Source organism: Rhinatrema bivittatum, chromosome 3, assembly GCF_901001135.1.
Source record: "Rhinatrema bivittatum chromosome 3, aRhiBiv1.1, whole genome shotgun sequence".
In the NCBI taxonomy this organism is placed as follows: domain Eukaryota; kingdom Metazoa; phylum Chordata; class Amphibia; order Gymnophiona; family Rhinatrematidae; genus Rhinatrema; species Rhinatrema bivittatum.
Genome location: NC_042617.1, coordinates 551,605,990 through 551,750,168, shown reverse-complemented (window position 1 = coordinate 551,750,168; position 144,179 = coordinate 551,605,990). Strand labels below are relative to the sequence as shown.

Here is a 144,179-nt window from a genome sequence, read left to right as displayed (position 1 = left end):
CTCCCACTCCCACTCCATCCCAGTCACTCAAACCCTGTTCCCTCACTGTCACCCCATTCCCCCCACCTTCCTCCCCCTCTCCCCTTTCCTCTCAAGTCACTAAAACACCCTCCCTTCCCTCTCAATCACTCCCTCCCTCCCCTTCCTTCTCAGTCACACCCTCCTCTTCCCTTTCATTTACTCAGCACCATTCCCCCTCTATTACCTCCCTTCCCTCCCAACGACCGTCACTCATACCCCTTTAGCTCACTCACACCTCTTCCCTCTGTCACTCCACCCCCTCACTCCCACTCCCTCCCCTTCCCTCAGTCACAACATCATGTGACTCACCTCTTCCCCAAGCAGGTCCACCTTCCTGCTGGCGAGGTGTAAGAAGCCCGCTGGCAGGACACCACTATGTATCGCGTGCTGCCATGCTGGGGCTTCTCATCGCTGGCTGAGGGATGGAAACCCCGCCAGTGAATCAAAATCTGTTGCCGCGCAGGGCCTCTAATTGCTGGCTGGGGGGTGGGAGCCCCCACCAGTGGATCACAACACAGCGCCACCGCACGGAGACTCTGATCGCTGGCGGGGGGTGGGGGGGGGTGGAAACCCCGACAACGCAGGCACAAGAGAACTTAATACTCGCGGCTGGGGGAAATAAAAGGCGAGGCCCTGCCTGCATGACATTTATTTAGTTCAGCCCCTCATTGGTCCCCCTCTTAATCCATCCCTGCTCGACTCCCAGTTGGATGGGCCATGGCAGCAGCCGCTCTCACTCTTGAATGCTCCTGTGGCTCTGCTCACTTGCCCAGCAACTCTAATGAGACTCCTCCTTCAGGAAACTTTCCTGCCGGAGCTCAAATTCTTTCCAGGGCAAGGAAAAGTGGAGGAGGCACTGGGGCACGGTGCCCTGTTATTTTTAGCTGCCATGCACCCATCCTAGCGCCTCACATTTTCTACTCATTGTTCACGGAATAAAGGCAGCTCTTGGGTCATCGGCATACGTGTAAAGACCTCAGTGACTGCAGCTCTCGCTCGGGAAGTTTGAATATACTCCTTATAATTTGCTTTCTGATCTGTTTGGATAACATGTTGCAAATCTGTGTTTTATATAACTATCACTGTCAGTTTCATATACCTACTAGTTATAGGCCTTTCGTTAGCTCTAATCTCACTCTTTTTTTTGCACGCTGCAAAGAATTTCTTGCCACCCACTGAGCCTTTGAAATGGCTCAGGGGTTCTAAACTTTTTTTTTCATCGTGACACACCTGACAGACAATGCTCATATGTGTGACTCACCGCACGCTATACGCGTTGCTGAACTAAAAAAAAAACCTTAAATGTTTTATTGTCAAAAGAAAGATAAAATATTCTTAATACCTTTTTTTTTTTAATATGCTATTGAAAATAAAGTTACTACATTTTATTTATTTTTTCACAAGTTTTTAATCTTTGCTTACTTCATCACCGAGAAATCTGGGAAAGATGTGCTGCGCCTAATTTTTCGATACATGGGTTGAACAGTACACAAACTTTCATGCTTCTCACTGTCCACGTCAAAATATTTTGGCCTGCCTGGAGTTTATACAGAGCAGAATTAGGGATTTTCCCCTTTCCCATACAAAAAGAAAAAAAGCAAATCCAAATTCTGTTATCCCTTCCATAACAGCAACTCAAAATCTCTCTACTGCCAGATACTTTGTAAAGTAACACAAAAGCCTGCAAAAAAAGACATGCAGTAACTATGTAGCAGACCTGCAGTTCCATTGGAGCACTAGAGCCCTACCTATGAAAGACAACACTGCAAATATAGAACACCTGTACACTTCCTATTGGAAAAACAATAAAGCCACATTGTGATAGAATACTACAGAGAGCCTATATGCTACTCCCTCACACATGCAGATCATAGCCCAACCTTTAGCTAATCCAGAATAAGGGACCATTAATTAAAACCAGAAACATGCTGAAAAAAACCTGAAATGCAAACCCCCAAGAAATCAAGCTCTCTGGAGGCAACGTTCAGACTGTGCACAGAAATTGAGAATCTACGGGTCCTCTTTACCCACAGACTTTATGCCAATTTCCAAAGGGAAAAAAATGGGAGTAGGAAAACGTACGTGCACAGACCTGCACTTACTATTTGTGTAGATGGTTTTTCAGTCTAAAAAGATGCACCTCCAAAGTACATGTGTAAGTGCTGACTCCTCTCCAGCTGCACCCCCAGGACCACCCGCCCTATCTGCGGCTAAGTGGACATGTATAGCGGCACCACGCACATAAGGATGGGCAACTTTCAAAGTCCCCATTTCTGCACATTATCGGCCTGATTCTAAAAGCCCTAGGCACACAAATTCCGGCCTTTTACGTGCGTGGCCGGACCTTGCGCGCGCCAGGTGTATTTGCGAAGAGGCCCGGCCACGAACGTAAAGGCCGGTACGCGAATAAGTGACAGGCTTCTTCGAAGGGGGCGGGCTGGGGGGCGTGTTCTGGGTAGGGGCGGGCCGGGACAGTGCCGCTGATCGCTGTCCCGAAGACCCGGCTGCTGGCCCGCGCAGCTTACTTTCAGCTCGGGACCTGAAGTAAGTTGTGAAACAAAGGAAAAAAACCTCAAAAAAGTAGGGTTTAAGGGGGTCGGGAGGAGAGGGGAAGGAAGGTTAGGTAGGGGGGTAGGGAAGTTCCCTCCCAGTCTGCTCCTTAATTGAAGCGGACTGGGAGGGAACTGGGGAAGGCTGGAATGCGTCGCCATGCGGAAATTGCTAAAGTCTCCCCCCTCCCCCCTTGCGCCTGCCGCCCACACATACACGCGCACGGCTGACGTATTTTATAACATGTGCACGCGCCGGGAAGCGGTGCACATTATAAAAATCTACCCCAAAATGTCTTGTTTTACCCACAGAAATGGCTTTCAAAGTTGTCCTCAAACAGGCCAATGCAATATCAGCACGTGTTAAAGGGGCGCTCATAATTGAGCTCCCTCCCCCTTAACGCGCGCCGATCCACCTCTCTAGGATGCCCAGTGCAAAATATAAATGGGCTGCCGCAGTAAAAAGGAGGCGCTAGGGGAAATTGTGCACCGGCAGCAGGCGCCCGGGAGAGGTGGCTGTCAGCCACTTAGGAAAACAGATGCTCAATTTTATGAGCGTCCCTTTTCCCAACCTGACCACTAGCACCCTTTTTTTTTTTTTTTTTCAGGACATTATAATTTTGTAGCTTCTCCGACTTAGTTTCACCATGGTATTAAGTCAGAGCAAGAACAGAAAAGCAGTATTTTCTGCTTCTCTGTACACTTTTGGACTCCTCCAAAATTAACGCCTGCTCCGGACAGGTGTTAATTTTGGAGAATAAAAACGTGCGTCTCGGGCCCACATTTTTTTCTTGCGAGGGGGGAATAGATAATGCATGTTAATGAGGCTGTCTGCATGTGCTGAGCGCTGTTATCCAGGCGCGCTATTAGACATGCTAACCCCCATTTTCCACTGGGGGTTACGGACACATGTCGAGCAGCCACACACTTCGGCCAGCACACCGGATTGCATTGGCCCGAAAGTGAGTAGCGCAACACTGAAGAAAGAGAAACAGAAAGGCTTTGCTGCCTAAATGGCGCAAAATACAAAGATATAAGAATCAAAGTTGAGTATTCCAGCCACTAGGAAGTGAAAATAAAATCCCTTACTCTGCCTTTGTTGTACGGGCATTTTATTTTCCTAATCTGGAAGGTCCAGGGCTCTCGTTTCCACTTTCCTTCCGTTGATCTTTTCCCAACTCCTTTTTCAAGGAGTGGAAGAGTAGCAGAGTCAGCAATAAACTGGGGAAGCCAGGGTTCAACTCCCACTTCTCTCACTCCTGCTCCTATGGCTTTAGACCAGGGGTTCTCAAACCAGTCATATGAGCCCCCCCCCCGAGCCAGTCGGGTTTTCAGGACATTCCTAATGAATATGCATGAGCTTTATTTGCATGCACTACTTCCTGTGTATGCAAATATTTCTCATGCGTATTCATTAGGGATATCCTGAAAACCCGACTGGCTGGGAGGGCCCACAGGACCGGTTTGGGCACATCTGCTTTAGGCAAGTGACTTAACCCTCCATTACCTGAAATACAAGCTTAGGGCCCTTTTTCTTAAGCATTTTTCCCTGCCTTCTGAGGCAGGGAAATACCTCCTCTACCTGGTTGTAACTTACCCTGAGCTTGGATTTGGCAAGTAATTAAATCTCAGTCCATTACTTCTCTGCATGTCTCTGACATTTATCTTTCAGTTTTTTTCTCAGTTTCTCTCTTCTATGTTTCTCTATCCACTCATAGCTAGATTTCACTTCTCATCCCCACAATCTTCAAACTCCCTCTTTTTTTCCCCTCTCATTTACCTCCCAGCTTTTCTTCTCCCATTCTCACACCCTCCAGTCAATCCATTTCCCGCTCTCTTGCTGCTTCCCCAGCCTTCTAATTCCCCTCTGTCTTTCACCCCCTTATCTACCTTCTTCTGACTTTCATTTCATCAACAGCTCCATCTTGTTCACTGTCACTCCTTCCCGGCCTCCAGTCCCATTCTTCTGTCTCTTAGCTCCTCAGCTTCCCATTCCTCCTCTTTCACCACCTCCCCAGTTCATTTCCACACTCTTGCCCCCCTCCCGAGCTCTCATCTACCAGCCCCCAGCTCCTCGTCTGTCTCCATCCCCTCCCTGGCCTCCAGCCCTTTCTTCTGACTCTTACCCTTTTCCCCTCCTCTCCTGCTTCCTCATTTTCCCCTTCTCTCACCCCCTTCCCCTCCTTTACAGGTCTTTCAGTATTACACCATCTCTTCATCGGATTCCACCTTTCTGTATCCTGTCTTACACTCTCCAGCCCATCTAATAAGACCCTTACATATACTGCCCACCCAATCGCTTAGTACCCCCTGTCCCCCTAATCCCCGAGGCCCCACACAGTCTCTCAGTCCCCATTCCCCCATCCCTATCAATCACTGAGTTCTCTCTATCACCAGCTCTTCAGCTAATCTCCATCCCACACACCATTTTTGGGGGTCGAGGCACTTGCCGCTCCTGGTCCCCATCCACCCCACTCAGGAATTCCACTGCATCGAGCTCCTCCCTTTGCTCTCATGTCTCCCAGGCTCAGCCCCTCTTTTCAATACCTCTACCCCCTCCCCACCAGTCCTCCTTTTGAAACTCATCCTCTCAGCATTGACAATCAAAGCCACCAGGAGGAGGAAAACAGAGAAGAGCCTTGAGCCATCTCCTCCTCCTCTGCAGCCAGAAGTGGGTGGTGAGCGCGAGGATGGGGCAGGGAGCAGGATCCCATGTTTTCAGGCCAGGCTGATGGCAGCAATGTCCACGGGAGAGAGAGAGCAGAATACAGCATTTCCAGCCTGGGCTGGTGGTGGCAGTGACCATGGTGGCAGCACAGGTGGGTGCAGAATATGCTGATGGGTGATCACCATGCGGGACTCTGGGGGGGGGGGGGGGAGGGGGTGAGAAGACAGACTTACCTGCAACATCTCCAGCTGGCTGGGATTGTCATGGGTGGGAGCCTCCATGGGGGCTTTCAAGTAACGGGTTCCCAGCTGTGCGCTCTCCTTAGCTGGAGGGCACACCTTAGGATGCATATTTTTTTGGTGATACACTCATTGAAAACCACTGCTCTAAAGGATGGTGGAAGCATGAAGAATTTGTGAGGAGGAAAAAAAACAAAAAACGAGGACAACGATGCCACCAGCTCTTCTCAGAAGCCTCCTTCAATGAAATCAAATATTTTCACTAAAATAGGTCCAGTATCACAGGTATAAATGACTGTTTCACATGATTCCAGGGATCTCGCATCATGGGCCAGGAGCACAGGGAGGGTAAGCAATATGCTGGAAGTTAAACGGTGAGCAGTGGGAGAGGAATTGAACCCAGGGTTTAGTTTCACAGCCCTCTGTCCTAACCACCCTACCTGCCTGTATCCTTTTCTCTATCCCACTTGTCCTCCTTGTACATTGTAGTTCTTAATAACATATGAGATCATGGGAGGGTGTGAAAAGAATCCAAGGCACTGCCAAGATTTTATTCAATAGAAAAGAAACAGATCGTTAAAACAAATTAGTGAAATATTATATGTCAGAGTACAAGGAGGAGAATGCCTTTATTCTTTTGATTTCCTTACCTCTTGCTAGTATTTCACCGAGTGTTTTTTTTTCTGAACTATCCGGATATCTCGGTATCATGTAACTGACAGCCGACCTGTTACTGTAGCCTGCGTGTAACATTAACTCCTTTTATGAGCTTTTCTGAATTGGCCCACAAAGTGAATGTGGCGGCAGATAATGATTAACCAGGTCTGAGTGTACTCTCTTGCCTGCCTTTATTTTGTTAGTGTGCCCTGCCTATAGGGGCTGCAGCAATCAGAGCAAGATAAGCAGGGAGACTCTGCTTACATCCTGTCCTTCAGTTTCAGTTTCCCTTAACAGCTTAATCAGGGGCTAGAATGGAAACTCGCAGTTAAATCAGTCATCTATTGATAGCTGTTTAAATAGCTTGCACCATATACTACTCCTTAAATAATGCCCTTCAAAAAAAACGTTTTACAGTATCTAAAAGTTTATAAGACTAGTAGTTGTAGGAATCCATCTTGCCTCCTAGAAATGCCAAGTTATTCTTTAAAAGCCTATTTACTATAGCTTTTTTATTTATTCTGTACAATACACTTTCCTCCTGATTTTGCACATAAGACATACAAGTCACAATGAATGATCCAATATTTACAGAGCAGTATTTGTACTCTTATTATGACCAGCACCAGTATTTGCTAACAGACCATATAGGGGGAGGCCTAGTAATTAGACTAATGGAATGGGAGAAAGAGTCCTGGTTAAATTCCTGCATCTGCCGCAGACACGGCTTGTGACCTTGAGCAAGTCACTGTATCTCCTGTTGCCTCAGGTACCCAGACAGCCCAAGCACCTCAGCTCTTCATGGATTTGCATCCTAGCCTGTCTTTTGATTCCAGACTCAGGTCAACCAGGACTTGATTATTGGTGCTGCAGGTGACTAGAAACGGGTATCAGCAGCAGGCTGCAAGCAAGCTGAGATGTGCAGGTTCACGGTCCCCACATTGCCCTGTCTCCGTCTCCATGTTCGTCCTCTGTGCTGAAGGGAGGAGTCTAGCAGTGTGTGGGGACCATCAAGGTGCATCATGTCTCTGCTTGTCCCCAGCTGCTGCTGCCACATCAAAGCCACCTATCGTCCCAGCAGACTGGGACGATAGGTCCAGAAAGAAGAGATGGAGGTCAGAGGTGGGGGAGGGTCAGGAAGGGGAGAGCAAGACTTGGGGAGAAAGGAAAGGAGATGGTTGAATTGGGGAGGAGATGGAAATTGTGTGTGTGTGTGTGGGGGGGGGGGGGTAAGAGAGCCAGAAAGAAGATGATTGAGAAGTAAAGGACAAGAAAGGGGGAAACTGGAGCAGGGAGATTAATAAGGGAAGAACCCCAGGAGGAAAGAGATAAAGGAGGACTGACAGAGAGGATCATTGAGGGTAAGGGAGCCAAACAACGGAACTTTGATGAGAGGAGAGATTAAGAGTGAGGGGGGTGGTCTGATTGACGAGGGAGAGGGAGAATGTGGAAGGGAAGCCAGAGAGAGAATGATTGAGAAAGACCAACAGAAGGAAAGACTTGGTGAGAAGAAAAACTAAAGAGAGATGCAGTGAGGGGAGATGAAGGAGAAATATAGATGCAGGGAAGAGAAAAATTAGATGAAAGGAAAAGACTGGTGTCCGAGACTGATGTAAAGGAGAGAGAAGAAAAGTCAAAGGGAAAGAGCTAGGAGAAGATCGACAAGAGGAAAGCAGAGCAGAGATCAAGATCAATGTGAAGAGAAAAATATATACCTGAACAACAAAGAAAAATCATTTTATTTTTAGTTTAATAATGACTATAGGACAGAGTTGTAATAGCTGTCTTGCTCCTTGAGTAAACTGCATTCTCTGCAGGCTTGGTAGGTTTTATTGGATCAGTACAAATATCCAAAGATGTTGCACAGGCAATTTTGAGAAACACAGATCAATGGTTCCCAACCCTTTCCTGGAGGTCCACCTAACCAGGATAGCCATAATGAAAATACATGAGAGAAGGGTGCATACACTGTATCTCCAATATATACAAATCTACTGCATCTCGTGCATATTCCTTGTGACTATCCTGGTATAGACTGGTTAGGTGCACCTACCAGGACTGGAAAACGCTGACAGAGATCCCTTGTTCAGATGCCACATCACAGACATCTAGCCATGACTCAAGAATGGATCCACGTGATCTCAAAAACTCATAGGCTTCGATTTTGGCAAATTCTACTGTTACATCAATAAAAGTAACAGAACCTGCCAAAAATCCTTTGATTGTACTATGACTTTCAGGATTAAGGTATTGTTTTGTCTATGTACAATTTACCCCTCATTATAATACAGGCAGTGATGAGATGCAGAGTTAAATAACTTTATGCAAACAAAGTGTGTCACCGAGTATAGTGGAGCTGGTAAGAGCCACTCATTAAAACGTGGGCAGCACATCGCTTCACTGATTTTTTTTGTCTGTGAGTGGCAGTACTCTGTTCTTGCCTGATCTGTTTTGTTTGGACAACTTGAATGCTATATTCGTGATTTTTCTTTCTATTTTTGGAGGTAGAGGATGGATCTGCTAACTGTCCCAGTCCCTTCTACCTCAGTCTCCCTGCAGTCACTTTTATGAACATTGGCTGTCTGGCTACCCAGTTGGGAACCTCTCTGGAACAGCGATTTAGGGTACCTATAAGTAATTTTTTTATAAAGCACCCTGATTTGGTGTGCTGTTTAAATGCTGAAATAATATCAACAGAAAACACATTTGGACAAAAGATTCTCAAACAGATCTGATTGAGAGAGATGTTTAAAAATATAACGCTGACTCGGAATATTATCCAATGGCTAGTAAACTTAAATGTAGCTCCTAGGACAGGAATGCCCTTGAGTGCAACAAATAGATCTGGTTTTCAGGCTTTTTCTGATGAGTATTCATTAAGGGCCGGATTTTCAAAAGGCCCGGCAACGCGCGTAAAGCCCAGGGACGCGTTTAAGTCCCGGGGCTTGCAAAAAGGGGAGGGGGCAGGGGGCGGGGTCAGAGGCTCCCAGCACAGTGGCCATTTGCCGCTATGCCGGGGATTGTGCGCCGGCAGTATGCTGTCGCGCACAACTTACTTCAGCCCCAGGGCTGAAGTAAGTTTTAAAATTAAAAAAAGAAGAGATAAGTAGGGGGGAAGGGCGGGGGAGGTAAGGGAAGGTGGGTTGGGGGGGTAGGGAACGGGGGAATGCATCGCGGCTCAGATAGGGCTCGGTGTGCACAAGTGTGCATCCCCTTGCGTGCGCCGACCCCCAATTTTATAACATGCGCACGCATGTTATAAAATCAGGCGTACATGTGTGTGCGCCAGGTAGTGTGCGCACATGTATGCCCATGCGCATGTCTTAAAATCTACCCCTAAGGGTGCACTTAATTTTTTTTTTTTTTTTATTTTGGTCTGTTTATTTTTATTTATTTAATTTGTGGTTTTTCATTTCATTTTGTTTAGCTGAAATCCTGGATCCTATAACGACTGCCCTGCCTCGTTCCTGCCACAGTTCGATTTTACATATTAGGCCATCGTCCAAGCTAGTATCATACGTTGATTGTTACTTACTTTACACTTTTTAGAGTTATGTTAAACTAATTTCTTTCGCTCTTAATTCTCCTGTACTGTAAATCCCTGTTCATTGTAACTTTCTTCTATTTAATTGGTTACCCCTGGTTATGCTGTAAACCGGTACGATAAGACCTTCATCTTGAGCATCAGTATATTAAAAGAATTTAAATAAATAAATAAATAAATAAATAAATAGATACATTTGAGTAGCCTAGTGATTTCAGCAGCAGGCTGGGAACAAGAGAAACTAGGATTTGAATCCTGCTTCTCTCACAGATGGTCCTTGTCACCTTGGGCAAATCACTTCAGCCTCTTGGGGAGGGAAATAACTACAGTCCCTAAATTGTAACTGGCTTTGAGCTTGGATTCGGGAAAGGTGAATAATTCCAACTAAAATCCCAACCCAAAAGCACACAAAATGAAACAGGATCCTCCCTCCCCCTCCCGTAAAAGCCTAGTACCCCAGATATCACAAAATTCAAGGGCCCTGTGCCCTTCCCCCACCTGGATGCCTCTTTACCCCATTGTTGGTCTTTAAATTCCAACTGGGGCAGGAGCAATCCCCAGTCACTCCTGCTTTGCTGAATCAATATTTCAAAATGGCACCGGCCAGCCCTAAGGATGATGTCATTTCCTTGTACAGATGCTTTGTCCATACAATTAGTGCCAGCCTCGGGGTTGGCCAGGTCCATTTTAAATTACTGGGGATCACTTCTGCCCCATTTGGACTTTATAGACCAATGATGGGTTAAGAGGCAGTCAGAGAGGTGGTTGCAGTCCTTGGGGGGGGGGGGGGGGGGGGGGGGGGGAGTTCTTGAATTTTTAAACTCTTGCAGTGGCGGCAACAAGAGGTGAGGGGCCCAGGCTGGGGTTGATGGAAAATGAAATGAAACAAAGACATAAAATAAAATGAAACGTTTCAATCAAAAGCACATCTCTCTTGATCATGAGATATATATATAATACGTACTGTGATCCAAGAACCAGACTGAGCTGCATAATTTGGCAGCACTTGAAGACTGGAATTCACCATCCCTGCGCTAGGAAATGCAGGGTCACAAAGGCAGAAGGAAAACGTCTGCCTTTGTGACCCTGAACCTGAACGTCACCTTGAACAAAATTTGCTATGGATTGTCTAACTTGTCCTGGAATCAAAGAAAGAGGGTTGCTGGGCTAATGCTAGATCTCCACAAGCCGAACCCAGGAGCGCTGACACTCGGAGCACAGACTCTGGCATTAAGCATATGGCTGTGGTCGATCAGTGCAATGAAAATGCCCAGGCTTAATTGTTTTTCAACACAGGGAAAGTTCTTTTTTGCTCTGTCGTTAGAATGTACTTGTGGAGTTGTATTCACGTAACTGCGTCCAGTGCACAGGAACGGCAGGCAGATTTAATTTGGGCTACAAAGCAATGAGATACTATTATTATTGCACTCCCTTTGCTAATCTAACTGCACGTGATGTGCAAGGCCTCTGGGTTTCCATTGCAGCTCAGCTTAAAAGAGATTCTGAAGCACGAGCAAGACATTCTGCAGCAGAATTTTCTAGCTTCAGTGGACTACGTTTTTATTTAGTATGTATTTATTTTATACTTTGTATTTAACTTAAAAATTAGTTTATTGTGTCATTTCCATTCTCTCTTTACTCCATTTTAGTTCTTTCTCCTATTTTTCTTTTCATTCCTGTAGTTTTCTCCTTTCTATTGTCTGCCTCATTCTTCTCCACTACACCATCTACTCTCGCTACAGCCTCTGTCCCCCCGAAAAAGTGCTTTAATCGTCCTTTCCCCTGTCTCCTCTACCCTAGCCTGTCCCTTCTTCCCTTCACATTTTTTCTTCTCTCCCTCCTCCAATTTTTCACAGCTCCTACTGCATCACAGTTTTCCTATGAGATCTGTGCTCCTTGCCCTAAGAGCCAGTGCTTGGGTCTGGGCTGAGAGCACAGGTCAAAGTGGAGGCAAAGGTAGGGGGAAGGCAATTCTAGGGTTGTCATTAATCATGTGCACATTGCAAATAGGGAATAAGTGAGGCTTTAATGGTTATATAACTAAAAGTACTTTGATTTTTAGAACTATTCGGAGGACCTCTATAAAATCGTCACATATAAGAATCTAGAGATTTCCCCGCAGCAGCACCCTGTGAAGTATCCGGAGTTGCGCCGTGTAGAGTGAGTCAGCCCGAGACGTCCCTGAAGCAGCGGCTCGCGAAACGCGCACGTCAGACCCTTGACTCCGATACAGCCTCAAAGAACAAAGGGAAGTACAATTCTTTGAGTTTTAAGAAAAATGTAAAAAAAGTTAAAAATCACTTTGCAAATGTTGGACTAATGGACCTGTGATTAAAAAGGACCCACACAGGTGTGAAATACAAGTGTATACTTGCAGCACCGTGGGTGTTATGAAGGTCCCAAATTCATAAATGATTGTGTGGAAATACCAAGCTAAAAAACAAAAAATTGTGATACATTACCCTAATATTGACTGGGTAAGTGAAACATCAGGACATGCTAGAGAGATAAAGTTTCTAGATGAAATAAATGACAGCTTTATGAAGCAATTGGTTCAGGAATCAACAAGAGAGGGAGCAATTTTAGACCTAATTCTCAGTGGAGCACAGGACTTGGTGAGAGAGGTAACGGTGGTGGGGCCGCTTGGCAATATGATCAAATTTGAATTAATGCTGGAAGGGGGACAATAAGTAAATCCATGGCTCTAGCACTAAACTTTCAAAAGGGAAACTTTGATAAAATGAGAAAAATAGTTTAAAAAAACATGAAATGTGCAGCTACAAAGGTAAAAAGGGTGCAACAAGCGTGGTCATTGTTAAAAAATACCATTTTAGAAGCATAGTCAAGATGTATTCCACACATTATGAAAGGTGGAAGGAAGGTCAAACGATTGCCAGCATAGCTAAAAAATGAGGTGAAAGAGGCTATTTTAGCCAAAACATCTTCATTCAAAAATTGGAAGAAGGATCCATCAGAAGAAAATAGGATAAAGCATAACCATTGGCAAGTTAAATGTAAGACATTAATAAGACAGGCTAAGAGAGAATTTGAAAAGAAGTTGGCCATAGAGGCAAAAACTTACAATAAAAACTTTTAAAAATATATCCGAAGCAGAAAGCCTGTGAGGGAGTTGGTTGGACTGTTGAATAATCAAGGAGTTAAAGAGGCACTTAGGGAAGATAAGGCCATCAAATGATCAAATTTGCAGATGACATACAGTTATGCAGAGTAGTTAAATCTCAAGTGGATTGTGATAAATTGCAGGAGGACCTTGCGAGGCTGGAAGATTGGGCTTCCAAATAGCAGATTAAATTTAACATGGACAAGTGCAAAGTGATGCATATAGGGAAAAATAACCTTTGCTGTACTAGTTACACAATCTCAGGTTCTATCTTAAGAGTTACCGTCCAGGAAAGAGATCTAAGCGTCATAGTGGATAATTCATTAAAATCGTCAGCTCAGTGTGCTGTGCCAATCAAAAGAGCAAACAGAATATTAGGAAGGGGATGGCAGATAAAACTATGGCTGTCATAATGCTTTTGTATCGCTCCATGGGGAGACCACATCTTGAATACTATGTGCAATAGAGATGTGAATCGTGTCCTCGATCGTCTTAACGATCGATTTCGGCTGGGAGGGGGAGGGAATCGTATTGTTGCCGTTTGGGGGGGTAAAATATCGTGATATATCGTTAAAATCGTTAAAACCCGTTAAAACCCACCCCCGACCCTTTAAGTTAAATCCCCCACCCTCCCGAACCCCCCCCAAATGACTTAAATTACCTGGTGGTCCAGCGGCGGTCCGGAACGGCAGCGGTCCGGAACGGGCTCCTGCTACTGAATCTTGTTGTCTTCGGCCAGCGCCATTTTCCAAAATGGCGCCGAAAAATGGCGGCGGCCATAGACCAACAGGATTCGACGGCAGGAGGTCCTTCCGGACCCCCGCTGGACTTTTGGCAAGTCTTGTGGGGGTCAGGAGGCCCCCCCCAAGCTGGCCAAAAGTTCCTGGAGGTCCAGCGGGGGTCAGGGAGCGATTTCCCGCCGCGAATCGTTTTCCGTACGGAAAATGGCGCCGGCCATACGCGTATGGCCGGCGCCATTTTCCATACGGAAAATGGCGCCGGCAGGAGATCGACTGCAGGAGGTCGTTCAGCGAGGCGCCGGAACCCTCGCTGAACGACCTCCTGCAGTCGATCTCCTGCCGGCGCCATTTTCCGTACGGAAAACGATTCGCGGCGGGAAATCGCTCCCTGACCCCCGCTGGACCTCCAGGAACTTTTGGCCAGCTTGGGGGGGGCCTCCTGACCCCCACAAGACTTGCCAAAAGTCCAGCGGGGGTCCAGAAGGACCTCCTGCCGTCGAATCCTGTTGGTCTATGGCCGCCGCCATTTTTTGGCGCCATTTTGGAAAATGGCGCCGGCCGAAGACAACAAGATTCAGTAGCAGGAGCCCGTTCCGGACCGCTGCCGTTCCGGACCCCCAGGTAATTTAAGTCATTTGGGGGGGGGGGGGTTCGGGAGGGTGGGGGATTGAAGGAGGTAGGATTTGGCAAGGAAATGTTTAAGTTATTTGGGGGGGGTTCGGGAGGGTGGGGGATTTAATTTAAAGGGTCGGGGATGGGTTTTAGCGGGTTTTAGTGTGCCGGCTCACGATTCTAATGATTTATAACGATAAATCGTTAGAATCTCTATTGTATTGTGTTCCATAACGGTTTAAGACGATATTAAAATTATCGGACGATAATTTTAATCGTCCTAAAACGATTCACATCCCTAATGTGCAATTCTGGTCACCTTATCTCAAAAAAGATATAGTTGAACTGGAGAAAGTGCAAAGAAGGGTGACCAAAATGATAAGGGGCATGGAACGGCTGCTCTATGAGGAAAGGCTATGGAAGTTAGGGCTATTCAGTTTGGAGAAAAGACGACTGAGGGGGATATGATAGAGGTCTACAAAATCATAAAAGGACTTGAACAAGTTTATGTAAATCAGTTATTTACTCTCTTAGATAATAGAAGGACTAGGGGGCACTCCATGAAGTTAGTAAGTAACATTTAAAGCAAATCGAAGAAAATTATTTTTCACAAAGAAAATTATTTTTCACTCAGCTCATAGTTAAGCTCTGGAATTCATTGCCAGAGGATGTGGTTACAGCAGTTAGTGTAACTGGGTTTAAAAAAGGTTTAGATAAGTTCCTAGAGGAAAAAAAATACATAAACTGCTATTAATTAATAAGCAATAGTAGCTTGAGATTTATTTAATGTTTGAGTACTTGCCAGGTACTTATGATTTGGATTGGCCACTGTTGGAAACAGGATACTGGGCTTAATGGACCTTTGCTCTGACCCAGTATGGCATATCTTATGTTCTTATGTACCAGGGGATCCCATCTTGCCCAGCAGCCAAGGGAAAAGGAGTTTCCAATGGCTAAGACCACTCCAGCCACTTCTTTGGGAATGTACAAAATCTCAGATCTCTTCACCTCTTGCTTTACTCCTTCAACAAAGGCAAAAATATTTAATCCAGTCTATCCAGATACTGGGGGGGGGGGGGGGGGGGGGAATCCCTTTTGTGGGAGCTGGTTCTACTCCAGCTCTGAAAAGTATCAAAATCCACACAGCTCAGAAATCCACTCTCTAGGCCAGCTCCTCTTCAAGGCAGAGAAACCTCTCTCCTCTGGTCTGTCCACCTGGGGGATGGCAAAGACCGAAATCTCATGCTAGGGGGAATTTTTATAGTCCCCTAAAGCCTTCCCACAAAAAAGTGGGGATAAGTGCAAAGGAGGATCCCCAAATATTGTCCACTCCCTATTATGCTCGAACAAAATAGAGCAATAGCTTAATGACAGGCAAAGCCATGTCACACTCATCCCTGTCTTAAAAAGGCAATAGAATGGAGGCAGGATAGAAGTTCAGTTCTTTTTTTACTAGTATCTTAACATCCTGTTGTACCCGTCGGTTGCAGACGGTTGTGACCTTTGCTGCTCACCTCTCTTTTCCCTGCTACAGCGATTCTCAAGCCCATGGCGGCCTCAGTGTCCCTGGCGTCCCCGGGACGGCGTGGGCAATCCCATCCGCCATCTTGAGAGTGAGATTACCTAGGGCATGCACGAGCACCAGCCCCTCTATTATTCACGTCAAGGCGGGAACTTCGGGGGCATCCCCTCCGCATGGCGTCACCCGCCAGAAGTATTTAACCCAGCCAGCCTATGCTTCCTACGAGTTAGCAAGGACTTCCTTCCTGCTTATTCCACTCCATTCAGAGATGCTTTACTTCTTGGACTGCTTCCAGACCTTAGAACACCTTAGGTACCCGCTCCTCGGGGGCCTTGTTACGTTCTGGATATCCGCTTCTCGGAGGGCCTTCCTGCCTGGAGATTCCTGTCATCCTCATTCAGGACACCGCCAGTTCAGCCTAGTGAGTACTTCTATCGCTTCAACCATCTAGCTGAAGGAACCGCTGGTGTACCCTGTGTCTCGGGCCACTACTATGTTCATCCCAGCTACCCTTCTACACTCCGGAGTAAATGCCATCATCTACTTCACTCTGCTGACCCTCTGCACCGCTCTGATCTACTACTCGCTGATCCTCGACATACCCCGTGCTGCAGGCCACTACCGGATCCATCCTGAGGGGTACCATTCTGAGGGGAGTTCCCTGGCATAGCCCACTCTGCGGGCTGCTACCAGGGAAATTTACATCGAGCTGCCTTACTACTCTGGACTGTGTCTTCTCTCCATACTGTAGGTATTTCCCACGATTCCAGTATAATAAAGTCTATTTCATCTGTGTCAGTCTCTGCTGAGGCCCCGTTCATCATAGTGAATCCCACAGGGCTCCTCCCTGTGGGTGGAGACAACTCTCACTATGATCCAGGGTCCACAACCACACCAGATTATAACACATCCATTACATATACATGTATAACTTTGACATGAAGTGTGAGTCCTTGGGCTGTGGCATGATGAGTGCCACCCAGCAGGCAAACCATCTAGACCCATGCTGACAGCAGGCAGACACGCTCAAGCTGGGACTGGAACCAGGCTTCACCTTTACCAGCCTCTTCCACTGCAGGTTGACCCTTTGGTTTTGGAAGGCCAGCAGGGCTTAAGCAAGGAACCAGCAGGAAAGCAGTCAAGCAGCTTGGGGAAACAGCCAAGGTCAGGGCAGGCAGCGAACAAAAGTGAGTCTGTATCCGAGCAGGGTTCAAGGCAGGTGGCAAACAGGCAGTGATGGTATCCAGGCAGGGGTCAGGTCAGGCGGCCATCAGATGAAGTCAGAATCCAGCCAAGGGGCAAGTAACCAGAAGACAGTCTGAGAGGCAAGGACGGAGAGGACAGAGGAAGGGGCCAAGGACTGAGACTAGGCAAGGCAAGGACAGACAAGGAAAGGACTGGAACAAACAAGGCAAAGATAGATAGGGCAATGATTGTAACAGACAAGGAAAAAGCGGGAAATGAAGCAACCAGTGCTGCAGGCAGAAAACATGGCAGGGGGCCTGTTGCTGAGGTGCTGGGTGGTAGAACTGAGCTTCCTTATATAGCAGGACTGGAATGACATCATCAGTCAGCACCTACAGGAAATGCTGGCTGCATAGTCTATAAAATTGTTACTGGAAGTGCAGGTGGTTTCAACCAGGCCCTAGGATGCAGCATGCCGGGAATATCTGGAGGTAAGGGGCGAGGACTGGGATGACATCATCAGTCAGCACCTACAGGAAATGCTGGCTGCATAGTCTATAAAATTGTTACTGGAAGTGCAGGTGGTTTCAACCAGGCCCTAGGATGCAGCACGCCGGGAATATCTGGAGGTAAGGGGCGAGGACTGGGATGACATCATCAGTCAGCACCTACAGGAAATGCTGGCTGCATAGTCTATAAAATTGTTACTGGAAGTGCAGGTGGTTTCAACCAGGCCCTAGGATGCAGCACGCTGGGAATATCTGGAGGTAAGGGGCATTACAAACAAACAATTCACTATCAGGCCGATACAGTACAGTGCGCTCCGATGGAGCGCACTGTTAACTTGCCCTTGGACGCGCATTTTCCCTTACCCCTTATTCAGTAAGGGGTGGAAAACGCGCGTCCAACCCGCGGCACCTAATAGCACCCTCAACATGCAAATGCATGTTGATGGCCCTATTAGGTATGCGCGCAGGATACAGTAAGTAAAATGTGCAGCCAAGTCGCACATTTTACTTTAAGAAATTAGCGCCTACCCAAAAGTAGGCGCTAGTTTCTGCCGGCACCAGGAAAGTGCACAGAAAAGCAGTTTTTACTGCCTGCCCTGACCTTGTTCGCTGCCTGCCCTGACCTTGGCTGTGTCAAGTAAAAACTGCTTTTCTGTGCACCCTCCGACTTAATATCATAGCGATATTAAGTTGGAGGTCCTGAAGGGTGTAAAAAGTAAAAAAAAAAAAAAAAAGGAAAAAACATTTAAATTGGGCGGTGGCTGTCGGGCAGAAAACCGGACGCTCAATTTTGCCGGTGTCCGGTTTCCGAGCCCGTGGCTGTCAGCGGGCTTAAGATCTGACGCCGGCAAAATTGAGCATCAGCTGTCAAACCCGATCTAGAAAGGAATACAACGAGTGAGGTTATAAAATTTGCGGATGATACAAAATTATTCAGAGTAGTTAAATCACAAGTAGGGATGTGAATTGTTTTTTGATGATTTAAAACAATCATCAGATATATTTTAAATCGTCAAAAATCATTAAGAGTCGCGATACAATAGAAATTCCCCCGATTTATCGTGAAAAATCGTAAATCGGGGGAGGGGGAGGGCGGGGAAAACCGGCACACCAAAAAAAACCCCTAAACCCACCACGACCCTATAAATCAAATCTCTTACCTTCCCCCACCCTCCCGAACCCCCCCAAAGCTTTTTACGAGTACCTGGTGGTCCAGTGGGGGCGCGGGGACCAATCTCCCACTCTCGGTCCATCGGCGCCATTTTGGCTGCCACTCAAAAATGGCACCGATGGCCCGCTAAAAAAAACCCCACCCAACCCTTTAAAAACGACCCCTTAGCTTCCCCCACCCTCCTGAGCCCCCCAAAACATTTTAAATTTACCTGGTGGTCTAGTGGTGGTCCCGGGAGCGATCTCCCGTTCTCAGGCCGTCGGCTGCCACTCATAAAGATGGCGCCGATGGCCCTTTGCCCTTACCATATGACAGGGTATCCGTGCCATTGGCCGGCCCCTGTCACATGGCCGGCGCCATCTTTAAAGATGGCCGCCGCCGTCGTAAATATTAAAGACTAAAGAGGTTAGGATTTTTCAGCTTGGAGAAGAGACGACTGAGGGGGGATATGATAGAGGTGTTTAAAATCATGAGAGGTCTAGAACGGGTAGATGTGAATTGGTTATTTACTCTTTCGGATAGTAGAAAGACTAGGGGGCACTCCATGAAGTTTGCATGGGGCACATTTAAAACTAATCGGAGAAAGTTCTTTTTTACTCAACGCACAATTAAACTCTGGAATTTGTTGCCAGAGGATGTGGTTAGTGCAGTTAGTATAGCTGTGTTTAAAAAAGGATTGGATAAGTTCTTGGAGGAGAAGTCCATTACCTGCTATTAATTAAGTTGACTTAGAAAATAGCCACTGCTATTACTAGCACCAGTAACATGGAATAGACTTAGTTTTTGGGTACTTGCCAGGTTCTTATGGCCTGGATTGGCCACTGTTGGAAACAGGATGCTGGGCTTGATGGACCCTTAGTCTGACCCAGTATGGCATTTTCTTATGTTCTTATGTTCTTATCTGCAGACGACGAGGACCAACAGGGGTCCACTCTTGGTGTTAGTGTCAACCTTGTCTCGGCTCAAGGGTCCACATTTCCAACAGAAAGCTGCTAGTGCCATGCAAGCAACACATGGTTAAAGTAACAACAGAGACAGAAAGTGAAAAACAGTGAAATACAATAATGAGTCACAAGGTGGCATCAACCTGTAAGTTAACATCTGTAACAGAAAGTGCCTCCTACTTGTGTAAAAAATTCAATTATCTGCCATTGCTTCAGAGACTGGCATGGGGAAAAAAAAAAACAGAGATGGGACAAGAGGCTACAACACCCAAGAGGGAGTGCGGTAGGGATTAAAGTGAAGGCAAGCAGCTCCAGTACCGCTATATCTAATGTGGATAGCTCACAATTGTAAGGACTCAAAAAAAGAGGCTGCCTGTTTCCAAAGACAGTAACTCTGCTTGGGACTGGCCTTATGGCTCATTGGCAGTGCTGTGTGCTGCTGTACTGGAAACCTGGCTTTAATTCCTAAGTCCAGTTTTTGCTTCTGGAGCTCAGCATGCTGCAGACGTAGCTCTCCTGGCTAGAGGCTGTGAGTTTCAGTCATTGCACAGAAATGATACCCAGTAGTCAGACTCATGGTGCATGCCTACCGGGTTCCAAAGGGAGCCACATGGCCTGTGTCCATGACTGAGGACTGCCATGGTCACAACTGGACAAGGTGAAAGTATGAAAAGGGTTCAAAATGGGAAGGGGGGACCAGGGAATTGTGATTAAAAGCTCTGATTGAGCTGGAAACCCAAAGGAGCAAGGGGAATTGCAAGGATGAAAAAAACACAAACCCCTGTGCTGTCTGCCCTACACTGTCCACCAGATGTCAGTAATATATTAGAAGCACTCACAGACTGTTTCAGGCTTCTAATAGAGATAAAGTGTGCAGAACTCACTTTTACAGATTCCCAGCATACACAAGTACATTTAATGCTGACAGTTTTTTTTTTTTTAATTTGAATCTGCTGTAGTTGAAACTCATCTTAATAGTTAGTGTGTAGTAGATTTTTATACTAAATACAGTTGCTTTTGTTGTAAATGTTTTTAAGCAGATGATTGTCACAAGATGGCAGTGCTGTGAGATTTGATTGACAGGTATTGCTGTTGATGTACCCACTTGTAATTATACACCTCTGCTTTCTATTTGCTTGACTGTGAGTGCCCATCAGTAATTTATTCAGGTCTGCACCTGCATTTATTTGTTTACCCAATCACCCTTGTGCCAATAAACCCCAAACTGCTTTGACTAGTGATCCTGAAAGACCTCCAGCTACATTCCTTAAATCCTAATCAACTCTGTGCCTCATCTGACTAAGCAAGAATTTGGGAGAGGTTGTTTTGTTTTTTTTTAGACATTTGAAATAAAATAAAAAAAAAAAATGAGGGGGCACCCGGATTTGAACCGGGGACCTCTTGATCTGCAGTCAAATGCTCTACCACTGAGCTATACCCCCGTTCCTGCTTAAAGACTACACATAAGCTCTCTTAGCTCATGAGCACCACCTACGTCAACTATTTGTAAATGTTCTTATTTACTTTCATTTCTATGTTGTTTCTCATATTACTGCATTCCATATGCCTCCCTGTATGCGTTTCTTTCCTTTAGTAACAGACTTCCTTAAATCTCTAGAAAATACTGCCTTATCAGTAGCCTATAGTAATTAACCGCAAGCATGTGAAAGTCTAGAGTTATTAAATGCAAACGATCATTTTCTTAGTTTTGTAACTAAACAATACAAATGACTGATTGTTTGTGTGTGTGTGTGTACAGGGTTCCCCTTAATAAAATAATTTAAAAAATAGTTATAACAAAAGAATGCTTTCCCGCTGGCGTCATTCTTACAGATCAGCTGCAATCCTACTGGCACTTTTTATTCCGGCTTCGTCTGACTGGGGCATGGTATTTTTTTTCTCTCGCTCTCTCTCTTGCAAGTTTGGTTTCCTCAGCTCAGGTTTGGCGCCTAAAGATTCTGCAGTGGGGAAGGAGCAAGGATTTTTTTTTTTTGATTGCTTATTTCATTGCCCCCATTATTCACCGAGATCCAGGCGTGTTAGAAATGTAGTCTTTATCCGCCGAGTGGAAAAGGCTTCTGAGGAGTCGAGGTGCAGGCCAGGGTCGCGACTTTACTATGACGACCCCTACAGGGATAATTCGCAACGATTGAATTTTTTTGCAGCTTCAGCACGGAAACATTTTTCATTAAAAAAAAATAAAAAATAATAATAATAGTAGTGCAAGCACAACATCCTGTAACCGACTCGGTGGGACTTTTAGCTGAAAATGTTACACGGAAAAATTGGCCTTGCGGTGCTTTTTAAATGACTTTTGCTTGTACTGTTTTTAGTTGTGTGTGTTGGAAAGTTGGGATGCGGTGCTGCAGAATTTCTTCCCTTGCAGGAACTGGGAAGAAATTAAATCAATAGGCCAAAGATACACTCTTTTAAAATTGGGCAGGCAAACAGACTTACAGGTTTCTTTGCAACTTTTTTTTTTTTTTCACTAGGCTCATGCTCGAAATGTAAATCTCGCCCCTTCCTAACCAGGTTGCCCCATGGTAAATCAGACCGAAGATCCATGAAGCCCAGTATCCTGTTTCCAACAGTGGCCAGTTCAGGTCACAAGTATCATGCAGGATCCCAGGCTGCTAAAATAATCTTGTTCTTCGAGGTAACCAAGAGCAGAAAGCAGCATTTTTGGCTTTTTATGTCTTTCAGAAATCAGGACTCAGTTTCTAAAGTAATAAAAGAAAAATGTGTGCTATTAGCTAATCTACCCAAGCCTGTAGGAAGCCTGTAGGAAGTGGTATCCTTTATGTGGTATCCTCTATGCAACATATTATTTACATTGTACACTTGTATATAATTATCCTCATCTATCTCTTTTATTTCTTATAGTCCCAGTTCATGAACCCTTGTTAATTGTAACTGCTTCTCTTCTCCATGTTTATTTATGTTTTTGGTTATATTTTTGCACCCCTGTTTTCTGTAAACCGACATGATGAGAACGAGTTCTTGAATGCCGGTATAAAAAAACCTTAAATAAATAAATAAATAAATAAATAAATAAATAAAGTCCCTCAGCAAAAGCCAAAAAGAGAAGAAAAAAAAATCTAAGATACCATGTGATATTCAACAAGTTTGAAAAGCAACGGACATCAGTGAAATATATTAAAAAGTGCAAGCAATGGGATTTTAGAAGCAATACAAATAAATTCCATGATTGAGGCAATGTGGCTAAAAACCAGTGCACGAGATTTAACCCCCCCCACAAACCATTGTTTTAATACAGGGTCACATACCAGCCAAATGCTTTACAGCCCTCTGTAAAATAATTCTTTTATCTGTAGTTTTTTCCACTAGACCTCAGGTGCCACATTTAAAGAAAACAAGGAAACTGTAGATAATGTGGATGTTTGCTGATTAGGTGTCAGGCAATAAATGACTGCCAGCTTCCTACCTCCACAGATACTAGGAGAATTTATCTTTGTTTGAGCCTTTTTTCCCCCCCCCCCCCTTTGTAATGGCTACTAACATTTAACCCGGGCTAATGAAGGTATTGTTTGGCTCACCTTCTCACACTGACCAAAGCATACACACTCTCACCTTACCCCTTTTACCAGACTTCCCCATTATAAAAGGGGGCTTGACAGCGTCTTCATGGAAAGGCACTGCTTGCTTTCATATTGTTCTTCCCACAGAGCCCAGCAAGTGTTTCGGGCCTGCCCTGTCTTTTTTTTTTTACTTGTTATCATCCTGGTTGTTAAATGAAGATGCCTGGGTTTTATTTCTTGTATATTCTCATTCATCTTCACGGCTGCTTGGGGGTTTGCCCTCGACGGTGCAGCTGCGACAGCACCAGATCAGTGCAGTGCTACAGAATTACAGAGGTCCCGCCCGGCATCCCCTCTGCCACCCGCAGGCTTTACATCAGCCACAGCAAAATCAAACAGCTCCAGGTAAGAGGCCTTCTCGCTCTTCACTGGGGGGGGGCATGTATTTAACGCTGTTATGGCTTCAGAAGGAGGAAATAATAACTTTGGAATTCAAAGATGTCGGGAAGGCTTTTACTCTGCCGGTGTGGCTGGCTCTGATCGTTAAGAGTTTAGTAAAGGCCTCGAAGCCATCAGGCGCAGGCTCCGTCGGGTCTGCCTTTACCCTCATTGTATTCATGGCCTTGCAATTCCGATTTCTCTGAAAAAAAAAATAATAATAATAATGCAGTTCCACAAGTTGCTGGGGAGGGAGGAAATTTTATCGCACCATGCCGCAAATAATAGAAACATTTCTTTTTGAACTGAAAGGCTATTTTCTCTTTTTCAGGGTGCACGATGCACCTCATGAGTTATACTACTACTGAAATACTCAACGCGGCACCCGCAAAGCTTCCACGTGCCTGTTTGGAGGCTACAATGCCTTCTCTTCAAGTTACAGCTTTAGGTCATCTTTCTTTTTTTGCTCCTAATACAGTTTATTTTTTATAATTCTTATAGAAACATAGAAATGACGGCAGAAGAAGACCAAACGGCCCATCCAGTCTGCCCAGCAAGCTTCACACATTTTTTCTCTCATACTTATCTGTTTCTCTTAGCTCTTTGGTTCTATTTCCCTTTCACCCCCACCATTAATGCAGAGAGCAGTGATGGAGCTGCATCCAAGTGAAATATCAAGCTTGATTAGTTAGGGGTAGTAACCACCGCAATAAGCAAGCTGCACCCATGCTTATTTGTTTTACCCAGACTATGTTATTCAGCCCTTATTGGTTGTTTTTCTTCTCCCCTGCCGTTGAAGCGGGGAGCTATGCTGGATATGCGTGAAGTATCAGTTTTTCTTCTTTTCTTATACTGTTTTGTTTTGGGGGGTTTTTTTGCCGCGGGGGAGGGAAGAGCTGTACCCCATTTATTATGCACATATTGATTATTTTATAGAGAGGGAATACAAAGCTTATTTATTTTTCAGTCTTTTTAAACCGCCAATTAGATGCTAGATCTGGTCCGAGTGGTTTACATCTGTTTTTCTGAATCAGCTCCATAGCTGTTTGCGCTGCATTCAGAAGTGATGTGGCTGTATCGGTGTGATAACCTGTATGGGCCTCTGCTGGCGATCAGCTCAGCAGTAGGGCTTGATTCACGTAGATTCCTACTGCTGGAAAGTGGGGCATCTACTGAGATGATGGTTTGTAAGCTTTTTTTTTTTAACTGTAACTATCAGCTGCTTTATCCAAACCTTCATTTCTGCTGGTATGGCTGCTTCTCTGGTTACTGGAATGAAACTGCATTCCTTGTCCGCCTCCCTTTTTTTCACGTTACTTTAGTTTGTAGGAAGCTCTGGCCACGCTGGGTGTGAAGGAATGTGCCTAGCCTCTGGATGGTGATTAGCTGAGCATGGGAAGTCTGAGAAGCTCGAGGACCATTTTCAAAAAAGTGATTTGCGCGGGCAAAGCGTTGCACCCGTGTCTGAAGATTGCCCTCCCTCCAGCCACGTGGCTAAAACAATCATACTTTTATCTGCATTCAGAGGAAGCGTTCCGCTCGCTCTGAGTCTTTCGCCAGCAAAAAATCAGAGTGACAAGAGCTTTGAGAACTGGTGGGAAGCCTGCGAGTAATTGCACGGCATGTTTTGTTCCAATGCGCACTTCCAAAAAATGACTTGACTTGCTGGCATGCACTGATATGATCTTTCCACGGGCATTGTATGACTGCTCCGTTTGGGGGTCTGTGCGCTAACAGGAATTAAAATCCGCAGTTAACGCGTGCTACCTTGCTAATGTTACCACACTATAGATCGCTTAATGAGATGCAAAATGTAGGGGTCAGTGCACGGCAACAGCAGCATTCAGTGATAGTCCCTGCAGCCTGTGCTATTCGGGCCGGAAATGCGGTGGGGATTCAGTCACGGGGAGATACTGAAAACTTCATGATGGGGGTGGGGAAGGTCTTCCAATGAGGAGTTTGCACTTTGGATGGGTGGTGGGGTTGGAGTGGGGGCTTGGGCCCAGAGGTCTCTTACTTGTTTGGGCAAAGGGAAGGGGAGCAAGGGCCTCCTTGGGCTCTGTTGAATGTTAATATGACCCATCCCACAGTGAAAAGTAGCCTGTACTTCGGGAGCTATAGTTAATGATGCTGGATATTTGTTCTTTTTTATTGCTTATTTTATTTTTTCTTAGTGTCAATTTTGTATTACTCTACTGACCTTAATATTGCATTTTATTATTGTTATGACTTAATCCAATATATTTTCTTGTACTTTTTATGTTATGTTTTTTATCTATTGTTTGGTTATGCACTATTGTATATATATTGTAAACTGTTGTGATAGTTCTATCAGAACTATCATGCCAAGATACTTCATTAGAACCCCCCCTCCCCCCATCTTTTTTTTCCCCCATCCTTCAACCCTCTTCCTACCATTGCCCTCTATATTTCTTCCAGGCATGCTTAATGTCTGCCACAGTATTGGCCTTTACCAGCTCCACTGGTAGGATATTCTTGGCAGGGGAAGATACCAGCAGGAAAGGACAAACAGACAGCTGTGCTGTGCAAAAACATGAATCTGTGACTCAGTGCCACAGACTCTTATGTATTCACAGATTGTTTAATTTTGGAAACCATTACCTACCTCTACCAGTTGTGTATCTGCTCTCACCAACATGCCTTGCATTTTTCTAGATTATGTTTACTTTCTCTTATAGTTTTTTTTTCAATTGAGTGTATTTTAAAAAAAATATGTATGTGTTGGCTATTCTTTCCAAGACATGTGTGTGTATATCTTTCATTCTTTTATCTGTTTAAATTCATCTATAATTTATTTTATATTATTTACTTTTATATATTTATGTATTTGTTTTGCATAAAATACCTGTCTATTTTGAATTGTCATTTACTGCTGGTAATTTCCCCTTTATTTCATTGAGGTTTTGTGCTTCTGTGTGTGTGCAGTCCAGGATATACATTAAAGAAGTGTTTCCTTGTGCTATATTACTATGTTCTAACAAAAAAATGTGTTATCTAGATTGCTCAGCGAAGGGCAATTAAAGGAAAAAACAGGACTGGCTCAATGTCGCTCCCAACTTGGAGTTAGCTGGCAGATCTCATTTCCTTATAATAATAGGCAGTTACTTTTGGATGTGCCCAGTTTCTTGTTCCCCCAGTCCTCCTCCCCTTCCTGCTGTGAGCTTGAAATGGCACAACCTCAGAGTTTTCTTTTGCTAAAATAGACCCATCAGGTCCGAAGTCAGATGTGAAAAGCATGCTTGGCTCACATGAAATAAAGCTTTTTTAGTTGACAGAATCTGCATGGCAAGGTGCTTGGTACATTACTTCATTCAAGAGTCTTCAGGAGCTCTCTCTATTTCTGACCCTTTCCTCTCTTTCTCTCTCTCCTGCAGTTTATAAAGCAGAGAAGTTCTCACTTACCAGGGAGGTTGTCACTAGTTTAAAGCTGAGTGAGACTGGAAGAAACACTTTTAGATAAGGGCTCTTTATGGAGAACATGCAAACCTCCCAAGCCCATCCCCACTCTACCCAGAAGCGTCCAGAATAAAAAGATTTAGAAATCTATTTAATTTCCATTTGTACTGGACGATGACATAAATACATCAGACTAGTGTAATGTAAATACAAAACAGCTCTAGGATTGTATTTTGAAATACCATTTGCTTTCAATAAGGAAAACTGATGACCTTTTACATATTTGTTCTAGTACAGAAATAAAATAATGTACAAGTGATTTGGTGCCAAAAGAGGCACAGACTAATGCGTGTGTGATTACCCAGGGGTGTTCGCTGTAAGCAGAAGCAGAGGGATTGCATGCAATCACCAAGAGGGATTTGCAGTAGCTGAATGAGGTGATTATAGCAGCAAGAGCACAGCTCCTGTTGTCTTGAGGAGCTGCAGGCACATGGGGGTGGAATCATGATGCAGCTTTATTACCGGATTTCTTCATCCACAATAGCAGACAATACAGTCCTCTACCCAATCCTCTGGCTTTCTCTGTCTCTCCCTAGTCTCAGAGCCTCTTTTTCTTCTTCAGGCTTTCCAGGTGCCTCTGCTCTCCCTGGTACGTGCATCTCCAGCTCTGTCTCCTTAGATTTTGCCCTCCACTTCTCTTGCTCTTTTTCTCTCTTACTTTCACCTTCTCCTACCAAGTTCTCTCGCTCTTTCTCCTTCTCTCCACCTGCCCTGAGATACAGGCATTACAGCATCCTCCTTCTCAATCTCCTCCTGGCCACCAGCATGAATAAGGCTGCTGAGTGAGCAGTGCATGACTGAGAACTTTACAACACAAAATAAACAGACAAAAATAGACGCCATTTATCCTAAAAGGGGGCAAGTTACTGCACAAACAAAGCAACAATAGCTGAATGTCATTTATGTTATTGGGGGGCAGTGAATTGATTGATGACTCCTGTTAATCAGTGTTCCCATAATCAGTAAGAATCAACAGAATTAAGGAACAGTAAATTAAATTAGTGTTTTCTGGTACAAAGAAAATATAGTTTAATTTTTCTCAGTGGACCTTGGACTAATTCAATTAATCTGGAGAATCTGCATAGGATCATCTTCAGGGAATCCATTTGAAGTCTGAAGCTGATTGAGATCTTCTCCCAGACCCGACCTCTGCTTTGTCTGATCACGTCATTGATCTTCTCCTGGACTCAACCTCTGCTTTGCCAGAACATGCTAGTGATCATCTCCTGGACCTGACCTCTGCTTTGCCTAATCACGCTACTGATTATCTCCTGGATCTGACCTTGCCTTGCCACCACTTCTTGCTTGCCGCCTGCCCTGACTTCAACCTGTTCTACGACTCCCCTACAGTCTCTACTCTGGACGGCCTTTCAGACTTTGGCCTGCTTTTACCTGGGTGCCCCCTGTCTGACTCTCGTTTCTTTTGGCTCCTGGTCTCTGCCTCGTCCAGTACAGAATCTCTATTACTACCGTTGCTAGCCCCTGGCTGACTTCTTCATCTACCTCGGACGGAGGCCCACCTAAGTCCAGCCAGCCCCGGCACCCAAGGGCTCAACCTGCGGGGAACGAGGACTGGTATTGGTGAAGCTCATAAGAACTTAAGAAAATGCCATACTGGGTCAGATCAAGGGTCCATCAAGCCCAGCATCCTGTTTCCAACAGTGGCCAATCCAGGCCATAAGAACCTGGCAAGTACCCAAAAACTAAGTCTATTCCATGTTACCATTGCTAATGGCAGTGGCTATTCTCTAAGTGAACTTAATAGCAGGTAATGGACTTCTCCAAGAACTTATCCAATCCTTTTTTAAACATCGCTATACTAACTGCACTAACCACATCCTCTGGCAACAAATTCCAGAGTTTAATTGTGCGTTGAATGAAAAAGAACCTTCTCCGATTAGTTTTAAATGTGCCCCATGCTAACTTCATGGAGAGCCCCCTAGTCTTTCTACTATCCGAAAGAGTAAATAACCAATTCACATCCAGCTCCACTTACCGATGGTGGGGACCCATAGGGCCTAACCTACGGGTAGTGTCAAACCCACCTTGGCCCAAGGGTCCACCTCCTGTGCAACACTTTCTCCTTCCCTGCCACCAACTTCTCTCTCTCCTGACCCCACCAGAAACCAGAGGACAAGAGGAACAGGAATGGGGAGAGGAGGAAAGGAGAACAGAAATAGGGATGGGGAAAGGAGAGGGGGAGAGAACTAGGGATGGGGAGAGAACAGGGAGAGGAAAGGCAAGAGGACTGAGGATGGGGAGAAAAGAGAGAAGGTAGATGTTGATGGAGAGGGCAGAGGGAGAGGGAGGAATGCAAAGGGGGTTCTAGGAGAGAGTCTCGTATCAAGGGTAAATCTGGATTGGGGGCAGAGAGGGAGGTGCCCATACCTCTATTCTTGTCCTAATCCTTCCCACATCTCCACCTCCTCTCTAGCCTCTTTCTCTCTCATCTCTATCTCTTGCACGCAGTCAGCCTCCTTCCATCCCTGCCAGCTTGCATGCTTACCATCCCAGTCAGCAATTCCCTCAAACAACCAGCCTGCCTGCCCTCACAATCAGCAATTGCCTCGTCCAGATAATCAGCCATTTCCACTACACCAGCCAGCCTGCCACCACTTCCCAGGCATGCCAACCTGTCTATCTCAAGCTACACCAGCAAGCCAGCCTGCCTCCTGCCTCCGATCCCACTCTCCCACACCAGTCTGCCACTAAACCCCACTCTCCTCCAACAAGCCTGCCTCCCTTCTTCCTTCCTTCCCACCCAGCAAGCCAGTCCCCTAAATCGTTTTGGCTTTCTCTGGCTCTGCATTCTTTCTCCGCCCTTCCTGGAACAGCTAATGCCAACACCACGGAGCTCTCCGGTTTGAGCCACACAGTAGCTCTACTCTAGTGCTGATCTCCCAGTCAAACTCTTGCAAGACCAGCATGAAAGACGTTATCATATTCTTGTTCATATTTTTACTTTTGATGTTAATGACAGTACTATTTGTCACTATACGGGTTTTTTATTATTATTATTATTATTATTATTACCTTTCATTGTTAATGACTATTCTGCTGTTTAATCCTTCCTTCTCCTCTCTATCCTTTCATCCCCTTCCCCTCACCCTTGTTAGATGTATTTCTTTTCCTTTCTCCATTTTTACATGCCGGTTCTCTGTGAACCGGCATGATGTACCCACTAATGCCGGTATAGAAAAGTTTTTTAAATAAATAAATAAATGAAAGTAGAGTATACTCTTCCGCTGATCTCACAGTCTCCAGGATTGTTTGCAGCAGTATCCAATTTCTGGAGTTTCCAGGACAATCTTAGAGGGGCAGCAACCTTAAATAACACAGATATAGTAATGCAGTAACAGTCCAGTCATTCCATGCATTTTCATATTGTGTGCTGCTGTGAAGAGTGCTATACAGTAAACAAGGAAAATAAACCAGCTTGCCAGGAATAAAATAATTCACAGAACAGTGAAAGCAGGACATGGAGATAATGTGCTCAGGGAGGCAGAAGAAGCTACACTGCAGGAGACTAGGAAAGAAGCTATTTCTGCTTGCTCCTGCTTCTGTGGCTATTGGTATGGCATCAGAACTGCTGTTAAAAGGTTGCACTGGGTGTGGGGGAGGGAAGGAAAAGGCAATGTGCAGCCCATTGTTTCTCAACCAGTATGCCATGGCACTCTGGAATGCCTTCAGACCTGATCATGGAGAAGTCACCACTGGTTGGTGCTCAGATCCAGGCCAAAACCTGGGCTCTGCTCTCAGCAACAAGATACAGTGGTGGTGGCTCTTAAACATATAGGAGTTTCTTTCTGAGGACATGCATGATCATGGGAAGCATGTGCACTGAATGTGACTTTGAGTGTTGGGAATAGCAGCAGTGAAGGAAATCTGGCAGCTAAGGTAACTCACTTAGGGCTAGAATCATCAAACTATTGCAAGCAAGGGGGGGGGGGGGGGGGAGAGAGAGAGAGACTAGCTATAAGTCCCTTCTAGTAGTTAGGTATTTATACCTCTATAGGAGGCCCACCTAGAAACATGAGGTGAGGTTTAGGTAGTAGTGTAGGGGTTAGGGGCCACTTTGACATGCTGCATGAGACGTATGAACACAACAGTACACTCTTGTGAAGATTTGATGACCTTCGGAGTGAGGAAACTCACACAAAGATGAGATTTGTACAATGTTCTCTCAACCTAGCTTGATGTTACCCAGGTTGAGAGAACATTGTACTCCTGGGCTTTTGGCTGCCAGTAATCAAAATGGTGCCCATGGCCCTTTGCTCTTACCATGTGACAGAGGCTACTGGTGCCTTTGGCTGGCATCTGTCCCATGATAAGGGCAATGGATGACTGGCACCGGCCAATGGCACCAGTAGCCCCGTCACATGGTAAGGACAATGGGACGCCGGTGCCATTTTGATTACTGACAGTCAACGGCCCAGGAGCAGATAACTCCCGAGTTCTTCTCTGGACCACCAGGGACTTTGGGTGAGTCTTGGGGGAGGGTCCGGATGGTGGAGGCTTTATATTTAATTAAATTTGAAAGGTTGGAGTATTCTTGCTTTTTTTTTTAATGAAATTTCAACAACAAAAAAATTCCGATCTGGGATGGACCGAAATGGCCCACCCCCAATCCAAAAACGAACAGGCATGAAAAAAACTTGTGGTGATAATTTTTACACCTATAAATTAAGAGGAAGAATATACAATTTATTAAACTCACAGAATGATGTTTAAACTGTATGGCTTTTGTTCAGTGAAGTGCAACTTATGTATGCTGTGTTCAGTGACATTGCTAGCTTTAATTGTTAATTAAACAGGAAAATGGGTAAAAATAGAACTTTATATTCTGCTTATTTTCATGAAAACTGATAATAGATAAAAATGCACGTTTTATCTGTTTTTGATAGTATAGTTTGGTTGTTTTTTTGTTTTTTTTTTTTATTTGGTAGAATAAGGTGGGCATCTCAGGATTTCTTCCTGAGATGCCACACCAAGAATTTGGTATTGTATTCATCTCATGATTCTTTTCTAGGTATCAGACATCAGTGGAATAGCAGGTCTCGAAGAGCTCATTCTTTTCTCTAGTGGAATTGAAGTAGTAGAAAACAGCAGCTTGCAAGCTCTGAGTCACCTGAAGATTCTGGAACTCCAGAAGAACAAATTAAGACAAATCCCTGGGTTCCTCCCCGCCTGCCTAGAAGTGCTGAAACTCAGTGACAATGTGATACATTCTATTTACCGGTCCGATTTTGAAGGTTTGCCGAAGCTACGTGTGCTTGAAATTCAAAACAACTTGATTTCTGCTTTGCGTTCTAGCATTTTTTCCACACTGTTCAATTTGCAAAGTCTTATCCTGGATGGCAATGGCCTAGAGTCTGTCTCTGGACCGTTTCAACTTCCACACCTGAAGCATTTGAGCTTGGAAAATAACAAACTGCATGCTTTCCCAGAAAGCTTTTTTGCACCTCTCCACTCTTTGCAGTTTCTTAGTTTAGCTGGTAACCTGTTGACCAAGGTACCTCCACAACTGCCCAGGTCCTTGCTGTCCTTAAAGCTAGAGAGAAACCAAATCAAAAGTGTGAGGCTTGCAGACATGAGACACCTGGAGAACCTTATGGAGCTTTTTCTCTCGGCAAATCAGCTCTCCTCAATGGATGGTGCCCATGTTCTCTCCAACGTAACCACACTAGAGATATCCAGGAACCACCTCAAAGCTATACCACTCCGATTACCACGCAGACTCCAGAAGCTGGACTGCAGTAATAACCTGATTCCCAAAGTGACAGGGCTGGATTTCCAGGGACTACAAGACTTGAAACATTTGTTTCTTGACAACAATGCTCTCAGCTTTTTTGAAGATGGAGCACTTCAGAAGTGTGTGCAACTGTCTAACCTGGCACTGGAACAGAATCTGCTTACTGCCATACCCTTGAGGTAAGATTCTAAAGCTGAGCAACGCATCATTAATAAGCGCATGCGTAGCTATATTTGCATATGTTGTTAGATATATTTATATACAATTACCATTATTTTTCACTGCTTAGTTGACTTTTTTTTTACACGTATATAAATAAAGAAGCATGCCAATGTAGTACTAAATGCTCTTGGAGAAGATGACATTTAAACGCACACAGGAAAAGTGACAAAAAAATACAGTTCCACATTTGTCTGCTACTGACTGCTTTCTGTTGATTCTGTGGGAATAATCAGAGAGCAGTGTGCAGGGTATACAGGGCATATATATCTGCTAATCAGTTATTGAATGTGCTTATCCATATTATTTCCAACAGTCTTTTCAGAAATGTAGGACAGCCTTGAGGTCCACATTAGCCAGGTTCTGGATGGAGCCCCCGTGTGTTGCCCCACAAAAAAGGGAACAAACTTTTTTTTTTTAACTGCAGTTAGCTCCACATAATCTAAAAGTACAAGAAAATGTTACCTAATATAGGGACAATGTACTAAAACTACATTAAGAAATGTAGCAACATGATGGCAGAAAAAGGCCACATGGCCTATCTAGTCATAGAAACATAGAAATGACAGCAGGAAAGGACCAAACGGTCCATCCAGTCACCCAGGAAGCTTATGGTAGTATCTGCCGTACCATACAAGTCACCCCCATACTTATCACTTCTCCTAGGACAAGCAGGATGGTAATCCTCACATGTGGGTGACATCATCCGATGGAGCCCGTCTCTGAAAACGTTTGTCAAAGTTTCTAGAAGATTTGCCCAGCACACTGAGCATGCCCAGCCTGTTGCTATCCACGCGTCCATGCGGGGTCCCCCTTCAGTCTCTTCTTTTCTGCGGTGCAGTTGTCTCTCTGTCGTGGAGCTCTCAATATTTTCTTGAATAAATTTCAGGTTCTGTCATTTTCCTCATAGAGTCCCCCTTCACGGTCAGTGCCTCCTCGGTCTGGTAGGTTTTCTATTGCCTTTTTCCCAACTTTGCGGTCGATTTCTGGTAGTCCTCGGTGTTCCTTACTGACATCGTTGCTGGGCACCGATCCAGCTCGGATATCCGAAGCAGAACCGGTGACGTCTCATCCCCCTCCATCAGTCCTGACCACTCCTGACTTTCAGGAGGAGATGGACCGCAGGGTGCAGTCCACGGTGCTCAAAGCGCTCCAGAGTGTTGAGCTGCCGGTGCCACTGGCCCTCATACCTGTGCCTGAACCTCCCCATCGATGTTAGCACCCATGCTAAAGCGTCTGGACATCCTCCTGGGCACCCTTCCGACGAAGCCAGTGCCCGAGGGACCTTCGGTTTCCCAGCGGCCACCGATGCCCCCCACCGGAGCGATCCAGATACTCGGGTCTTCCAAGGAGGAAGATATAGCCGGTACCGTGTTTCCCAGACCACAGATCCCTGAGCCTTTGCTGGATCCTTCCAGCCTACCTTGCCCTCCAATCCCTCGATGCCAGGGGAACCATTGATGCCTTCTCGAGGCCTCCAAAGGCGTCGTAGCCCAGAGTCTATGCCAATCACGTATCTCACCCATGGCACGTTGGTCCCAGTGAGGAGAAAGGGCCCTATGCTTTTGGGGTGATGATGCCATGGACTCATTCTCAGATTACTAGGATGAACCCCTCTCTGAGCCTTCTCCACCAGAGGAATGGCTCCGGTCGCCCCCCCACGAGGACGTTTTCTTTGCAGGATTTGTTAGGGCTATGGCTGAAGCCATTCCCTTTCAGCTGCTTATGGAGGAGGATGCACAGCATAAGATGCTGGAAGTGCTCCAGTTTGTCGACACTCCTAAGGAGATCGTGGCAGTTCCTATCCATGATATTTTTTAAGGACCTCCTCCTCCGTATGTGGGAGCATCCTATTTCTATCTCCCTGTTAATAGAAAGACCGACGCCACCTACATGATGCAGCAGGCTGTGGGGTTTGAAAAGCGGCATCTCCCCCACTAGTCGGTGGTCATGGAGTCCGCCTTGAAAAAGGCTCAGCGCTCCCGCACCCATGCCTCCACCCCTCCGGGCCGTGAGAACAGGGAGCTTGATGCTCTGGGCAGGAAAGTCTTCCAAGGTGCCATGCTGGTGGCCTGCATCACCACCTACCAGCTCTACATGATCCAATATAACCACAATCTCTGGAAACGGGTCCAGGACTTTGCAGAGGGCCTGCCGCAACAGCAGCAAGAGGCTCTCTCGGCCATTACCCTGCTGAGTCTCGAACAGGAAAGCATGAGGTGTGATTCACCTATGATGTCTTCGAGACAGTGGCTCACATAGTGGCTGTGGGCATTGGCACCAGGAGAATGACATGGCTTGGGCCTCTAACCTCCGGCTGGAGGTGCAGGATAGACTAGCCGACCTCCCCTGCACAAGCGATAAGGTCCGGGATGCAGTAGTGCAATTGAAAGACCACCATGAGACCCTTGTTAAGTCGGCTGGCCACAGAGCCAGCGACCGGCCTTCTTTACCCGTTGTTGTGCCGCCATGCCGGGGGCGGGCCCCGGCTCCCCAGTGAAGCGGAGGGGGGAGCCTCCAGCGCAGCTTTCCTTTTTGTGGCCCTGCTTGCTGCAGGCGGTCCTTGGAGCACAGCAGAGATGCCGCTGCCGTCTGCTCCTCACATCCGGTTCCCCTAGGCATGCGCGTGCGCCTCTCTAGTTCATTTAAAGGGCCCACGGCAGGCAAAGGCTGCTGGCCCTGTCCGATGATGTCATCAGTCTGGAACTATTTAAGATAAGTTCTGACAGTCAGAGCAGCCTTGACAATAGATCTCCATGCTTCCTGTCGTGTGCTTAGTTGCTGCTCGTCCATGTTCCTGTTCCAGTACCTGTTCCTGTTCCAGCTTCCTGTTCTTGCTACCCTTTGGACGGATTCCTTGGCTTTGACCCTCGCTTGTACCTGACCTTGTCTTCAGCCACCTGCCCTGACTTCAGCTTGAACCTGACCTCATCTTCAGCCGATTGCCTTGCTTTAGGACCTAGCCTTCTTTTAGGTTCCTGCCTACTCACAAGCCCGGACTTAACTTTGTTCCTAATTGCTTGCCTGCTTCAGTCTGCCCAGGCTTCTGGAACCTGGCCTTGTCTTCGACTTTGCTCCTTCGGACCCTGCATCTCCGTTGCTTCCTGGCACCTTGCCTTGGACACTCTCTCCAGGATCAACCATGCGGAGGCCCGTCTAAGACCAGCTGACCCCGGTACCCAAGGGCTCAACCTGTGGGGAACGAGAGCTGGTATTGGCGAAGCTCCAGTCAGCTTCCGCTTCCCGTTTGGCTCTGCCTCCTGCCGGTGGGGACCCATGGGGGTTTCCCCATGGGTGGCGCCAACCCCACCTCGGGCCAAGGGTCCACCTCCGCAACAACCCTTCAACAGCTGTCCGCTAGTGCCTTGGAAGGCCCATCCTCGGCCAGGAAATCCTCCAGGTCAGTTTCCGGAAGCCTTTTTACCGGCAGAGGAAATATTATCCTCCAGCTTCCCAGACTCTTAACGCCACGTACTGGCTCCCAGGGTCCAAGCCCCAGCAAGCCCTGACCACAGGCTTTTGATCGGCGGCAAGGGATCAAAGTTCAGTTGACCATATCCCTGACGGCGGATCCTCCGGTCAGCAGCAGGCTCTTGAGCTTCACCCACCACTGGGAAAAGATCATGTAGGACCGTTGGGTCCTCACTAATATCCGTCAGGGGTACCGTCTAAACTTCAGTCAGCTCCTGGAAGCCTCTCCCCCATGTCCATCATGGGGTTTGTCTGCCCATCAGGTCATTCTTCAGATGGAACTTGCTGCCCTCCTTGAGGTGGGTGTGGTGGAACCGGTTCCTCACCATCGACAGGGCCGCGGGTTCTATTTGAGGTTCTATTCTGAAAAGGAATGGTGGCTTGTGCCCCATCCTCGACCTCAGGTCATTGAACAAGTTTCTCATAAGAGAAAAGTTCAAAATGGTCTCTCTGGGCATGCTGATCCCGCTCCTCAGAGGAGGAGACTGGCTTTGCTCCCTCGATCTCAAGGAGGCTTACGCATACATTGCAATTGTCCCCAGCCACTGGAAGTTCCTCCACTTCATGGTGGGGAAAGCACATTACCAGTACACAGTGCTGCCCTTCGGACTGGCATCGGCACCCCGTGTTTTTAACCAAATCCCTAGCGGTGGTGGTCGCCTACCTGAGGTGTCGCTCAGTGCACGTGTTCCCCTACCTGGACAACTGGTTGGTCAAGAGCGACTCCTGTTCAGGAGCCTTGCATGCTCTGACCTCGATGGTGCAGATACTACAGATGGTGGGGTTCATCATAAACTTCCCCAAGTCTCATCTTTGTCTTTCTCTTCAGCTGGACTTCATAGGCACCAGGATGGACATGGTGCAGGCAAAAGCTTTTTTGCCCCGAGACTGGGCGATCACCCTTACCTCACTAGCTACCCTTGTCCAGACGGTGCCAGCTCACCTTCTGCTCTGCTTGCTGGCCACAGATTGCGATGTGGTATAATCAACAAGCAGGGTGGCACGGGTTTGTTACTCCTCGGCCACGAGGCGGTCCAGGTGTGGACCTGGGCCCTTTCACAGGGAATGTCTTTGCGACCGATCTACCTGCCGGGCCATCTCAATGTGCTAGCAGACCGTTTGAGCTGCTCCTTTTGGCCCCACGAGTGGTCCTTCAACCCAGAGGTGGTGGATGAGCTGTTTCGCCAGTGGGGTACACCAGATGTGGATCTCTTCACCTCCCCACACAACCCCAAGGTAAGCAGGTGTTGCTCCCTAGTATTGGGGGGGCAGCCATCCGGCCTGCAATGCCTTCTCCTTCCACTGGGGGATGGGCCTGCTGTACGCATACTATCCTCTACCGTTCCTCTTGAGGACTCTGCTGAAGCTTCAGCAGGATAGAGGGACCATGCTACTCATGGCACCTTCTTGGCCCCGACAAGTCTGGTTCCTGCTTCTGCAGGACCTGTCGGTGCAGGCACCCATCCAGCTGGGGACGGCACCTGATCTCATCTCGCAGAACCAGGGCACCTTGCACCATCTGAGCCTCCGGGCACTGGCCCTCTTGGCCTGGATGTTAAGCTCGTAGTCATCCAGTCTATGAAGCTCTCGGACTGTGTCTCCCAGGTCCTGGTGGCTTCTTGAAAGCCTTCCACCAGGAAGTCCTACAATTTGAAGTGGAAAAGGTTTTCCATTTGGTGTGAGGACCATGATTTGGACCCTTTCTCATGCCCCCTCCCCCACTGTTAGACTACCTGTTGCATCTGTCCAAATCTGGGCTTCAGACCAGCTCAGTCAGGGTGCACCTCAGCACCGTCAGTGTGTACCATCGGGGTGTCACTGGCATGCCAGTTTCAGTCCAACCTTAAGTGGGCTTCTTCATGCGGGGCTTCCTTCAGCTGAAGGACCCCCCCCACCTTCGGCCTCCGGGCTATGGTGGCATCGGTGGCACATTTATGTGCAGTCCCCGTCGTTGAGATCTGCCGAGCTGCAACCTGGAGTTCTCTTCGCACGTTTGCGGCTCATTATTGCTTGGATAAAGACAGGCATAAGGACAGTGTCTTTGGTCAATCTGTCCTGCACAACCTTTTCCAGGCTTGAACCCAACTCTTCCTGCCTTTGTGGAAACCAAACTGTCCCCTGCTGTTCCACAGCGCCGCAGTTGTGTTGTGCCTGTTGGCACCTTGTTCAGTGGCTGTTGGTCTCTCCAGTTTGCAGAGACCGACTGGAGCTTGGTATTCACCCACATGTGAGGGCTACCATCCTGCTTGTCCTAGGAGAAAGCGCAGTTGCTTACCTGTAACAGGTGTTCTCCTAGGACAGGAGGATGTTAATCCTCAGGAATCTTGCCCGCTTCTCCTTACGGTTTGTTGTTTTATTTTTCGCTCGTATTTTTCTCTGTTATGAGACTGAAGGGGGACCTCATGTGAATGAATGGATAGCAGCAGGCTGGGCATGCTCAGTGTCCTGGTCCAAGCTTCTAGAAATTTTGACAAAAGTTTTCCGTGCTGGGCTCCATCGGATGATGTCACCTACATGCGAGGACTAACATCCTGCTGTCCTAGGAGAATACCTGTTACAGGTAAGCAACTGCACTTTTCCCAGACTGTCAAAGTCAAGGGGCTCTTGTTGGTTGCTGTTAGAATCCAATTCCCCAATCTCTTACCATTGAAGCAGAGAGCAATGTTGGAGTTGCATCAAAAGTATGAGGCTTAATGGTTAAGGGTAGTAACAGCCACATCAGCAAGTTACCCTCATGCTTGTTTTCCCAGATTATAAAACTCAATGTCCGTGTTGATTGCTATCTGAATCTAATTCCTCTTTTCCCCTTGGCATTGAAGCAGAGAGCAATAATGGAATTGCATCAACAGTATGAAGGTTTATTGGTTAAGGGTAGTAACTGCCACAGCGCAAGTTACTCCATGCACTCTTTTCTTCATTCCCATCCTCTAACCTTTAGGGATCTCCAGTGTTTATCCCATGCCCTTTTGAATCTTTCACTGTTTTTGTCTTCACCACCTCTTCCAGAAGGGCATCCAGGCATCCATCACCCTCTCCATGAAGAAATATTTCCTGATGTTGGTTCTGAGTCGTCCTTCCTGGAGTTTCATTTTTTGACCCCTAGTTCTACTGATTTCTTTCTAAATGAAAAGATTTGTTGTTGATTGAGCATCATTTAAACCTTTCAGGTATCTGAAGGTCTGTATCATATCTCCCCTGCACCTCCTCTGTTCCAGGGTGTTGCGGTCCCGGGCCGTGCCCCGGGTCCTCCACCTACCTCGGGGGCGGCCCGGGCCGTTTCAGGTCTTCCTCGGGTCGGTCGCGGCAACCCCCGGGCCTGCAGGCCTTCCAGCACGTCTCTCCCTTCTTGGGAGAGACGCCGACGTCCTGACGCGGCTGGCCCCGCCCCCTGACGCGCGCGCGTGGGGAGGAGCCCCATTTAAAGGGGCCAGCGCGGGAAAATCCTCAGCTGCACTGAGGATGACGTCAGACGCCTCAGGGTACAAGTACCCTGCATCGAGCTCTCATCTGGGCCTTGCAACAAGGTTCCTGGACTTGTCCTGTGATTGCTGCGTTCCTGGTTGTCTTCGTCCCGCTTCTGCCTGCTTCCCTTGCTGTGGATTCTTCTGGACTTGACCCCTGGACTGGCTTCGGATCACTCTCTGGCTCTGACTCCTAGACTGGCTTCGGATCACTCTCTGTCTCTGACTCCTGGACTGGCTTTGGATCGCTCTCCGGCTCCGACTTTGGACTGGCTGCGGACCGCTCTCTGGATACCGACCCCTCTACTGGCTGTGGATCACCCTTGGACTCCAACTCCTGGATTTCCTATGACCTGCTGGAGGCGCCAGCCGTCTGGAACCACGACCTGCAGGAGGCGCCTGCATTCGGACCACCCACAACATCAGGAAGTCGCCTAAGTCCCAGCAGCCATGTCCCTACGGGCCCCTCCTGGGGGGACTTCGGCTTCCAGGGTGAATCGCCTAAGTCCCAGCGGCTGGACTCCTAAGGGCTCCTCCCGGGGGAGTGCCGGTCTCCAGGGCGAAGATTCTTCTTCTTCTTCTTCGGTCCAACACCGTCCATCCGTCCAGAGGAGGTCTAGTCCTTGGTTGCAGAGGACTTCTCCGTAGACCAGAGCGTTAGCCAGCTCCGAGCTTCCGAACCGCCTCCTGGTTGGGACATTCGCTGTGGTCCTCCACAGCACTCCATCTTCTATTCCAACCAGCCCAAGGGTCCACGAACACAACACAGGGTATACATATTTAGGTCCTTCATCCTCTCCTCGTAAGTCATTTGATGGAGACCACCCACCATTTTGGTCTCCCTCCTCTGGACTACCTCCATTCTGTTTCTGTCCCTTCTGAAATACGGTCTCCAGAACTGAACACAGTACTCCAGGTGAAGGCTCACCAAGGATCTGTACAAGGGGATTATCATCTCCTTTTTCTTACTGGTTATTCCTCTCTATGCAGTCCAGCATTCTTCTGACTTTAGCTATCGCCTTGTCACATTGCTTCACCATCTCCAGATCGCTAAACACTGTCACCCCAAGGTCCCTCTTTTGCTCCATGCACAACAGCCCTTCACCCCCTGGTCACATACAGCTTTTTTGGATTACTGCACCCCAGATTCATGACTCTGCACTTCTTGGCATTGATTCCCAGATGCCATTTCTTCGACTACTGTTCAAGCTTCCTTAAATCACATCTCATTCTCACTACTTCTTCTGGTGTGTCCACTCTGTAGTTAGTGTCATCTGCAAATAGACAAACTTTACCTTTTATCCCTTCTGCAATGTCGCTCACAAAGTTATTGAAAAAATCCTTGTGGCACTCTGCTTAACACTGTTCTCTATTCAGAGTAGGTTCCATTTAGCATTATTAATATTCGCTGTCTTCTATCCATCAACCAGTTTCTAATCCACGCCATCACCTTGGCACTCACTCCCAAGTTTCTCATTTTATTCACAAGCCTCATATGCAGAACTGTATCAAAAGATTTGCTGAAATCCAAGTAGATCATATCAAGCACTCTTCCTCAAGCCAATTCTTTAGTCACCCAATCAAAAAAATTAATCAGATTTGTCTGACAGGACCTTCCTCTAGTGAATCCATGCTGCATTGGGTCCAGCAAACCTCCTGACTGTAGATAGTTCACTATTCTTTCCTTCAGCAGAGTCTCCATTCATTTTCCCACCACCGAGGTGAGGCTAACCGGCCTGTAGTTTCCAGTTTCCTCTCTGCTACCACTCTTGTGGAACAGGACCACCACCGCTCTTCTCCAATCACTTGGTACCACTCTCGTTTCCAAGGATCTATTGAACAGGTTATGCAGTGGACATGCAAATACATCTCTGAGCTCCCTCAATATACTGGGATGAACCTCATCTGGCCCCATGGTCAAAATAACACAATTTACATGACAGCTTTAAGTAATTACATTTTAAATTAATACAGAAAAAGTTATTACTTAGAGATGCAGAATTTTAAATATTTTGAGCAGAATTTCCCTAGAAATTCACTGTAAGTGTCCCTTCCATTTGCCCTCCCTACTCCCCTGGCCACTTTGCCCTCAGGTCCCAACTCATCCACCTGCCAGTATCTCTCCCCTCCACCCCTAGGCTCAACCCCTTCCACTCTATCGCCAGTCCAAGAGTTTGACTCCGTTCTCTGTACTGCCCCTCACACAGGCTCCCTCTGTCCCTCCCTCTCTCATACACATGCTCTCTCTAGTACACATACACACACCCTCATACAGGCTCTCTCACTCTCTCGCACAAATACATCCCCTCATACAGGGTCCCTCTCTCTTGCATACACACCAACCACAAGCTCCCTTTCTCTCTCACACATACATCCTCACACAGGTTACCTCTGACTCTCTCTTATGCACCCATTCACACAGGCTCTGTCTCACACATACACAATCCCTTCACACAGGCTAGCACCCTCACATACACACGATCCCTTTTTCATACACACGAGCTTCCAATCTGTCACACACATAAACACTCCTTCACAATCTCTTCATGTAGGCTCCCTTGCTCTGGCACCCACACTCAAGCATTCCCCTCCCCCCTCCTCTGCTCTCTCCTTCCTCCCCTCCTCCACACTCCCTCTCCCTGCTCTCACCCCCTCTCCTCCCTGCTCTCACCCCCTCTCCTCACTCACACACACATTCACTCTCACCGGGGCCTTCATCTTCGCCGCAAACAGAGCTGTGGGGCCTTCATCTTCGCGTGCTCCATCTCCGTTTGTGGCATGCTGGGTTCTTTTCTGCACAGAATTTGGCAAATTTGCGTAGAAAATGGCAATTCTGCGCGGGGGGGGGGGGGAATTCTGGGCAAATTCTGCACTCCGCAGTAGCGCAGAATTCTCGCAGGACTAGTGTTCTTAGATAAGAACTGTTTGAACTGTGCCATTCAGTTATCACCAAAGATGTCCCTTGTTGTTCATAGTCTTTCCTCTCTCTGTGCAAGGGCCTCTTGCTATCAAGGCAAAGGACACACTCACCGTCCAGGGCTTGGATAAATGAGGATCCCAAGTGGGCAAGGGTATTCTTGTTTGGGCAGAAAATTCCCTCCTATCTGGTCAGAAAAAAAGATTATACAGGCTTTGCACAGAGTCCCAATCTCCTCTTTCCCCAGGAACGAAGACTCCAAGTAGTGGTCCTCAGAATTAGTTCAATTTTATTCTTACTCACAGTTCTCCATCTGTCTAGTCTCTTGAATCCTTTGATGGGAAAGGATCCCCTCAGGAACACACAGCTCTCCGATGTTCCTCCTTCGGAGTAGGAAGGCAGCAGCAAAACTCTGCCTCTTAGGTCTTCCAACCAAAAATCTCTTCCCAATAACTGAGTCCAAAAATCACCAGAAGGTTCTTGCAGTGGGTCACCACCATACCTCTATCCTCCAGGAGGTTACAAAGGGGTAGGTCTTCCCTATCCTGGGCCTCCATGGGAAAGGTTTCCCCATGATCTCTCTCTGGGCGACACTCAGGGTTTTCAGAAGACTTCTTACAAAGAAAATTTGGAAAAGAAATCCGAAAAGCAACCTGGAAGACAGACCCAACCAGCAAAGGAGAGGACTGGAAAGGTAGCTTCCTGACCTTTTCCCAAGACTGCAGAGATGGTGGTGGTGCTTGAGTCCAGGCAAAGGCCCAGAAATTCAAAACTAGGCAAAAACTCCTGTACCTTCTTTAACTCCATTACCCCAAGCTGTCAGGGAGAGAGCTGCCATTATATCTACAAGGAGATAGCCACCGCAGCTCCCTCAAAGAGAGAGACTGTACAGAATGGTGCCTCCCCTTAACTACTAATCCGTACCGTTCCTAACTACAAGAGTTACTGAGCTATTTCATTGGCAGCTCAGTGTGAATTCCATTCAGGTACAGTAAGTACTTCCCTGTCCCCAGAGGGCTAACAATCTTGATAGGTAGATTTACTAAGGCACAATAGGAATATAACATATGTAAAACAGTTTATTGCATGATAGATATACCCATATTGCCATGATATCACACGATATGTGCAATATTGCACATTTTTCCCCCCAAAAGCTGCCCAGTTGAAATTAGCTGTTTTGCACACATTTCCATGCATAAAATTAACTAATACATGCAAAGCAGCTAATACATAGGTAATCTAATACAAATAAAATAATGTGGCCATCCTCAAACAAAGCCAGTTGCATTATTTTAGAGCATTTCAATAAGTTGTATTTATCAGATGTCGGGATACTAATGTGATCCCAATGTCCCCAACATGTTTTAAAAGGGCCACGCAGTCCAAACGCCTCCACCCCCAAATAAGCAAACCACTTCCCACCCACCCACCCCTGCTTCCTCTAGAGGTGGTAAACCAGAAAAGGTACCAACAATAGTGCTTGTGCTACAAAAATACAGATAAACACTGATCTTTGGTACCCGCAAAGAGCTCCTAATTAGCTGGAAAATAAACACTGAAATTTACAATTTATAAATACTTAAAATCAGAGCCCTATTTATAATTACAGTTACCCATCCTTCCATTTCCTGACAGAACTGTTATAGTAGAGCTTAATTATGCAACTGAAAGTCATTGTCATCTTCCAGTTAAATCCAGTTTGCAACTTGCCACTAAATACAGTTAAGCGTGCACCATAATCACATAAAATTTTGAATTCATATGAGTTGCCAACATTAACTTATGTTAGGGAGGACTAAAAATGAATCTTGGATCACTGGATTCACTCCACTGTTCTGTAATTTTTAGGCTGCAGAGTTAAGCTAAGGCCACTTTTCTTCTCCTATGAACAAGAATAATATATTTATTTCATTTTTTCCAGGCTCCCAGATACCCTTGCAAGGCTGGATCTGAAAGGGAACAGTATAGAGGATATCAGAGAGCAAGAACTGAAGGGCTTGAAACAGTTACAAGTTTTAAACCTTCGGAACAACAGGATATCTGCCATAGACGGCAAAGTATTGGAGTGCCTGCCTCGCCTTCGGCATCTGTACCTGGATGGGAACCCTTGGAACTGCACCTGTGACCTTCTGAGGGTGAAGAAGCTGTTGAAGGAGATGGGCACAGACGTCAAGAGTGGGCAGTGCGTGGAGCCAGTGGAGAGCCAGGGGGAAAGCTGGATGTCTTCGAGGAAGATCCTGCAGCACTGCGAAGATGACCCCTACGCCTCTGATAGCAAGGACATCCAAAAGAGTGCGAAGCCAGATGAGCAGGCCAGCCTCAAAGCCCAAGTTGATGATGATGATTATGACTATGAAGTAGATTAATCATGCTTCTTAAGTGTGCCCCTGTAGTTCCCACCCCCTGTTTACACAACATTGCTGGAGTTTTTTTTTACTGTATTGTGTGGCTGTAGGTGGGTGTGGGTGTGTGTGTGTGTGTGTGGGGGGGGGTGTGGGGGGGGGGGAGTGGGGAGCAGGAAGGCTTGGGTAAATCTGCAAGAGTAATGAAGGGTATTTGATAGTAGGAGATTTTATTTCCTTCTTCCCCCTCAAACTGCTTCCAGAATAGGGACCCCAGGTAGGTCAAACGGTTCACAGGGAGTAGGAAAATGCATAGATGAAAGACTGGGAGAGGCACGGACGGGAGGGTGGATATAATAGTAGCAGGATAAAGTCATTAACTATTGATTATTTTTTGTTACAGGACTGAATGCAAGCTTAATATAATTATGGGGTGCTAAGTGAGGAGATGATGTGGTTTTATGGCTAGCAGGTGGACTACCGCTATCTGGTGTTCAGTTGCTTTGCCATTGAGCTTTTTACATACAGGATAAAAAATCTGCTGGACTAGTAGGCATCTAGTGAGCATTGCTGGTGTAGAAAGAAATTATGGTTCTGACACACAATAAGCAATGGGCATTGCAGAACTGCCATATCATATGAATTCTTTACCAAAGGCCTATTACTTTTAGAAAAATAAATTTGATTAACAAACAAGAGAAATAATGCTCCCCTACAATGTTTGTAATGGGGTCAATATTGAAAGCTGTCCATTTAAGTAACTTATATTTGGCTACGTTACACACTATGTTCAGTGGCACATATATATCCACGCTTAGCCATATAAGTTATAACCAGCTAAGTTTACACATGCAATATGGCTTGTCTAAACTTAGCTGTATAACTTATGCAGCTAAGAATAAATATCGGTAGTTAGCCACATAACTTGTATGGCTAATTCATTCCGCACATTCAGCACCACTATTTAGCCACATAAGTCACCCTTACCTGGTTAAATAGCGTTGAATGCATTTTGAATATTGACCTCAGTGTTTTAAATGTTTTTCCCCCAGTTGTCACTTCACCTGTGCAGCTCCAGCAAGTTTCTCTTCTCAGACAGAACTCTCTAGAAATCACAGCAATTAATTAACATAAAATTTCCCATATGTACATTTAAAAACATCAGGGACATTTAATACATAGAAAAAGCAGAAATTCTAAGGCTGTGAAAAAATTTAAAAAAATGTTCTAAACACTTTTCCTTTGGTCATTGTACTAAGAAAATACCATTGCTGGGTAGAGATGTAATTCGGCCGAACCTTTTGGTTCGGCCTTCGTTATTGGCCCGCTGCGGGAAATATTGTTTTCCCGTGGTTCGGGCCGATTTTATTTAGTCTGCCCCAAAACGAAGTCCGAAACCTGCCCCGAATTACAATGGGGGGGGGGGGGGGTGTTGTAAAAAAAAACCCAACAAAAGACCCAAACCCACCCCAACCCTTCAAATTTAATTAATTGCAACCCCCCAAGACTTGCCCGACCCCCCCCCCCCCAAAGACTTACTGAAAGTCCTTGGTAGTCCAGTGGGGGTCCCAGGAGTGATCTCCCACTCTCGGGCCGTCGGCAGCCAGTAATCAAAATGGCGCTGATGGCCCTTTGCCCTTACTGTATGACAGGGGCTATCGGTGCCATTGGCCAGCCTCTGTCACATGGTAGGAACAATGGACAGCTGGCATCATCTTAAAAAATGGCATGGGCCATCCCTTGCTTCTATCATGTGACAGGCCGATCAATAGCACCGATAGCCCCTGACACATGGTAAGGGCAAAGAGCCATCAACGCCATTTTGATTAGTGGCAGCCGACGGCCCGAGAGGGGGATATCACTCCTGGGACCCCGCTGGACCACCAGGGACTTTCAGTAAGTCTTGGGGGAGGTCGGGCAAGTGTTGGGGGGTTGCAATTAAATTTGAAGGGTTGGGGTGGTTTGTTTTTTTTAATGTGCCCTTTCTCCCCCCCTCCCCGAAACACTATAAGAAAACCCCACGAAATTTTGTGGGGTTTTATCATTGTTTCGTCGGACCCCCGAAACGCAACAAAGTAGGAAATATTGTCTCTATTTCCTATTTCGTTGCAAACGAATGCACATCCCTATTGCTGGGGAGGGAGATAACATTTGAGCTTCTTGAAGGTTCAAGCACTGTCACATCAGACTATTTACTATGCCTTTCCTTTGGCTTCTTCTTCCTTTTTTTGTATTTGCCCTTTATTAGTTTTAACGGAAAAGCAAAATAGTCAAACTCGACACTTGCAATGGAATAAAATAAGCTTACTGGGAATAAAATAAGCACCGGGAAGAGTCTTCAGCAACTGAGGGTAAGAACTTCTGCAGAGGAGTTTTCATTTTCTTCTGTTCTGCTGTAATTAACTCATGTTTATGGGGTTCAGATAATTACATTTCGAACATGTTGTCTTAGCAGTTTGGGAAGAATCTTGTCAGTTGTTCAGGATCACCTTCAATAAGTCAAGCAGTTTTTACTTTGATGGAGTAGTCACATTTGGATATCCAATTAATATCCACATCTCTTGCTTAAAACGAAAAGTGCACCACAAGTCTAACATTCCCCCCATCCTGTTCCAAACCCATTCATTTTGTATTACAGAGACCAATCATATATCAGAAGAGAGAAGAGTATGGGGGGGGGGGGGGAAATGGCACTTTTTAATCCATTACACTGGGGAACACAATTTTCGTTGAGTTAGATCTGACACTTATTTTTGACAAACTTTTGACATCGAAATCCAAAAATGACACAAGTTTTTCTCTATCATGTCAACTTTTTAAGGTCCAGGATACCCTCCCTTTCTCCCAAAAATCATACAAAATGTACATACAAAGAAAATAAAAGAAAAAATAACCTGAATAAACGGTTATTTAGAGTTATTTTATTCATACAAAGGTTATATATTGTTACTGTAAGTCAAATTGTGTACAAGTAGTAAAGTTCTCCTACCAAACATACATATTAAGGTAAACATTTACACTTATAGCTTTTCCGGCAGTATTCAATCTGTGGACAATCTCACCTGATGCTCCAACAATAGTCAGCTATCATACGTACATCCCATCTACCCTGATACTGTGCCTCCTTGACCTTCAAATCTTGGTGGAATCGTTCACCTTGCTCATCACTGACTGCACCAAGGTTTTTCGAGAAGTCAGCAAGATGGCTATGCAGAAAATGCACCTTGATGCTCATGTTGCATCAAAGCATTTTGAAGCTCTCCAAGAGTTTCTGGACAATTTTGGTGTAATTCTATGCTCGTGTATTTCCAAGAAAGTCCTTGACAAGGTTTTTGAATGACAACCAAGCATTGTCCCAATGAAATGTTCATCTTTAATGAACTGCCGAATCTGTGGACCGTCAAACACACCGGCCTTTATCTTTTCAAATGACAGGCTAGGAAATGCCAAAATGAGATAGTTGAAACAGTCTCCTTCAGTTGGCAAAGCTTTAACAAACTGCTTCATGAGGCCTAAGATAGGCTATAGAGAAAAAACTTGACGTCATAGAAGAAAACTAACTGCAGTTTTGAAATCAGCATGCATATTTAAGTCTAAAACAGCTGAAAAATCGAACTCAACAGGAATTATGTTAAAAATTGTTCCCCAGTGTTATTTTTTTAATTTGTAATTTTTACAAATGAGCCACAGAAAACAAAGATTGCATTATAGAGGCGGCGAGGGAGATTCCCATTAATTTATAGGGATGTGCTGACCCTAGTTTCTTCTTTGTTTGCTGGTCCAACTATTTAAAGAATGTTTTTGCTTGTTTTGCATATTCTGTTGCTTTTTTTCCTTTTTGTACTGGTGTGCTCTCATTCATGCCTTCTCTTCTTCAGAATACATGGTCCATATTTGATGTTGGAGGTGGTTTGTGGCTGTTTACTTTTCATACATTAGCGCTTTCTGAGTGTAGCCCCTGTGCCAGTCAGCTCTTGGGCATGGGGGCACATGAGGAGATTCACTGACAATGCAAGACTCTGTGACATTCTGGAGTTCCCTCACAGGGGGGAAAAAGAAAATTATTTTCGAGGGTTTTGCTCTCTAGGGAACTCTTCTGTACACCAGTCCAGTCACAGCATAAATCGCCCTTCACTCCAAAGCTGTTGTTGAAAATAAAGTCTGTACTGATAACAGGTAAACAAAGATCCAAAGCAGTACACTTCTTGACAGTGCACCAAACAGCAACAAAGTCCAAAAGCACAAAACTCAGTTTCTTCTCACACTCCACAATACCACCCAAATGAATCATTTCTTGGAGCAAGAACCCTTCCACCCTGGGCCCTCCCAGTACCTTTTAGATAGTTGAATCTTCTTCACACAGTCTCTCTTTCTTCTGCTGGAGGTTCTGGCTGCTTGGTTTATTTATTTTATTTATTTAAATTCCTTTAATATACCGATGCTCAAGACCAGGTCTTATCGTACCGGTTTACAATAAACTAGGGGGTAAACCAGTTAACACTGAAAGCGAAAAGTTACATTACAACAGGGAATGTGGAACAGGGCTGTTAGAAAAAAAGGGATAGATTAACAATTTCTAACTGGAGAGCAGTGCATGTAAGCAGGGAGCTATTGCTTACATGGTAAAAATTATATACAATTTTACACAGAGGAGTCGATTAGGCAAGTTATATAAGAGCACAGTTAGCAGAAAACAGTTCCTTTGTGTGGCGGAAAGGGTACGCAACCATAGGGTGTTGGTCCGTGTGGGTTACCATAAGGCTTCTTCAATGATATGCTTGGGCGAACAGCCATGTTTTAAATTTTTTTTTGAATGTGATATGACAATGTTCCTGGCGAAGGTCTGGTGGGAGAGAGTTCCAGTGATGCGGACCGGCCGTGGATAGCGCTCGTTTTTCAATGGTGTTGTGAATAGCGGATTTGTTTGGGGGAACCTGTAGGGAGTCTCTGTATGCAGATTTGGTTGGTTTGTGGGGTATGGTGAGTTGGAGAGAGGATTGCTGAAATATGGTTTTGTGAATGATGGTCAGTGTCTTGAAGAGAATTCTGTAGCGGATGGGTAGCCAGTGAAGTATTTTTAGAATCTGAGTGATGTGGTCCATACGGCGAGTGTTAGTGAAGATCCTGGCTGCAGTATTTTGCAGCATCTGAAGAGGTTTGGTAGAAGAGGCCGGGAGACCAAGCAGCAGCGCATTACAATAATCGATCTTTGAGAATAGTATGGCTTGAAGGACCGAGCGATAGTCATGGAAGTGTAGGAGGGGTCTTAACTGTTTTAGGACCTGTAGTTTGTAAAAGCCTTCTCTAGTGGTGTTGTTAATTAATTTTTTAAGGTTCATTCTGGAGTCTAGAATGGCTCCAAGGTCTCTCACTTGATTTACTGATGGTGTATTAGTGGTGTTGGCTAGTGGGTTATTATCATTGGGGGAAATGACCAGCAGTTCAGTCTTGGATGTATTGAGAACGAGGTTGAGGCTTGTGAGAAGGAGGTTGATGGCATGAAGGCAGCTATTCCAATAGTTTAGAGTGACGGAAATGGGATCCTTGATGGGGATTAGGATCTGCATGTCGTCCACATAAATGAAATAAGTGAGGTTGAGGTTAATGAGTAGTTGGCATAGGGGGAGAAGATATATGTTGAAAAGGGTCGGGGAGAGCGAGGAACCCTGGGGAACTCCTTGCTTGGCCGCTACAGGGTGAGACTCTTTGTTAATTATTTTTACTTTGTAATAGAGATGTGAATCGTGTCCTCGATCGTCTTAACGATCGATTTCGGCTGGGAGGGGGAGGGAATCGTATTGTTGCCGTTTGGGGGGGTAAAATATCGTGAAAAATCGTTAAAATCGTGAGCCGGCACACTAAAACCCCCTAAAACCCACCCCTGACCCTTTAAATTAAATCTCCCACCCTCCCGAACCCCCCCCAAATGACTTAAATAACCTGGGTGTCCAGCGGCGGTCCAGAACGGCAGCGGTCCAGAACGGGCTCCTGCTATTCAATCTTGTTGTCTTCAGCCGGCGCCATTTTCCAAAATGGCGCCGAAAAATGGCGGCGGCCATAGAACAACACGATTCCACGGCAGGAGGTCCTTCCGGACCCCCGCTGGACTTTTGGCAAGTCTTGTGGGGGTCAGGAGGCCCCCCCCAAGCTGGCCAAAAGTTCCTGGAGGTCCAGCGGGGGTCAGGGAGCGATTTCCCGCCGCGAATCGTTTTCCGTACGGAAAATGGCGCCGGCAGGAGATCGACTGCAGGAGGTCGTTCAGCGAGGGTTCCGGCGCCTCGCTGAACGACCTCCTGCAGTCGATCTCCTGCCGGCGCCATTTTCCATACGGAAAACGATTCGCGGCGGGAAATCGTTCCCTGACCCCCGCTGGACCTCCAGGAACTTTTGGCCAGCTTGGGGGGGGCCTCCTGACCCCCACAAGACTTGCCAAAAGTCCAGCGGGGGTCCGGAAGGACCTCCTGCCGTGGAATCGTGTTGTTCTATGGCCGCCGCCATTTTTCGGCGCCATTTTGGAAAATGGCGCCGGCTGAAGACAACAAGATTCAATAGCAGGAGCCCGTTCCGGACCGCTGCCGTTCCGGACCGCCGCTGGACACCCAGGTTATTTAAGTCATTTGGGGGGGGGTTCGGGAGGGTGGGAGACTTAATTTAAAGGGTCGGGGGTGGGTTTTAGGGGGTTTTAGTGTGCCGGCTCACGATTCTAACGATTTATAACGATAAATCGTTAGAATCTCTATTGTATTGTGTTCCATAACGGTTTAAGACGATATTAAAATTATCGGACGATAATTTTAATCGTCGAAAAACGATTCACATCCCTACTTTGTAATACCTGTCGCTTAGAAAGGATTTTAACCAGAGGAGTGCAGAACCTGAGATGCCTATTTCCATCAGACGGTTGATGAGGATTGTGTGGTTAACTGTGTCGAACGTTGCCGAGATGTCTAGCAGAGCTAGCAAGTATGATTGACCTTTGTCGAGGCCCATCAGTATGTTGTCCGTTAATGAGAGTAGGAGAGATTTTGGTTTCCTGTGTTAGCACTCCTAGAGATTTTCCTGGGGCAGGTTGCTTCTCTCTGGAACCTTCCAAGACAATCCTCTCCGCTGCACTCTGTTTCTGGAGAAAAAAACCCCCCTCCTTTCTGAGGCTCCTCACTTTCTGGAGACCCAGTAATTCATCCCTTATGGACTGTGGAACTTCTTTCCCTTTTCAGGCATTCCTTGCTCTTTCTTTAGGCTCTGTCCCTAAGGAGGGAAAGACCATCCAAGTGTCCTCCGCGAGGAGAGGCACCTGCTCACTCAACCCTGTGCTAAGGCTGAAGCTGAACCCCCCCTAGTCTTCTGGACCCCTCTCACTGCATCATATGAGTGCAAGCAGGGTTCTTACACCCTTACATCCCTTCTCTATCTCCCTAACACTATGCTGACATTACATGGGCAGGGTCTGAATGGACACATCTGACACAACTGCTGGCAAGCTGAGCCATTGAGGCTACTAATGCCATACCACTAAAGGCCATCCACTTCTAGAATGGGGCAAAATTGGGCATCCCATCCCGTCAGCATTTGGGTGTGCTGATGCCATTAAATATGCTTGCAGGCCTACAATAATATCTCTGTATATGTAGTCTGGTCTTGGAAAGCCAATACCTTCTGGTTTTGAGATTTACAGTCTTGGCCTACATTGTTTTGTATAGATTAGCTATTGGAGTTTTCATCTTATATGCAACTGGTTGAGATCTTTAGAGGGCCAGTCTTTCATTCTAAAGTTGCATGGTGGAACAGGGATTGCAAGTTGATTGATGGTTTGTAACTTATTACATGCTATTAAAACATAATTTCAGTCTTCTTTAGCATTCATTGCTGATCCTTTTTTCTCACTGTTTTACATTGGATTGTTGCGTAAGAACATGCCATACTGGTTCAGACCAAGGGTCCATCAAGCCCAGCATCCTGTTTCCAACAGTGGCCAATCCAGCACATAAGGACCTGGCAAGTCCCCAAAAACTAAGTCTGTTCCATGCTACTGTTGCTAGTAATAGCAGAGGTTGTTTTCTAAGTCAACTTAATTAAAAGTAGGTAATGGACTTCTCCTCCAAGAACTTATCCAATCATTTTTTAAACACACTGCACTAACCACATCCTCTGGCAACAAATTCCAGAGTTTAATTGTCTATTGAGTGAAAAAGAACTTTCTGCGATTAGTTTTAAATGTGCTACGTGCTAACTTCATGGAGTGCCCCCTAGTCTTTCTATTATCCGAAAGAGTAAATAACTGATTCACATTAACCCGTTCTAGACCTCTCATGATTTTAAACACCTCTGTCATATCCCCCCTCAGCCGACTCTTCTCCAAGCTAAAAAGTCCTAACCTCTTTAGTCTTTCCTCATAGGGGAGCTGTTTTATTCCCTTTATCATTTTGGTCACCCTTCTCTGTACCTTCTCCATTGCAACTATATCTTTTTTGAGATGCAGCGACCAGAATTGTACACAGTATTCAAGGTGCGGTCTCACCATGGAGCGATACAGAGGCATTATGACATTTTCCGTTTTATTCACCATTCCCTTTCTAATAATTCACAACATTCTATTAGATTTTTGACTGCCGCAGCACACTGAACCGATGATTTCAATGTGTTATCCATTATGACGCCTAGATCTCTTTCTTGGGTGGTAGCTCCTAATATGGAACCTAACATTGTGAACTATAGCATGGGTTATTTTCCCTATATGCATCACCTTGCACTTGTTCACATTACATTTCATCTGCCATTGGATGCCCAATTTTCCAGTCTCAGAAGGTCTTCCTGCAATTTATCACAATCTGCTTGTGATTTAACTACTCTGAACAATTTTGTATCATCTGCAATCATCCCAATACAGATCCCTGAAGCACTCCACTGCCCACTCCCTTCCACTGAGAAAATTGTCCATTTAACCCTACTCTCTGTTTCCTGTCTTTTAGCCAGTTTGTATTCCATGAAAGGACATCGCCACCTATCCCATGACTTTTTACTTTTCCTAGAAGCCTCTCATGAGGAACGTTATCAAACGCCTTCTGAAAATCCAAATATACTACATCTACCGGTTCACCTTTATCTACATGTTTATTGACTCCTTCAAAAAAGTGAAGCAGATTTGTGAGGCAAGACTTGCCTTGGGTAAAGTCATGCTGACTTTGTTCCGTTAAACCATGTCTTTCTCTATGTTCTGTGATTTTGATATTTAGAACACTTTCCACTATTTTTCCTGGCACTGAAGTCAGGCTAACTGGTTTGTAGTTTCCTGGATCACCCCTGGAGCCCTTTTTAAATATTGGGGTTACATTAGCCACTCTCCAGTCTTCAGTTACAATAGATGATTTTAATGATGTTACAAATGTGTACTAATAGGTCTGAAATTCCATTTTTTAGTTCCTTCAGAACCCTGGGGTGTACATCATCCAATCCAGGTGATTTACTAGTCTTCAGTTTGTCAATCAGGCCTACGACATCTTCTAGATTCACCGTGATTTGGTTCAGTCCAATTGAATCATTACCCATGAAAACCTTCTCTGATATGGGTATCTCCCCAACATCCTCTTCACTAAACACTGAAGCAAAAAAAAAATTTAATCTTCGCAATGGCCTTATCTTCTCTAATTGCCCCTTTAACCCCTCAATCATCTAAAGGTCCAACTGACTCCCTCATAGGCTTTCTGCTTCGGATATATTTTTAAATGTTTTTACTGTGAGTTTTTGCTTCTATGGCCAACTTCTTTTCAATTTCTCTGTTAGCCTGTCTTATCAATGTCTTACATTTAACTTGCCAATGCTTATGCATTATCCTATTTTCTTCTGTTGGATCCTTCTTCCAATTTCTGAATGAAGCTCTTTTGACTAAAATAGTTTCTTTCACCTCCCCTCTTAACCATGCCGGTGATTGCTTTGCCTTCTTTCCACCTTTCTTAATGCGTAGAATACATCTGGACTGTGCTTCTATAATGGTATTTTTTAGCAATGACCACGCCTCTTGCACATGTTTTACCTTTGTAGCTGCTCCTTTCACTTTTTTTCTAACTATTTTTCTCATTTTATCAAAGTTTCCCTTTTGAACGTTTAGCACGAGAGCCGTGGATTTGCTTAGTGTCCCCCTTCCAGTCATTAATTCAAATTTGATCATATTATGATCACTAGTGCCAAGCAGCCCCACCACCGTTACCTCTCTCACCAAATCCTGTGCTCCACTGAGAATTAGATCTAAAATTGCTCCCTCTCTTGTCGGTTCCTGAACCAATTGCTCCATAAAGCTGTCAATTATTCCATCCAGGAACTTTATCTCTCTGGCATGTCCCGATGATACATTTACTCAGTCAATATTGGGGTAATTGAAATCTCCCATTATTACCGCACTATCCATTTGGTTAGCTTCCCTAATTTCTCTTAGCATTTCACTGTCCGTCTCACCATCTTGACCAGGTGGACAGTAGTATGCTCCTATCACTATAGTCTTCCCCAACACACAAGGGATTTCTACCCATAAAGATTTGATTGTGCATTTAGTCTCATGCAGGATGTTTATCCTGTTGGATTCTATGCCATCCAGGACATAAAGTGCCACACCGCCTCCCGGGTGCTCCTTCTTCTCTGTCATTGTGATATAATTTGTATCTCAGTATAGCATAAGAACATGCCATGCTGGGTCAGACCAAGGGTCCATCAAGCCCAGCATCCTGTTTCCAACAGAGGCCAAACCAGGCCACATGAACCTGGCAATTACCCAAACACTAAGAAGATCCCATGCTACTGATGCAAGTAATAGCAGTGGCTATTATCTAAGTCAATTGGATTAATAGCAGTTAATGGACTTCTCCTCCAAGAACTTATCTAAACCTTTTTTGAACCCAGCTACACTAACTGCACTAACCACATCCTCTGGCAACAAATTCCAGAGCTTTATTGTGCGTTGAGTGAAAAAGAATTTTCTCCAATTAGTCTTAAATGTGCTACTTGCTAACTTCATGGAATGCCCCCTAGTCCTTCTAGTATTCAAAAGTGTAAATAACAGAGTCACATCTACTCGTTCAAGATCTCTGATGACCTTAAAGACCTTTATCATATCCCCCCCTCAGCCGTCTCTTCTCGAAGCTGAACAGCCCTAACCTCTTCAACCTTTCCTCATAGGGGAGCTGTTCCATCCCCTTTATCATTTTGGTTGCCCTTCTCTGTACCTTCTCCATCGCAACTATATCTTTTTTTGAGATGCGCCAAAAAAAATTGTACACAGTATTCAAGGTGCGGTCTCACCATGGAGCGATATATGACATTTTCTGTTTATTAACCATTCTCTTCCTAATAATTCCTAACATTCTGTTTGCTTTTTTGACTGCTGCAGCACACGAGCCGACGATTTGAAAATATTATCCACTATGATGCCTAGATCTTTGTTATGCATCGGCTCCTGAGGAAGGAGGAGTTAGCAATCTTGTTATGCTTCGACTCCTGAGGAAGGAGGAGTTAGCAATCTGTTATGATCTACTCCTCAAGGATGTAGGAGTTAGCAATCTGTACTGAATCCGCTCTTATGGAAGGAGGAGTTAGCAATCTGATATGCTCAGCTCCGGTAGAGGGAGCAGTAAACAATCTGTTAGGGTTTAGACTGTGGAGTAGCATTCTGTTATGAATCTGTTGCTGGAGACTCCTGATAGAGAAGAGTAGCAATCTGTTACCAGCAGAGTGCTTGGAGAGGGCACTCAGCTGTAGAGGAATGCAGATAGGTGGATCATTGGGCCGATGGCAGATGACTGCACCCCCAGGAGGATATCCTGAGAGGGGCCACCGGCTAGGCTTGAGTACAGAGACAGACACAGATAATTCTTTTATTAGACAGGTTAGTAGAATGACCAGAGGTGGCAGTAATGCGCTGATATGCCCGGCAGGGCTGAAGCCCCTCAGGTACTGAAACAGCAATCCCAGGGTTGCTGAGCTGTAGAGAAACTATAGATAGTGAGTAGACAGGGTATGCTGTGTTCATAGCCAGAACTAGATGACAAAACTCACATAAGGTCTTTAGGAAGCTCAGTAGCTGGAAAGGGGTAGAGCCTCGAGGAGTGAGTACCTGGTTCCAGGGAAAGCTCTGAGAGCGCAATGGTAACTCACAAATGTCTATATCTGCGATAGCTTCCAGGCAGTAGAGAATCTTCAGAGTGTTCAGGAACATGGGCCCTCGAGGAGTGAGTACCGGTTCCTATCTGCAATCTGAAATAAAGAAAAGAGAGCGAGGTCCCTGAGGAACAGGTACCCCTGGTAAGTCCGAGGAGGCAGAGTAGCTTGGGAGTAAAGCCGAAGCAATCCCCCTTTGCTAACTCAATTAGTTTAACAAATACTGAGACCTTTTATATTGGAAGCAGATGACGTCATCTAGGAGGACAAGAGTCATTAACCCATTTAAACGGGACGTAATGTCTCAACCGTCTCATCTCATCTCTTTGTTCCTGATGAGATGGTTGAGACGTTACGTCCCGTTTAAATGGGTTAATGACACTTGTTTAAATGGTTTTCGCATGCCCCTGAGGAAGCTAAACAAGCAAAACAATGGCCATGTTGAAGGTAATTTGTTTACATAGTCCAAGAGTCTGGGTCATCTTAATCTCTAGGGATGGAGGACTATTTTAAGTAAAAAAGAAAAAAAAGTTATAAAAATAATTTTTGAAGTATTAAAAAATGATGAAGGTGAAATTGAGAAGACCGGTTGGTGGCTTTTTCTTATAAGTCACACTGTCAGGCTTGCTGACACCTTCTTAGGCTGTTATTCAAAACATTGTTTGGTTTTGACTTTGTCTGTTGTAGTTAACCGCTGACTCCCTCTGTTTAAGTTGGGTAATTGAAATCTCTTATTATTATTGCACTGCCAAATTGGTTTGCTTCCTTGATTTCTCTTAGCATTTCATCATCTGTCTGACCATTTTGTCCAGGTGGACGGTAGTGTACTCCTATCACTATACTCTTACCCAACACACATGGGATTTCTACCCATATAGATTCTACTGAGCATTTAGTCTCTTGTATGATCTTTATCCTGTTGGACTCTATACCCTCCCGGACATAAAGTGCCATACCCCACCAAGTTAATCATCCCTATCATTGCGATATAATTTGTACCCTGATATAGCACTGTCCCATTGGTTATCCTCCTTCCACCATGTCCCTGAGATGCCAATTAAGTCTATGTCATCATTCACTGCTATACATTCTGATTCTCCCATCTTACTTCTTAGACTTCTGGCATTAGCATACAAACATTTCAAAGTTTGGCTTTTGTTTGTATTTTCATTCTGCTTTTTAATTGATTGGGATGTTAGAATTTTTTTTAGCTCAGGTGAGTTTTTAGTTATAGGCACTTGGACTACTTTCCTTATTATTGGAACCTCACTGTCGGGATGCCCTAATTCTAATGCATCATTAGTATCCTTTGAAGATACCTCTCTCCGAACCATGCGCTGCTGAGCGACAGTTGGCCGTCTCCTTTGTTCTAGTTTAAAAGCTGCTCTATCTCCTTTTTAAAGGTTAGCACAAGCAGTCTGGTTCCACCCTGGTTAAGGTGGAGCCCATCCTTTCGGAAGAGACTCCCCCTTCCCCAAAAGGTTCCCCAATTCCTTACAAAACTGAATCCCTCTTCCGTGCACCTGAATGGTGCTTCGAAGTGGAAGGCTGTGATACTATCCTGCTCACGGACCCCATCCTGCGAGCAGGCCCTCCACCTACCACTCCACTCTGACACCGCCATCTCCACCTCCAGGGGCCCTGCTCCCCGGCCCATTGTCCACACGGCCCTAGCGCTGCCGCTGGGACTCTACTACTTGTGGCCCTGGTACCACCCTCTCCTTTCTTCTTCTCTGCCCCGAGCCGCCGTCGGGATCCTCTCTTCACAGCTGGGAAGCCCCACAGATGTCCTCTTCTAGCGGCAGCAAGCCGCTGCCGCTGGTTTTGTCCTATGCGGCATGGAGCAGCGCCGTATTCCTATCCTCTTCACGGCAGGAAGATGCCTCCAGCTGGCTCCCCCATGCGGCAGGACGCTGCTGTGGACCCCTACTGCTCTGGACTTCCTCTAGGCACAGGCGCACGCCTCTTCAGCACTTTTAAAGGGCCAGCAGCGGGAAAAGCCCCAGTGGATGACATCATCAGTCTTCTTCTGGATCAGCCCTATAAAAGGGCTCTGCTCCTTTCCCTCAGGGCCTTCGGATCTGGTCTTCACAGCGTCTGTAGTCGTCTTCTGGTCCAGGTCCTCCATGGTCTTCCTGTGCCTTGATGGATCTTCTTTCCATGTTCTTCGTGTTCCTGAACTTCTTCTCCTTACTGTTCCTGGTCTCGTCTCTCGTCAGAGCTCCTTCGTCGCTTGTTTCATGTTCCTGATGTTCCAGATGTCCACTTCTCCTGATGTTCCATGTCCAGAGGTTCCATTCCACATTCCTGATGTCCGATGTTCCTCTCCTGCCTCCGTCCGTATCATCTTCAGCTCTTCATCCAGTTCCCAGGTCCTTTGTCTATTCACCTTTCCTGGCGTGCCACCGTTATGGTCAGCGACCAGTCCAAGGGGGGCTGTGTAGGGCACCTCATGGTACAAGGCCTACCTTCTCATCTGCAGCGCAAGCCTCCGGAAGGCTCCTGTTTTTAATGCCTAGCTTCTGAATCCTGAGTCTGGAATCCTGTCCTGGTCTTTGGCGTTCCTTGTGCCTGCTTCCATCCATACCTAAGACTCTGCCAGAACCTGCTTCTCTTTAGCATGGTCCGCGACCAGCCACTGGCGACTGTGTAGGGCATGCCCTGGTGCAGGCCTCTCCTGAATCTTCATCATGTCCTGGCTTCAAAGTTCCACTGTTTTGTCAGAGGTCTGCTTCGCCTTCGGCATGGTCCGCAACCAGCTATGGGCGGTTGTGTAGGGTGCGCTGCGATGCAGCTCTCACCCAGTACTTTTTCCTAAATCCTTGCCTGAAACCTCCAAGTATCCTGAGTCTTGTCTGAGACCTCCAAGTATCCTGAGTCTTGTCTAAGTCCTCAGAGTAACCTGAGTCTATGTCCGAGTATTCTGAATATCCTGAGTCTATGTCTGTCTCTTCTGGTTCCTGCCCTCAGCCTCCGTCTGGCCTCACACACTCGTTGTTCCCAAGTGGCGGGTCCGGAAGGGTTATTGAGTGGCCAGAGGGCTACTTCCGAGACCAGCATTGCGTTGCTGGGTCTCATTGGTGCAGGTAGGTCCAGTGGAGGGCAGAGCCTGCCTTGCTCCTGTTTCAGTTGTTCTTTGCCTTGTCTTCAGTCCAGCCTTATTCCTGCTCTGTCTGTGCTGGTATTCTCTCACCTCCCACGGTGTGCTTCTTGGGGCTCCTCCCTGAGCCTTCCTGTGGTTAAAGGGCTCACAATCCCCCTTGAGAAGCGACTGCGCCTCCGCAACTGGCAACATGTACGAAGGCCCCACGGTCTCCACAGGCCAAGTCAGAGTTGTATGCGTTGGAGGACGTTCCGTTGCGGGGTGCCTCAATGTTGGCTTCGACGTCCCGTGCTTCAATGGGGGCACCACAGATACCTGCGTTGGTGGGTGCGTTGAGGGCAGCGCTGAAGGCGAAGGCTGTGCCGCTAAGATGTGCGTCAATGAGTGCATGGGCGTGGTTGAGGCCGAATCGGTGCTGTTTGACTTTGAAGGCCTCAGTGGCGCCACCAGTGCCGACTTCTCCGAGGTCCGACAATCATGTTGGGTTTTTCGGCTCAAATCATGGCTTTTATGCCATGGTGCGTCGCAGTGCTTGCACTTGGATTTTACCCCACCTGTTTTTGAGGTGCTGGGTTCTAGGGAGGCTGCTCGCTTCTGCGAGGGGGGGGGGGGCCTGTGTTGGCGCCGGCCCCAGTGAGGAATGGGCCTCTGAAGGGGAGGCATGTGAGCCCTGCAGCACTATTTTTAATTTTTCAATTTTTAAGGCTCGTTGTCCTTGGGCCCTAGGCGACATGCGTCCATAATGCTTACATGTCACCTGGTCATGGGAAGGGCCAAGAAAAATGTAGCAGGCATCATGTCCATCTGTGATGGACATCATTTTGCCGCAGGCACACTGTTTGAACCTGGATGGCTGGAGCATTTCTGATGTGTTGCAGTCAATAGTATTGCGAGATTTTCTCTCTTTGTTCGGTATTTTTTATTTGGCCGGCTGAGGAGACAGCAGCTCCGCGTGCGTTCCCGCTCACGGAAAGGACAGACTGAGGAGAATCTGCCTTCCTGTGCGGGAACACATGCGCAGCCGCACAGAGCTAAGGTCTGTAACAGCTTGGTTAAGCTCCGCCTCTGAAGCCTGACGGACACTCCCATGACAGCATGGCTAATTCCGCCCTGCTATCGCTAGGAAAGGAATGGTTTTTGTATATAAAATCTGCACATTAATCACATTTTATGCGCAGAAAAGATGATCTGTGCACAAAAAAACATGTTTTCCATGCATAAAGCATGATATGTGTGCAAAAATCGTTTTGCTGTGCGTTAAGCCTTTTCTTTACATGCATGTTTTAGTTTGTGTGCATTTTTAAATTCCCAGTGTATTACTGCATCAGGAGTTAAAGAAAAAATTATTTTGTGCATTAAGAAACTGTATGCTGAATTTCAGCATACAGTTTTAATGTTCAGGTAATTACAACAGTCCTTGTGTTAGGGCAAAGTCCATGCATTTTTTTTTACCTGTGGACTTTGCACCAATATTCAAAGAGAACACACACATGTAATTTCCCTTTGAAAATTGCCACAGAGAAAACGTACATGTGGCCAACTGCCAAAAATATATATAATACAGTTCAAGCCATGTATATCTTCCCCTTTTTTTTTTTTCTTATGCCCAACATGCATCAACAATCACACCCCTCTCATATCTCCTACAATATTTGAGTCACTCAACCTATATTCTAAAAAACAATCCCACAAAGGTTTATATTTTGTTCTTTTACTACCCAACTCTAACTTGATATGCAGTAGCTCAAAATGTGCTATCTTCTCATTAAATTATACCGACAGGCAACAGATGGGCTCTCTTTAGATATCCAAAACTTCAGAATAATTTCTTTTGCAATTAATAAAGTGCAATACTGGCAAACATCTGCTTTACTTTTGTTAATTTTGCCTCTAGCAACACAGAGCATTCACCTTGAAAATGCCACCTCTGTGTGCTTTTCCTTCCTTGACCTGAACATTCCCAGGGAACGCTTCCCCTTAATGCAGCTAAAAGTAAGCAATTTGTAAACATCTGGCCAATTAACAGGAGTAAAATGATTTTTATCAAGGTAAATCCATTTGAAAATTGCTTTGATTTGGGCAAACAGAATAAGCTTTCTTGATGGCCTTTGGGAGGTTTAAGTCGATATACTCCAATTTATGACAGATGGGTTTGCTTGACAGATTTTAATCCCATCTCATTAATGCATTTGCAAGAGATGTCAATAACTGCTTTTCTTACATTAGTTTTCCAAAATTTTCTTAATATAGCCCACTCTGTAATGGATGGAACAAAGCTAACATGGGAATATTGAATTGTACTGTTTAGATATGGCTTACTGTGCAATAAAAAAAAAGTTCATGAAAACATAGCCAGCAAGGACCTAGTGTCCAGGAGTTTTTGGATCAAGACTGAGATAGTAATATCTCATGGGTAGAAAAATGAGATGATGCGGCTACAAATGATTTCTCCCATTTGCCTTCATACATTATTCACAACCCTGAGGTGGGGAAACAGTTCTCCAGGGCAGAGAGCTGGAGGCAGGGTTTCCTGCAGGGCCACTGCCTGGCCGAAAACACTCCAACCAAATGGAACACTCTCCAGCCTCTAACTGCGCTCCAAAGAAAAGATAGCTTAATTCAGAGTCTTCAGCGTTAAACACAGTGACAGTCAACTAGATGTACAACTTAAATTAAATCACAGTTCAAAGAAAGATTTAATCTTCTCTTCACCAACTCCCCTTATGAAGATGGTTTCTTTGTGTAGCATCACAAGGTCTTCAGTAACTTTATTACTTCTCCCTCCTTTGTCACCTGTTGCAAAAAATGAGTCTTATACAGTTTCTCTCTGTCTTTACCTCTTCCTCTCCCCCGCTGATGTTCACCGGACTCCTGCACCTAACAATGAACTGTAGCAAAATGGCACGCGTGAAGAGTATTTTATAACCTACGCGCATAGGTTATAAAATAGCGTGTATCTTTGTGAGATATCTCACCGCACACAATTAAGCTCTGGAATTCGTTGCCAGAGGATGTGGTTAGTGCAGTTAGTGTAGCTGGGTTAAAAAAAGGTTTGGATAAGTTCTTGGAGGAGAAGTCCATTAATGGCTATTAATCAATTTTACTTAGGGAATAGCCACTGCTATTAATTGCATCAGTAGCATGGGATCTTCTTAATGTTTGGGTAATTGCCAGGTTCTTGTGGCCTGGTTTGGCCTCTGTTGGAAACAGGATGCTGGGCTTGATGGACCCTTGGTCTGACCCAGTATGGCAATTTCTTATGTTCTTATTTTATAACCTATGCACGTAGGTTATAAAATACTCTTCACGTGTGCCACCTTGTTAGGCGCAGGAGTCCGGTAAACATCAGCGGGGGAGAGAGAGAAAAACTCTGTATAAAGCTCATTCTGATACACTATATATGGACCAAATATATGCACGCATGGTATAAAATAGGCTGTACATGCATACATATGTGTACAATTTTATATGGATTCACACGTGCGTACAAATTTCACCTCTACCGTGTAAGTGGAGGGATTTTAGTAGACATGTGAGCCAATGCAATTACCAGTTTCTCCAGTTCCTTCTTAATGTGCCCAGGTAAAGGATAGGACTTCCTAATTTCCCTAGTTAACCAGCCTACCTATTACCCTCAATCCTTAAAACCCAGCTAACCTTGTTAATTTTGTTTTAGAACTTACATGCCATCCACAGCAGAAGTAAAGTTATGCAGCAGGGGATCCCGGCGTGCGCTTGTGCATGTAAATACTTACGCACAGATTTCATTGAGAAATCTAGGAATGCCCATGCCCCGCCCCTGCCTGGCTTTTAAAATTCACCCCTAAGTAATTACGAGAGCAGGAATCCTCCCCAGAGTAACTCTGCCAGGTTGCTGTAATGTACCTGGAATATCAGCTAGAGATAGAAAGGCAGTCTTGGTTCCCTGATGATTAGATGCATTTACCAATAGCTGTCATCTTGCAGACCAATCAGACAATGAAGGCATTTCAATAATGGGTTCAACAAGAAAATTCTATATAATTGCTATGAGAGCAGCAGAAACCTTGCCCATTTCACACCTCTGATACAAATGGTGGGATTAAAGATTTCAATTAGGGACTATCAATAAATAAATGTATAACAATGTTCTGCCCTTTGTCCAATTTAAAAGCTTTAGATGTACATGTGTGTGGCTGTTATTGTTGTGCTGCGGATGGAAGGGAGCGCTCCCCAGCGCGGGACAAGATGTGTGCCCCTGCGGTGAGACGTCCCTGCTGGGAAGACTGGAGAAATCTGGAGGCCCTGACCCTCTACCGGACCTGCATGCTTCCGTGAGGCCACCAACGCAATGTGGTCTCTGAACAGTCTTCAATGGACTCAGGCGTTGAGGTAGACGAGGACTCAGGCGTTGAGGAGGCAAAGGCCCACAGGTGCCCTACACAGCCCAACCGGGCTGGTCGCGGACCGTGCTGGAGACTTGGATGATGGAACAAATGAAGACTCTAGAACCTGCACCGGGCTGTGCAGGATGTCATAGCGCGGCTCCGGCCGCAGGAGAGAGCCTCAGTGAGGCTCCTGCCGTCCCAGCACGATAGCAGCTTCCTGCTGCTGCAGGGAACCCCAGCACGGCTCCTGCTGTGCCGGTAGGATGACATCGGGGGTCGAGCCAGTTGGCCTGAAGAGGAGAACTGCTCACGGCCCTGCCGCAAGCAGGATCACAACAGTTATGTAATGGTGAAGGGAAAAGTGTCTATTAATACCAAAGTCCGGAAGGCAAGTTAAGGTAGAATCTGAAGGCACAGACAATAAATCTAATAAGCAAACACAGCATCAGCTCCAAGTAAGGGTCAAAGGCAAGAAGTCCATTCAAAGAAATAGCAGGTGAGGGTTTGTAAGTAAAGATGCAGGAATTAAGCAAGATAAAAAACAACTGGGAATAGATGAACAAGCATGTAGGCACAAAAACTGTAATGCAGCCAAAAACAGGAACACCAGAGCAGGTCTAGGTATCACTTACTGTATGTAAAAGGTGGCCACTAACATATCTCAAGAAGCTAGGACACCCCCCTTGGTAGAAGTTGGTTTATTTTTAATTATTTATATTCCACATTTTGTAATACTTCAAAGTAGATTGCATTCAGGTACAGAATGTATTTTCCTGTCTCCAGAGGATTTACAATTTAAAGGCCTGATTTACTAAGGCTTTTCTCTCATTCTGTGTCTATGGGAAAAATGCTTAGCAAATGAGGCCCTAAGTTTGTACCTGAGGCAATGGTGGGTGAAGTGACTTGTCCAAGGTCCCAAGGAATATCAATAGGATTTGAACCCTGGCTTCCGTGGTTTTCAGCCTGCTGCTCTAATCACTAGGCTACGCCTCCACTCCACTTGCGTTTATCCCATTCCTTTTTTTTTTTTTTTTAATTGTTACCATTTTTGTCTGCACTACACTGAAGGGACATTACAGGCATCCTCCACCCTTTTCATGGAAAATATTTTATATTTGTCCTGAGTCTACCCCCCCTTGGAGCGTCATATTATGTCCGTTTGTTCTAGAACTTCCTTTCCAGTAAAAATAGCTTGCTTCTTGTGCATTATCAAGACCTGACTATCCAAGAATGATGATTGTGTTTCTCACATTCCAGGCGTACTACACAGAGCAGAATATGAGGAGCTGACCTCAAGTTGATGGGCCTGTTATTTCTACTACAAATGATATTGTCTAAGATAGCCTTAGGAAAGGCTCAAAAGTCCTCATTTAGCAACATGCAGATAAAAACTATAACAAACTTCACCACAGTACTATAAAAGATGGAAAATAAATTTAAAAAAAGTATTCCTAGTGGCAAGAGGATGGTAATAAGGCACTGGGGAAGTCTGCACAGAGTGACAGTTACAACCCTAAACAGAAGGCCTGGGGTAACCTGCATGGAGCGACAATTACAAACCAAAAAAAACTAGGGGTACAATTCGAGAGATTTTGTGTGGGATGTGGGAAAAGGGGGGAGTAGATGTTGGGTCTATGTAGGAATTACATTACTTTATGTAATCAACCTTAGGCCTCCCTTTAGAAAAAAGGCAGAATATCAAAGGTTTATAAATAGATAAAAATAAATGTGTATGCACATCTGCCTTGGATGGACAGGACATTACTGGGATGGGCCATTTTAGTCTTTTCTACTGTAGTTTACAATGCTACTATATAATTTTTGCTGGTAAACCCAAGTACAGGATATTATAGTAATGAACATGCAATAACTTAACAGCTATATTTGTACAAAGCCTTCCTGAATAAAAAGTGGGGAAGAACACTCAATTGTTGCAAATAATAAAAAACAGTTTTCAAAATGGAAGAGTTTATAGAAACTTCAACTTGGATACCCAGAATGTATTTTCATCCTTTTGCCTCAGTTGTTATTTCATCCTATTTAGCACTTGGGCAGGATACTATATATTTTTTCAATCTTCACCTCAAAATACCTCTATTTTTTGAAGATTTATTTTTAGTTTATGTTGCAAGTGTGGACCCTTGGGCCGAGGTGAGGTTAGCACTACCCACAGGAAAGAACCCTGCAAATCCTCACCATCAGTAGGCGGAGCTGACTGGAGCAGAGCCCCAACAGGAGCTTCACCAATACTAGCCCATGTTCCCCTCAGGGCCTTTGGATGCCAGGGCCAGCTGGACTTAGGCACAGGCCTCTGGGTGGTGGACATAGAAGGCCAGTGAGAAGATGACAAGTCAATTTGGGCAGATGTCTAGGCAGGCAGCAGAAACGAGAACAATCTGAGGTCAGCCGAGAATCAAAAACAAAGATGTAGCCGGGGTCCGAGCCAAGGACCAAAGCCGAAGAGTCAATCGGGAGGGAGAAAGGCAAGGCGGAACAGGAAGGGGAAGAAGATAGACAAGGAATCACCAGACAAGGATACAGGACCACCGAAGACTCAGGAATATGAACCAGGAATCAAAGACAGATGCAGGAATGAAGCAGGAATCAGGAAGAGGGTGGCAATCAGCTACTCGCAGTTCAACCTATTGCTGAGGCAATGCTGGAATATCTGAGAAGCCCTTTTATAAGGCAGAGCTGCTGGGATCATCAGGAAGGGACGCTGGGCTTTTCCACCACAGGCCCTTTAAATATCCAAGAGAAGCATGTGCCTAGAAGCACTGGGTGCAGCGAGATGTCAGCAGTGTCCAGGCCGTGGAAGGAAGGCAGTGTCAACACCAGTCGAGCGAAGCAAGCCGGCATAAGACTTGGTGCCGAGAGGGAGCAGCAGCAAAGCAGTATTAGTGACAGGAGCGTGGCAGACCCACTCGATGGGTTGGGAGGTGAGCGCAGTGGGCCGTGGGAATAGACCGCAGTCTGCAGAGTGTAACAGTTTGTTTGTATCCATTCAAAGCTTATCAAATTAAGTAACCAATTCACTAAGATTTTTTCCCATAGTTACAAAATTGGAGAAAAGCCTTAAGAACCTGGCCCTAAGTATAATAAAATCAGATATATTCATCATATATCAAAGCAGTTTACAGGAGATAAAAACCACGCAATGTCAGATATATAGAGAACATACAAAATTAGCCTAAACAATTACAATTACTACATGGAAATCTGAAACTGCCCTCAGCCAATTCATCAAATTATTGTTCCCTGAGGCCTCTTCTAGTAATTTCTTTTAGCCCTTCTATCTGCAGATAGCTCAGTCTAACTTTCTAAAAACCTGATTAAAATGCCATGTCTTTCTTTATTTATTTTTTTAGAAACAGCCCATAATTAGATTCTAGTTTTACTTCTAATGGAATTGCATTCAATAGGTTGGGTGCTTGGTAGGCAAAAGTTGTACATCTTTCCCTTCTAACCTAATCTCAGATGGTGAGACAACCCTCAACGCCTGCTGTGAGGAGTTCTCAAAGGTTTATAAGCAATTAGGAGTGGTGCTAGATATCTGGCTAAGGAATCTAATATTCTTTAGCCAGATAGCTTAATATTCCTTAGATACTGGTTTAACCTCACAAGAGCCCCATCACTCTACCCCAGGAGGCCATACAAATGGTTATCAGTGAACATATTGTCAAAGATGGGGGTGCCAAACCGCAACATGTATCCCAACCTTTTCAAGTCCAAGGCAAACCTACATTAACAAACACGTGATGTGGCTCACCACCCTCTATGGAGCAGGGAGTGTAGACACAGAGAAGACTCATATGGGTAAAAAATGAGGTAGAGAAGCACTGAAAGCCCCACTAGTCTCTCTTCCAACTTTAAAAACAAAGGAAGAGAAGGAGCAGAGACACACCAAGGTCCATCACAATGGATCAGCTCTCTCTAAAACACATGCAGAAGGGGGGGAAAAAAAATCAGTATGGTGTGAGCAGCCAGCTCAGTTACCTTGGCTGCTGCGCACCTGGCTACCAGAGTTCTTCCACTACTGCTGCTCCCAATACGCAAACAAATATGAAAGGGGCACTTAGCCGAACGCACACTTTAACCCTCATTCAAATGTACATTTTGTGAGCATAAATCTTACTGACAATGCAGCAAAGAGTTTTAACAGTCACAAATGTACATTCAAAAACGTGAGTACTGCTTAGTGCTCTTGCATGGAAATTCCATGCAAATTAGGACATAAGTAGTACTCTCCAATGCCCAGAGGTGCTTTGTCCTAATCTGGATTTTCTTAGCACTGGAAATATTTATTTTTATTTATTTACATCTTTTTACTATACTGACGTTCAAGACAGATTCTTATCACACCAGTTTGCATCTAACAGAACCTTGGAAAAGTTACAAAATAAATATCATCGAACCAAATCTGGGTAAAATGTTACCTATAAAATTATAAATCAAGTGTGTATAAAATAAATCAATCCACAAATAAGTAAAACGTATAAAACATGTAACAAGGGTTAATTAAGATAACTGCGGTAACCTCGAAGATGATATAGATAACTTCGAACTGGAACTAAAGGGAGGAAGGGGCTATCAGTGGGGAGGAACTATGCGAGGTGGGGGGAGATAGTCACTAAAGGATTGGGAGAGGGAAAGAAGTTAAGCGTTATTACAGCAAGTTTTTAACGATGACTGCATCAGGAGTCCGTATTTGTGTCGCAGGAGATTAAGGAGATGGAGTTAAGCTTTTAGCACGGTCATTGAAAAACCAAAAAACATTTTAAAAAAGGCAAAAAAAGAAGTCAGGATTTATCAGTATAACTGTCATCACTTAGCCGGATAAGTCAGAATCCAATATATTTCGTGCGTTCCGGGAGGGACCTGTTTCGAGTTTGAAGCATTTGCCCCGAACACTGCTATCAATGCCCCTCACGCCCCTAGCTGTAAAGAACGGGGTTGTCACAAGGGCCCCGAGACCGAGGAGCAAAATCCTCCAGACACGCAAAGCACAGATAGCGTCAGCTTCTTCCACCCACCGCCTAAAAAAAGAAAACTACTCTTAGGGCCGTAAGTGATGCAATTGATTTTATCCAGAAACAGCCGTTGCCAGAACAACGAAATGTTAAGGTGCTCGCGCGCCAAACTCAGTACCCGAGGTGGCAGCGCGAGCCTGTACGTAACAATACATCAGCTCCCAAGAAAGTCACTTAAGGCCCACCCAATCTCTGCTTACAATACCGAAGAAGAAGAGGTAGCGGCAGCCAGTCAGGGAGTACCCTTTTTATTGTGTCACTACGTGTCCGGCGACACACCTCCTTCCTACTCTGAAGAAAAAAACCCCCGGAAATGACGCATCTCTCCAAGTCGACCAATCCAAGCGTTCCATGTACGCGGCTTCTGGGTGAGAGTTGAAATGTTAGGTCAGACGATGGCAGCGGCTGGGTTGTGGTGTTGGCAGTAAGGTGCTGGAGGTTCTTGCTTCATCATTTCCTTGCGTGCGTACGGAGGAGGCGGCGGCGGCGGCGGGTTTGGCATGTTGAGTGCGGCGAGCTGCGGTTAGATCCTTCCTGCACGTTACTCTGTGCCGGCGCACACGCGCGCTGTGCCTCTTTGCTTCTTTAGCCCTTACCATGCCGGCGTTGTACGAGCTGGCCTGGCGCCTTCTGCACGCCTTGCTCTGTCTGCAGCGGACGCTACTAGCTTGGCTTCGTATGCGCTTCTGGAATTGGAGCTGGATTTGGCGTCTGGGGCGCCTGGCGGCCGCTGTTCTCGTACCCGCCGCCTTCGGCTTCCAGAAGCGGGCTTTAGCGCGCGGGGAAGGGAAAGGGCGGGCGCGTGGTGGCGGCGGGGCTGGGGCCGGCGCGCGGTGGAGGCTACGCTGGCGCGCGGACGCTCATTCACTGCACAAACTGCCGGTGCACGTGGGGCTGCTGGTGGCCGAGGAGGAGACGCAACAACAGCGTGACCCTGGCTACGCAGAAATCGCCAACTTGGTGGTGTGGTGCATGGCGGTGGGCATTTCCTATGTCAGCGTGTATGATAGCCAAGGTAAGGACTCTGCTCTCTCCTCCGTTCTGGGGTTAGAACGTAACCCTGGGGTCGGAAGGCTATGGGTGGTACTGTGTAGAAAATTAACTTCCGTCCACCCATCGTCTCCCTCCCCAAGTCCCTCTCTTAACGGCTCAAACGCTTATGTGATGAGAACAGACCCCCATAGGTGTCACTTTGGAAAATATAACTATTCTTTGCTGAAAGCTTTGTGGGTTGTGATGGTTTCTTTATTTCATGAACAACACAATGGGGTACAATTACATGAGCTTTATAGATTCCTTCTGATTTCATTCATATTTTTAATACTGTTTGACTCATCAAATAGGACTTGTAAAGAATCTGGGGTATGTGTGGCTTCTTGAACTCTGTATTATTTTGTGTACTTATAGTCATTTATAGAACGTGATCATGGTCATTTTTACTTATAAGTAATCAATCTATCGTGGATAAATCACTACACATTATGTCAATCAGGCAGTGTGGTTTATAAAGGGGCATTCATAGTGTTTGTGGCTACAATGCATCAGATCATTCTGTTTTCCGAAATGTTCAATGAAATGGTTTGTTAGTTGGACTTCTAATTGCATTAAATTAGCATAACAATGTGGCCGTTTCAGTTTCTAATTTTTCAAACAACATGAAAGAAGAAAAGCATAAAAATATTAAAAACTTTATTTAATACACAGGATCGGATTATATAGTTTGGGGCCTGTCTGCTAAAGGTTTTCTCCCATTCTGTGTCTATGGAGAAAAATGCTTAGTAAATAGGACCGTTAGTTGGAATGCATGGACAATGATTTTATTTTAGTGGCATTTGACATTAAACACACGATGTTTTGAATAAGCCATATTGTTTGAGCTAGTGTGTGTTATTTAGTGACTTGCCTACAGTGTATTTTTACTTATACCCTTCTATATTGCTCTCCACTACAATTTTTTTTTTGAAAATATAAGCTTGAAGTGAAAGGAAGGAGTTTTTCCTTTATACTTTAATATCTAGAAATATTTATACAAAAATCATTTTTCTCTGTAGGTAAACATATGTTTTTCCTTCATGCCATTGTTTAAGCTCTACTGTTCCGTTGTCTCTTATGTGTGTGCTGAAGATTGGCTATTCAGGACCTTGTGTACTTTTCTTCCTAGACGTTAAATGGGGGGGAAACGTACATGATCTTCATTGATTATCTAGAGACCTCTTGTAAGAACACTATTTTGTCACCTCTGAGTAGTTGCAGTGCTGCTTGCTATAATTTTATTAACTATAGTAGAAGCAATGTTTACAGTGAAATGAATGTGATATTTTTACTTCCATAAGATACATGAATTAATAAGTATGTGTAATTGATTTTTAAACTATGCTTGTTGCTCAACAAAAAGTTCTTTCTCTTAAGTGTATTTGGTTTATGACTTTAATGTTTATATAACTGTGCTTGATTAAGCATGGGGTAACTTTATGATTGCAGTGCTGTTAATTGCATCTGTAGCATGGGATCTTCTTAGTGTTTGGATAATTGCCAGGTTCTTGTGGCCTGGTTTGGCCTCTGTTGGAAACAGGATGCTAGGCTTGATGGACCCTTGGTCTGACCCAGCATGGCAATTTCTTATGTTCTTATGGCCACTCAACTATTTTTGTTGTAGGATCACTACCATATCATGGTCTATATTTCTATTTCTTGACCTGAATTATCAAGTTCAACTTTTTTTTTAATCTTTATGTAATTGATGTGGTATTTTTAATTATAGTAAGCATAGAAAAGTATAAATATTGTGAAATAACATGAATACAGGACCATTTGCAGTGATAGGCTGTTTAGTCATGCAGGAGAGTGAAGGTGCTGCTGTTGAGGATAGGGAGATGGTGGAAGAGATTGTCTTATTTTGGTTATCAATGCTTCCTTTAATTCACTAAGCTGTAGAGCACAGAAACTGATTGGGAGCCTTCCTTCTCTGCTTCTAGAGGGGACTCTAGTCTGCATCCGTTGACTTTAATATCTATATCTGCTCTACAATTCACTAAATCCCTCCAGTATTTGTACTTGCTTCTGTCAGGTATGTGGATATTTGGACATTATCTACAAAAACTTGTGGATTTACAGGTCTGTACTTATTACATTCTGTAAAATATCTCTCAGCAAGGTTATTTAGCTTGTCTGAATAGAGATTTATGAGATTGTACTGATTGTTGTATATGTGTGGACTGGAGTTGGGTAAAATTTTCTAAAGTACATAATGATCCCTTTGCCCTTAGGCTCAAGTGAGAATAACTCTTGCTCTGGTTCTAGTAATGCAATGGTGTTTACAGTACTTTGTCTTCATGTGTGCTTATGAAACATTTTGCAAAGTAGAATTAATTTTTATTTTTTTGTATTAAGATATATATATACAAACAACATCCCCCAAAAAGGTTTATTACACAATGTTGCTCAAAAACAACTCTAGCATTTAAACAGTTAAAACTATATAAAGAGTGAGCAACAGGAACAATATATCAAAATGCCATTAAGACAATAAAGCAAAAAAGCACGCAATGTACTAATAAAAATCTTATTAAACCACATCAGCTGAAAAGAATTCAACCTAATAAAGGAACTGCAGAGACATCTGTGTAACTTTACACCTAACATGGTTTACAGTCAAAGACACACTATAAAAGTTGATTGCAATACACACATCAGGCTGATTTACCAAAACATTCTCTCTGGGGAGAGAGGATCATGAGGGAGCCTCCTGGTGATTTCAAATGAAGGGCCATGATGCCTCTACTCCTGATTCCGCTTTCACAAATTGTAATGACTAGGGTTGGGAGAGGGAGGAAAGTGAAGCCAATTTATATAAAAAAAAAAATACAAACAACCGCGCCCCCCCCCTAAATTTTGAAAAAAAAATGAGGTCATCGATTAGCCTCTATACATCTGTTCACAAAATAGAAATAAGTAGTGAGACTGTAAGTCTAGAGAATGGAGTTGAAGTTGATAAGAAAACACCAAACTAAAAAGCTCTGTATGAACTTTGAAATGCTCTTGAGTTTTTCTGATACCTGTTCCAGCAGGTGTGCTTGTCTCTGGGTGTGAGGCCTGCCTTGCTCTTTCATTCACGGAGAACTCTTGAGGCTTAATGCGATGCCCACTTTGCCTTTTCTTGCTGCCACATGTCCTAACCGGTTTTGGGAGTGACACTGCAAGTCCTGCTCCTCTTGCCAAACAAGACTGTTGCAAAGATTGTCATTTTGAGAGGGAGGACAGCCCTTTTACCTCTGTTACTACATCAGTTTGAGGTGGGTTTAAGTTGAAAATAAGCCTTGTTGAAGGTGTATGTTGGTGGGTCCTACTGTAAGGTACCAGTGAATAGCTTTTTTTTATACCCTGGCCCCTTTCCCCACACCAATGCCAAAAGGGGTTTTGTTTTTTTTGTTTGTTTAGCATGTATTTAATTTTTTATTAAAACATTTTCTGGTGAATCTAATGCTTGTGAAAAGTGTCAGATTTTACTAGAAAGTGAAGCACTCAAATTGTAACCATGGATCATAACATAAGTTACCTTACAAAGTTAGACCAAGGGTCCATCAAGCCCATCATCCTGTTTCCAACAGTGGCCAATCCAGGTTGCAAGTACCCAAACATTAAATGGATCCCATGATACTGATGCCAGTAATAAGAGTTGCTATTTCCTGAATCAACATGATTAGCAGTTTATGGACTTTTCCCCCAGAAACATATCCAAATCTTTTGAAACCTAGCTACACTGAATGCCCTAACCACATCCTCTGGCACTGAATTCCAGAGCTTAAATGTGCATTGATTGATAGAATTTTCTCCCAGGTGTGTTAAATGTGGTACTTCCTAACTTTTATGGATTGACTAGATGGCACTATTGTGTGTGTGTGTGTGTGTGCGCTCTAGCACATTGTTTCCCAACTTTTAAGTACAAGGCACACCTGAATTATCAAAACTATTGTGTTGCACACCAGCCTCCATGGAGCAGGTAGTGCAAACATAGAATTGGCTAAGAAAAAGAGCTAGGGAAGTGCTGAAAGCACCACCACCCTTTCCTTTAAATCAAAAGGAGAGAGTGGACAAAGACACTTGTAAAACCTATCATAATTCGCTAGCTCCCAGGGTCGAAGGGAGAAGTTGGTGTGATGTGAGGAGCCAGCTTTTAGTTACCTTGGCTGCCTCATGTGGCTGCTAGTGCTGCTCAAAATACTGAGTCAAATCCAGTACATTTCTCCCTGCGCCTGGGGATAAGACAGACGCTTGAACTCAAAAGATGGGAAAACTAGAAGGGGATGTGTGCACTGTGTATCAGTGGTGTATCCAGAATTGATTTTTTGGGTGGGCACAAGGTTAACATGGGTGGACTGTAGGCATGCAGGTCTGAGACCTACTAGTTGTTTTCTTATTGGTAAATAATACCATATACTGCACCCTAGAATGGCTTTCTAACAGCTGATACAGAAAACCTCGCGGGAGAGCCGGCGAGCGCCAGCTCTCCCGATCCACGCACAGGCCACTCTCCTGGGCGCGCGATTCAGGAAGCCAAGGTATGCAAATTAGGGCCCGCAGTAAAAAGGAGGTGCTAGGGACAGTAGCATGTCCCTAGCGCCTCCTTTTTGACAGAAGCGGGATTGACAGCCGATGCTTAATTTTACCAGAGTCGGTTGTTGAACCCGCTGACAGCCACGGGTTTGGAAAATGGACGCCGGCAAAATTGAGCATCCGTTTTCCAACCTGTGGGCTGATTTTTCTTTAGGTTTTTTTTTTTTTTTTTTTTTAATCTTTGGGGCCTCCGACTTAATATCGCTATGATATTAAGTATTAGGGTGTACAGAAAAGCAGCTTTTTCTGCTTTTCTGTACACTTTCCCGGTGCCGGCCAAAATTAACTCCTGCCTTTGGGCAGGCATTAATTTCTGAAAGTAAAATGTGCGGTTTCGCTGCACGTTTTACTTTCTGAATCGTGCGGGAATAATTAATAGGCCTATCAACATGCATCTGCATGTTGTGGGTGCTATTAGTTTTGGCGGTGCGTTTTCCACGTGCTATTACCCCGTACCGTATAAAGGGTAAAAATAGCGTGTTGAAAACGCGCGGCCAAATGGGGGCTAACGCTGCGCTCAGCCGAGCGCACCATACTGAATCGGCCCGTAAGTAATTTGCAACAGACATTTTGTATCATGCGTGAAACTTTAAAACATTTTACCTCAATTATTTCAAGCACTTACCAGCATTAAAAATTCCTTATTAGTCCGAATTTATTTTATATTTAATGCAATTTATAAATGCACAAGTATAGAAAACCAGATCCAATCATGTAATAAAACAAAAAATGTATTCTTTCATGAACCATCTTTGCCAAAAACCAGAAATCTTCATAAATACAGCGCAGAGCTGGGGCAATTCACATTACAACTAACATGCGAAAAAAATTTCATATTCTGGTGTCACCTCAGCAAAAAATAACCCTCCACTGCTATTTTGTGAAGTAACACAATCTTGTAAAGAAAGCGACATCTAGAACCTTGTCACAGCACTGACTCTCAGGATTCAAATAACAGCAACCTTATGAAAAAGCAGCAATGCAAATACTACACCAGGCCCTAGAACATTAATACATCACCTACTGGAATAACAGAACAAGCTGAACTACTACTACAGAGAAACTGCACGCTAGCAGAAAAACTGCATTTGTCACACACACACAGGCAAAACAGAAACCGATCTTTACCTAATATAGAAATAAGAGACCACAAATTAGAAACGGAAACATGTAGATAAAACCAAAATAGCCTGAGAAACTAAAGTCTCTGAAGGGTGGAATACTGAAGAAAGTGCAAAATACAAAAATATAAGAAAGCCATATTCCCAAAAATGGCATATTTAACAGTTGGTCCTAGTCTTTTTTTCCCTCTTTCCCTTGTCACTCATTTCCTTTTCAGTGTCTTTCTTCTACTACTGTTGTCTTCCCTTCCATACACGCTTTCTCTCACAGACTCCCTCACACACTCAATCTCTCACTCTCGTATGCTCACCCCCACACAAGTTCACATTCTCTGCAGACACACACACAAGGTCTCACTTTCTCACCCCTCCCCAGGCTTACATTTTTATGCACACACAGACGCACATCCAGGCACCCATTCTCACTCACACATTTAAACCCAGATTCCCATTCTCACCCACAAACCGATGCTCCCATTCTCACCTACGCTCATGCACATTCAAGCTCACGCACAGCTTCCGCTTCCTCCCCCTCCCAAGCAGGAAGATCAGTTGGCCTCTCCTGCTGCCATTGGCCTCCTGCTATCTTTGGGCTGTATGGCCCACCGCTCTTCCTGTTTGGGGGGGGGGGGGAAGGGGAGGAAAAGGAAGCTATGTGCGGTGCTTCTCCTCCTCCCTCCCCCAAAATAGGAAGAACAGTGGGCCATACGGCCGCAGGATCGCTTCCCCATATGTGCCGTGCAAATGCACGGAATGGTGCTCCAGACCAGAGTCCTCCCCTTCGCCGCGCGGAGATGGGATCCCATGACGGCCTTGCAGGTCCGGTGCTCCAATTCTGGTTCCAGTTGGGTGTGTATGCTGCTTAAAGCAGGTCCCAACTATCTCTGCTCTGAATGTGGCCCATTAATTCCACACTCTGGGGTTCATGATGCAGCTGGGAAGGAGAGGCATAAAACATTACGTATGTTCTCTGAAAGGAGTGTCTACAAGTTTGGAAGCTGCTGTTGGTGACTTATTGCTACAAGTTACTGAGAGTAGAAGCCAGTACTGGCCTGGATCAGATGATCATTGGCGACTTTAACGTGGCACACCTGATCAGATCTGGGAAGCACTGCTCTAGCATCTGCGCACTGCTCTGCCAGTATGCTTAAATCCTGCGCCGCAGGGCATAGGCCTGAGGGTGAGAGGGTGCTACATTTTCCATGCCTTTGCAGCCTCTGGCCTCTTTGTTGGTGCTGCTGGGTAGGGTAACAATTGGTGCCAGAGTGGGATAATGTAATTTTTATTAGATGTATTTTATATACATTTTTATGATTTTTATATTGTATTGCAATTGTTGCTGTTAATTTGGGCAGTATTGCATACTGTGAAAGTGGGGATATACATTGATATTTTATTGTAAATCTCTATCAGTCTGAAAAGTAGATTTGACTAAGAGTGGCATTAGAAAGTAGCAACACAGAGCTATGGTCTTGGACATATTGAGAAAACAAGACTAGTTAGTATAACATGAGCCAGAATCTAAGCTTGAAATTTATCCTGACCACCACTTTCTGCTATATTGAAAAGAATGTATTGATATTTTAAGCACTTTTGTCAGAAAGCTCCTGGGGAGGGTTGGCATCCAATTTAAGAAAATTAACAAGTCTCAAATTTTTGTTACTGTTTTTCCAAATGGGTTTGTTTTGCACCTATCTTAATAGGAGAGGCTCTCGCTTAAGAAAGAGGTTATGTTGGGAATGATCTCACAGTTCTTTACTGTCTTTGCGAAGTAATGTTGCCCTTTTTTTTTTTTTTTTGCAAGGACATGAGTACTTGTAAATCAGATATTTTAAACTCCTGATCACACCCTTTTTTTTTTTTTTTTTAATAAATTGAGGTTATGTACATCAGTTTCCTTTGCAGTTAGTCTGGAACTAAAGGATCTTTATTTCTGCCCCTAAAGACTTTAGTCCAGCTACTGAAATGTCCTCTAAACATGAAATGACTCATTAAAGCATTTTGAGAGAGATTCTTAGGGGACAGCTAAGTTGCTCCATCCTCAGCAACAACCCTCCCAGAGCCATTAGCCAACAAAAAGTTTCAGACACAAACTTTTCTATTTTGGCATCTTATCAAAACTGGCAGCTGTTTTTTTAAAACTTGCATCTTCAGTGTCCTATTTATTTTTCTTTTTATGGCCTTGCTAAGATTTTGTGCTCAAGCAGGGACTGGGGCAAAGCAGAATTCTGGCCTTCATGGAGATCATATTGTAAACTTCATGGTACAGACAGTTACTTGCAACCATTTCAGATCCTCCCCTGTTCCTTCTCATGCCTATTTCCTCTTTATCAGGCCGATTAAAAAAAACAAAAAACAAACCTGCGGGAGAGCTGGCTCTCCGTATTCAGCGCCCGTTCTCCCGACGCGCACCCAGGCACCTCTCCTGGGCGCGAATTCTGTATTTAAATTAGGGATGATGCTAATAAGGAGGCGCTAGGGACAGTAGCAGGTCCCTAGCACCTCCTTATTAGTGGAAGCAGCAGCTGTTAGTGGGTCTGACAACCGACGCTTAATTTTACCGGCGTCTGTTTTCGAACCCGCTGACAGCCACGGGGTTCGGAAAAATGATGCTGGAAAAATTGTGTAAATTAAAAAAAAAAAAAAAAGTGCAGCCGAGCTGCACGTTTTACACTCAGAAATTAACACCTGCCTAAAGGTGGGCATTAATTTCAGAAGATGCCACGTAAGTGTAATCAAAAGCAGAAAAAAACTGCTTTTCTGTACACCCTCTGACTTAATATCATATTCGCTCCATAAGACGCAAAAAAAAAGTGCGTCTTATGGAGTGAAAAATACGGTATTTCATTTCAGAACAAGTTTTTTTTTCTTGACCCTGCAGACCTTGAGAGGTTTCTTAAAGACAAAAGAAATTCTGTTTGAACAATGTGACATGGTGGTCCTGGCACAATACATTTTTTTTTGTATTAAGATATTATCTCATTATCCCCCTAGATGTGGACTTGTGTAGGATTATCTTGTAACTCCTTAAATTTAAAATATTGACGGAAGAATATATTTTTATCTGATTCTAATACAAATGTGACCACATAAGTAGCCCTAGTTTGTATTTCTTCAGATTGCAAATAGGAAGAAATATTTGGGTTATTAATAGGTGTCAAAACATCAAAAGACCCTTCCTCTATTTACCACTTTTTTCTTATTAGACATATAATAGGAATTTGAAATCAAAAACATTTTTTCATTTGTAAATTGCAAGTTCTCAATTGCATATTTCTTAACTCAATTCCTGAAAGGATTCGAGTTATTGGAAAATTCAAGAGGCGTAAATTATTAGATCGTAAATGATTTTCCAAAGCTTCACATTTTTGATGAATGAGTAATTTATCTTTAATGGAGGAAACAGAAGTTTGCTGCAAGCTGGCTATTACCCCAGGTTGCAGTTTAACCTCGTTTTCCAATTTTAAAGATCTCTTCTCCAGATCTAAAAATTTAAGAGATGCTTTTTCTGTATATAAGGACAACTGTTTTACAGAATTTAATACACTATCAATCCTCGTAATTACTCTCCAAATGTCCTTAAATGACACTTCCACTGGTTTTCCTTGTATTTCCACTAAAGGATCTTCCTTTACAAAGTAAAAAATGTGGAATAAGATGTGGAGTGGTTTCTGATAACTGATATCATCTCATTATCCACGTTCCTTTGCTTCCTAGCTAGGAGAACACCATTACTTACATAAATCAACTTTTGTTGATGGTCTGGAGTATCATTACCCAAGCCATGAGAGTTATTTTGAGAAGCATTCAAATAGATTATAGAGCACCTGTTGTCGCTTGTGGTATGGGAGGTGGAGAACTCATTTCCGGGGATAGTGAAATCCCAGCTAATTTGATACTCTGTTCCCTCAGTGTTGAATTAGTTCTTCCTACATGTAGATCCATTGGTCCCAAAGTTGGCATTGATGTTGCTGCAGCTGTAAATATCTTCCCCTTCCTCTTCCTTCCCATAGTAACACTGGAAAGAAAAATTTAGAAGGGGCGTGCTCTTTCTGTGCGCTGCTTCGGCACGCTGGCAGCGGCGCACCGCAGGACACCTGCTTTTCAGGTTCTCTGGGGCAAGGCCCACGTTGGAATCTGAAACCTCCTTGTCCCGGCACTTGTACTCTTGGGTTCCCCCTGGCTCCACATTTTACTTTCTGTGTTTTGGGTGACTAACTAATAGGCTCATCCACATACATTTGTATGTGATGAGTGCTATTAGTTTTGGGGGTTGTTGGCTGTGTGTTTTCCACGTGCTATTCCTCCTTACAGTATATGTATAAGGGGTAATAATAGCGCGTCTAAACGGTGCGCTCAGCCAAGCACACTATTCTGTATCTGCCTGTTTTGTTCATATTTATTTTCTATCTTTACTTGGAGGAGCAAGTTTAGAAAGGACATTTTTTATTGTAACAATCTACATAAATAAAAATGTAAATGTTCGTTTGTTCAAAATCTTAAATCTCCGAAAGTTCTTCACCGATTGCTTTGAAATTTTGACCTAACGTTGCATTCGAATACGCGCGTGTTTTTATATACCTATATTATATAGATGTCACGCCTGTGACAGGTAAAAACATGCTTTTTTGGAAAAACAGCGCCATCTGTTGGAAGTAAAAGCAACACATGCTATCTACAATATAAATGGACTCTGACCGACAGACCGCAAATGCGCTTAGAGAGCCGCTCTACCGCGCATGTGCGGACCATAGAGCTCTGCGCTATGTGCTGGGTGTTACAGAGGGGAGGAGGAAAGGGCAGACGAGTCGCCGCTCCGAGAAACGGCTCAACCCTTTCCTCCGCCGCTGGGGAAGGGGGGAGGGAGTAGGGACCGCCGGACAGTTACACACAGGAGGAGGAAAGGGTTGAAGAGTCGCCGAGCCAGTCCATCCACCGCCGGGGAAGGGGGGCAGGGAGTTGGGACGGCCGGAGCAGAGCAAAGGCAATAGAAAGCGGCTGTGAAGAGATCACAAGCAGCTGCAGCCTGCAGCAGCCAAAGCGCAAAGAGCTGAACAGAGAACAGCTCGCCCTCCTCCCCCGCCCCCTGAGTCCTGCAGATAAGGAGAAGCCAAGTAAATATCCCGCAACTGCGGGGGGAGGGGGAAGGCAGTGCTGTCAAGCTGCCCATGGGTCTCAGCCACCACGGGAAGAGTTTACATGGGCATCGCTCCACCCCCACTCCCAGCAAAGCACCGTAATGAAAGTGAAAGCCAGAGCCCTGCTCCCTCCTCCCTCTCAAGCCCCCCCAATCAGATTTCTTAAAGACACAGGTCTCTCAGAAAGAGCAAAGTAAGCTAGGCAACGTGTCCCAAATCTGTTGCGGTGCCTGCCGCCTGCCCTTTGCGAGGGGGGGTGGAGGTATGGAGTGTTTTCCTCACTCTCCCAGACACAAAAGGCGTGGGAACTTTGCAAGCTCTTGTGTGCAGAGCAAAGACTTAGGTGGAGAGGGGACAAAAATGTCGCCCGTTTTAATGGGCTTAATGGCTTGTACTAAATATTTTACAATTCCATTTCAATGTTTCCAATTGCATTGTTAAATTGAATTTTCATAGATTTCGATTTATTTTCATTTTGATTTAATTATTTCGTGTGACATTGCGTTGAAATTGAGCTGTGTCGTTTACCATACCGTTCATTTAGTGAGTATAGTTTATTTTTTTCTTTTTTCATTCTTTTTCATTTCTAGAATTATGCGGTTTACATCTGGACACGGATTGCTTCTCACATGGACAATTATATGTTGCATGTTCTAGAGTCTGCAAACCCAGACAATCTCTATATCTGCATAGACAATGGAACAAACAAAAATTATTGTATACCCACAAGCATTGCGAAATTAAACATATTAGAAACGTGTGCTTTCTCTTTTCTTTCTTTTCCATTTAACCAGACTGAGCCACAGCAATGCGAGGCTGGGTACAGCTAGTATAGTTAAAAAAAAAAAAACAAAAAAAAAAAAACCCAAGCAAAAAACAGATATCAATATGCCAAAATTGCAGCTTGAAACTTTATTCCTCATAACCAGGTTGGCTTTTATGTATATAGCTGGGAAATGGAGAAATGTAGCATTTAAGAAATGTATTCTCCAAAGTACCAAATGTTCAAGACAAGGAGCAACATAGAAGCAGAGTAAACACATACAAATTTAATAAGGCTAGCTATAAAATATATAATGTAAAAAAAAAAGAACACTTAATGGGCTAAAACTAATTAAGTCACTCTATGATGATTCCTGCTATTGATATGGTAACTTTACAAACTTGCCAAAACAAGTGTAACATAAAAAAATCCTATCCCAGATGGTGTAATAACTCTTTAAAGTATCAGCTTGTCAGAGTATAAAGGAGACTTCTAGACTTGAATACTTGCTTGAAATAACCACGGGGCAGATGCAGTAATTGTGTGCAGAAAATGGGAGCTCAGTGTTGAGCGCCCATTTTCCCAACGCACGCCCAGCCACCTCTCCTGGGCATGCAATGCAATATTTAAATGAGGGGTCATGCTAAAAAGGAGGCGCTGGAGACAAATGGGTGTCCCTACCACCTCCTCAGCATCAGGCACACAGGAGAGGTGGCTGTCAAGCAGGTTGGGTTGGCTCAATCTCTGAGCCACCAAAGGTAGGTGCTAATTTCTTCAGGCACCGGGAATGTGCACAGAAAAGCAGTTAAAAACTGCTTTTCTGTGCACCCTCCGACTTAATATCATGGCGATATTAAGTCAGAGGTCCCAAAGGGTAAAAAAAGTAAAAAAAAAAAAAAAAAAAATTTGAAGTCTGCCCACGGCTGTCTAGTTGAATACCGGACGCTCAATTTTGACGGCGTCTTGTTTCTGAGCCTGTGGCTGTCAACGGGCTCGAACCAACGCCGGCAAAATTGAGCGTCTGCCCTCAAACCTGCTGACAGCCGCCGCTCCAAAAGGAGGTGCTAGGGACGCACTAGTGTCCTTAGTGCCTGCTTTTGCCTGTTTTTACCGCCGGGCCTCATTTAAATATAGAATCGTGCGCACAGGAGAGTGGCCTGTGCGCGTTCTCCCACGGACTTTGCTGTATCGGCCCGCTGGAGAGCAGGTAGGTTGCACAATGGGTAACATCTCAGCGAAGTATAATCACATTTGTCTGGGCCTGAGAGATCTAATACTGTGCCTCTCCTGTGGATGATGTGGCTGACTGGTTATCAGCAGCTGCAGGTTTTCCAGTTTCAGTAGCTACTCCCCATTTTCGTACTATCCCCTGCATATGTTTGAAAAAATCCAGGATTTTTCCAGTCTATGAAACTGCATCAATTTACGTAAAACACTTCTTGAAAAGCAGTTATTCATAAATTAGCTCCTAGATCAGTGCCATTCTGTCGTCTTGTTTGAAGGATACAGGATTTTACTTTTTGTGGCCAATCTTAATTCAAGCAGGGCAAGTTATATTTATTAAATGTATATTAGCAACATTTTAAAGAAATTACAAGCAGTTGTAAAACATAAATATACAGATAATAAAAATGTCTAATTCTAGTAAAAACATTCTAGGACAGAAAAGCTGGAGAGAAAACTTTTACAAATCATTTAAATAAGACAGTAGTTAAGAAGAAATGCATACTGTGACAAGTCCTTGAATACTGTGTTTCCCCGATAGTAAGACACCCCTGATAGTAAGACGTAGTGGGAATTTTAGGGGGGTCGGCTAATGTAACACATCCCCCGAAAGTAAGACGTACCTGTCATTTAAAAAAAAAATTATTTTTAAATACCTGTCGGAGGGCCGCGTGGGTCCAGGCGGCTGGCGGCGGGAGCCGGGTGGTCGCGTGTTAAATCTAGGCCGCGGGCGGGTGGGCGCTTGTTCCAGGCGGCGGGGGGGGGGGGCGGGGGGACGCGCGTTAGTTCGAGACGGCCGGCAGGCGGCGGGTGGTCGCGTGTTAAATCTAGGCCGGGTCGCACAGGCGCGCATTCATTCACTGCCGGTGGGGGCTGCCTCGGCAGCCCCCACTGGCAGTGAATGAATGCGCGCACAGGCCCACAGCGCCTGTGCGACCCCTGCGATTCGGCGCTGGGGGCTGCCGGTGGGGGCTGCGGCAGTGAATGAATTCATTCATCCAGGCGGAGGAGCCGGCTGCTTTCGCCGCTGCTGGCATGCTAGCATGTGACTGCCTTGAGCGCCGAAAGCAGCCGGCTCCTCCGCCTGGATGAATGAATTCATTCACTGCCGCAGCCCCCACCGGCAGCCCCCAGCGCCGAATCGCAGGGGTCGCACAGGCGCTGTGGGCCTGTGCGCGCATTCATTCACTGCCGGTGGGGGCTGCCGAGGCAGCCCCCACCGGCAGTGAATGAATGCGCGCCTGTGCGACCCGGCCTAGATTTAACACGCGACCGCCCGCCGGCCGTCTCGAACTAACGCGCGTCCACCCGCCCCCCCCCCCCCCCGCCGCCGCCGCCCGCCTGGAACAAGCACCCACCCGCCCGCGGCCTAGATTTAACACGCGACCACCAGGCTCCCGCCGCCAGCCGCCTGGACCCACGCGGCCCTCCGACAGGTATTTAAAAATAATTTTTTTTTGAACACTCAGGTTTTTTTTCCAATATAAGACATACCCTGAAAGTAAGACATAGTGGGACTTTTGGGGGTAAAAAGAAAGTAAGACGCTGTCTTATATTCGGGGAAACACGGTAGTACCATATATTTTTTTTTAAATACAGTTCTATAAACCTGCTCAAGGCAGCTCTTTAGATGTCTGAGCTGTGTAGGCAGCTCCTTCCCCCAAATGTGCTCATACACCCTCTGATCCCTGCAGTGCCACAGAGTACACACACTGCTGCAGGGAGATGGAGCTTAGATGGGGAGCCCTCAAATCAGGGAGCAGAAGAAAAATGCAATTTCTAAGCTATCTACTTTTTTTTTTTTTTGATGTACTTTAGCACTCTTTTAGTACAGATTAACCTTGCAGTGTTTCGGTTCCATTTACTGTGAGTCATTGCAGTTGATCAGCATATTCCATGTATCTCTTGTTCATTGACTGCGGTGGAAAAAATGATAAACAACTTGATGCCAATTTTTTTTTTTTTTTTGCTTGATTAGCTCTTATTTTGTTTGAGAAGTTGCTTTTTTGCCTTCACTCTACCCCTGATCCAGTCTCCTGTCTGGACCACACACAGTGGCAGCTCCCTTCTAGGGTGTGCTAGCAGTGTTCTACAGGCGTTGATGTCCATACTGTTCCTGCTTATGTTTGGCAGATTTGCAGGTGGGATACAGAAGGGTTACTTAAATGGATGTAATAAAATGCAAAAGAAATAAACTCACCATAATCCGCTTTGAAGTGTCGAAATTTATTTTATTTTGCTTTATCTGGTTTTCATATCAGTTTTTTCAAGCAGTTGCAGAACACCAGACCAGTGAAAAGTATCATGTCAAGTAACAATATTGAAAATCCAGCTCCTTTTAGAACTCAATTTCTTATGTCACATGGAAATAACTATGATTGACAAAGGAATGAGAAACTTTTTTTTTATCTCAAAGGGATAGAGAAGGTGTCATTTTTCTGTCCTCCATTGAAAATGTACAAGTTTTTTTTTTTGTTTCTGCAAAAAAAAAAAAAAAAAAAAGGGTTGTCTTACTGTAGAGCTTGGGGCAAGGGCAAGTGATGCCCATGAAAGCTAATGTTCTATTAGGCAAAAAAGAATTGGAGAAGGACCATGTAACATGATATTTTGCTCTTTTCATTACAATATTCAAGTATTACAGGGGTGTAACCTAAATGATTGTTTTCAGGAAAAAACCCATGCATTCTGCTATTTTAGGTCTAGTCATAGTTTTTTTTTTCTGCCATCTTTAGGTCTGCTATACAAAGTAAAGAAAGAACACCATGTGTAAAAATGGCGTCTGTGACGTGGCATCAGGAGACAAAACAGATAACAGTTTGAGATGATATTTGAGAAGTTATACTTGGATACTTGCATATGAATGAGTGCAAACCTTGAGTTTGTCACAGTGTGCTATTTGAAGTCTTTTCTCCTTTTTCAGATTTACCAGGTCATTCATCAAAATGCATTAGGGCCTGAATGCACATTAAATGGGTCTAATGCACGAGATAAATATCAGAACACAAGTTAGCATGCAAGTGGGAGGAATTAATGCAAATTGGGGACTTACACTGTAGAATGCGGTAAATTAACGCACAGTAACACAGTATTTAACATCAGAAATAGATACTTTTTTTTTTTTTTTTTTGTGTACAGGGAAAACTGTTTATCGTGCAACTACAGCCATTATCAAGAAAGAATTCTAATAGAACAAGACTAGATATATCTAGCACTCTAGATGGGCACATTCAACTCAGGGTGGGTTGGGGGGGGGGGGGGAGTTACAGTCAGAGGACTTAGCTGCAAATTTGAAATCACTGAAGAATTTGTCATTTGAATTCATTAAAGGTACAAGAGGACTTGATTTGTACCATGCAGTTTCTAACTAGAGGCAATCTAGAGGTTTTTAGAGCGTGGGGAGGAGCCATGTAGGTACCAGTGACACAGAATTGTATAGGAAGGAGGTTCCAGAGGCAAACTTTGGCTTTTAGGTAGGGAATTGAAATCCAGAGCCACTTGGGTTGCATTCTCAGAAATGCTCCTTGTTCTATGCACAGGACCCCAGAGTGTGGCTGAGCTTCAGAGTCTCAGTGAGGTGATGGCACAAAAAGAACTTATCAGCTCAAGTGGCGCTGTTATACAACCTGGTGCCAGAAACCCTTCTGGATTACCTACACATGCTTTATCGGTCAGGGTTGGTGTCAGGCTGCTATGGCACTAATGAGAACCCTATCATCACCCACACAATGGCCTTCCGGTTTCAAACCACCTATTAGTCTGTCGCTTCACGAAGGGACTCTTGAGATTGAGGCCTTCCTGTTCCCTGGGATCTTAATCTGGTACTGGAACAGCTCCTGCTCATGCCATTTGAAACATGGACAGTTGCCACATGAAGTATTTGACCTGGAAGGTGGTATTCCTAGTCTCTCTGACTTCTGTAAGGCGGGTCAGTGAACTGCAAGCCCTCGTTCACTACCTATAGTATCTGCAGTTCTACCACGACAAGGTGACCTTGCGTACTCGCCCCTCCTTCCTTCCCAAGGTAGTTTCAGCTTTCCATCTGAACCAGACCATAGCATTACAAACGTTCTTCCCAAAACCTCATGGCAACGACAGAGAATGTCTTCTACATACTCTGGACTGCAAAAGAACTCTGGCTTACTACAAAAATAGGATGAATGTTGACACAAGAGCATCACAGCTCTTTTCTTTCAACCTTAATGCATCTGGTCTACCAGTGGCAAAGAGAACACTGTCTAACTGGATATCCCAATGTATTCAGTTCTGCTGTTCCAGACATTCAGCACGACTTCCTGCAAGGTCAAGGCACATCAAGTCTGGGCGGTTGCTGCTTCCATAGCAAACCTTCGCATGGTACCATTGTTGGACATTTGCAAAGCAGCCACTTGGTCTTCGCTGCATATCTTCACGTCCCACTACTGTCTAGAACCAGCAAGCATACTCTGGACGCAGCACTGGGTTTGGCAATTTTGGGCCATTCAGTAAGATAGCAGGATTGCACAGCCATCCACCGTAAGGACGGGTTGGGCATGAAACAATCACAGACCAGTACCAAAAAGAGGCCATCGGAAGTGCAGTAGCATGCAAGACACAACCCTTTCCTGGGGAATCCCAGACAGCATAGATAATTCAGCACTGCTATTGACGAGGGAAAAAAGCAAATTGTTTTCCGTTCCTAGCAGGATGAAGTAGCCATGCTGACCCACCCGCCTCCCTGGACAGCCTCCCGGACATCCGTTCCGAATGGTTTCGCTATGTTAAAGACTGAGGAGAAGATGGCGTTTTGATCGTGCCGGAAGATGTGCACAGCTCTGTGACTTCTAGGAGAAGCTCCGCCTCTAGGTCTACCAGAGGATGTCCCAGACAGCAGGGTTAATTCATCCTCCTGTCTACATAAAACACAGATTATGGTAAGCAAACTTGCTTTTCCAGAAAGTGGGGCTGGTGGCCCTTATGTTGCAGCATTGGAGATGTCAGTTGCTTCCATTAAAGAACCAGTTGAGAGATTCTGTTCTCAGGGTTTAGAAAGCCACTAAGGATGTTTTCATTGTTCAGCCCCCTCAGGCATATGGTTCTTAACAGAATAAAAAACATAGGGGTTTAAAAGGGGGAAGAAATTGAGAATCTCTCATGTTGTTGCACTGGTTGCAGCAATCACACAGAAGACTACCATTGCTGTAGAAGTTTCTGGGGGGGGGATTCAGTGCTGAAGTATCCCCTTGGTTGGAAAATAGAGGCAACTCTTAAACAAGCCTTTACAACAAATGCAGTGGTCCTACAGGCCTCCATTTGTTGGAACAATGTGGCTTGAGTTGCCCTATGTTGGATCCAGCAGTTCTTAGGCAGCCCGGAATTAGCCCACCTGGAATCAGCCTTAGCTTTTTTTGGTTGATACGTAAAACCTAGTAAGAATGCCCTTTAGGGTTCTAGCCTCAGGAGTAGGTGCCAGAAAGCTTCTATCATTGCATGGTTGGGCAGTAGACTCTGCGTTGAAATCACGCCTTTGAAAATTACCTTTGAAAGGTTTTTTTTTTTTTTTTTTTTTTGGAGAGGACATAGGGGAATCAAAACCCCAGAGACTTCCTGAGAATAGGACTTGCACAGGGGCATGGGGTTTCAGATCTTGACACTTCAGAGATTGGCATAGGTATAAAACCACAAATTGGCCCTCTTCGGACACTCTAGGGGTGGGGGGCAAGAAAAATGAAGACTGCAGTTTGCAGCCGATCAGCACAGTGATTCCCAGTGTGTCCCCCTGGAGCTAGTCCCACTAGGAGAACACCACCTGAGGTCCTGCACAGAATGGACCTGAATCACTTCAAGCCAATGGGTTCTGGATATTGTGCAAAGGGAATATGCCTCCATGTGCACAAAACATGTCCCAGAGGGCTTGGTAATCTCCCCTTGTGCCTCCCTTCTCGAGAGGTAGTCAAGGGGACATTGCTTGTAGGTGCTGCAGTTTTGTTAATCATACCAATGCCCCTGCAAGAGAGGGGTCATGGCACTTACTTGATTTTTTCGTGGTTACAAAAGATGAATCCTTTTGCCCAGTGTTTGACTTCAAAGGGGTCAACAGATATTTGCTTTTACCCCATTTTCGATTGGAGACACTGTAATTGGTGATGGCATCAGTAAGGCCAGGAGAATATCTAGCATCCCTGGAACTAGAGGAAGCTTACTTCCATATTCACACCAGGCAGTCTTACCATAATCTAAGGTTCTGCATGTTGGGCCAGCATTTTCAGTTTCAAGCTTTGCCCTCCTTTCTGGGAACAGCACTCAGGGCCTTTTACGAAGGTCATGGCAGCAGCCCTACACATGTAGGGCATTACAGTGCACCTATATTTAGACTCTTAGAACAGACAAATCTTTAACGCAGTGCTGCACCTCTTTAGCAGTTAGGCTGTGTGTAAACTTCTTAAAAAAATTTTGGGTGCAGGAGACTCCCAAACTGTGAGATTACTTCCATCTTTTAGGTCTTATGGCATCAACGGTAGTCCAAGTTCCATGAGCCAGAGCCCATATGCAGCCTCTCCAAAGGGCCCTGATTGTTCTCCTACCTCCCAGGACTACGAGCACCAGCTCCCAGTTCCCTCAGGGTCAGGAGCAGCTTGGTTTGGTGGGCACAACCTTTAAACTTCCAGAAGGGAATAGCACTGCCCCCCCCTCCCCCCATTTTGAGTGGTGGTCATAACATATGCTAGCCTGAGGGGGTGGGGTGCTCATTACCGGGGACAACTTGCTCAAGGGCACTGAACAGGGCAGGAATTAGCTTATTGACTAAATAGGTTGGAAACAGCTATCAGGCTGGCTGTGTGGCACCACCTTTCCCTAGTAAGAGGGAAGACAGTTGGTGGATCAAGTCAGCTGTAGCGTGTATATCAATAGACAAGGGGGCACACACAGCTCCTTGTTGCTGCAGGAAACGGCCTGGCTTCTTGAGTGGGCTGAAAAGCATCTTCTCTCATTCTCAGTAGCCTACATAGCAGGAAAGAACAACCTATAAGCTGACTACTTCAGCAAGAACAGGTTGGACCTGAGAGAATGGACAATGGGTCCAAAGGCCTTTTGAAGGATAGTAAGCTGCTGGGAGCCCCCATGCGTGGACCTAATGGCAATATTGTATTCTGCAACAGGGAGCTGGGTGGAGCTGGGATCCAGAATTGATGCACACTTATGCTCATCACCAAGACTCAGCCAGCTATATATCTTCCCATCATGGCCACTAATAGGCAGGTCAATAAAGAAGGTGGACCATCCATTCTTCATCATTGTAGTAGCTACCCCACATTGGCCAAAGAGACCCTGATTTGCAGATCTTGTGAGGCTGCTGGCTGGAGCCCTTCTGGCTCTACCCAAGAAGGGGCATCTTTTCTGGCAAGGTCCTGTACCAATGGGAAGACCTCTCTCCATGCTCTTATGGTTTGGCTCTTGAGAAGGGATGCCTGTGCAAGAGAGGGTTCTCTGTAATCTCAACTATGTTAAAGGCGCAGAAGTTTTCTCCCTCCTTGGCCTATGTCAGGGTTTGACAAGTGTTTGAGAACTTTTGTGCCAAGAAGACTGTTCTCCTTGGAGAGGGAATATCTTGCAAATGTTAAATTTCCTGCAGGTGTGTCTGGACAAGGATCTAGCACTCTGGTCCTTGAAGTTCCAGATCTGAGCCATTGTATGTTATAGGGGCTGAGTTAAAGGCACCTCAGTAGCAGCACACCTGAACAGAAGGGCTTTTACTTAAAGGGGTGAAATGTGTTAGGCTGCTGTTCTGTTTAGTAGTACTTAAGTGGGACCTCATTCTGGTGGTGAGAGCCTTAGTCAAATTGCCATTTTAGTCATTAAAGCAGGCATCTATTTAAGGACTCGTCACTGAAGGCTTCTTTCTTGTGGCAATCTGTGATACACTTGGTCAATTGTGCAGGCATCCTTACTTAGTATTACTTAGTATTTTCCCAGGATTGCCATCTTTCAGCCAGTTTTGTCGTTCTGCCCAAGATCTCTGCATTGCATATAAATCAGGTGGTATCCCTTTCAGCCTTCAATAATGAGGACTGTTAAACGGACAGGAGTCTGTATTAGATGTACAACGGCTTTTGAGATACCTGAATATGACAGTGTAGTGCTACGTTCCTTAACTATATGGGCAAAGCTAAAATCTTAAATATCACAAAAAAAGGAGCTTTCTTGAGAGCACCAAGTTGCTTTTATTCCCTGCTTTTCATGGCACTGGTGCTTGCACATGAAGAGATACCATATTGCACCCAATTATTAAATAACTGCATTAAATTTGCCTTACAGTACCTTGCTCGCTTGAGGGTAGCTCTCAATTATTTGCTTCTAAAGAAGTAATAAAAACAGTTTTTGGAATGAGTATGACTGAGCAGGAAGAAGCAGATGTTCTGAATGGAGCTGCGTCTTCTCTTCTAGAAGATTGCTTAGATGAGTTCAGCTTTGGTGCAAATGTGCTTTATTTTCCCCCACTCAAGTCTTCAACTGGGCAGATGTTTTGGTTTCTTACTATCCTCTCTGGTTCCTAGAGGCTTAGGATCCTCAGATGTTCTAGATTACAGTGCTCCTTGGATTGCTCTTCTGAAGACTAGAGCTGCATCTGGAGTGGATTGGGACCTTGCGTTTAAGAGTGTCGGGGAAATCGGAATGTGTGAGGAATGTGCATGTGTGTGTGATTGAAGCTGGCTTGCCTTGTCTTTTTTTTTGGTTATTGAAAAAGAAGGGCATTTGTGTAATGTACTGATTGGGGACGCCATGGCTGGGGTGTTTCAGTTATGAATTCTGCAAATTTGCAACTTATATTGATATTGGTTTTGATCTCGTAAGAGGAAAAAATGCTAATTGAACTCAGAAAGCATAAGGTCCACATTGCGGGGGGTTGGGTTTTTTTTACAGGCATCATACTTGGAAGATCTGGAATACCACAGATTACAAAGGAAGTGGGTTGGCCAATGCTACTTTTCTTTTACCTCTAATCAGGGGAGCAGCCACGCTCATCCATAAGAGTATAGGTTTTGATTAAATAAAAAAACAAAAACAGGCAGGCTATTGGTCTTGTTTGGCGGCACCCAGGAGGAGGAAGCAGCCTCCAAGGCCACCATAGCGAGGTGGATTAGGAAAGCTATTGCATCGACTTACTTACAGACCCCAGCACTGTTCTGGGCTCATTCTTTTAAGGGCACAAGAATCATCCTGGGAAGAAGCAGCTTCAGCCTCCCTTGGAGGAAATTTTGTAAGGCATGGGCCCGGTTATCCTTGCATTCTTTCATTAAGCATTACCAGTTGAACAAACAGGCCAGGACAGATATAGCCTTTGGGGCAAACATTATCAAGGCATTATCAGTACGTGTACCTCTTACTCACTCAGAACAGTTTTGTGAGCCCTATAATGTTTTTATTGGCAATTAGGGCAGAATCTTTCACAGCGATCTGGCAATAGGCTACTGGGATTGGGCCAGGACCAACCCTCCTTTATAGCCTAGAGCAGAGCTTTCCAAACTGTGTGTCGGGACACGTTAGTGTGTCGCCTGCAGTGTGCAGGTGTGTCGCGCAAGCCCAGTCAACTCTGATGCGAGTTTGGGCTTTTTTTTTTCCTAGAGATTCACTTTTTTTTTTCAGTTTATGGGTTGCTTATTATTGGGTGATTTTTGCTGTCAATCGCGTTTTTTTGGGGGGCTTGGTGGGTGGAACGAGCCCAGCCATCCTTGCATTGGCTGCTGCTGCCGATGAGGCCTGGCCATGAGGAGTACTGACTGCAAGCAGCAGTGTCTGGTGATCATGGAAGGGAGTGAAGCACTTAACTGGCAACAATCAAAAAGATGAGGTACATGAGTGTGGGGGCCAGACATGTGCTGCGGGGAGAGAGATGAGTGAGTGGGGGGCAAACGTGCTGGGGGGACAGACATGTGCTTGAGGGGGAGAGATATGAGTGTGTGGGGGTCAGACATGTGCTTGAGGGGGAGAGATATGTGTGTGGGGGCCAGACATGTGCTGGGGGGAGGAGAGAGATGAGTGTGTGGGGGACAGACAATTTGTTTTATTATTGTTTCTCATAAATTATAACAATAACATGAATCTTGGAATATATATTTTTAATATAAATTTAAGGTTTTCATGAGATAGGTTGTGTCGTGAAACATTTTATTTATGTATATATTTAAGGAAACATACATAAATTGTCGAAATATGTTTCGTTCGTTTAACCTTTAACCTCTGGTTTACTAGTAGACTGAATTACCGTGTCTTGAAATTGTTTGTCTAAAAAGTGTGTCACCAACATGAAAAGTTTGGAAAGCTCTGGCCTAGAGTAAGGTCGTAAGAGTGTCATCTGTCTCCCGTCAGCTGTGTAGGAGGGAAATCCCTTACTGGTCTAGCAGAACTTGGGGAAAGAAAATTTTCAGGTAAGAATAATTTAACCTTATGAGCTGTGTTTTGTTTTCTTTTTTTTTTCCTTCAAAATAGTTTTTTCCAGTCATGCCTCAATACAAAACTGCACATAACCATAAATCCATAATAAAAGAGCGATCTGAGAGAGAAGAAACATTTGCAGAGTCAAAAATCCACTTGTAAGACATTGGAGAAACACTATTGCTAACCATTGTCAGAATATCAGATGAACTCATCTGAACTTATGTGGCCTGAGCTAAGTTTGGAAATACACACTTTATATATTTCATAAAGGAAAATAGTTTTTTCCTTTTTAAAGAACAAATGGAAAATTTTCATTTGTTAGGATCCATGATTTCTAGTTTCATAGCTGGAACTTTCCAGTTTTCCTAATCTGTAGAATTTCTTAAAATAACTGAGTTAGCGATGTCTAGATTTCACTTCTATAGTAGTAGTGTGTAGTAGTAGGAGTTTTTTTTGTTTGTTTTTTAAGAGCTGTCATTCACTATAACTGATACACACACAAATAGTAACCAAGTATGTAAAATTTAAGAACCAAATATACAGATTTGAGTAAGAGGGAATCTTTGTGAGAGATCTCTATGTAATGCATTCCTTTTCTTACTATCTTTTGTTTGGTTTGTAAATTGTCCTGGTGATGCAGATACTTTCTGCAAAAGAACACTGTAATGGTAGGAAGATTAGGCATGTCTGTTGCCTCTTACCATGGAGAACTCCAGCATGCACTGGGTGTAGGTTGGCCTGGAAAGCAGACGTGAACGAATAACAAGTTTCCAGCAGAGATTTTCTACATGCGATTTGGTATTGACCAGCGGACATAGAATATTTTTTTTTAAAATTTTATTTTAGTCTAGAGTAGCAGTATGTACAGTTTCTTTTTTTCCTTTATCTGCAATTTCGTCTAGCACCTTTCGGGTTCCAGCTGGAAAAAAAAAAGAAAATTTGATATCATTCTTGGGCTAAGATGCCACGTGTCTAAATTCATAGCTACAATGGGGTTTTTCAGCAGCATAATTTTTCTTCTACTTTTCCCTAAAGCCTGTCCCAAATTTAAGCTTAGCCTTCACAGTGGCAGTCCTCAGCCAGGGACCATGGATCACACTTGCTGTCAGAATGTGACAAGCATGCCCTAGGAGTCTGGCCACTAGGGGTCACTGCGTATGAAGGTTGGAAATTGGGCCCTCCAAAGAGCAGAAGCCTGACTTGAGAATCAAATCCCGGTCTGTGTGCTGCCGCTGAGCTACAGAGGTTTAAGTATAACCTCACCAGTCTGGCATTTTTCTTCCTCCTGTTCCAGATCTTTCTTACCCTGTATCCTAGAGAAATAGTTTAATCCATTTCTGGCTTTTGTTTTTGTTGGGTACCTGTAGCTTTTTAGGTGTGGCTTGTTGAGGTGTGGCTTTTTTAATCACATACAGGCCGATTTCAGTAAAAGTCGCGGGAGAGCGGGCGAGCACCCAGGCTACTCTCCTGTGTGCGCGATTCAGTATTTAAATGAGCCGTGGTAAAAAGAGGTGCTAGGGACACTAGCGCATCCCTAGCGCCTCTTTTTTGACAGGAGCGGCGGCTGTCAGCAGGTTTGACAGCCGACGCTCAATTTTGCCGGCGTCTGTTCTCAAACCCGCTGACAGCCACGGGTTCTGAAACCAGATGCCGGCAAAATTGAGCGTCCGGTTTTCAACCTGTAAGTCGCGGGCCAATTTTAAAATTTTTTTAAAATTATTTTTTAACTTTTGGGACCTCAACTTAATATCGCCATGATATTAAGCCGGAGGGTGTACAGAAAAGCAGTTTTTACTGCTTTTCTGTACACTTTCCCGGTGCCGAGAGAAATTAACGCCTACCTTTGGGCAGGTGCTAATTTCTGAAAGTAAAATATGCGGCTTGGCTGCACGTTTTACTTACTGAATCGCGCGGGAATAACTAATAGGGCCATCAACATGCATTTGCATGTGGCAGGTGCTATTCGTTTCGGGGGGGGTGGACGTGCGTTTTCGACCCCTTACTGAATTAAGGGGTAAAGCTAGCGCGTCCAAACGCAGGCTAACAGTGTGCTCCGCCGGAGCGCACTGTACTGTATTGGCCCGTCAGTAAAAGCTGAAATACCCAAACGCTGCCTTTTTAGAACCTTAAAAATATTCCTTGCAGGAGGTGCTTTTTCTCCAATATGAATGCCTTAAAGCCAAAGCATATCACCTTGGAAGCATGCCCAGAATTTAAAAATAAATAGCTTAAAGCTGATTATTCTCCTTTTTCCACCCAAGCTATAATTGGGAATGGAAATGCTGACTTGATTTGAAAGAGTAATAGCACAGTCTGCGTAACAGTGAGTGAGCAGAGCCAGGGCATTTGAGGAGTAGGAGATAGTATACGTTCTGGGTTTGGATTTCTTTCCTTTAATAAAAGACCACAAATAAGACTGTATTGGGGGGGGGGGGTGGTGGTGTTTGAAATCTATTTCCATATGCATGAAAAGTGCTGGATTGGGAGCAACCGAAACTATCAAAAGTTCTCCTGTTATGCAGGACAGGAGCAGTGTCACTTTGCTTATATTGTCCTGCTAGGGTGTGACAATTCAGTCTCTTTGTACTGGGACCTGGACTGTGATTATCAAGTAACTGCTGATAGGCCACCAAATAGCATTCATGTAACTTTCATTCACTTTCAACCTGAGCTGTGTGTTAAACTGGTGACCTAGAAGTGGAAGCAACTGTAAGCCTGTGCTATGGATAACTTGAGTCCTGAATAGTCTATATTTAGTGGGAAAAAGCCATCCAGTGGGAAGAAATACACATGACATTTCTATCTCGAGATGTTGTCATGTGGTGTAGCAGAGATGAGCTACTGCAGTGACCAAGGCTGGCTTTAGATGGGGGCACACAGTGTCTTGTTCTGCCCACAGCCATACAGCCTATGGGACTGAAGAGCTGCCAACACCTCTCCTGTGTGCCTGTCATGGGAGAAAAGTATGATTGCTTTGCTCTTCAGTCCAGAGAGCTGAAAAACCTTTTGCTGCTGGTCACCAACAGGTGGATTCAGTAAAGTCCGCGGGAGAGCGGGCGAACGCAGGCCACACTCGCCTGTGCGCGCAATTCAGTATTTAAATTAGGTCTGGCGGTAGAAACGGGCAAAAGGAGGCGCTAGGGACACTAGCGCGTCCCTAGCACCTCTTTTTGGCCCGGAGTGGCGGCTGTCAGCGGGTTTGACAGCCGACACTCAATTTTGCCGGCGTTGGTTCTCGAGCCTGCTGACAGCCACGGGCTCGGAAACCGGACGCCGGCAAAATTGAGCGTCCGGTTTTCGACCTGACAGCCGCCGGCCGACTTCAAAATTTTCTTTCTTTTTTTTTACTTTTTTACCCTTAGGGACCTCAGACTTAATATCGCCAGGATATTAAGTCGGAGGGAGCACAGAAAAGCAGTTTTTACTGCTTTTCTGTGTGATTGGAATGTGTTGCCTTTGGGCACGTGCGTCTCTGAGTGTATTTCTCCAGTGTTACACTGCATGCAGAGTCTTGGGATTTCAGTTTCCCTCTGTGTGGTCACTTATTCTGAATGTAGGGAGGATCTGCATGTTTGTGACAAGAGTGAAGAATGAAGAGTGAAGAATTCTCCCAGCATGTCGGGGATCTGTAGCAGTCCCTGCTCTCTTTTCCCAGGAGTTGGTGTAGGGCTCGGTGGAATATTTACAATGCTGCCTTTTCATAGGTAGGGTGGTGGTTCGAGTCCTGGGAATTAGTGATGTTATGGCACATGGCATCGGAAGATTTGCTACGTAGGTTCTGAGAAACTTTGTCTAGTTTAATTTCACAAAATGTCCAGTAGTGGAGATAGAATTGCTTTTACTGAGGGGTCACCAGAATTCTTCCTTTTTGTTTTTTTTGTGAGCTGTGAAGGGAAATTTGCTGGACCTTCTCTGAAGTTTCTGTGGATGCAGTATATATTTGTAGAACTGGAAGTGAAGAGTTTTTATATTGGGGTCCTGTCCCATATAGATGTCCAGTTTTACTGGGCGGGGGAGCTGATAACACACAGTGTCTTGGGACGGTAAAAACCTAAATATGTCACTGGAGGTAGGGATAGAGGGATAGGGTAGAAAGCCCTGTAAAGGCTTAAGATGGTGTCAAGCGTGAAACTTTTTTTTTTTTTAACCCCAGAGGATACGGGGTACCCAAATTGAGTTCTTAGACAGGATGCCATCCACCCTGCAAGCCAGCCCTGGCAGTGACATTTGATGGCCATAAAATGCATAAGATAAATCTTGGGGATGACTTCTTTTTGGTTCTTTGGGCTAACAAAGGTACCTGAACTTCCTGGACTTGCTTCTCAGAGGCAGGCACAGATATAAAGACAATGAAAGGTAGGATAGAGATTTAAAAACGTTTAAACATGAGACTAGCGGGCCCCGATGCATTGCGGATGGGATGTTGTCTGGGGAGGGAGCACAGGAAGGCAGCAGCCCACCACTGTGATTCTTGCTTTCACCAGGGCAGCAATGAGGAATCTTATTCATTGGGTACCTTCCTCTGAGTCCCTGGGCCAGTGAGCTTGTCAGGCAAAGCAAGTGAGGGACTAAATGAGGTACTGAAAAGTTAGGCATGTGCCAGCTTCCTGTGGCCATCCTTTCACACAGATCTTTACCTTGTGCATCCATAAGCTGTGAGGCTGACTGTATGGCCCTGCAGGAAAGTCTTAAGTGTGTAGCGTAACACACTCTACCCGCAGGTTCTGATGGGCTTTTCTTTATTAGGTTTTCAAGCTTGTGGTTAGATATTAAATCAGGAGTATGCAACTTCTGTCCTAGAGTGCCACAACCAGGTCTAACTTTTAGAATATCCATAATGAATATGCATGAGAGATTTGTGTGTACTGCCTCTATTGTATGCTGATTAAATCCTTTAATTACATACAAGGGATCGCTGAGGCGCAATGATGGGAATTGGATGGATGGGCAGATTAGATGGGCCATAAGCTTAAAACATATATCTCTAAAAGTAAAGTAAGGATACACCAAACTCATGGTTCTCAGGAGCCTGAAACAACTTCTAACAACCGCCAACTTTCGATCAGTACTACAAGCGTTGATATTTGCAAGCACTGATTATTGTAATGCCCTTTTACTAGGTTTACCATACCTCACTAAGACCACTACAAATTTTGCAAAACACAGCTGCAAGAGTTTTAACTGGCAAAAGTAAGAGAGAACACATCACCGAAACACTGGCTGAGTTACACTGTCTTCCCATTGAACAAAGAATACAATACAAAACACTTTGCGTTTTCGTTATTAATTTATGTATGGTGCAGACTGGCTAAACACAGCCCTTCACGTACACATCCCTAACAGAAACCTAAGGTCAGGCAACAGCACTCCTAACTATTCCATCAGTCAAAACAGCAAGACTAACACAGGTAAGAGAAAGGGTGTTATCCTTGGCAGGACCCATACTATGGAACTCCATGCCCTTGGAGTTAAGATTACAAAGAGACAGCAAAGCCTTTAGAAAAAATTTAAAAACCTGGCTCTTTAAACAAGCTTTTCAAAAAGAGAAGGGAGAATAGAAGACGGGGAAGTGCAAGGTACGAACAATTGAACACCCTCACACACAACTGTAATCACTAAGTGTGTAGTTTTTAATAGATAGCTCATCACTAAAGGATAAGTTACAATTATAAAACTAGTTTTGTACTCAAAACTGATATAGAGAGACCTGGTCATGATTTATCACATTTCACAATTAACATTGATTACAAACTTACCGAACCTTATGGCACCTGTGTAAACTGACAGATTTTAGTATCATTACTTTTATGTGCCTTACTGTAAACCGTTGTGACGGTACCCACCTAAACGACGGCATAGAAAAAGATTTAAATATGGCCTTTTTTTATTTTTGCTGTCATGCTTGTTTCTATATCTTATGCATGTTAACATAAACGCACATGAAATCTGTACTGGGTCAGACTATAGGTGCATCAAGCTCAGCATCCTGTCTCTGACCTTGGCCAGTCAGGTCACAAATACCTGGTAGGATCCTAAAGAATGTCAGTCCTTCTTGCTCATAACCAGGGATAAGCACTGGTTTCATTGTGATTATCCTGAAAAACCGGATATGAGTTGCCTATCCGTATGTTAAATGGTGGTCAGGACTTTTTGATGAGTTGAGTGCTGCTTTCAGACTTTTTTTTTGCTGCCCCAGAAACTTATTTTCACAGCAGTTGTCTGATTTTTACCCTTGTGTTAAATTTAATTGTTGAAGCAGCTCTTAACACAAGAGTTTGCTCTAAATGTGATTTCACAATTAAGAGACAAAGCAGAGTAATTTTCTTGAATGGGCCCCAGAGGTGTTTACATAAAACCCACTTTCTGCTATTGTCAGTTGCTTCAAGGTGGACTTCAGTAACTAGTATATAACATATTTTAATTTTGAGAGCTGCAGGCTATATGTGCCAGGTTTTAGTTTCCCAGTATGTGTTGTGCCCAGTGAACTGGTTAAGATTTCTTTTTTTTCTCCTCTTCTTTTCTGTCTAAGCATTTGTGATTTGTGAGTTGGCCTAGCCTTCTAGTTAGTATGCACATGAGTAAGGTGTCTTACAATACCAGTATTAGTAAGATGTTTTTAGGAAATTTAGTAGTCAGTCTGTCATTAGATGACTCCTATTTAGGTGATCTTTAATTCTCAAAACCAATATGTTTCTGGAAGATCTTTCTCCTTGGTCCCTCACATTGTGAGTGATTTTGAGGCTCTTCCGTACTGACTGTCATCACGTATTCTTGCTTCAGTCACTTTTCGTGCTTCATTGGGGGCTTAGATCAATGATATCGAGAGACATAGAAATGAGCTGAGGGAGCCTTTCACCCCTTTCATTTCCCTTACCACGCCATACCACCTCTGTTCAGTCCTTTATCCCCAGCCACCCAGGTGCAGTTTTCTCCTCTCTCCCGTTAGCCTTCTCGCCACATCCCTAGAGCAGATCTCTGCTGCCTCCCAGGGAACAAAAAAAACCACAACTTCCATTTTGGGCCGTCTTTCTTTCTTTCTGCTGTCTTTCTTTCTTTCTGTCTTTCTTTCTTTCTTTCTGCTGTCTTCTGGGGTCTTCTTGTAGCTGAAGATTTTTTATTTCTCTTCATCTGTGGTGGGGGCTTGGGACCCCTGTTAGCCCTGCTGCTTCAGCTGGTGGGGCCTGAGGAAATCCTCCAGCCATATTGGTCTTGCCCCCCCCCCTCTTTTCTTGTTTTCAGTCTTTTTTTAAACGTACCTGCATAACTTCTTGGGAATCTGCCTTTGAAAACTAAGATGGACAACTGGCCAGGTGTTGGGTAACTTTAAGAATCAAGCCAGTTCTGCTGCTTATAAAAGTGATCTGTGAACAAACGGGTCTGCATGTACTTTGAGACTATCTGAATGTTTGATATCAGGGGGAAGGGTATGTTCAGCGTCAGGGCCAGGACGTCCTACCTAGGGATTGAGATTCTCTTGTAGCAGCCCTTCATTCTGGTAGTCAGTACAAGAACTGGCTAGACTGGAGCACTTTCCCCAAGAGGATATATATGGTGCTAAGATTTGGCCAATATTTGTCCTTAAGAGCAGAAAAATGTCATTTTAATGTGTGTTTCCATTGTGTTTGGTTTGGAGCTGGAGCTATACTCATCATTCCCAGGGCAAGGCTCATCTGGGAATATAAGGCATGTGGGAACGCAGGGCATTAGGCTGCATTTTGATACTTAATGGTTTTTATTTGTATGTTGTGCTGAATTTTTGCACAACTCTGTAAATGTGCATTTGCAGGTGGGAGGAAGAGGGTTACTGAAGAAATGAGAGAGCAAGTATGAGTGCACAGGGGACCAGAATGTAAAAGTGATGGATCACTCCTATCTGCTTTTAGTCCATAAGGCAAATGTGCACTCTCTGTCTTAAAGGGGTCGGTACATCATGCCGCCTCCTCTCTGGTCTTATTCAAATCCAGCCCAGCAACCTACTTTTTTTTTTTTTTTTTAAGGCTGCTTTTAACTCTTAACTCCTGAACATATCATTGTTGGTTTTACCCATTTTCTCCAGTAAATGAATCTCCCCAAGTCCCTTATTTGTCCTGAATACATTGAAAGCTGCACGGGAAAGGGTCTGTCTTTGATGTGTTTGTACAGTGCTGTATATGTCAAGTAGCCTTATAGAAATTAGTAGTAGTTTTTGTGTCTGGATAATGGTGGTAGAAAGGTGCTTGCTTTTCAAAATCTTTTTTTTTTTTTGTAAAGTTATTTGTCAGTACTTCTCTTCAGCTGTTTTTCTTATTGTCTTTAACTTATACTTCAGTTCTTAGACCTTCTCAGCCCTTCTTCATCCCAAGGTTACTGTACAGCCAGATATGGCTTGTCTATAGTATGCATGTTTTTTGTTTTGGGTGCTCCTGTCCTTGCACACACAAGCTGGAGACTGGTCCTGGCTGCTTCTCTCTACCCTTCCTCTTTCTGTGTTTGCTGGTAAGCAGGCACTGTTGTGTAAAATAGCTCTGCCAGAGGTCTGACTACTTGTTTTAACTTTAACTTTTTTTTTTTTGTTCTATTTTACAGGTATCTTTAAGAGGAATAATTCCAGGCTGATGGATGAAATCTTAAAACAACAACAAGAGCTCTTGGGCCTTGATTGTTCCAAGTATTCAGAGTTATCAAATGACAAAGCAGATCCAGGTAAGGCAAAATAAATTAGATAAGCACAAACAAAAGATAATGAAAGTGAGGAACGCTTTGCCCTTTTTTTTAAATGAGATTTAAGAGGTTTAAGAGCAAAGAAAGGAATATTTTTATATTGGGGTGTATATGTTGATATAAACTACATGTTTATGTAGAAGGGGATCTTATAATTAATGAATTACAGTTCTCTTGTTAAAATGACAAGAGTTGGGTGGCACCTTTTTATAAGCTAACCAATTTATTGAGTCAGCTTTCAAAGATAGTCCACTTCATCTTGTATCTGACAGAAGAGTGCAAATGCTCCCTCATTCGTTAGGTCTACAAATCATTCAATACCGCAGCAAGATCATCTGCAGCAACATGACAAGCTGGCTATCTCCCTTTTCCCAGGGATAATCTTCTTGGAAATAAAATCAGGGAAATCTTGGTCCAGATTAAGGAGTAGCATGCAGCCATTCTGTCGATGGGAGCTGAACAGTTTTTGTCCTATAGATGTTCTTACTTTTTTTTTTTTTTTAATGCTGCTTCTCCAGAGATGCCCTTTCTGCCAGTTTTTAACAGTATTACACCCTGCGCCGCATTAGCAGCTTCCAGCAAATAGATGACTGCATAATAGACTTTGGGCCAAGGCACCACAATAATCTGAGGCCAAACCCGGGCTTTGATGACTCCTGGTGGGGGGGGTGGGGAGGGAGGATTAATCTGTTTCTTGAAGAGTGGCAGAGGATTACCAAGGACCACAGAGTTATCAAAATTGTTATGGTTTGCGCTTCTCCCAACCCCCATTGCTGCATCAATGTTTCACCTTCAGTCTGGATCAGACTCACTCGAACTAGCTCTGTCTTGAGGTGGAGTTGCATCTCATCCAGCAGGCAATAGAAACTATTCTGCCCAAGGACCGTGGCAAGGAGTTCTATTCCCCAAAAAGTCATGGCATTTGAGACCTATCCTCGATTATATGAAGACTGAACAAGAGCCTGCTAGGGGAGAAGTTCAAAATGAATGCCATCTGCACCATTGTCCCCCTTCAAGCAGGATGTGTGCTCTGGATCTGAAAGATGCGTAGGTTCACATATCCACCTGTCTCACTGGAAACAACTCGGATTTGTGGTGGATTCTTCTCGCTACCATAAAAGGTTCTCCACTTTGGGCACTTGGTGGCCTTCAGGGTATATACAAAAATACCTAGCAGTAGTCTGATTTGGTCTTTCCTTACCTGGACAACTGGTTGGTGATGGCACCTTCTTAAGCAGGGATGTTGGACTCCCTGCAGAAGATGATTCAATTCTTTCAGTGACTAGGTTTTATAGTTAACTTTGCCAAGTAGAATCAAGGTCATTGGGGCATGGACAGATTCATTGGAAGAGAGAGCGTTCCTCCTGTCAGATTGTTCATTTTGTCTTCGAGCCCTGGTCTAGAACTTGCTGCAGCATTCTTTCCAAGACCATATGCACATAACGGGGGAAAAAGGCCCTCTATTTGCTGGACTATAAAAGGGCATTAACCTGTTCTGAAGAAAATTCAACTACATCATCTGGCTCTTCAACTTTTTATCTCCTACAATCCCAACAGACTGGGTGTGGTTGTTAATTCTATGTTGTCTTAACTGACTAGCAGGCTGTATTGTGCTCTGCTATGCTCTGGCTGGCCGTTGGATCCCAGATTGTCAAGGCTCTTGAAGTAAGAGCCATGACTGCCTCAGTGGTCCACTTTAAAAGCCATCTCAGTCAAGAACATTTGCAAAGCCCTAACTTGGTCATTGGTTCATACCCTCACTTCTGTCTGGACAATCTATTAAGAAGTGAGTAACTTTGGGCAAGACGTTTGCACAGCCTGTTCACCCAGTAGTTCACCCTTCATGGGAGGGCCAGGGTTCCATACTGAGTAAGTGCTCCTCCATGCAACCCTCAGCTTGGGACTCCCCATATGTCATGGCTATTTCAGTCCTGCTTGTTGCCAGAAAAAGCAAGTTTGCTCACCGTAAATGGCGTTCTCCGGAGACAATCCCGATGAATGAATTAGCCATGCTTTATGCTCGCCTGCCTCTCTGGAGAGTTGACTAACCTAGCTAAAGCTAAGCTCTGCAATTGACTGACAAGGCAGGGCATGAGTGGGAGCTCCCCTGCATGCTCAGTAGTAAAACTTTACTGAGCTAGGGAGATGGGTCTGTTCGATGCTGTTGGATGTCGCCTCACATGTCATGGCTGTTATGCTATCTACAGAGAACTCTGTTTACGGTAAGCAAGCTACTTTTTTTTGAGCTGCTTCCAGTGATTTAAGATTCGCCAGGCAACTTAAAAAAAAACAAACCCTGCAAAAATGACAGCTCAGCACGACCAGATTTATCTCTCACCGGGTGCCTGTTATGTCTTGTCCTATGTATCTTTTAAATTCTGCAAAGAGCACGTTGGACCCAGCTTTCTTTTAAAGGGAAGAAGGCATGCCATCTTTTGTTTGATCCTCTTGTTTTTGATTTTAAATAATTCAGAGCATTGAATTTTGTAGCTGTTAGCTGTCAGACAGCAGTGAGAGTCCTGTCCCCGGAAGACGGCAAAGAGGATATTGTGCAAGCAGCTCACGAGTTCTGTCAGTTGGTGGCACAGCAGCAGAAGCAACCCAGTGACCTGAGCGTGAAGGTCTTGGACGACTTACTAAGGAGTGAGTAGAATGAATCTTCCTTCAATTATAATTATTTGGAAAGCAGGTGTTGGTAGGAGATGAAAAATAAAAACAAAATGTTTGGGTACTTTAAATGCTGTATCCGAAAGTTTTTTAATGATCACCACTATGTGGAAATTTATGGCAATGAATTATATTGTAGAGTTGTTTAAAAAAAGTTATAATTTCTGACTAATTGTATAATCCTGATGCTCAGTAATAAAATTCATACTTCCCATACAGTGTATAATTCCTTCTGTTTTATGCTGTATGCTACCTCAAGTTCTGTTGGATGTAGTTGACATAAAAATTTAAGAAACTCCTTCCTTCCCCCTTTCCTCCCAACTGTAACAATTTTAAGCAGTTTTATTCAGGACTGCTTTCTGATGTGCAGGTGAGGATATCATACCCATGGAATACCAATTGGAGTCTGTGTGGCAGCTCATGTGGGTTCTGAGGAGCTGCTTGAAGCATGGTTAGTGCCCTCAGGGGTCCCCATTTCCTTAAATAAAAAGGGTACTGAGGCTTTGAATGTTGGTGCCGTACAAAGTCTTGGGTTCTTTTTCCTCTTTAACATTACTTAACTCTCCTTCCTTTCTGAACACACTACCAGAACTCTTATCCACTCTTTCATTACCTCCTGCTTAGACTACATGTTCCCACATGATCGTACCTACAGTATCAAATGCTGTACCCCATTGGTAAGTACCAGGTGCAGTATCACCATCTCCATGTAGTTTTGTTACAGTTAACAGGGCAGAAACATGGTGTCCTCTCTAGTCTGCCCATCCACTCAGCTACTTCGGCTTTCTCATTCCTGTCACTCGCTTGAAGTTCCTCTGTATTTCCCATGCTTTCTTTAATTCAGATATTGTTTATATCCACCAAGCCCACAGGGAGGCTGTTCCATGCATCCACTACCCTCTCTGTAAAGAGACATTTCCTAGGATTTCTCCTGAGTCCTACCCCCTTTTAAACCTCATCCCATGACTCGTTGTTTTAGAGCCTCCTTTGTGTTGAAAAAGGCTGGTTGTCTGTGCATGGAACCTTGGAGGTATTTAAGTCTCTCTTATATTTTCTTTAGCTCGTATTTCTTCTAGGGTATACATGTTTAGATCTTTCTGTCCTCCATATGCTTTAGACCACTGACTATTTTAGGAGCCACCCTCTGAACCAAGTCCAACCGGTTTATATCCTTTAGAATGTGTGGTCTTCAGAATTGTATACAGCATGCCAAATGAGGCCTTACCACAGACCTGTACAGGGGAAATATCACCACCTTTTTCTGCTGACTTTTTAAATTTTCTCTCCCTATGCACCCAAGCATCTTTCTGGCTTTTGCTGTCACTTTATCCGCCTGTTTGCCTGCCCTAAGTTCATCCGATGCCATCACTTCCCCCAAATCCCACTCTTCTTTTATGCTTAGAATTTCACTCTCTACACTGCACCTCTCCCTTGTGTATTTGCAGACTAAATGCACAGCTCTGCATTATTTAGCATTAAATCTTAGCTACAGATCTCCCATACGTCTAGAAGAAACCACAGCCGATACGTTCTAAACAGCATCTGGCAGATTGAAATCATATAGCAATAGCACTACCTCCTTTCAAAGCAATGTTTGAATATCCTCCATTAAATCTCTTATCAATTTCCTTTGCCTGGAAAGGAGGGCTGTATATCACACCAATATAAGTAGAAGCTCCATTTCTTCTTTCCAGATTAACCTACAATGCTACCATCTCACCTTTATAAACCCTGCAGTTCTGTTGCTTGAATATTTATATGTAAATATTGTCAGTGTACTGTGTTCTTGATAGCCAGTACATCCAAGTCGGTCTCTTCCATGACTACTTTTAGGTCCTGGATTTTATTTACCTTACAATGGGCATTAGCATATATAGCCTTCCATATGTTAGCCTTTCTCCCCCCCCCCCATTTGTATGCAAGCAGGATGCTTGGTCTGACCCAGCAAGGCAATTTCTTATGTTCTTTTAACATTTTATGTGAGGCCTTGTTCGCTTATCTCAGATGATAAAAATCCCTCCTCAGTAGGTTTGACAGTCTGTTCTGGAAGAGACTGCCTCTTCGACAGGTGGACCTCCTCTTTACTCAGCAGTTCTTAAAACAGGTTGGGGCCAATAAGCTGAACTGCTCTCGTTTGATACCATCTCGTAGCTATTCATCTCCAGGATTTTTTATTTAACAGTTTTATATACCGACCTTCATAGTAAATAACCATATTGGATCGGTTTACATTTAACAAGGGGTATAACTGGAGTAACAATTCAAGTGAACGAAGATAACAATAGGTAGGAATAAGTCAAAGTTACAATCAACAGGGGAAGAGAACTTGGAAGCTTGCAACAAGCTGGAAGGAAGATAAGGCAGGAAATAAATATAACGTATTACAACGTATTACCAAAGAGCGTACGGGTTAAAGCTTAAAAGGTGCTTTAACCTGGAAGTTTAACCTAGAAGTTTCAGAGTCCATTGTTCATGAGTATGAATGCCAGACTGGGTTAGATTGAAGGACAACTAGTGAAAGACTGGTGGATCGGCGAAGGCTTGGTGAAAGAGCCAGGTTTTAAGTCTTTTTTTCTGAAAGTTAAAAGGCATGGCTCTAATCTGAGATTTGATGGGATGCTATTCCAGATAGATGGGCCTGCTATCGAAAAAGCTCTGTCTTTGGTCGTAGAGAGGCGTGAGGCTTTAGTGGGGGGATATTTCAGAGTGCCTTTGTGAATATCTCTAGTAGGTTATTTATTTCTAGTATCTTTCTAATTTCTAGTATCTTTCTAATATCTCTAGTAGGTTATTTATTGCCTCCAGCAGCACTCATCCAGTCTCCAGCAGCACTCATCCAGTCTCCAGCAGCACTCATCCAGTCTCCAGCAGCACTCATCCAGTCTCCAGCAGCACTCATCCAGTCTCCAGCAGCACTCATTCAGTCTCCAGCAGCACTCATTCAGTCTCCAGCAGCACATCCAGTCTCCAGCAGCACTCATCCAGTCTCCAGCAGCACTCATCCAGTCACTCCAGCAACCAGCATTCGTCCAGTCACTCCACCATCCCTCTAGCAATCTTCCAGTCAATCCAGCATCTAGCACTCATCAAGCCACTCCAACACCCAGTAGTCATCCAACAATCTTATCCACCTGCAATTTCTTCGTAAAAAGACAGCATGCTACAAACTTTCCCCATTCAGATCATCCCTCACCTACTCACCCACAGAGCGAATACACCCGTGCTCAATCCACGATCAAAGAGATCCCTGATTCCAATCATGATCTCCCCTCTAACACAATTCCTAGGATTATCTCTAATCACCTTAACCCTTTTCAACTCCCAGTCGCTCTCAAAAAAATCTCATTTGCTCAACGACCTCCTCCTGGACACCCAACCGGACATCTGTGCCATTACAGAAACATGGCTAAAAAACACAGACACCGCAATTATTAACCAGTTGCCAACACAACAATATGACATCTTCTCTATCCCCAGACCTAAAAAAAGAGGGGGTGGAATAATGTTAATAGCAAAAAAAGAACTGAGACTGTCCCAACAAGCCTTCAAATCGACGACCAAATTAGAAATCGGACTATTCAAATCCTTCCAGCTTCAAGTCTGCCTTATTTACGCCCCCCCGGGGCTCCTAGAATCCGACCCTTCTCCACTCATCGAAACCATAGCCAAACACATCAACACTAACTCACCGGCTATTATCTTAGGAGACTTCAACATCCATGTTGACTCCCCTACCCTATCATCTAATTGCGAAGCTCTTCTCCTTTCTCTCCAGGCTATGGGATTCAAACAAATTATAAACAACCCCACATACAAGGCAGGCCACACGCTTGACCTGATATTCACTAACGAAACCATCTCGCCCATCACCCCTCCTTCCTGCTCTCCCATCCCCTGGTCAGATCACTCGATAACTACAAAATTATATATAAAACAAAAATTGACCCCTATTGTTACTAAATCCTCGATCCAGTTCAGGAAACCCTGTTCCATGGACACTCTCAACAACAGCCTGGCCGAAGAACTAATTAAACTGGACTTCTCAGATGCGGATACCGCTATGAACTCCTGGCAAACTATTACACACTCAGTAGCCAACAGAATTTGCCCTGTAACAACAAAAGTTATCAACCCAGCCCGCACGAACAAGAAACCCTGGTTCTCAACCGAACTAAGGAAACTCAAACAGGATCTACAACACAAACAACAACGCTGGCGGAAAGATTCCTCCCCTTCCTCACTTGCTTCGTACAAAACTGCAATGAGCTACTATAGGACATCCATTACCCGCACCAAACGAGATTTCTACGCCAAAAAAATACACGGCTTCTTATACGACCCTAAAACTCTGTTCTCATATGTAGCTGCCCTTACCACACCTATGCCCCTCACCATCCCAGAAGAAGAAGCCCAGAACAAATCTACAGAGCTGGCTATTTTTTTTGATAACAAAATCAAAAACCTTCTTGCCCCCCTGGCTTCAACTAACATGGCTCCAAACCCTTCGCAACCATTAAGCCTCGCAACTAATAACCCTCCACCAAATATCCACAGACCGTCACTAGAAATTCTTGAACAGACATCCTCCCTGGAAATTGAATCAATAATCAAGAAAATGAAACCTTCCACTCATCCTCTGGACCAAATACCGACCAAACTACTTCTCACCATCCCTAACACCATTGCTAAACCGCTGGCAGACATCATAAATTGCTCCCTCAATCAAGGATCGGTCCCGGACTCCTTAAAAATTGCTTCACTTAAACCCTTACTTAAAAAACCCAACCTGGACCCAGCCGTCCCTGCAAACTTCCGCCCCATTGCAAACCTACCTTTTATAGCCAAGCTAATGGAAAAGCTTGTCAACATCCGACTCACAGACTACCTTGACTCCCACAATATTCTCTACCCCTCTCAATTCGGATTCAGGAAACACCTAAACACAGAATCCCTCCTTCTTTCTCTAACGGACAACATCCTGATGGGCCTTGACAAGGGACAATCTTACCTGCTAGCCCTTCTCGACATCTCTGCCGCGTTCGACACGGTAAACCACAATATCCTCATTAACCGCTTAATGGAAATAGGCATATCCGGCTCTGCACTGCTCTGGTTCACATCCTTTCTGAACAACAGACACTACAAAGTTCAAAATAAATGACAAAGAATCTCACTCCATTCCATCAAACCAAGGTGTACCTCAGGGTTCGTCTCTTTCCCCTACCCTGTTCAATATATATCTACTCCCTTTATGCCAGCTACTAAATAGTCTCAATCTCACCCACTTTATATACGCGGACGATGTACAAATCATAATCCCCATTTCGGACCCCATCTCTACTCTAAATTTCTGGAACAACTGCTTACACGCCATCAACCTTCTGCTCTCGAGTCTCAATTTGGTCCTAAATACTTCCAAAACGGAACTACTGGTTATCTCCCCTTGTGACAACAACCCCCTCGCAAATAATGCTAGCATCCCATTAGCAAACCAGGTCAGAGATCTTGGGGCCACCCTTGACTCTAGAATGAATTTCAAAAAATTCATTAACGCCACAACCAAAGAATGCTTCTTCAAGCTACAGGTCCTGAAGCAACTTAGACCGCTCTTACACTTCAAGGATTTCCGTTCGGTGCTTCAAGCCATACTGTTTTCAAAGATCGACTATTGTAATGCTCTATTACTTGGTCTGCCTGCTTCGTCCACCAAACCTCTTCAGATGCTGCAAAACGCAGCGGCTAGGATCCTTACAAACACTCGTCGCAAGGACCATATCACACCAATACTAAAAATTCTACACTGGCTGCCCATCCAATATAGAATACTTTTCAAGGCTCTCACCATCATCCACAAATCAGTCTACCAGCAATCCACTCTCCAACTCACCTTCCCACTTGAATTACATACTTCCGCAAGACCGATCAGAACTGCCTACAAAGGTTCGCTCAAGGCCCCCCCCAACAAATCATCGGTCCACAACACTATTCACAAGCGAGCTCTTTCAACAGCAGGTCCACTACATTGGAATTCACTTCCACAAGACTTACGCCAAGAACAATGCCATTCAACTTTCAGAAAGAAATTGAAAACCTGGCTTTTCGCAGAAGCCTACCGCTGAAGGATCTCCTCAACCATCACTGACTCTCACTCCCCCACCCCTCCCCTATCCCTTCCCCCCACCCAACCTCACCCTTTCCTTCTCCCTCTGGACATACCAGGCTAATAACTGCCTAGGACAAACCTATGTTTTGTATCTTACAGTTTTTGTTGATTTGTATATTTATCTCTCTCTAATTGTTTCTTAGTTTAAACTCTGCACTGTCTTCCATTGCCCAGGTTTTATGCTCCCTGTTTAATGTAACTTTACTTTCTACCTTGATGTTAATTGGTTTCCCCTCAGTTACATTGTAAACCGGTACGATAAGACCTAGTCTTGAGCATCGGTATAGGAAAAGAAATTAAATAAATAAATAAAAATAAATAGGTCTGTTAGAGGAGTGGAGTTTGAATGGGATTTCCAGGTCGAGTTGAAGTTGTTGATGGATGGTTTTGTGGATTAAGGTGATTGATTTGTATAGAATTCTGAAATTCACTGGTAGCCAATGTAAGTTCTTGAGGATGGGTGAGATGTGTTCGCCGCGGCTTGTACTGGTCAACAATCTCGCTGCCGCATTTTGTATCATCTGCAGTGGTTTGGTCGTGGATTTGGGAAGGCCTAGGAAAAGGGCACTACAGTAGTCTATTTTGGCGAATAGAAGCGCTTGGAGGACTGTCCTGAAGTCGTGGAAGAATAAGAGTGGTTTCAGTCGTTTTAGAACCTGAAGTCTGTAGAAGCAGTCTTTGGAGGTTGTATTGACCATTTTCTTTAGGTTTAATCGATTGTCTAGAATTGCCCCAAGGTCTCTAACCTGCTTACAGGCAATGAGAGAATTGAGTGGTGATGGAGGGGAGATATTGTTTTCGTTTGAGGAGATGTGGAGAAGTTCTGTCTTTGAGGCGTTGAGTACCAAGTTTAAGCTGTTGAGTAGATTAGTGATGGATAGAAGGCAGTTATTCCAATGGGTGAGCGCTTTTGAGATTGATTCTGTTATGGGGATTAGAATCTGCACGTCATCTGCGTACAGATAATGAATTAGGTTTAGGTCTGTTAACAGTTGGCAGAGGGGGAGGAGGAATATGTTAAAGAGGGTTGGAGATAAGGAGGATCCTTGTGGTACACCAAGGGTTGATTTTGTTAGGGGTGACTCTTTATTGTTAATTATGTGTTGCTTCTCTGCCTGCATTTCTATTCTTGACTGGAAGGTCTGAGGAGAATGCTTCCTATGCATCTATTTGCTTTACACTCTCTCCCAGAGCCATGAAGTCACTTTTAATAAGTTCTGTATGGTTCTTAGTAGTATCATTCGTGCAAATATAAGTAGCATTGAATAGTAGTCAGGTTTGATTCTTGGCAATCTCTCCATAATGTCTTGGATTTTAGCACCCGGCAGACAGATAACTTTCCAGAACATGTCTGGTTGGCAGAAGGATGCTTCGGTGCTCCTCAGGAGCTTATCGCCAAACTCCACTTTTGTCCACCTCCTAGGTGCAGTGGTTGTTGAGCCCATAGTCTTAGGGTTTGCAAATTTTGGTTTGTTCTTGTCCTGGAATGATTTCTCCTCCTCCACTTTGAGGGCTGAATACCGGTTCATCAACTTGATGGAACTTGGAAGCTGGTAGTAAGATCTAGTGGCTATACTAATCTGGGTCCAGCTATCATCTTGTGGTCCAGATTCACCTTCTCTTCTGCTTGAGTTTTCCATCTTTGCCTCAAGAAGTACTTTAGTGTATTCAGTTTTTGGAACACTTTTCAGTTTTGTCACATTCTGAGTTCTGACTCTCGTCTCCTGAAGGATTCTACCTGCAGACATCTTTCACACTGAACCGATTCTTCACTGTGGATCAGGGCATCTGTCTGCATAGCAGTGGAAGTAGGGGCAGCTTTGGCAATGTTTCCTGTTCATCCTTCAGTTGTTAAGAGCATCTGCTACCTATTGAAAGAAATGAGAGAGAACCTACCAAAGTATTTTTTCTCAGCAATTTAGCAAGTTTGTGGAATCTAACTTCCACCTCAACTTTCAGAATACTATTTGTGGTTCTGTTTATTTGCTTACTTGTTACTTTGACGTGTGAAGTGTTTTATCTTAACCTTTCAGACTACAATAGATATATATCTGAGATCTGCAGTTAAGTGTGGTTCCCTTTGTAAAATCGTGTTGCTTAGAATATAAAGATAAACCAGATCAACTAGAAATAATTATCGAAGTAGAGGAGTAGCCTAGTGGTTAGAGCAGTGGGCTGTGAACCAGGAGACTCGCTCCTTGTGACCTTGGGCAAGTCACTTTACCCTCCATTGCCTCAGGTACAAATTTAGATTGTAAGCCCTCTGGGGATAGGGAAATATCTATAGTACCTGAATGTAATCCACTTTGAAGCACTGAAAAAAGTGCGAAAAGTGGAATATAAATCTATGTAAACTAATTAAACATTCCCTGAAATTTACTGATCTTTTAGTTCTGTTTGCAGATGACAGATGTGACCTAAATCACTTACCTATACTCCCTTCCTGGTATAAAGCAGTATTTTCTCTGATTAAGGACTAATACAGTTTCCTATTCTGTTTACTTGTGATCTCAATTAGATCTACTCTTTTTAGTTAGGGTTATTTTAACTTATTTGTATAAGGTCACTGATCAATACTATTATGTACAATTAATTTTCTAAAACCCTTAAATGGACAGTATCTAAACATCTTTTTAAGGTTTATTTTTAACTTATTTGTTCAAAACATTAATTGGCTTCTATTATGCAAATTCTATCTTTATCTGGTGCTTTTTCTTCATATTTAAACTTTTTTTTATTGAACAATCAAAGTCCAGTGTTTCTTTTGCATGCTAAAGACACTATAACCAATACAATGCCAAACAACTTCTAGACATTTATTAGTTAAACTGTTTCATGAATGTAGAGGTCTGCATTCAGTAGCGACCAAGACAAGAGGATCAGTGAACACCAGGAGTTCTTTATTCAGCACAAAACATCATAAAAAGCCCGACTCAGGCTGAGTTTCGCACTCTGAGCTGCTTCAGGGGCTGACAAAATAAAACAAATATAATCACATATAAGAACATGTAAATGTGAATAAATAAGTCACTTCCTATGTGAATTTTTAAGTGCACTAGCTTCTAGAATGCAGCGGGTTAAATTCAGCGGCGGCAATTGAGCAGCATTACTGAGGTTCAAATTCATCGAGAGTCTTTTTTAAATGTAGTATGACCTTTTTCTAAATATAGTATGACAGCTATTAATTTGGTTTATATATTTTTTTATGCTGTGTATGTGTGTATATGTATGTGTATGTATATGTTGTTCCCTATATTGTATTTTTAGTGTATTAGCCTCTAAAATCAACATGACGGCACCTTTTATAGCTTCCAAGTTTTATGAAGACATAGTAGGCTAACTTATCTTTTTTTATGGCTCCAATTCTGAGTTTTGGGGACCTCCGCTTTATATTAAGGTCCTGTTTGCATGTTAGTTGTTTTAGAGCACTGTAATTGCAATGTAAGGTAGACACTCATGTGATTCTTTGCTTTAATTCTTTTACTCTGTTTCAGTAAGTGGTTACAATATTCCTCATTGTTTTGAAGGTTTTGGTTTAAGCATTTCTTAGAGCAGGAGTGGGCAATTCCGGTCCTCGAGGGCTGCAAACCGGTCGGGTTTTCAGGATATCCCTAATGAATATGCATGAAAACGATTTACATATGACTGAGGCAGAGTGCATGCAAATCTCTCTCATGCATATTCATTAGGGGATATCCTGGAAACCCGACCGGTTTGCGGCCCTCGAGGACCGGAATTGCCCACCCCTGTCTTAGAGGCTGAACTGCTGTAAGGAGACAAACCACCGGCATTACACATAATAGGTATTTTAAAGTTGTTTAATCATATCTGGATCAATAGATGAATACAGATATAGGCAAATATGAAATTATTCTTTAAACAAGGGTAGTGTTATATACAGAATGATTTTGTTTAATTTTAGTTACCTAATTAGACCATTTTTGTCATTAAGCATTGTCTAGCGTCAATAATTGTTTGCGTTTTTGATTTCATTTATTTTTTATAATTTCATTATCTGTTTGGTGTATATGTTTATTCACATTTACATGTTTTTATATGTGATTATATTTGTTTTGTTCTGTCAGCCCCTGAAGCAGCTCAAGACAGCGAAACTCTGCCTGAGTCGGGCTTTTTATGATTTCTGCTGAATAAAGAACTCCTGGTGTTCACTGATCCTCTTGTCTTGGTCGCTACTGCAGTATTGGATCGGTTTCCAGTTTTTTTTTGTTTTTTTTTTTTTTGTGTTTTTTTTAGGTCTACATTCAGCCATGGAGTAGCTAGTTAAGTCAGCTGGATATAGCTATCTGGCTAATGGGGATACTCATTGAGGATATAAGTATATCTAGCTAACTTTAGGACAGCCCTACTGTGCAACTAGTTAGCTGTATAAATTATGCAGCTAACTCTGGCCTGCCCGGAAACAGCTTCCATATGCCCCTGCCTTATGCAGCTAAATTCTTTTCAGTTATCCATCTAAATGTCTTTTGAATATAGACCTCATAATATTTCTTACAAAAGTCTTTTTTTTTTTGTTCAAATCTTTATTTTAATATAACAAAGTAAACACAGAGCATTGAAAAATCAATATAAATAAAGAAAAAGCATAAAAAGGAAAATCCAGGAACTCAAGATGACGACAACCCTATATCACTTGGATAAAGCAAAAGATGTCGCAAAATGAACCAAAGTTTTGCATACTGCGGACTAAGAAGCAAGATGATGAAACTTGACAGCAGCTGCCTTTTCATATTTGCAGTACTTACAGATTGTATTCCATCAATAGTGCTCATTGAGTATGTCACTGTTCTTCCAGAATGATAAAATTAGTTTAATAGTAACTAATAGAAAAAAAATCCATTAACTTCCTATGCAGGACTGAAAGATAAGGCTGCTGCATTTAATATCACTATGTGGTATGTGAGTGGGCAGTGTAAATGCAGAATTTGAGAGAGAATACTCTATACTTGCTGCCAAAATGTCTGGCTATATAATGGGACAAGAGAACAGCATATAGGATAAGGTGGCTTTAGGAGATTTACAGGACCAACAACAATGAGAAGATAAGCCAGCCCTGTATGACTTCCAGGGAGTCAACACCACTCTGAGCAAGGAAAAAAAAAGATTGCGTCAAACTGGGAGAGAGGGAGATACTCGGTGATGGTTATACTTTTGGTGATCAATCAATATCGTCATCAGTACAATCAAATTCCATAAACCAAAGCTTTTGTAAGCTCGTCGGAATTGGGAATTTCATTCCTTTAACAAATTTTTTTTTTGCACTTTTTTCTTATATCCTGGAGGCAAGTGGCCTAATAGTCCAAAATCACGATACAGTGCATATAAACCGGGGAAAGCAGATAAAAATTGGAGACCAGGTCAGGACCCAGATGATCACGGAGTTACAACTAAACAGAAAACATATTTAAGAAAGGAATAGGTATTCATTAGTTCATTAATAGAAAGTAGTTTATGGTCTTTCAGCAGAAATGATATAAACCAAACACTACCGGCTTGCCATATTTTCAAGTTTAGGCTTTTACCCTCAAGTCTTATTTGGGAGTGAAACCAGGGACATGCCAATTTGTGTGTTTCCATTTGGGAGAAGAGGATGTCGACAACTGATCATGTTCAGAAAATGCTCTGGGCCGGATTTTAAAAGGGTTACTCGCGTAACCCTTTTAAACACCCCCCCCCCCCCCCGCGCAAGCCCCGGGATGCGCGTAAGTGACGGGGCGTGTCCGGGGCGTGTCCGGGGGCGTGTCCGGGGGCGTGTTTCCGGCTCGGAGGCGTTTCGGGGGCGTGGCTGAGTGTCTGTATCGGGGCCTGCCGCGCTGATGCGTGTAAGTTACTACTGCCCGGAGGCAGTAGTAACTTTTAAGATAAAGGTGGTGGGGGGGGGGGTTGAGGGAGGGGAAGGTGTGGGGGGTGAATGGAAAGTTCCCTCTGAGGTCGCTCCGATTTCGGAGCAGCCTTGGAGGGAACGGGCAGCACGCGCAGGACTCGGCACACGCAAGGTGCACAAATGTGCACCCCCCTTGCGCACGCCGACCCCAGATTTTATAAGATACATGCGGCTACACGCGTATCTTATAAAATCACGTGAACAAAAGTACGCGCGTGCGTAGATTTGTAAAATCTACCCCTCTGTGTAGAATGCAGAATGAAGTTCCCCATAAAAGATTGGAGAAGCGATGTTTCAGGGAGAACTACAAAAGGAATAGGATAAATCAAACCCCATTCTATAGTCGGTCAATGCGGCTGTTTTGCAGTTGTAACATAGCCATGCAAAAATAACCTTGCTGTAAAATATATGCCTGATAGTTATAAAAATCAGAAAAGTTCACCCCCACCATTACATTTATTCACTTTAAATTTAGAGGATGCTATTCTCGGAGGTTTATGCTGCCATAGAAAGCGAAGTAACAATCTACTTTTTTATAAAAATCAACAGAAGAAAATGGGGATCATAGAGATTACATAGTTTAAATCTGGGAGCGAGTACCATTTTAATCATATCAAGCTACCCCCACCATGTAAGGTGCAGTGGAGACCATTAGAATAAGGACTCTCAATCATTTGTAAAATGGATACCATGAAATGAGTAATGGTGTAAAGTATAGTATCAAAAAATATGTGCCCAAATATTTGAAACAATCTTTCATTTTTTGGAATAGATAATCAGTGATACGCATCTGACTACTCATATTTAATGGTAGCAACTCTGCTTTTTCAGGTTATCGGGTTAACTGGCATAAGACAGAGTATGTGGAGAGGAGGGAGCTATAACTCAAGATTCTTAATGTATAACAAAACATCAGCATATGCAGATAATTTATTTGTATCTGTGTCCACATCAATGCCCTGAATATCTGGATTTTGTTTAATAGCCAGTGGTAGAGGTTCCAAAGCCACGTTAAAGAGAACTGGAAACGGGGCATCCCTGTCCAGTGCATCTGGAGCTTGAATCTAGAGGAGAGCTTACTATTAACATGTAAATCAGCAGAGGGATCGTAATAAGCTTGAAACCAGCCAGATAATCCCACTCAACCCAGTCAAATGCTTTCTCAGCATACAGGGAAAGAGTAATCATAAGTGATGGGTCTAATTTAACAAGCTCAAGAATGTGGAGAAACAAACGGGAGGAGTTTGAAATAAGTCTGGTTTAAAAAAAAAAACAGATTGATCAAGATATCTCCCATGATATCAGGAAGCAAGAATTTTGGCAAATATTTTGTAGTTAGTATTAAGTAGAGAAATTGGTCTATAACTTGAAACAAGTTTATAATCTCTCCCTGGCTTTGGTAACAGTTCTATACATGACTTAGAAAATGAGTGATAGTGGAGATGACAGTATATCTAAAAAAAACAAAAAATATAGGGGTGCTGCATTAATGTTCAATTTGGTTGCATTTAGACAAAATTCCAATAATTTCAAAGGTGGATGCCTCTCACTAAAGATATGAGAAACAGTATTCTTTTAATCAGAGATCCTGATTGAAGCCCAAATTTTAAACTTACTAAAAACAAATCCCCAGCAAATATACTGGTTAAACAATTGCTCAATAGTCCATTTGAAAAAGCATATATGTACAACAGGCGACAGCAACAATCTTATCAGAGTCCTCCATAACAGACTTTACAACAGAGGGCTCAATGACCAAAATCACTAAGTAGAGGTCAGTCTAGATAAGCTGAACAGCCTCAGCAGTGGCCTCAACCAAGTTTTTGAAGCTCATTACAGGTCTAATCCATTCTCTGATATACAGACTGGTGGCAGAATCCAAAACGTCTACAGCTATTGGAATACAACCACTATGGACAAATGGGGTTTAACCATAATTCAAGAAAGATACTTTCTAAATTTAAAAAGAGACCATTATCAAGAAATTTCAAAGAAACAGAAAATCTACTAACATTTCAAGAAGAAATAAGATTATTACTCCATTCAAATACAATCGAAAAAGTACTGATTTAACTCAGCAAAGGACTTCTAGTTCCAAACCCCCCCCCCCCCCCAAAACAGGAGACTTATGTTAAATACTTGATTTTAAGAAAATTAAAATTCCTAAACCAAAAATTCCAGATGCATTTCCTGCCCCTTTCTCCAAAGAAATGACTGGGTAGCAAGTATCAATCTTAAAGATGCTTACATATACACACCATAAAAAAAAATCATTGTAAATAACATTGCTGGAATGTGAATCTGTTATCAGTACAGGCCTTTGGGTATTCACCAAAGTATTGGCTGTAGCAGCCTACGTAAAGAAATGAGGAATAATGGCTTTCCCATATCTAGATGACTTGTTCATAGCTGCCATGACAAAACAATAGATTCACCATACTGAACTCTTAATAAACATACTTCAACAGTTGTGATTTGTAATAAATTTCAAAAAGTTACACCTATGCCCAACACATCGAGTTCATAGGAACAATACTAGATATGGTGAGGATGAACATTTCTCTTCCACTTCAAAGAGCAGAAACTTTAAAAACATTCATCTGAAGGGTTCAGCTAAAGGAAATGATTACTGCACATACGTTCTTAAAGCTTACAGGATACATGATGTTGGTGGTACACACGCATGAGTAAAAATGAGACGAGCACAATGGTTCTAAAAAGAACAACAAAAAAAACTGGAGCCAGCAATACAACCATTATCGAGGGGAAAATACCATTGTCCTACTTTCTTCTAAAATCATTGCAGTGGTGGTCAAGCACGCTCAGTCCATGTGGTCCACAGATGCGTCCACTGCAGGAGTGGGGCGCATGGACCTCAAAGGAAGCGAATATTCACATAAATTACCTGGAGCAAACAGCTGTCTTCAGGGCTTTAAATGTCTTCAAACCCTGTATAGGCAAGTTAGTAGAAATGCAGACAACAAAGTAACAATGTCTTACATAAACAAGGAGGAACAGGTTCATATACCTTCTGTAAACAGGCTATGCAGATTTGGGATTGGGTAATACAAAAAGACATACACATCTCGGTGATATCTACCAGGCCATGAGAATTGGCAAGCAGACCAGCTGAGCCATCAACTTCATTCCTACGAATGGTCCTTGAATAATCAAGGCTTACACTTGGTTTTCCAAAGATGGCGGGAAGCCAAATGTAGACCTATTTGCCTCACCATGTAACAACAAGCTTCAGAATTATTCCCTGGTAAGGGAATCAATAGTGCAGGATGCTTGTATGATACCATGGAATCAAGTTCTCTGTTATTCTTACCCACCAATTCCTCTAATCCCAAAGACCATTCTAAAACTCAGAACAAAAGGAGGGAAACTAATATTAATAGCTCCTTACTGGCAAGACAACCTTAGTTCCCATGGTTATACCATCTAGCCATTCAGCTACCATTTCTGCTTCCATTCAGACCGGACCTAATAACACAACTCAAGGGAACTCTCCTACATCCCAATCTAAAATCTCTGGCCCTAACAACATGGCGCGTGAACTCAGAGCCTATAAAGATGTGAATTTCTCTTTCACAGAGGTTCCAGCAGCAGCCAGAAAACCATCCACACAATTCATATTCATGTAATTGGAAGAGATTTTCTATAAGAGTACACAGGTGTTCGATTCATAACCTTCTAAAATACCTCTTGCACCTCTCAAAGCAAGATTTAAGAAACAAATCCATAAAGGTACACCTGAGTATTATATTAGCATACCGTGACAAAATCCCACTCAGACCCATTTCCCAAGAACCAGTAATACAAATTTCTTGAAAGGACTTTATGGCCTAAATCCACTACTCAGACCTCAGGCACCAAGCTGAGACCTGAATTTGGTTGTTGAAAGTAGACAGAATGCAGCAGCAGCCTGAGAGTTTAGGCTGACTTTCTTCACCTGACTAAAGGCCTCACGAAGCGATCAACTTTTAGGTTTTTACTGTTTTAAAGGAATAATAAATCAACTGCAGGGATGTCCAAATTTTTTCACATTCCATGTTCATTTTTTAATTTTCAATCTGTTTGAATCAGAAAATAGTAATTTTTCATTAAAGTGTAGAAATCTGTCCTGTTCGTGCCTGGGCAGAGCTAACATCACACACACACCAAACAGGCTAGGGAAAGATTCTTCAGCAGTTGGTGATGTTTCCATGGATTTGGAGCCTATAGTGAGCTATGCAGAAAAGGACCCAAAAAACCCTCCCCACATTGATTCATTTTATTAAAAAAAAAAAAAAATCTCATTTAGTTTTAATTTTGGTAACTGCTTCTCTTGCAGTGAAAATAGAGCAGTGTGGCGGTTGGCTCACTCGAGTTCTATACAAATAAAGATCAACAAACAAGTTGGAACTAATGCACTAATGGCACCGGTTTAATATATATTTTCTGACCAAAAAAATCCTTTTTTGTTGCAAGGATACAGTAGTCTCCTTTTCAAGTAGTGTCTGGTAAAATAAAAAAAAAAGAAAAGAAAAAACAAACCCAAAAAAACAAAGCTGTAAGGCTATGGTAGAGAAATGAGTCTCTGCTTTGTCTTTGCCAGCTTGTGCATCCAACAGGATATACAGATTCCGGCTGCAGGATATTTAGTGCCTGTGCCAGTAGTATTCAGAAGAGAGGAATGCAGCTGACACCTGAGTCAGGCAGATTTAATAAGAACACCAGATATCATGCTGGGTCTTACCAATGGTCTATTGAGCCCAGCATCCTGTCTTCAATGGTGGCCAGTCCAGGTCGCTTGGAAGTATGCAGCTCGCAGTATGAAAGTCTTGTTCCATGTTCCTCTCCGCAAGAATTGAGGTAGAGAAATAGTGATTGATTTATGGACCTGTTGTTCAGATCTTTTTTTTTTTTTTTAAACTTTGTTATAGTACTAGCCTTAATCATATTTTCTGCAAACAAGTTTCATAGTTTAATTATGTGCTAACTGAAAAAAACTTACTTAAAATCTATCATTAATTTCAGGGAATGTCCCCTGGTCCTAGTACTGTTAGATAGGGTTAACCTGCCGCTTGCCAATGTAATTTTATGAACTCTATCATATCGCTTCTCATTAGTTTCATCTTAAAGCTGAAGCACCATAAACTTGTTTGGCCTTCTCTCATAAGACAGTCTATCTCTCTAATCATTTTTGTTGCTCTTCTCTGCACTTTTTCTGATTCTGCTATAAATTTGATGCACACAATACTCAAGGTGTGGTCACACCATGGATTGATAGAGGTATTCTTTTCCAGGATAGTAACTCTTAATACGGAACCCAGCATCACGTAAACATAGGATTATTTTCTCTATGTGCATCACTTTGCACTTTTTCAATTTTTTTTTTTTAAACTTATACATTTCTGTCGCTTGCCACATTACATTTGTCTGCCATTTAGATGCCCAGTTCCCCAGCCTCACAGTGTTCTTCCATCTGTCTGTATGATCTTGTTTTAACAGTCAAACCAGTGAACAAGTTGCCTTGAAAATTGGGATTCAGCAGTTGGGGAGACTTCTTAGGTGAATGCAATAGCATAAAACTTTGGGTGGTGCCACGTTCCTGTTCCTGGGCTTCATTGTTTTTTTTTCAGGATCTGACCCTGCTGCCATGTTGGCATGCATTGCCCAGGTTTGACTGGCACTGAACTGGTGAGTGTTAAAGCATGTTCCTGTAGATGAATGGGAATTGGCTCTATGGTGTCTGTATCAGAAGCTGTATATGTAGGATGTACAGTTACTATTTAAATGAACGCCACTCCCACATGAGTACGTAACTATTACTTACTATATATCCATGAAAATTTTAATAATTCTAACACAGGAAGAGGAGATACTCTGCTCTCCAAATATTAACCACACATGAATGTAGAGAGCAGAAAATATTCGACAGTCCAACACTTGTAAATTGTAAATCAAAAATTCTGTGTTTAATTTTTACTCTTTTCAAGCGGCAACGTGAGTATTTTCTGCCCTCTGCTTTCATGTGTGGTATGTAGTAATTCTAGCCAGTTATCCATCCTGTACTGTAACACCAATGTTCTATAATACTGCTCCAGTTCAAAGGAGATTATGGGAGGGGAGTGGGTCTACGTCTTTGCAATTAGAAGTTCTTGATTCCAGTTGGACTAATTACTTAAAACCTGCGTGTACCAGAGATTTAGGAAGAATAACTGAGCTGGTCAAGTGAAGCTAACACAAATTTGAGAGTTTCAGGTCTGCAGGCAGATCTGTTACTATGAAGATTTTGTGACAAGTTACTATAAAGAATTGGAGACCTGCAGTGCCTCATCAAAACGTGTGGGCATGCTTGAGAATACGTGGTCAAAATCCAGGGCTATATAAGTCTTGCATAATTATGTTAATTTCTGAGCTGTGGCATGTTGCTTTATTCGAATTTTTTTATTTTTATGAATGTTTATCCTGAAAGCGGCTCAGAGATGCAGTTATTGATCGACATATAAAAATTGTAAAATAAAAATGTGCCGATGCACCATTTAACTTTAAACTACTTTCTCAGTCTCATGAACTTTGTTTTAATTTTTTTTTTTTTTTTTTTTTAAACCTGTGAGTCTATTAGGGATTTTTTTCTGTTTACTTTTCTCTGTATCAGTGCAAACAAGTGTCCTTGAATGAGAGTAATTCAGAGGTGAATGAAGTTGGTAAGCAAATGTCATGTTCCTAACTATGTAAATGTTTATAATGGAAATTAAAAAAAAGCCCTGCTGCTCCAGGATAAGGCTGATATTTTTAGAGGGAATTTATATACTATATTTTTTTAACTTTTTGTAATTGTGGGGTTTTTTTTCTTTGATTTCCAGGTAGTAAAGACTTCCCTGATCCTGATCTAGTGCTGAAATGTGGTCCAATGGACAGCACACTGGGATTCCTGCCCTGGCACATAAGGTTGACAGAAATCATGTGAGTCTCATTCTGGGGCACGAGGGTGAGGAAAACAGACCTACAGTTTCTGCAGGGGTTGCAAAAGAACTCTGGAAGTGGTTTGGTTCTCATTCTGTGATGTCGCAGAAATCATTCTTTGGTAAATTTATTCCTAGATTCAAGTTTGCAAAACTTTATTTGCAAGGGTTTTTTTTTTTTCCCTTCCCAAAATGGATTGTATTCATTTTCATATGAGCAGCCAAAATCTTTTAATGTTGGAGCGAGTCATCGATAGGGGTTTGAACACTTCAGTTTTTACCATTTTCTCTACACCAGGCACAATTTCACATAAAATGTTGGAGCATTAGCTTTTTAATTTGTGCAGAAGAGTGGAAACCAGACTTAGTATTATTCCAGAATTCATGTTCATAGCAATGTATGCTGTTCATATGTTCTAGAAATGTCCCTCGGCTGAAAACCCACTCTTCATATTTTTTCCTACCAGCAGTATTGTGCCATGAAAACGGTGAGAAGTGAAACTGCTGCAGAATAATTCCTATCGGTTAAAACTTAATTTGTTAACAGTTTTGAGGGGGATTTGTGTTTTGCCATCATGATTCTTTACTCCAAAAGCAGACAGTTCACCCCTCTGCAACTGTCGTGGCAGCTTGAAGTGTAATGAGCCCACACAGCAGCTTCCAAACAGGCGCGGATGCAGAGCAGGAGCTATTTTGCTCTGCCTAGCTGTAGTTGGGGAAGCTGAGGCACGAGGTGGCAGTGTAACTTATGGGGGTCACAACAGAAAGCAGTGGGGTTTGAACTTCGATTTCAGACTGTTAGTCTTGGGTGGAAGAGTAGTCTAATGGTCAGAGCAGCAGACTACGAACCAGGGAAGCCAGGGTTCAAATCCTGCTGATACTCCTTTTGACCTTGGGCAAGCCTCTTCACCCTCCATTATCTCAGGTGGTAAGCTTACAGGCCAATGCAATTGGGAGCGCTCAGCAGAGCGCACGATATAACCTCCAGCTGTATGTACAAAATGTGTGCTCAGAGCTGTACATATTTCTTAGTGTCCTCTGATGTAAATCCCCTGCTAATCCAAGTTGAAGTAAATGGCTAATGTTGGTCTATGGGAGGAAACTGCAGTTCTGGCGCTGGGACTTGTACTTGAGATTTTAAGAGCAGAAAGCATGCTTTGTGTGTGAAACATTTTCTGTGAATAAATCAAATACAGGTCCTAGCACTCTGGTGAAGAGCTCAAGTTATGCGTCCCACAAAAGATCTGCTAACTCAGTTAGGTAAACAAGTTATACTCCTAACTCTGCTCTTAACATCACACAGAGCACTTTTTTGTGTACATAAAGTATACTTTGTGTGGAAAACGTGATTTGTGTACCTTGATCATGATTTGCTGTGTGCTAAGACTTTTTTTTTTTTATTATTTTTGCAAACATTTTCTGGTTTGTGTACAATTTTTTTTTTTTAAGCTCCAGATGCATTACCATACTGATAGCTTATTGCATTAAGAGTTTAAAAACAAACAAAACAAAAAAGCTTGTGTGTGACTGTGCACTGAATTTCAGAACACAGTTCTAGCGCTCAGCTTTTTGCATCGGCCCCTTAAATTGAGAGGGGACTGTACCTATATGTAATCTGCCTTGAAGTGGCTGACCAGTCAGGAAAGGTGGAATATAAATCAGAATTGGGGTGCAGAAGAAAGGTTCCCTCCGAGGCCGCTCCAATTTTGGAGTGGCCTCGGAGGGAATGGAAGAAGGCTGCGTGGCTCGGCATGCACAAGTGTGCACCCCCTTGCGCGTGCCGACCCCAGATTTTATAACATGCCTTGCGCATGTTATAAAATTGGGTGTAGATTTCTGCGCAACGGGTTGCGTGCACAAATCTACACCCATGCCTAAATCTTAAAATCCGGCCCTAAACTTTTTGCACCTATCAAGGGTCTGTGAGGATCATGTGGTGTGGGGTTGTTTTTTTTTTTTTTTTGGGGGGGGGGGCAAATCCCCATATTTTATAAATGTGTGCACGATTATGCTAACTAATAGCTTTTTTTTTTTGTTTGGCATCTGATCCATAGCAAATTGTTAGATTTCAAGGGGGCCAAGAGAAGCTTCATAGGCATTTTTTCCAGATCCATGTGTGCATGTGCATTCCAGGAAGGAAGCTCAATTATTTCTGTGTGAACTTCATTTTTCTTTTTTAAAAAATAGAAAAATAAATTTAAAAAATTGGAGTATATTTGAGGTTTTCCATTAGTAAAGCACAAGCATGCATACCTACCCCTGAAGTTTGGGCCTCTTTATGCTTTTCAGATTTTCTGTATATTGTCAGTGAGGTTTAGTATAAATAGCAATCCCCAGAGGTTTTCAGGTTTATGTAAGCAGATGCAGTTCTGAGTGTCAGTGAAAACAGCTCTGTGCTCCAAATGGAGCATATGTTGTGGACTGCAGAGTTTTTATCAATATGTCTTTCATCCACTAAATGGTAGCACTACTCATCACTGGCTTATGTTCCTGGATGAAGGCCTGGGAGGAATGATCTATAAACTATACCAGTGGTTCTCAATCTCCTTTCTATCAAGTCACACCTGAGAGATGATGCTCACATGCATGACACACTGAACACATGACCATCATGGGACTCCTGTGGATGCAGAGCAGATGCTTACATGAGTCCCTCTCTTCCTAACAATGGGTGCAGAGCAGAACCAAGACACTTCCCTGTACAACTCGCCATACAAAAAGATATTCTGATTCTGGTGTCTTGTTAATAACAGCATCACAAACTCCCTCCACTACCAGGTGTATTGTACAATAATACAAACAAACTCCACTCTGTACATTTGTCAAACCTGCCATACTTCAGCAGCACTAACTCCAAGAAATGAAACAGCAATAGCCCTACCCATGAAAAGGCAGCAGTTCACCACTAGTGCAATATAATATGGAGAAAATACAACAAGTAAAGCTGATACAAACCTCCTAGTAAAGTACCTCATCTTAGTCACATACACACAGACCTGCCTTCACCAAATATAGAATAAAAGACCACAAATTACAAAACAAAGCCTGGAATGGAAACCCCAAGACCAACACCTGCATGCAGTGCAAGACTGGAGACCTGAAACAAAAATATATTTCCTCTTTCACTAAGCAAAGTTCAAAGAGAAGAAATGCATATTCTCAAAACTGACATAGTATGACCCTTGTACCCAGTCACTCCCCTCCATGCCTCTCACGTCTCCAACTACTCAGTCATCTCTTCACATGCTTATATCCCTATCTTTCTGCCCTTCCCTCTTCCCTTCCCTACACAGAATACATCTAACCACCTCTTTCCTACTCCTTCCTGCTCAACATCCTCCACTCCCTGCTTCTTCTCCTCCTTCCTGCTCAACATCCTCCACTCCCTGCTTCTATCTCCCCCAACCCAGCTGCCCCACACCTCCATCTCTCCACTCCCTATCTCCCCATGCCTTCCAGTCCAGCAGACTCTTGAACTCTTCTCTTCCCACGCCTTCCTGCCCAGTACATTTCCCCCTCCTGGCTCCCAGCCAGCAGAAAAGACTTGACCAATCCAGAGTCTCCCTCCCTACTTTATCAACAGCAGATGAGGGGAAGATGAGGAAGGCAGCAGCGGCTCCACAGAGCATGCACCTTTCTCCCTTATGCTCCTGCTTTCACATCCAGGCCCCATGGGGTGAAGAGAACATCAGCAACCTCACTGCCAGGCAGAGGAAGATAAAATTGGTGTCCTGCCAGGACCATATGAACAGGAGTTGGTGATATCGCGTTCTGATCTGGATGAAGGGAAGAGGGAGCAACCTTCCACTGACTAGGAAGAGGAGAAGGAAGCAAGAGCAGTTTCCTGTCATATCCAGTAAAAGTCAGCCATCTTCTGCCCGGTCTGATGAGGAAAGATTAGTCTTGTGGTGGCTTTGCGACACACCTCCCAGGACTTCACGATACACTAGTGTGTCCTGACACACCTGTTGAGAACCACTGAACTATACAGTCTTTGTACAGCAAGGACTAGGAGCACTTTTTCTTTTCATTATTAGTTGACAGGGCTTCTTCTGAGCTCGGGTGTGTTTCTCTTTAGCTGCCCACTGACCTCCCCTTGGAACTTCTCTACTGAGAATGTGCAGTTTTGGCTACCTCTGAGGCAGTGCCTTCAAGTCACCGTTCTTTGCTCTCACAGCAACTGCACTGAATTTCTGGAGCTGCAGAAGCTTTTTTTTTTTTTTTTTTCCTCGCAGGTGTCTGAAGGTTTTATTTTCTCCCTCATGTACCTGTTTAGGTAGTTTTTGTGTATTTCAGTGAGTTCTTGCTTTTTAATACTTTATTCTATGGGTCGCATGGTGTGCGGGCCTAGTGCAGCCTGGCTGAAGTTTTTTGTTTTAAGCAAATAATGCTGCCCAGCAACTTTATAACTGTTTTTTATTCTTTCCCTTTCTTGGTTGTCTCATGGGACCTGCAGTTTGCAGAATTGCTGTGTGGTTAGGCTAGGCCTCTAACCTGGGGACCTTCCAGAGTCCTCATCCTCCCAGTTGCATGAGATTTTTGTCTGTCTGCTGGGCATTCAAGCATCCTTCTTGCTTTTTCTGTTGCGTTGTTTACCCATTTGGCTACTTTAAGATCACTGGATATGATCCCGCTCTTGTTTTGTGCACAGAACTTCACCCCCTCTACTGTACTGCTCCCTATGGTTTTTGCAACCCAAATGCTTAACAATATTTTTGTTAGGTTTGTTTGCAGACTGATTTATTGTATTTTTAAAATTCCTGTACACAATTTTGGGCGACCTCCGTAAGGCTGGGAATGCGGTCTAGAAAATAAAACAAAATTGCAGTGCTCGTACAGAGATTAGTTATATACTGTGCTGTAACAAAAGGTGCATATTCTAACGTGGATCACCGTTTTATCTAAAGGAATGTAACATGACAGAGCACAGTAATGGGAAGAGTTCTCTTTTCCTTTCCCAAAGAGGGTCTAGGGATGCAAAACTTCCAAGCCTTCAGAGGAAGAGATTCTCTAGCCAGGGACATCTTTGTGAGAGCTGAGCACTGCTGTATGGGGAAGGAAAGGTAGGGCTAGTACACAGTGAAGTAACCCCCATATAAGGAAGGAGAAACTCTCTCAAAAGGTCACCAGAATGAAAATCTGCTGATTAGGAACTGAGGTGGCTCAGGTCTTCCAGTTGATGGGGGAGATAATGAAATATGCTGAGAAATGTGCAAAATCAAGACCTGTGTGTTGGATTCTTAAGGAAAATGTGTAATCAGCAGGAAGGCCGGGCTGGTGGGGGTTATGACAACAGTGGGGTGAGTGGGAGACGCAGGCTGCTGAGTTTAAAGTGAATTGCCAAAGACTTGAAGGAAAAAAAACCAAACAAACTATGGCAGACTGTATGCAAGTTACACAAATTAAGCCCAGCTTTCTTTATTATATTGGTGTTTAATTTATTTACAGTAATTGCTGTGTTAATTCTTTTACTTAAGTAGTACACTTTGGAATCCTTAATTTTATTTTCAAGCCTCAGTTGCGTCTGACATGCATGCAACACACAGGCTGAATTCTGGGTGTTACTCTGGAGTAAGCTGCCATGTGTCCTGTACATCTGTCCCTTAAAAATGAAAAAGTAAGCAAAATGAAGTGATACGTTTATTCATTCCCTTTAATTGTTTTTTTTTTTCTGCCTCCTTCCCTTGCAGTTCATTGCCTTCGTACCTGAGCATCAGCTACAATGACTTTTTCTCTGCTCTGCATCATTTTGCAGCTTGCGAGCAGCGTCTGGGAAAGTGACATCTTGCCCACATACAACAACGCTGAATCAACTCCCCAGGGAAGGGCCTTGGTATTCACCGTGTTCACGGGCATCGGTGCTCCCTGCAAAGCCCAGTTGAGATCTCTTCTTTCCACCCCTCCTTTAATTTATCCACAAACTCAATAAAGTGTCTTACCTTACTACAAAGAGATTCTCAAAGTGTCTGTCTGAGAGTCAGCTTCATGGAGAACATGGAGGAGACGGGATGTGGACAAGCACACTCTTGATTTGTAGAGTGTCTGGGGCTTGTCAGAAGTATCACCATTCAGCAACCCTTCTACTACCCCCAATCCATCTCCTTTTTTGATGCCCAAAAATGTTTATAACATGATGGCATTTCTTTGCTGTCTGAAGAAAGTTTCAGATCTGAGTTATTACTACGACGACACTGTAGATTTTTTTTATTTTAAATATTCTCGGAGGGAGAATATTTGTGGTCAGATGTCTGCCTAGTAGTTCTATCTCTGTAGTTAAGCCCTTCTTTTTTTTTTTTTTTTTTTTTGTAGACACGTTGACCTGTTTTTGTGTTAGCATATTGAAGACTGCAGTAGGATCAAGTGAAAGGTGGCCAGCAAACAGTAAATACGTGTTATGTAGCTTTGGGTACATAAGTTCAGTGACTCGGATCTGCACCTGACTGTAGGGGAAGGGTCTACGAAATTCAAAGCCTGGGCTGGCTTGGCCGAATGGCAGTATTGTGCCCTGCTTGTGCGGAGAAGCTGGGTTTGATTCCCAAATCGGGTCTCTTGCTCCCTGAATCGGTCTGAGCTGGGAGTCCCAGTCGTCATACAGCAGGGATACCAAGTAACAAAGATTGAGAGCCCACGATTGCAGGGTTCCAGGAGGAACCCTGGCATGTGGCCCCCTGGCTAAGGATGCTTCTGTGGTTGGGCAAGGTAAGTTTGGGGGAGGGGGGGCAATATGTGGGCGGTTGCAAATCATGGCACTGGGCCAGGTTTTGTACAGGAATCCTAAAAGCAGGAGGGAACTGCCTCCTCCCTCTCTTTACCTCCTCTAGGTGCTTCCCCCCCCCCCCCCCAACACCAAAATAAAGATTTACGGCCTGGTAAAAATTCAGAATACGTGGAAGTCCAATTCAGATTTAACATGTGTTGCTTGCATATGTTCATCCTTTACAGGTGTATGTTATCTGTCTGTGGGAGCCACAGCAGGCTTTAAGTTTTCAATTGGGTCCTAAGTCAACTGAAGAGAAATAAAAGTATCTCTGAACAAATTGAGTAGAAATTGTTTTTGTCAGCAGGTGTTGGAAGTGAATTTGTTTGTGGAATAGGCAGTTATTTTTTTTGTTTTTTTTTTTTTTATATTAACAAGTAGTTAAGTCTAGTCTTGTTGGAAAAGAAATAGCATAGTGCATTAGATTCTTTTTTTTCTTCATTCTGTCCATTTTGTAATTGTCATAAAAATCGACTTTGCCCTCTGCCACTTGATCTCCTTTGAATTTAAACTGCATTAGTTTAGCTTCAGATGTGTGCCTGCAGTGAGGCCACTGGTTGGGAGTCTGCTTCTTGGAGGTTTGCATATAGTGAAGGGGGTAACATGAGGCCACCTGCAGCCTTTCTCAGGGTGCGACCCAATGTCTTGGGCAGCAGGATAGGATGGGACAACACCTTTTCCCACTCTACCATCCGCCCTCACATTCTCTGGAACAGTGAATCAAGAAGTCTACATGGCATGCGTGCATTGTAGCAGTTCACACGGCTTCATTGCTTCTCATGGCTCGGTGACTGCAAATCTCAGCCTTTGCATCTGCTTAGAGTAAGTGTCTCTAGCCTGAATGTGCATTTACTCTGCTTGGGGGGGGGGGGGGAGGGTCACACTTACGTTTGTCAGAAAAGGGAAACTAATTTCCCAGGTGAAACCTTTTTTTTTTTTTTTTTTTTAAATGTATAATTTTATTAGCCTGCCTTTTCCAAATGATGCAGAAGGCAGGTTACATCATTATTAGTTATAATTCCCTTCCTCAAAGAGCTTGTAATATAAGCGGGTGTCCGAAGGCAATGGGAAATATTGAGTTGCTCAAGGTCACAAGGATGTCGGTGAGGGAGGATGAGATTTTAACTCTGGTTTCTCTGGTTCTCGGCTCATTACTCTAACCAATAGGCTACTCCACTAGAGACTTTGAATTTTCCTCTTGTTTCTGGCTCTTGGTGGTATGAAACAGGCAGGTTCTGCCCGCCTTCACTATTGGCAGACTTTTTTTTTTAAAGGCACATTTAATCAGAAGGGCAGCCTTGCCATCTGTGCACATATATCAGTGGCCCTCTCTGAACTAATTTCCCTTAAATTTGGGAGTTGGGTCTCTTTGAGGTGGGAGAGCATGCCTGCCAAATTTTAGCCACATCTGTGCATGGGTAGAGCCCCCAGTACATCTATGGTTAGAGAGCAGGGGCCTATCCACTGCCTTGTACATTCTTCACAAACTAAGAAACATAACCATTTTGTTGAAGCGAACACTTATCCAACTTGTTTTTCTTCTGTGGAATGTGGTTTTAAAGTGCCATTGGAGAATGCAATTCCTGTTTCTTCCCGAGGAAAAGTGAGGCCTTTAGTGAAGTCTGTTAATTGTCAGAATACATGGAACAATGGATCTAAAACAGTTCTACTGCCTGTACTGGTAGAACTGTAAGCAAATACTTTTTTAAAATTTTTATTTTTTTAAATGCTATGTATTAATGTTATAACCCCATAATGGGGCACATTAGAGGTATGTTTTGTACCCTAAAAAAATTAGGCTGAAATGTACCTTTTTAAACTTTTTTTTTTTGTTTTGTTTTTATAAAATCTGAAATTCTTAATTTTTTCTTCTGGCCCTGTTTAGTTTAAATGATTTAAAATTTGTAATGCTTTTTTTTCACTTAGCTGTTGCAAGTTGGCATCTTGTTCAAAGGGGAATGGTTGTCTTTCTGCTCAGGCTATAACAGTGTATGATTTTTAACACAGTAATATATAACCACAGTCAAATTCTATTTGCTATATTCATAGTTTTGAGATAGTATCCAGTTCACCTAACACAGAAACCATTTTGTTTGGTGATATCATGAATAATAGATTTTCATTTACACGCAGTCCCCCTCCAGCAGTCAAGTGTGTGTTTTTTTAAGCCGTTTTAAGAAGATGCAAATTCTCAGCTATATTCAGATGATATCGTTCTGCTTTAGAATTTGTTCTAACGCAGAGGTGAAGCAACTCCAGTCCATGAGTGCTACAAGATATCCACCCTGAATGATATCATGCATATTCGTTGTGGATATCCTGAAAATCCAACCGGTTTATGGCACGCAAGGACTGGAGTTGCCTACCCACCATTATGTTGTAGTATGTCAAACTTTGTGTTATAAGAGCTAAAATGATTGTCCTTCTTGTGTCATCGGCTCCTTTGGCTTCCTTGTACCTGTGAATGTTTTATATTATGTACAATACTAAAAGGTTTAGTTATGGGAAAATTGTACAGACTGGTCGTATTGTATTCCTTACCTTTAGAAGTTTTAGCTAGCACATTGTTTTGTTTTTCGTCGGGTAGGATTTTGAAAAATTTTTCTCAGTGGACAAGCAAGGCAGTAATCAACCACACCAGTGGGTGAATGACATCCAACATTGCCCAGATGGATAAGTGTTCTCAGAGCTCAGAAAATGAAGGTTTTTCTGAGCATGTGCAGGAGCTGCCCCATGTGTGACAGGATGTTTTGCTATCTCTCAAGCTGCTAGTCAGTTTTTCAGTAACTTGTTTTACCAACATGTCAGCTTTTTCTTTTCACAAATCTCCCCAAAAAAGTTTAATTTCTTTCCTCTAAATTTAACTTCACCTCAATGCTCTTCACCATGGCAGATATAGCACACCAGACTTTAAAAGATTGGCCCTATTGCTCCTCCAGAATTACCTTATCTAACCGCTTTTGGCCACTGTTTGCTATTTGGGGCTGCTGCATAATATACCAGAATGTGCTGCCTCTGCCTGAATGTCCCCTGGGGCCGAAAGATGTAGAGGCTACATCTTAAATTATTTTCAAGCTTCAGGAACGAAGCTGAGCTGACCATTGCCTGAACTGAAAAGGCAAGAGTCCTCTTGCTAAATGCCGTGTTTCAAAGTCTCCGGGTTGGTGCCATTTCCCTTCCAGTAAAAGAGGGAGAAGCTGCATGCTTTGGTGCTGAACCACTTAGGAAGCAAGGCAGGCCCTGTTGGTAACAACAAGTTATTGAGGGCAATGCCTTTGGCACCATCACTCTTTGGCACAGATTTCACTAATGCCATCAACAAGTAAAGTTAAGAGCTGCTCCGGGGGTGGGGGGGAGAGGAGCGCCTCAAGCATGGGGAGACTTCAGTGCTACTTTCCTTCAACAAGGTACAGAGGCAGGTAAGGTAAGAGAAGGCAGCCCCTGGACACCACAGGGTGCTGAGCTTCAGCCTCATCTCACCCTTTCCTTGTTTTTTGATGCCCCAAGAGCCCTTTCTGAATGCCTGAGGAGCCACTCTGACTCCTGTTCCTTCCTCTGGGGCCCCATGGCCCCTCCTCTTCTACCCCCTTACTTGTCCTTTAATGTCCCAGGACTCCCTCACCCTCACTTTGGAGTTGGTGCTAAGCTTGCTGGCTGTGGCCAGCATCTGCTCAGTCTTTCTCCAGATATTTGTGTTTCTTGATCAGCATTTCCTCAGTCTCTTGCAGGTGGCCCAGCAATTCCTGGAGGTTCGGACCCCCTCAACTGAGGGAATAGCCACCCTGGCCACTGCTTCTATTTCAAATCGCAATAACACAGATACCTTGAAGCAAGGATGGGGAGCTCATCTAAATATTTTGTTCTCAAGAAACTTGGACTCCACAGGAAAGATTAACCTCAGCTGTAGATGATTCATGTGTAGAATTTAGTGTACTAAAAGTATGTTTGGTTAAAAGAAAGTGGTGCTGATCCACACAACTAAGAAGCAGCATTCTGTTTTGAAGCAGAATGGGCTCTTGCAGTGTTTGTCAAGAACCCTGCAAGTTATGGAAATGGGTGTTTTCTCTGAACATGTACCTGATAGCATATCCACTATTTCATTTTGGTTCCCAGGGAGATACAGTTAAGTTGCCAACTACAACCATACAAATGGTCATTAAACCACCATTAACTGTTTCAACTTTTGAGCGCTCTGTTTATTTCTTTGCAGCGCCACTGAACAGTAAGACGCTAGCAAAGAACATTTTAATGACAGATGCATTTTCAGTACCTTGGAATTGGGGCTTTCCCTCAGATCCCACTTACCAGTAAAAATTCAGAGGTGAAGAAGGGGGGGAAAGGTGTAATTGTGATAGTGTTTTTTGGCTACATCAAATTTGATTTCCATTGTTTAAACGCCTAGCTGTTTAGCGGCCAGTAAAATTGAGAATATTTATGATCTCTGATAACTCAGATCAATAGGAAGTATCCCAATCTTCAGTCTTTAGTTCTGATTGCATGGGTATTGACACTTAACTAGTCTCTTCTGTGCAGTTGCTTGCTTAAAGCAAGTAAGTTTATTCTCGTATGAAGAAAATACTCTACCAGAAGATCTTTTAACTTTAAGTGGAAATGTTTTAACTGTCTGCTGCTCACTGCTCAATCAGGATCTCTTTAAACCTTCTGTTACCCTCTTACTTCAAAACCTTTTATGCTTGTCTGACTCAAGATTAAAAACTCAATCACGGTTCATTTTCGTGCTATAGACGCATACCACCGGAAGTTGGGAGGAATTCAGTCTCCCAGCAACAGAGTTGCCATATTCATGAAAGGCCTAAGTCATTTAACATCTATGTAAAGCTCCTCTTACTCCTTGGGGTCTCTAAATATAGTTCATACTCGGCTCATGAAATCACCATTTGAGCCTCTAGTGACAGCAGAATAAAAATTCATTTATTTATTTATTTATTTAGTGATTCTTATATACCGCAGCACGTAACAATATACATCACCTCATCTTTTTGACAATTGTAGCTCACTCTAAGGGCAGAAGTACAGTTGTGCTCACTAAGTTTACAGACCCCTGGCAGAATTTGTAAGATGTGTAGCATTTTAAGAAAACATGATCAGGCAAAACATGTCTGTTTTTAATGTTTCAAATTATACTATTATGAATCATAGACTAACACAATCATTAAACTATAGTAATAAAGGAAATAATAAAATGGTCGTGTTTAAAATTTTGCATACCCTTAGTTCTTAACTTTTGCATCAGTGACAGCTTGCAGTCTTTTGCGATAGTTGTGAATGAGGCCCTTTATTTTTCTCATGTGGTAAAGCAGCCCATTCCTCTTGGCAAAAAGCCTCCAGATCCTGTAAATTCTTTGGTTCTCTAGCATGAACTGCAAGTCTGAGTTCTCCTAAAAGGGGGGTTTATTAGTTGTATTGAGTTGAGTTATGAATTGTATTGCTATAAGTAATGTATACACATGTAATGTTTTTTGTGAAAATGAATAAAGATATGTTAAAAAAAGAAAAAAAAAAAAGGTGGCTCAATGTTGAGGTCAGGAGACTGTGGTGGCCACTCCAGACCCTTCAATTTCTTCTGCTGCAGGGTCGACTTGGCCTTGTGTTTCTGATTATTGTCATGTTGGAAAGTCCAAGTGTGCCCCATGTGCAGCTTCCTGGCTGATGAATGCAAATTCTCCAATATCTTCTGATAAGATGCTGCATTCATCCTGCCATCAATTTTCACTAAATCCCATGTGCCGCTGTAGCTCACACACCCCTAAAACAGCAGAGCTCCACCTCCATGCTTCACGGTAGGGATGGTGGGCTTCTCTGTTGACTCCTCTCCAAAAATAGGGTTAGATTTTCAAAGGGGTACGCGCGTATCCCCCCCCCCCCCCCCGCGCGCCGAGCCTATTTTGCATAGGCTTGGCGGCGCGTGTAAGTCCCGGGGCTTGCAAAACGGGGCGGTCGGGGGCATGGCCAGGGGTGCGGTTAGGGATTGGGGGTGTGTCCGGGGGGGGCGGTTTGGGGGCATGGCCGAGTCCTCCAAGGAATGACTAGGTGTGTGGAAACTTTTTTTTCATTTGAACCAGTTTTTTAAACCAACAATTTTTGCGTGCCAGTATTAGTGTTGCAATTCTGTATATGACACAGAGAAAAATTTATGAGCAACTATGTAAAACCTGTGAGTGATGCTCTGAAATGTATGAGCAGTTGCTCATGTGCTCAGCTTAGAGGGAACTATGATTGTAAGCTGGCTATTTTGTGGTGTTGATGTAGCAAAGGCTTTTTTCTGGCAACGCTACCATGCAGCCTATTTTTGTTCAAGTATTTCCTTATTGTGCATGCTGAAACACCCACGCCACTTTGTTTCAGAGAAGCCTGATTTCAGTAGAAGTTGCTTATGGGTTTTGTTTTGCATCCTGATACATTTCCTGGCAGTTGTCTGAAATCTTTCTTGGTCTACCTGACCATAGTTTGGTATTAACAGACTTCATAATTTCCCACTTCTTGATCAGTACTATTCAAATTCTGATTGGCATTTTTGAATCTTTGGATATCTTTTTATATCCTTTGTCTGATTTATAAAGTTGAACTACTTTTGCTGGCAGATCCTTTGACAGTTCGTTTGCTTTCCCCATGCTTCAGCAATCACCAGAGTCAGTGCATCCGTGGATGAAATGCACAAAGATTTCTGAAGAGCTAAGAAACTCAGGTATAGGTGTAGATACATATCCTTCCTTGCAATCTCAACCTGTGTGTGTCATCTTGAATGTATATTATCAGCATAAACATTCAAGGGTTTGCAAACCTTTGAACAGGACCATCTTATTTCCTTTATTGCTATGGTTTGTTTAATGATTGTGCTATTCTATGATGCATAATAGTTTAATTTGAGACACATTAAAAATGACATGTTTTGTCTGATCACTCATGTTTTCTTAAAATGAATGCTACACATCTTACAAATTCTGCCAGGGGGATGTAAACTTATGATCACAACTCTAACAAGCTCTAGTCTCATATTATCCACCCAAATTTTCCATTACATTAGTTTTGACAATTAATCCTAAACTTTGCCCAAAGTAGTCTTTCCAATTCATTTAAATCCATCCATTGTATTGTCTTTTTTTTCTCAAGATCATATTCTATAAGGGAAAACAGGCTATTTGTACATTGAACTGCAGAAGAGTATTAGTATTCTGTTTGTGAGAACCAAGTCTTACAGAAAGTCTTCATAACTGTTCATACTCAAGCTACTGAAACGGATTCTCTCTTGCAAAAAAAACTCTTCCCATGTGGATTTGTGATTGAAGTTGCTGTCCTGATTATAATAATAAATGCAAAGTAAGATAAAACTCAATCAAGTCAGGGCTACAGCAGCTTCCCTTTGCTCCATCTCTATAGAATATATCTGCAAGGCTGCCACCTGATCTTCTGTACATACCTTTACTAGTTATTACTGCCTAGAAAGCATTCATCAATAGTTTTGGCCAAGCAGCTCTCGAGCTTATAATTCCTTCAGCCTCTAATAAAATATGGGTTGCATGTTCTGCTGTTCATAAAAAGAAATACTTATTATGCAGTCTTTAGCATTGAAGGTCTCGCTTGTGTGGTTGATCACAGTCCTGTTTTGTCCGTGGAGAAAGCAAAATTGCTTAACTGAAATGGGTGTTTGCCATAGATAGCAGGACAAATCTGTCACAAAATCCTATCTTCCTGAGTTGAAGGTTAGGTTGCTACAGAAACTGAGAAGACTCGCACAGAAGCAACTGCATGGGAGCACTCGTGCATGCTCAGAAAACCCCCTCGAGTTTTCTGAGCTGTAAGAGCTTTTTCTGTCTCAGTAACAGAAGCATAGAGATGACGGCAGAAAAAGACCAATCGGCCCATCCAGTCTGCCCGGCAAGCTCCCACACTTATTTTCCCATACTTATCATTTTCACCGACCACCAAGTTCAGGGCCCTTATTGGTAACTGATTCAAATTTCCTGCCACCCCTTGCCATTGATGCAGAGAGTAATGGATTTGCATCAAAGGTGAGCATAAGGCTTAATGGTTACGGGTAGTAACCACCATATCAAGCAAGTTACCTGATGCTTGTTTACCCAGACTGCACAGATCAATGCCTTGTTGGATGTTGTCTGAATGTAAATTCTCTCTTCCATATTTCTTCCAGAGAGCATTGCTGTTTCTCACAGGACAAGCAGGATGGTAGTCCTCACAAATGGGTGACATCGAGGATGGAGCCCTGTACGGAAAACTTTTCTGTCAAAGTTTCAACAAGCTTTGACTGACACTGGCACACTGGGTGCACTGAGCATGCCCAGCCTGCAATTATCCCTGTGAGCCACAGGTGTCTCCCTCAGTCTTCTTTTTTCCGCTCTGCAGTCAGCATAGCGGTTGGAGCTCTGTGAGGATTTTTTAACTAATTACCTCATGGAAACACTTAACTTTTCACTTCAAAAAACACTTTTCCCTGCACAGGTCTCCCTCCGCGTACGTTTTTACGACGCTCGGTGAGTACTAATTCTTATTTTTCGGTCGGTTCCTGTCACTATCTTAAGGCTGTTAACTGACTGAAGCCTTCCCTTCCCCCATTTTTCAGTTAGCTTTAAACAGCTTGCGAGTATCTCTGTGACACTCTGCTTGCTTATGCTAGTGGGGTAGGGATTTTTTCCTTAACTTTAGGACTTCTGTAGCTTCAAGTCCTTCGTTCCCTGGTACCCTCACGCAGTCGATACCCTATCGCTACACCGGGACCCTCCTAAACCGCCCTGGGCTTTTATATGTCATCAGCGCCCCTCCCCCCACGGTGCCCTGATGCCTTTATCCATGTTTTTTGCTTTTCAGTGCTACCAGGCTTTTTCCTCCTACGCACTGTTTTTTTCCTTGGGCTTCCTCGGTGCCGTCCCTACCCGGATGCATGCCATTGACGCACACGCTGTTAGTCACTGCCATGCATACTCGGGTCGCCGCCACCGCTGCCCGAGACACTTTTTAACGATCCCAGGGTCACTTCATCGATGCCACCCCCCCTTTTGGGGATGCCATCGATGCCCCATCCTCCCCACCGATGTCCAGCCCTTTTCCATCGGTGGGCATCGGTGCCACATCGATTCGTCGGTGGGCATCGATGCCGGATGGTCCCCATCGGTGGACATCGGTGCCGGATGGTCCCCATCGATGGACATCGGTGCCGGATGGCTTGTCCGTCGATGGCATTGGTGCCGGATGGCCGTCCGTCGATGGCATCGGTGCCGGGTCCTTTTGCATCGATGGACACCGATGCCCAGGTGTTTCATCCATGGGCATCTATGTTAGAATGCATCCATCGAGGGCAGTCGATGCCAGGCTGCTCCCATCGGTGAAATTCGATGCCCAGGTGGGTCCCATCGGTGGGTATCCATGCCGGCTCGATTCCGTGGATGGGCGTTGATGCCAATGCCAGCCTTATGGCTGGCATCGATGCCCATGCCGATTCCAGGACTGGCGTTGATGCCGGGATGGAATTCATCGACTGGGAGATCCATGCCATCGATTCCATACGTGTCCATATCGATGCCACCGACACACGTGTCTGGGGCACCGATGCCATGTACACTTGGAAATCTGAGTCTGTCCAAATCGATACCGTCAACGTCTGTGGCCCTATAGTTGATGCCCGTGGCCATGCCACAAACGGCATAAATGCCCGCCTCCATGCATCGATGCCCTCGACACCTCCGTTTTCCTTCGGTGTCCTTGATGCCCTATTGATTCGACTTCGACTCAGTCGATGCCGGTATCTTTTTCAATAACGGCAATGTTTTTCGATTATTCGATTCCACATCGTTTCAAAGATACCTATGCCACTGCTGTCAGTGCCCGTCACTGTCATCATTCTCCTGGCCAGTCATCGACGATTTTTCATACCCATTTTGATGATATCCTCGAAGCCCCTTAGGTTGCCTTCAATATCGTCAATACCGACATAGCACCGCCACATAATACCCTCGCCTCCTCACATTGCTCCACGCTTTGAGTTCTTTTTTAAGCCCCGTATTAGCTTAAGACACTCCATTGTGTCAGGAGCAGAGCAGGCGTGCTGACAGTTCGTCATCGATCGCCTTCCAGGACGACGAGGGCTTCCATCTCGGCGCTGGGGAAAGACCGGGCCGAGCACCGTGGCACCCATCATCGCCGACATCGTGATCGTCCGCCACTGACGCCATCCAGCACATCGGTGCCATCCTTCTCCAGGCTGGACAACGCTCAGGCAGAGCGACATCACCACTGCCATCAGCACTGTTCCTACAGTTTTGGCAGTCCTTGGTGATCCAGAACTTCCGGATCCAGGTCCGACAGCTTCTGCATTGGCGTCACGACACATCGAGCCGCTGTGACGAGGGAAGGGAACATGAGTTCCGTTAGGGCTCCTCTGTTCCTGGCGTGCCCCACCGTCAAGTGGTGTGGGACTATGGCCATCTGTTACACTTAGCAGTCTAAACGCCACTCACGCCTGGCCTGTCTCCTCTGTACCTGTGCCACCATACCGGGTTTCAGAGCGAGATGGACGTTTACGTCCCCGGCCTTACCCTCGAGGACTCCGGAGACCGTCGGGGTCAACAATCTTCACCGGCTCGTCTTGCGGCGATCCACGTCGGATGGTAAGTACCCGCTTCAGCGGCATTCCCATAGAGTTGTGTTCTCCCATTCGGACCGTGGTTCGAAAAGTTCTGGGTCATGTGCCTTTTAGAACTGTATTAGTGTCACATATCACTATGTTAGCTATGTTAGCCACAATATCAGGAGAACCCCTCTATCTTCTTGGGATTGCAGCAGGGCTTCTTCTCTTGTCAGTAACAAGTCCCTGTGCCGACCAATGCTCTGACTCTTGGTTCCCTCCCAACCAAGGTCCAGCTGCATTGGCTGATCTGCTAAACATGAGATTCAGCAACCATTGCCCCATGTACAAGTCCACCTTGAGGCCTGGCCACAGGTCTCAGTGTCTCCTTGTACAGCATACAGAAATGCGGGTACCACTTACCGCTCACACACCTGCAGGAGCCTACATGATATCCTCCATTGGGACACCTCCTGGTCTCCCATCTGGTCAGATATCAGAGCGGCCACCCCACCTTGTACCAAAGTCCCGGTACACTCCCCCAGGCGCTACGAAGTGCAGAGGGGAGAAGGGAGGGGGGTTGGGGAGTTTTAATTGCACTATTCTTTCTTTTAACAGAAAATAGTTACTCTCCGCACATCCTGGACCTAAGAAAATCCAACTTTCTTTAGACGTCACAGGTACAATGGTATCTTTGGTTACCATCACTCCATACTGCAGTAAGTACATTATTTTAATGTTTCTATGTGCTTTATGGTGAGTCAACATTACAACCCCAAGCTCTGCCGCCGGCACCAGCTTCGGTAAGTGAACTGTCTCTTGCATCACTGTTGGTGAATGCTGTTTTCTCTGCGGAGTGTAACATCATTCACTTTCCTTGCATAGACTACTGCTAACCACTTTCAGTACATGCAAGGAGCTCTCACTTTTTTCAGGACTCACTATACATTTACTAACTGGGATTACTGTCACTGCCATAAATCCCTTCTGTAACACTTCTGGACACCACAGTCTTAAGACCCTCTTGTCCAGCATGCGCACAGACATTCTGATACATTGTTATATGTCCCTGCGCATATTTTCCATAACCTCAACCTTTCAACTTTTCATGGTTGGGCTATGGGGTTTCTTCCCACTATGCATTTTTCTCATAATTCAAAACTGCTATGGGTTATATTCAGTGACATTCTATACTCAATGGACCTAAGTGGTTTCATTGCTTTCGTCCCTGATTCTTATCCCAGTTCGAACTAGGACCTAGTCTCCTTCGACTCATGCTCGCAATTCCTTAGGGTTATAAAGTTTCTCCTGAAAGCTGTCAACCCATTATGCATCTATTGCACTCCAGCATAGTTTCTCATAAACTTCCTGGACGTTGCACCCATGAGTTATGCCCATATGCCTTCCAATACTGCTTTTGCAACAATTCTTTGTGCATACAGACAGACAGCATAGGGACAATGTGCTTTCCAACTCATAAGCACGCACAACCTCTTAGCTGCTCTGCTAGACAGCTGCGCAGCTCTACCCTTGGCCCTTGTTCACTTCATGCGTCCTTGGGCCACATATCTAAGAGATTTAATGAACGCTCTATCTGACCTTCTCCACGTAGGTTCTATCCTCTCGAATGGTCTCAATTACATGTGTACAGGGCAAATCTTTTAACGCTGAGTTTAACTAAACTTTCCTCTGCGTCTGCATCATTCCATACGATGCACAGGTTCTGCTCCCTACACATGTTTCCTATGCGTTCCCTTAGATGCCTTTTCTTCCATCAAAGGCCTCTTCAATATATCTCTTCTGCTGCCTCTCGTAGCCAGCATTCTTCTAATGTTGAACTGGGATGGGGTTCAGTATTCTTTTCCCCACTCCCTGACTGAGATCAGTATGCTTCCCATACTTCTCAATCCATCATATCAGTAACCTTTTATTCCCTCACCAGTCAGTCCCAAATCATAGACTTACTGATGTTCTTAGGTTCTGGTAGCGTCACAAAACCTTCTAAACATAAATCTTGCCGTTTAATATGGCAGGCTTTACCTCCTGACGCTAAAAAAAAAAAAAAAAAAAAAAAAAGAGGTATTACCCCTTTTACTTTTCCACCATTTTTTGTTACTCCCTCGGATTCTGTTCTCCAGACATCCTCCACATAGATACACCTTTCTCTTAGGAGGTGTATCGTTTTGGGAGTTGGGTTCCCGTTTTCGGTAATCCTCTCTGAGTCGGCTTACCATGGATTATCCACTGATCAAGCCGCCTCTATTTCTCTAATCACGGAATGAACATATATATTCTCCTTATAAGTCTCATACATTCTACGTTTGAGCCTTTCCATTCCTCTCTTCCACAGTTTGGCAAGGGAACTTCTTTCCCTCTTAATGTCATTCCTGCCAGCAGGGTCCGTGAGTTATGCACTCTTTCCA

General features: G+C 44.1%; 2 protein-coding genes and 1 non-coding gene across 3 annotated transcripts; 2 read left to right on the top strand and 1 right to left on the bottom strand.

Moving 5' to 3' along the window:
- Positions 1 to 20,852: 20,852 nt before the first annotated feature.
- Positions 20,853 to 20,924, bottom strand: TRNAC-GCA. The gene has a single exon. It is a non-coding gene; the product is annotated as a tRNA-Cys (tRNA).
- Positions 20,925 to 23,066: 2,142 nt separating this feature from the next.
- Positions 23,067 to 45,213, top strand: LOC115088859 (nephrocan-like). Its single transcript, XM_029597037.1, has 3 exons — positions 23,067 to 23,426; positions 31,966 to 32,867; positions 44,681 to 45,213. The coding sequence occupies exons 1-3, from the start codon at positions 23,235 to 23,237 to the stop codon at positions 45,123 to 45,125; spliced, it is 1,539 nt and encodes a 512-aa protein (XP_029452897.1). The 5' UTR covers positions 23,067 to 23,234; the 3' UTR covers positions 45,126 to 45,213.
- A 24,806-nt stretch (positions 45,214 to 70,019) lies between these two features.
- On the top strand, positions 70,020 to 130,352 carry NUS1 (NUS1 dehydrodolichyl diphosphate synthase subunit). Its single transcript, XM_029596435.1, has 5 exons — positions 70,020 to 70,760; positions 102,583 to 102,699; positions 105,208 to 105,360; positions 124,304 to 124,403; positions 130,093 to 130,352. The coding sequence occupies exons 1-5, from the start codon at positions 70,343 to 70,345 to the stop codon at positions 130,181 to 130,183; spliced, it is 879 nt and encodes a 292-aa protein (XP_029452295.1). The 5' UTR covers positions 70,020 to 70,342; the 3' UTR covers positions 130,184 to 130,352.
- The last annotated feature ends 13,827 nt before the right edge of the window (positions 130,353 to 144,179 follow it).

What these genes read in the sequence shown, in the direction of transcription:
- LOC115088859 (XM_029597037.1), top strand. Translation starts at nt 23,235, where the DNA reads ATGAAGATGCCTGGGTTTTATTTCTTGTATATTCTCATTCATCTTCAC. An exon ending in GCAAAATCAAACAGCTCCAG is followed by an intron (nt 23,427 to 31,965) that starts GTAAGAGGCCTT and finishes ATTCTTTTCTAG; the next exon opens with GTATCAGACATCAGTGGAAT. An exon ending in CTTACTGCCATACCCTTGAG is followed by an intron (nt 32,868 to 44,680) that starts GTAAGATTCTAA and finishes CATTTTTTCCAG; the next exon opens with GCTCCCAGATACCCTTGCAA.
- NUS1 (XM_029596435.1), top strand. Translation starts at nt 70,343, where the DNA reads ATGCCGGCGTTGTACGAGCTGGCCTGGCGCCTTCTGCACGCCTTGCTC. An exon ending in CAGCGTGTATGATAGCCAAG is followed by an intron (nt 70,761 to 102,582) that starts GTAAGGACTCTG and finishes TCTATTTTACAG; the next exon opens with GTATCTTTAAGAGGAATAAT. An exon ending in CTTGGACGACTTACTAAGGA is followed by an intron (nt 105,361 to 124,303) that starts GTGAGTAGAATG and finishes TTTGATTTCCAG; the next exon opens with GTAGTAAAGACTTCCCTGAT.